The 138,925-nt window shown below is 45.4% G+C and overlaps 13 protein-coding genes, 4 long non-coding RNA genes and 1 pseudogene across 24 annotated transcripts; 8 read left to right on the top strand and 10 right to left on the bottom strand.

Annotated features, from left to right (window-relative positions):
• Positions 1 to 2,873: 2,873 nt before the first annotated feature.
• LOC100832421 (beta-galactosidase 9) lies at positions 2,874 to 7,357 on the bottom strand. Its single transcript, XM_003563670.4, has 15 exons — positions 6,884 to 7,357; positions 6,571 to 6,779; positions 6,407 to 6,473; positions 6,059 to 6,295; positions 5,680 to 5,768; positions 5,493 to 5,598; positions 5,294 to 5,381; positions 5,073 to 5,191; positions 4,808 to 4,972; positions 4,548 to 4,717; positions 4,348 to 4,457; positions 4,119 to 4,228; positions 3,907 to 4,017; positions 3,713 to 3,814; positions 2,874 to 3,618 (listed from the first exon to the last, which is right to left on the bottom strand). Exons 1-15 carry the CDS (start codon positions 7,046 to 7,048, stop codon positions 3,307 to 3,309), a joined length of 2,160 nt encoding a protein of 719 aa, XP_003563718.1. The 5' UTR covers positions 7,049 to 7,357; the 3' UTR covers positions 2,874 to 3,306.
• On the top strand, positions 7,357 to 8,019 carry LOC112272034. The gene is made up of 3 exons (XR_002965713.1): positions 7,357 to 7,561; positions 7,653 to 7,779; positions 7,888 to 8,019. It is a non-coding gene; the product is annotated as an uncharacterized LOC112272034 (long non-coding RNA).
• A 6,627-nt stretch (positions 8,020 to 14,646) lies between these two features.
• LOC104581532 lies at positions 14,647 to 16,877 on the bottom strand. Its single transcript, XR_729512.3, has 4 exons — positions 16,349 to 16,877; positions 16,130 to 16,208; positions 15,226 to 15,290; positions 14,647 to 15,075 (listed from the first exon to the last, which is right to left on the bottom strand). It is a non-coding gene; the product is annotated as an uncharacterized LOC104581532 (long non-coding RNA).
• Positions 16,878 to 17,193: 316 nt separating this feature from the next.
• On the top strand, positions 17,194 to 19,457 carry LOC104581533 (tetraspanin-2). The gene is made up of 2 exons (XM_010229282.2): positions 17,194 to 17,827; positions 18,827 to 19,457. Exons 1-2 carry the CDS (start codon positions 17,291 to 17,293, stop codon positions 19,154 to 19,156), a joined length of 867 nt encoding a protein of 288 aa, XP_010227584.1. The 5' UTR covers positions 17,194 to 17,290; the 3' UTR covers positions 19,157 to 19,457.
• Positions 19,458 to 25,602: 6,145 nt separating this feature from the next.
• LOC100825364 (cytokinin dehydrogenase 10) lies at positions 25,603 to 27,770 on the top strand. Its single transcript, XM_010229283.2, has 3 exons — positions 25,603 to 26,221; positions 26,412 to 26,809; positions 26,906 to 27,770. Exons 1-3 carry the CDS (start codon positions 25,603 to 25,605, stop codon positions 27,503 to 27,505), a joined length of 1,617 nt encoding a protein of 538 aa, XP_010227585.1. The 3' UTR covers positions 27,506 to 27,770.
• Positions 27,771 to 33,629: 5,859 nt separating this feature from the next.
• On the bottom strand, positions 33,630 to 39,668 carry LOC100833248 (GATA transcription factor 21). The gene is made up of 3 exons (XM_003563673.4): positions 35,104 to 39,668; positions 34,638 to 34,991; positions 33,630 to 34,515 (listed from the first exon to the last, which is right to left on the bottom strand). The coding sequence occupies exons 1-3, from the start codon at positions 35,332 to 35,334 to the stop codon at positions 34,057 to 34,059; spliced, it is 1,044 nt and encodes a 347-aa protein (XP_003563721.1). The 5' UTR covers positions 35,335 to 39,668; the 3' UTR covers positions 33,630 to 34,056.
• Positions 39,669 to 46,579: 6,911 nt separating this feature from the next.
• On the top strand, positions 46,580 to 49,688 carry LOC100832936 (elongation factor 1-gamma 3). The gene is made up of 7 exons (XM_003563672.4): positions 46,580 to 46,734; positions 47,270 to 47,419; positions 47,486 to 47,546; positions 47,634 to 47,686; positions 47,766 to 47,867; positions 47,954 to 48,440; positions 49,038 to 49,688. Exons 1-7 carry the CDS (start codon positions 46,726 to 46,728, stop codon positions 49,415 to 49,417), a joined length of 1,242 nt encoding a protein of 413 aa, XP_003563720.1. The 5' UTR covers positions 46,580 to 46,725; the 3' UTR covers positions 49,418 to 49,688.
• A 1,715-nt stretch (positions 49,689 to 51,403) lies between these two features.
• Positions 51,404 to 53,725, top strand: LOC100825671 (putative protein phosphatase 2C 24). Its single transcript, XM_003560593.4, has one exon. It carries the CDS (start codon positions 51,937 to 51,939, stop codon positions 53,011 to 53,013), a length of 1,077 nt encoding a protein of 358 aa, XP_003560641.2. The 5' UTR covers positions 51,404 to 51,936; the 3' UTR covers positions 53,014 to 53,725.
• A 281-nt stretch (positions 53,726 to 54,006) lies between these two features.
• On the bottom strand, positions 54,007 to 59,957 carry LOC104581534. Of its 3 annotated transcripts, none has more exons than XR_002962310.1 (6): positions 59,514 to 59,957; positions 57,945 to 58,682; positions 57,729 to 57,862; positions 56,856 to 57,015; positions 54,993 to 55,621; positions 54,007 to 54,914 (listed from the first exon to the last, which is right to left on the bottom strand). It is a non-coding gene; the product is annotated as an uncharacterized LOC104581534 (long non-coding RNA). The 3 variants fall into 3 exon arrangements; XR_002962311.1 differs by lacking the exon at positions 59,514 to 59,957 and having other exon boundaries at positions 54,007 to 54,474; positions 54,618 to 54,914; positions 57,945 to 58,243; XR_001405953.2 differs by lacking the exon at positions 59,514 to 59,957 and having other exon boundaries at positions 54,007 to 54,474; positions 54,660 to 54,914; positions 57,945 to 58,227.
• A 1,746-nt stretch (positions 59,958 to 61,703) lies between these two features.
• On the bottom strand, positions 61,704 to 65,566 carry LOC100833556 (histone deacetylase 2). 2 transcript variants are annotated; one of them, XM_003563674.4, is made up of 13 exons: positions 65,330 to 65,566; positions 65,169 to 65,224; positions 64,966 to 65,083; positions 64,804 to 64,866; positions 64,650 to 64,718; positions 64,381 to 64,547; positions 64,010 to 64,074; positions 63,881 to 63,927; positions 63,247 to 63,291; positions 63,111 to 63,161; positions 62,569 to 62,655; positions 62,095 to 62,182; positions 61,704 to 62,008 (listed from the first exon to the last, which is right to left on the bottom strand). In XM_003563674.4, the coding sequence occupies exons 1-13, from the start codon at positions 65,435 to 65,437 to the stop codon at positions 61,914 to 61,916; spliced, it is 1,059 nt and encodes a 352-aa protein (XP_003563722.1). In that variant the 5' UTR covers positions 65,438 to 65,566; the 3' UTR covers positions 61,704 to 61,913. The 2 variants fall into 2 exon arrangements, 1 of the variants encoding a protein (XP_003563722.1); XR_001405457.2 differs by having other exon boundaries at positions 61,954 to 62,008; positions 62,510 to 62,655.
• A 90-nt stretch (positions 65,567 to 65,656) lies between these two features.
• Positions 65,657 to 68,959, top strand: LOC100833864. 2 transcript variants are annotated; one of them, XM_014897531.2, is made up of 8 exons: positions 65,657 to 65,861; positions 65,954 to 66,088; positions 66,540 to 66,748; positions 67,273 to 67,416; positions 67,567 to 67,781; positions 67,858 to 67,951; positions 68,055 to 68,116; positions 68,415 to 68,959. In XM_014897531.2, the coding sequence occupies exons 1-8, from the start codon at positions 65,777 to 65,779 to the stop codon at positions 68,446 to 68,448; spliced, it is 978 nt and encodes a 325-aa protein (XP_014753017.1). In that variant the 5' UTR covers positions 65,657 to 65,776; the 3' UTR covers positions 68,449 to 68,959. The 2 variants fall into 2 exon arrangements, with proteins under 2 accessions (XP_014753017.1, XP_003563723.1); XM_003563675.4 differs by having other exon boundaries at positions 65,660 to 65,861; positions 67,858 to 68,116.
• Positions 68,960 to 69,054: 95 nt separating this feature from the next.
• Positions 69,055 to 71,305, bottom strand: LOC100826297 (putative protein phosphatase 2C 24). The gene has a single exon (XM_003560594.4). The coding sequence runs from the start codon at positions 70,841 to 70,843 to the stop codon at positions 69,767 to 69,769; it is 1,077 nt and encodes a 358-aa protein (XP_003560642.2). The 5' UTR covers positions 70,844 to 71,305; the 3' UTR covers positions 69,055 to 69,766.
• A 5,030-nt stretch (positions 71,306 to 76,335) lies between these two features.
• LOC100826609 (putative transcription factor bHLH041) lies at positions 76,336 to 79,623 on the bottom strand. Its single transcript, XM_003560595.3, has 7 exons — positions 79,448 to 79,623; positions 79,248 to 79,352; positions 79,047 to 79,152; positions 78,910 to 78,924; positions 78,097 to 78,807; positions 77,626 to 78,021; positions 76,336 to 76,800 (listed from the first exon to the last, which is right to left on the bottom strand). The coding sequence occupies exons 1-7, from the start codon at positions 79,570 to 79,572 to the stop codon at positions 76,696 to 76,698; spliced, it is 1,563 nt and encodes a 520-aa protein (XP_003560643.1). The 5' UTR covers positions 79,573 to 79,623; the 3' UTR covers positions 76,336 to 76,695.
• A 1,394-nt stretch (positions 79,624 to 81,017) lies between these two features.
• On the bottom strand, positions 81,018 to 82,133 carry LOC112269787. The gene is made up of 2 exons (XR_002961855.1): positions 81,478 to 82,133; positions 81,018 to 81,387 (listed from the first exon to the last, which is right to left on the bottom strand). It is a non-coding gene; the product is annotated as an uncharacterized LOC112269787 (long non-coding RNA).
• Positions 82,134 to 92,881: 10,748 nt separating this feature from the next.
• On the top strand, positions 92,882 to 100,630 carry LOC100834998 (ent-kaurene oxidase 2). Of its 2 annotated transcripts, none has more exons than XM_014897707.2 (8): positions 92,882 to 93,038; positions 97,586 to 97,746; positions 98,804 to 98,965; positions 99,045 to 99,185; positions 99,291 to 99,545; positions 99,643 to 99,801; positions 99,889 to 100,083; positions 100,203 to 100,630. In XM_014897707.2, exons 1-8 carry the CDS (start codon positions 92,897 to 92,899, stop codon positions 100,521 to 100,523), a joined length of 1,536 nt encoding a protein of 511 aa, XP_014753193.1. In that variant the 5' UTR covers positions 92,882 to 92,896; the 3' UTR covers positions 100,524 to 100,630. The 2 variants fall into 2 exon arrangements, with proteins under 2 accessions (XP_014753193.1, XP_003563727.1); XM_003563679.4 differs by lacking the exon at positions 92,882 to 93,038 and adding an exon at positions 94,897 to 95,212.
• Positions 100,631 to 101,133: 503 nt separating this feature from the next.
• LOC100826923 (ent-kaurene oxidase-like 3) lies at positions 101,134 to 110,578 on the top strand. 3 transcript variants are annotated; one of them, XM_024457334.1, is made up of 8 exons: positions 101,134 to 101,257; positions 107,258 to 107,418; positions 108,663 to 108,824; positions 108,928 to 109,068; positions 109,169 to 109,423; positions 109,524 to 109,682; positions 109,775 to 109,969; positions 110,060 to 110,578. In XM_024457334.1, the coding sequence occupies exons 1-8, from the start codon at positions 101,173 to 101,175 to the stop codon at positions 110,375 to 110,377; spliced, it is 1,476 nt and encodes a 491-aa protein (XP_024313102.1). In that variant the 5' UTR covers positions 101,134 to 101,172; the 3' UTR covers positions 110,378 to 110,578. The 3 variants fall into 3 exon arrangements, with proteins under 3 accessions (XP_024313102.1, XP_003560644.1, XP_024313103.1); XM_003560596.2 differs by lacking the exon at positions 101,134 to 101,257 and adding an exon at positions 106,326 to 106,500; XM_024457335.1 differs by lacking the exons at positions 101,134 to 101,257; positions 107,258 to 107,418 and adding an exon at positions 107,464 to 107,621.
• Positions 110,579 to 123,247: 12,669 nt separating this feature from the next.
• LOC100827226 lies at positions 123,248 to 133,335 on the bottom strand (annotated as a pseudogene).
• On the bottom strand, positions 129,369 to 131,771 carry LOC112270219. Its single transcript, XM_024458143.1, has 2 exons — positions 131,437 to 131,771; positions 129,369 to 130,240 (listed from the first exon to the last, which is right to left on the bottom strand). Exons 1-2 carry the CDS (start codon positions 131,471 to 131,473, stop codon positions 129,822 to 129,824), a joined length of 456 nt encoding a protein of 151 aa, XP_024313911.1. The 5' UTR covers positions 131,474 to 131,771; the 3' UTR covers positions 129,369 to 129,821.
• Positions 133,336 to 138,925: the final 5,590 nt, after the last annotated feature.

Raw genomic sequence — 138,925 nt, forward strand, 5'->3', positions numbered from 1 at the left:
CATCCTGTTACTCTTTGTAATTGAGAATGCACGTAACTCCATATTGCTTCATACGTTTGTTTGGCAAATTAAAATTAATTTTGTTTGACTTTGTGTATTAAAATAAAACTCTTATATGAGCCGGGACATAAATCCTACGTGATAACGACTAAATTAATATTTCTTGAGATTGGTCAACATGCCAACAAGGCGTCGGTCAAAGGAGCCCTAACCTCGTTACTTGGGAACCCTCGTTCGGCCCAAGTCCGAGGCCGTCCTTTTGATCTCTCGCTAACGATTTCCTCGAAGCCTCTCCTAACATAGGAGTAAGTTGTACTGGCAGAGTCGACCGAACCTATTGTCGGGGGATGACTCCGGATAGGGTCATGATGACACATAATGCCGACTAAGCAAGAGCAGGACCGGCGTAAGTGAATTGGCCGTCATTCATAAGCCGACTTTCTAACAGGTCGGCATACCAAAAGTATGCCGACATCGTTATCTTGTCTCATGTGATTGCAGGACAAGTAAAAGCTATCTTATCTCGGCTGGAGCCGGGATATGCCAACGGTCTTATCCTGATCTTACGGTCTAAAGTAAAGCTACGCTCCTTTGATGACGGAAAAGCAGTCGTTGCTCACGTCGCTGTGTCGGACGACTGCACAATGACGCGCCGTAGAAGGATAGTGACGATAGCCGGAGCATGGCTACAGTGCGCGCCGTCTCACAGTACGAAAAGCACAAAGCTACGTTGTCCCCTCCTGGACAATTCGGAGGGAACCACGGGTAGACCCGGCGGGCCCGGAGTGGTTAGGGTTCCCCCTTGCCCCACTTGTCTGTGCAACGTGCTTAGCCTATAAATAGAGGCTTCACCCCTCCTGCGAGAGGGGTTCCTCCATTGAGTACTAGTTACTTCTTCTTCTTCTTCTTCTTCTTCTTCTTCTTCTTCTTCTTCTTCTTCTTCTTCTTCTTCTTCTTCTTCTCCTCCTCCTTCCTCTCAACACAGCTCTAGGACCACCATTGTAGTTCTTGTGTATTTCTGATAATACAAGCTAAGCAGGAGTAGGAGATTTACCTCTACAAGAGGACTCCGAACCTGGGTAAACACCGTGTCTTCTCTACGTTGTGTGTAGTTTCACTACACCATCCCTCCTCCGGATCCTCCATCGGCCCCAAGTTAAGCCATCCTATGGCATCTGCCGTGACACCACCACCACACATATTCAAAAATATCGACATGTCAGTTTGTCCAAGTGCACGACGACCTTCGCTATAAGGCCGGCATACACGCCCTACTTTTACGCACTTGGGTCATCGAGTTTTGGCACCCCTTACTCCGGAGCCTGGATTGCACACGTAGTAGCCATAGTAGGGAAAGCGGCGAAGGAGGGCCAGGCCATGGCAGGGCTTTGTATGAACCTCAAGGGGCCACTTGGGCTTGTCCAAGTGTGGGAATGGGAGGACGCCTGTCAGCTGCTCCACCAGGCCGTTGGCGGGACGCCATGCGTGGAACCGGCGCCGTGCTGTTGTGAAGAAGAGTTTTTTTTTGGGGGGGTGGGGGGCATGGTAGAGGTCGTCGCCGGTTGATCAGATTCATTGGCTTGGTGCAGGTGGAGCTTGACGAAGGAGGTCTACGTGAGCACGGCGGCCCACCTGCAAGAAAGGCAGTGGCAGCGGCCCACCGACTTTGCCGGCAGCCGAGTGAAGATCTCCACAAGCATGTCATCTGGTAGCATCGTCGAGACGTCATGCTTCTTGCTCCACTTGGTCCTCCAAGTCGTCGGTGTTTGCAGCATGTCGTCGTCGTCGTCTCTCTCTCTGGGTGGTCGTCTTTGTTTTAGCCTTCGGGCCTATTTGCCACCGTGGACTCATCGAATTATATAGGCTAGGATCGTTGGTGGTACTCAAACGTGTCCTAGGTCGAATCGGATACAGAGTCGATCGATCAAACATCTTTCCGAACTGAGAATTTTTCAGCCAGTTTGGGTGGCGCATCCGTCGGTTTGAGTGCAAAAGAAATGTTCTTGTTCGTCTTTATTCCCTTGTAATATGTTGTAGTAAAAGAAATCACATATATGGGCCGGTCAATATTTTCCTACTCCGGTCAACATGCCAATAGGGCCTAGGTCAAGCATAGATATCACCGACCGGAGAAGTCAAACAAGTCAATTCTTCATGCCCTGGTCAAATGACTGAATGACCTAAAAGAAAAAGGAAAAAGAAAACGAAAAAAATAGGAGGTTAAAAGTAAAAGGCCAAATGATTGAGGAATAAGGCTTCTACGTTTTCCACTTGGTATACATAAAAGTACTAATGCTCTAAATTTACCATCTGGCCCCCAAGTTCTCTCTCCCCTAAGGGTGGTTATAAAATTTTATCATGTACCTCTAGCCTATATAAAACTCTCCATGGGTTTTGTATCATTCACTCTCAACTTGAATAAACTCACAGGAGAGGACTAGAATCCCAAAAAGATTCTAGTTTTGAGATTCTAGGAAGACACGTTTGCCCCGGACTCAAAAAAGGGATCGGGTTAGAGTGCAGACGGTATCCTAACCTTGTCGTTCGGTCGAGTTCGAGACGGCTCCGAAGGATCTCTCGCTAAGTGATTCGAAAAAACGCGTTTGGTCCATTAGCTTTTTCATTTGTGGATCAACCCTTTTGTTCCTTCTCTACTTAAATTCTTCAAGGCTATGAAACTTGGCAAATAAAATGAATAAACATCAACCGTTTTGTTCCTTCTCTACTTAAAATGAACGACGCAAGCATAAAGCTGCCGCTTTTTGGACACCGCTGCCCGCTGGTGTGCAGCAATACACAACGAATAATTATTTGTTCTTATAACCATTCCGGTGAGTAACATATCAGTTATCATTCATAAGGATCAATGGATGTAAACAAACAACCAGAGCTCATCCACATTTGCAGCTCCACGTTGCAAAATTTTCGTGGAACAAAAGAGGATATAGCACGAACCAAGAGGAATTTTGCAATATAAACCGGGCATGCACGCACAGACCGCAGAGCAAATCTACAAAGTGGGCTCGAAATTATAGTAATCAACAGCGACTGTGTACCGGCCCGCCGTCGTACCGGAGTTGCAGTTCCTGCAACCGCTCCGGCGGCCAAGCCCCAACATAGCCCTCCCATATAATACTAATAAATACCGCAGCTAGTCTCTGTACGTATCTACGTAGCACCAACTGTGTCATCCGTATCTACGCCGTCTGTATGGATATATGTGACGAAAAAGCAATGGTGTATCTCTGTGCCCTCCAACTGAACTCCCCCTGCAAATTATTCACAGGCCGATATGTCCATTCTCTTTTATGTTGTCCTCGTCATCAGTTTGACGCCCGACAGATCGCCGCCGAACTCTTCGAGCACCACCAGCAGGTTCCCGCTGGGGTTGAGCCATGACCGTGGCACGTGGTACCATCTTTGGGAGATGTCGCCGCAGTTGGTCTGGCACTTGGTCTCGCTGTAGGTGCCCGTGTAGCTGCAGCTGCCGCAGCTGCCGGAGGCCTTGTACGACCAGTACCTGCCGGCGTTCCGCCCGTTCACCCAGATCTGGCCCTTGCCCATGCTGCCCATGTCCAGGGCCACCGGAGCGCCGCCCGCCGGCGCGCTGAAGTAGGCCTGCAGATCACAATATTCGCACCATTTTCTGAACTGTAATGTAAAGTGCCAGTCAATAAAAACGGCAATGCTGTGTGGGGGTTTCGGCTCTGACCTTGTGCCATGTCAGCGGCTGTGCGCCGTTGGCGCTGCCCCATTCGACGGACGAGCTCCCGGTGATGGAGTGCACGCCCAGCGACTCGCCTTTCAGCCCGATCTGCGACGCCAGGTAAATTGAGATCAGAGCACTGTGCTCCTAGAATGTCCTTATTACATTTCTGGGTTCGTTGTGACAAAAATGTGGTGTACCTGGTATGTCCATTTCTGGTTGCTCAGGTCCCTCTTCCCCTGGTTCAGCCCTGACAGCGTCACCGGGCCAAGAACGCCCACGTTCCAGTTCTCGTAATGGGTCCCTTGGTTCTGCAAACGCAGCCACAAGAGATCGCATATATAAGCTACAAAATTCTCTGAAATCACTTTGGATCAGCTAGCACTCTGAATTCGTGTTGTGATCAGCTTACCGCGAGGCCGACTGCGGAGCTCAGGATGGAGATCTTGTTGCTGCCTTGCCACATCTTCACGTACTTGCTGTACGACAGCTTCGGGCTGTCGTAACCGCCGTAGCCGGCGCCTGCGACACGAACACGAAGAATCCATCCATCAGTTAAAACAATCCAGCCTTGATATGAATGATACCAAGACGCATCTCTGAGAAGAAGGGAAAAAAAGGATTAATTCTTCAGTCTGTACCGTATGATTGCCCGTTGACGAACACCTGCAGGGTGTGCCCGGCGGAGTTGATGGTGAGCTGCGGCCACTGTCCGGACTTCAAGAACTGCTCGCTCGAGTCGATGTTCACGCTGCGACGACATCAACATTCAGAGATCAAATGGTTTCAGACAGAAATGGGAGGAGTTCAGGGAGTGTGATCAGTCATGGGGTTCACTCACTAGGTGGTGTACCACAGGAAGTCGGACTTGTCCCAGGTCATGCTGAGCTGCTCCACCAGGCCGTCCTTGGTGAAGGCGCTGTCGTCCAGCGAGTTGGTGTCCTCGCTGTACGACTGCCACGAGAAACCCCCCGCCGGGTTCATCTTCGCCGGCGCCGACGGCTCCTTCACCTGCACATCGCCAGGGATGATAATGTTAGTCGTTCAGGCTGGCTGGTGTTTGTGTTTTCAGAGTTTTTTCTCCTTCCATTTTTGTCGTACCGTGGCCGTGTTGTAGACGGCGGTCTTGCAGTCCGGCAGGATGCTGATGGACCAGGCCGGGAGCTCGTACCGCCGGCCGTTGTAGACGACCTTCGCCGGGGAGCTCGTGTGGTAGTTGGACAGGAACGCCGCGCAGGCTCCGGTGCTCGACTTGAACACGTAGGCCTGAACACACATTTTGATCACCCAACGGTCAGCAACCTTATAATATGACTTACGAGTAGATTTTGCCCAGGGATGTATGTAAATAAATCCGAGATTAAACCTTCTCGTAATTCCCGATGGACTGGATCGTGGGGTCGCCGGAGACCATCGCCGGCTCTGCCTGCTTGATGGCCTTGTGAAGGTCCCTCAGGTGACCCCATTTCGGCTGCCTAAGCAGACCTGCATATACCAACAATGTCTTCAGATCATCAGAGCAGAGGACCGATGTCTCGATGCAAGGACGTAATGCCATTGATTTGTCATCGCAGGACTGTCATGTACCGTATTCGTCGATCGGCGCGTCGTAGTCGTAGCTCGTCGCGATGAAGGGGCCACCGGCGGTCCGGTCGAAGTTCGTGCCTCCATGGTACTGAAACAAGGGTGCACCATGTCAGAATTTGTGTCCAACACATTTACTGATCAAGCGGAGCTGGTGACCCGGCCGGGCGGCCATGTGGTTGCATAGCCCTCGGTGCCTCACCATGTAGTAGTTGACGAAAGAGCCGCCCTTCTGGACGAACCTCGCCACGGCGAAGGCCAGGTCCTCCACCGGCCGGTGCGGCACCGCGCCGCCGAAAGCCGTAAACCTTACATATATAAATCGATCGTGTCAACAATGTCGTGACATTCTTGTGGTTAATTTTGGCTCATCAGGAATGCAAGCTTACCAGCCGCTCCAGGCCTCGGTCCACATGTTGGGCTTGCCGTTGGAGTTCGGGGTGAAGTAGTCGCAGTAAAAGCCATTGCAGGTGTTTATCTGCCGCGGTCATCATCATTGGGCAAGGCAAAAAAAAGTTAACACAAGATCGAACAAAAAGGGAAACGGTCGATCTTAAAAGGAGAAAGAACAAATAAGCATAAATAATGTAGATTGGTGCCACTGCCAGCGAGCAAAGTTGGCAGCTGTGCTGGAAAGGCGGCAGTGATCAGTGATTGTGATGTCCTAACGGAAGCATGTGGGCGAGTGCGAGAGAAGCCAGGTGGTTAAATTTGTTGGTACTAGTTGTGCCAGTACTGTTTCCATTTTTGCTGGTTGAGAAGGTTTACCACGGGGTCGGGGGCGTCGTCCTGCTTGCACATGACCCAGGGCACGCCGGCGCCGGTGGCGACGGCCATCTTGGCGGCCCAGTTGGCGTAGGGCTTGGCGCCGCCGCCCATGACCGACTCCATGGGCCCGTACTCGTTCTCCACCTGGGCCAGGATGATGGGCCCGCCCTGCCACTCGAAGAGGCCCTCCGACTTCATCATCGACACGATCTTCTCCACGAACGTCTGCATCGCCGCCTGCCGCCCACAACGCCGCCGTCAAATTCATTCAAACAAAAAAAAAATCCAAATTTTGTGCAACAGTGGAAAACAAAACGTTGCATCTCTGGTTAATCTCTTGGTGGGTACCTTGAAGGGGCCGTTGTCAGTCCGGAAGCTGATGCCGGGCACATACTTGAGCCAGACAGGGAATCCACTGCAAACAGCACCCAAAACAGAACCAAGTTACTTTACCAAGGAAGGAATTGAAGTATCAAGAATGGATGAACTGTTGCATTGGGGAGATTGCTCACCCGAAGTTCCACTCGGCGCAGACGTAGGGGCCGATGCGGAGGTGGACGTAGAGGCCGGCCTGCTTGGCGAGCTTGACGAAGCGGACGAGGTCGTAGCGGTCGCCGAAGTAGTACTGCCCCTGCACCGGCTCGTGCCCGTTCCAGAACACGTAGGTCTGGATCACGTCCAGCCCGCCGTCCTTGGCCTTCTGGATCAGGTCCGGCCACATCTGCTCCAACGTCCGTCCACCAATGCACAAAAGGATCACATTTATCGTCCATTTCATACCAGAATTGAAGCTTCATGTCATCGGGTGTCAGTGTGTCTATGTACCTCGGGGGTGCTGCGTGGGTAGTGGATGGAGCCGGACATGAGGATGCGGCGCTGGCCATTGATGACGATGGCCTTGTGGTCGTAGGACACGGCGGCATTGGCCGGGGACGCGAAGACAGCGGCAGCCGCCACGAGCAGCACGAGCAGCAAGACGCCGCCGGACATGGTGCCCAGCTTGGGGAGTTGGGGGCCGCCTGGGGCCCGGCTCTGTTCTTCTCTCTCGGCCTATCTATCTCTCTCTGCTCCCAGTGTGTGAACTGGCTCAAATTGTTGGCTTCCTGGAGAGGCAAGCAACGGAGGAGAAGAGTGATGGGAGAGGAGGGAAGGTGTGGTGTTGTGGGGCTTATATGTGATGCCGCTGCAGACGAGTTTACCAATTGGCCGGCTCGGGCTGGCCAGGAAGGCGGGCGGACGGACGGCGCCGGTGCCCGGTGGGAACGTGTTCTTGATTTTTGGAATCTTTTTGGCTTGTTTAACTGCTCCCCTTTGATCTTTTCCCCTCTCTTTTGGATTACTCGATGTTGTTTACCGCCCCGGAAGAGTAGAAGTGGGGAGAATAAGATGAGGCTGTGAAGCGGAAAGCAGAGGAGGCGTGCCCTGATGCTGCCCGGGAGCAGGGAGGGAAAAGGAGCCCTGGAATGGATTCGATGTCAGGGCTGAGAGAAGTGGAGCCCACAGGTCATGGGTTAATTGTTTTTTATTTTTGGCTCATTTTCCCACTTGATTTGGTTCTTAATTAAAGTTTGCGGTGCATGCCATATCATCCCAGCTTGTTGGCCTCGTCGCAGCAATTACATGCTCAGATGGACGCCGCTCATGAGCGGTTTATGAATGCAATTGGTGGTTGAAGCAGTTGGTACTCACTCTCCGGATGAAGTCTCTTCTGCAAAGCAAAGGTTGGAGTTGGAAGGCATTTAATTAGCATGGGGTCGGCAAAATCTAAAGCACTTTAGACCATCGTTCATTTGAGGGCAATCTGACATCTGTGCACTTTTGTTTTTGAGGTACGGAGTCCCAGCGACGTTTCTCTGAATTTGGTGAGGCCAAGCTTAGATTGTCCCAAACTTATTTAAGAGTTTGATGTTGAAAGGTTGAGGACGTACATGCTTGATTGATAAGTCATGAAATGCTCAAATAAAAAGAGGTAAATGCGGACATTTTTGTGGTAAAAGCGCCTACGTGTATCTATTACACAAACCTATCATGCCGACAAAAAAAAGAGTATTTCTATGCCGAGCACGGTGTGTTGGGCTCCCTGGCTCTAGTAAGCCTGTTTTAGAAGAATAATCAAAAATCACATTTTTAAGTTTCAAATTTCTGAGAAAATGTACATGCACATATAAGGGAATGTTATATGCCCGTAAATTTTCATTACAAAATATTATTAATTGTGACCTACAGAAAAAAATCATAGATTTTTAATAGATTTATATACTACTCCCTTAGTCCCATAAAACTAGGATAAGAATTATGGAACGGAGGGAATACTATTCTAGATCTACAAATTATGATTTTCCACATATCACAAATTAAGGTATTTTTTGATGAAATTTTCGGGCTCCATGAAACCCAAGCTCCAAAACCAGATTCAGATTCCAAAATACTCACATATGTATGGCATATCTTACACTGAACTAAAGCACACGGTCAATCTTGTTATGTGCTACTATATGCTATAGACCCCATATATGCACTGCTCGGTCAGCAAGCCAGCACACGCATGGCGCGCAAAACTGTTTTTCTGGTTGACAAACGGTGCACGGAAGAATTACCATCCATCGAACCCCAAAGCGGCGCGCTTCTTAAAGGGAAGGGTGCAACAACTCTGAACCAACTCCACGACCTCTTCGCAGGAACTAGAAAAAACGAGAGGTGAAACTGAGCTTTCAGAAAAACGAAAAGGCGAACTGAACACCGTATCCAATTACTACCTGAACGGAAGAAACAACAAGAAAAGCACTCGTCCCATGCTGCGAAAAGAGCGCTGTTTCCGGTTCCCTGATCGGCTCTACGAGAACACCAATCGGTGCAACCGAAGTGCGTGTGCGTCCATCTCCGGATGCCCAAATGCCAGAACGAGGAATGCGTGTGCGCGTTACTGCAAGAAAGAAAAAATAATAATCGCAGATGGGGTTTCTGGAAGCAGCAGACCCACGAGCAAATACTCGTTTCGTTTCATAATTCTTATCGAAATATTACATGTATTCAAACATTTTTTTAAAATAGATACGCAGGACAGGGAATACCATGCAACGGGATGAATCGAAGGCCTTCCGTTGCACCGAGGCACAAAAGCTGCCCGCGCAGACGTCTGTTTGAACTGGAGCTTCGCTCCCTACACGCAAGGATTTCATTCCCTGGGACTGGAGTGCGAGTGAGCATCAAGAGACACCGTGCCAATGATTTCCCCGGCGTACGTACGTACGTGCATCTTTTGATCCCAGAGCAATCTCAATTTTTAGTCCCTAATTAAGAAAGCCAACGAAAATTAATAAATAAATAAATGACCATATTGATAATTTTATCCTGAATTGTCACTTGGGTGCATGATTGGGCGTGCCACGGATTGTCCTGAACCCGGATTTCATCACTGACCTACAAAGCTTTATATTCTATTACTAGTACTACTATCATGATCGATCTGAACAAGATCTCTCACCAACCAAAAAACCTTAATTAATCTCGATAGATCTATCACAAAAGCGCACCGACAGTTAATACTACTCCCGCAGAGGGGTAGAGACAGAGAGAAATATGCATGAGTCCGTTTAATTAAGCTCGATCGTCAAGTACAAATGAAATAGAAAATGTCATCTACGAAATGAGAAATACTTGAGGGATACGGCGTATTAAGATCGGATCGAACAATTGGCTGGGACCCAACGACAGCCAATACCAGCACCACAAGCGACAACAACGAGATGCCCTCAGTTAGGCCATCTAGGCGCATGCTGGTAGTCCAACAACTCCCAACTCATCAGCCACCACCTGTACGGCTGCACCCATACAGACGGTGGTTAGATCTAATCCACGCTATTGTCAGTGATTATACGGAATCTTTAGACAATACCTTGATCAGAAAGTAAAATCTACCTATAATGTATTGTCTATTGAGGGATTACATTGCCATTGTTAAGGATATATTGCACAAATGAAGGATATATATTGCTATTGTGAAATGGAAACTGTTATATATGGGATTACCAAGGACACGAAGCAACCTGAAATCAGGCACAAGCCATCAAGAAATCGATGAACCTACAACTAAGTTTTCAGACTGATAGAAAGGAATGCTTGAAACACAAGCTTTTATAGTCATGATGTGAGTAAAGACGATCGAAGATATCTCCCCAAGGAAATGACAGATAGTCATAGACACTGAATTGGTAGTGAGGAATATAGCTATGCACCGAATCGCGTTAGGGGAGAAGAAATTAGAAATGAAGCAGAAAAAGAATTGTTTGGAGGATCAACCAAAAGCTAATAATAAATAAACCAAGGTACTTTAGCATTTTCATCGTCATGAATCCTCTGCAGCGCAAAGTACAAAGGCCGTTGGATCGAAAATGAACAACTACGATCTGCTTCAGTTCCACACGTTTAATTCAGATATGATGTAGTAGCATCAAAGTCTCCATCAATCTGTTAATTCCGTTTGGGAAGGTGGATAAGGTTGCGAGGGACGTACCAACTTCTTTGGTTGATAACTTAAGTGACATGAGTGATCCATCGCTGTTTGACACCAAGTCATGTGCTGGGTATCTAAAAAGTCCCAAGTTCTGCTTGACAAAGAAGGCTCTTACAAATTGTGCATGGATCTGAGAAGAAGCATCAGTTCATGCCACGCATCATCATTCATCTACCTGCTTCACACCATCATCCATCATTACTGATCATCAGGCTTCTGCCTTTGGAAAAAAAGAAGGCCTTGATACTGCAAATCATCAGAGAAGATTTTCATTTGACAAACTAAAACTAAAATTGAGGCTTAAGGGTGAAATCATATTGAAAGATATTACTGAAAATTACTCATGATTGATTTACACATTCCATGGACAGGAAGCCTTTTCTGTTGTTTGGTGGCACTAGGAAATAGAGTTAGAGTGATGATATATATCACACCTAACAGGCTAACAGTAGCACTATACCAGCTGCACAATCTTGTTCCTTTTGTTTATTTGTTAGGGAACATCTTGCTACCTCTACCAAAAAGTCTACTAACTAACCTTGATGACCTTGGTCGAGTCTGGACATTTTTCCGGTTCATTAACAATCATCCTTTTGACCATATGTATTTATCATCAATAGTCGGCCAGGATTTAGATTACCGGGAAATAATTGAATAATTATCACGTCAAGATTTCATTCCAAGATGTTGCAAGGAGAACAGACATCAATAGACTAATAGCAACAGGCGAATAAAAGTGCACCCACACCTCCGAATAAAGACAATGAAAAAGAAATTATCAGCTTCTCCATGTAATCTGAAGAACAGAATAAAATCTGATGTTTTTTTATGTCACCAACTCTTTGTCACTGGCAAAAATTCTCAGAAAGTGGCAATGAAAATTAGGAACCAAGATGCACGCGAGGAAATGCTGTCGCCTTTTTTTATGACTCATATGTACTTTCTTTTTTCAAAAAGATATGCGAACGAGGCCTTGGCGTAATGGTTAAGGAACAACTCTAGTAGCACTCCTCAGGTCCTGAGTTCGACTTCCTGTGGGAGCAAATTTAATGCTGGGGTTAAAAAATCCTCTCGTCTGTCCCACACCTTAAGCACAGACCTAAGGCCCGCCCGCTCTCAGACGGGCTTCGGTGCCATTGTGTATGGTATGGTATGGTCTGGGGCAGGGGTTCGGGGGTTTCTCGACTTGCGTGAGAAGCTCTTCTTCTTAATGCAAATGCCTGGGAGGTGGCTTACCCCTTTGCAGGTCGAGTTTTTTTCCGAAAAGATATGTACTTTCTACCGATGAGTGATGAGCCTAACAACCGTGATGACCCAACTCTAGTAAGTTTATCTTAGATCTAGGGGCTGAAGGAGTACAAGTCCAGAAAGATGGCTGCTATAGCACCTTTCACTAGGACATGTATAAATTAAGGAAAATACAAGGACATAAATCAATTGCAACATATTTCGAACAGATTAGTACTCTGCACTCCGAGCCTGGACTGGATAGATTCATTTAGATAGTCTCTGTCTAAATTCTTTGCTTGTAATTTGTCTGTCTTCAATATTGATATAATTTGCAGTAGATCTTTGACCTACTGTTTTCCCTCAAAAAACATATTTCGAACAGATTAAAACCAAAATAACATGCTCTCGGCTGTATCTAATTAACTCAATTGAACCACATGGACTAGCAATGTTTTTTTTTAGAAAAATACATCTAGCAAAACAAGTACCATTTAGACAATATTTAATTTTCTTAGACTAATGCTTTGACCAACAATTATCCCATTTATGTTACACCCTCCGATCCTAAATTGTTGTCGAAATATTACATGTGTCTAGACGTTTTTTAAGAATAGATACATCCATATTTGGGTAAATTTGAGTCAAGAATTTAGAATCAGAGGGAGTAATTATGTGACATAAAATTGATATACATTTGTATTAACCAATTTACTTATGGTTCTGATTTCTGTCACATAAGTCACATGTTAAATGAGTAATTCTTGGTTAAAGTCTCTGTCAAAGGAGACAAAATGCTCATTATATTTTGGAATGGATGTAGTACTCAAAAGAGTTTTTTTTATGGCGCCTTAGACACTATTGATAAAAACAAATCAATGGTTGACATTTATATTTCCACATAAGAGTAAGGGGTCATAGTTTTACCCTTAAGGGCCTTTCATTGATTTTTGTATTTTTAGTGGGAGAACTGGTATTTAGTTCAAATTTGTGAGGAGTTAAACTAAATACTAGCCACTCCCGTAAAAAGAAAAATATAACACACCAAGTAGGGCCTAAAGGGTAGAACACTTTGGAATCCCCCCATCCAACAATATACATGGCCAATATGGATTTCTATGCATGTCAAACTTTGACCAACTAGTAAACTATTAAGTTATTGTGATATAAAAGTGATATTGTTGGATTTATGTTGAAAACTATTTCTAGCGGTATAACTTTTGTACACCCGTCCCAAATATTGTTTGTCTAATAATTGGACAAAGTCTGGCATGGAAATCCATGCTGCAGGGGTGGGCCCAAGATTTTGACATTGGGTATTCAAAATTGTTTTGAAAAGTCGCCACACAAAGTTGCAACTTGTGTATTTGATCGAGTGATCGCCTAGTCGTTAAACTATTGTGCACATCATAGTGCGTGTGAGGAGTAGAGCGGATGAGGAGCAGTCGCTAAGTTTTTAAATTTAGGGACATGTCCGTCTAGAGATTTAGAAGAAAGCGAGGAGCCATTAGGTGCAGACATCAATCGAGGTCCTATGAGACTACGAGTATCGAGTAGATGATTTGGTTTTCAGGAATTGAAATTCCTACTTGTGCCGGTGCCATTGTGCCAAATCGGAGGAGGTGGGAGAGAGATGGATGGTGCATTTTTTTAGCCAATGCTTGAAACGCTTGAGTTTCTAACCAAAATCTTTGTTACATACATATAATTGATTTTTTGCAAATCTTAGTCCTTGAATAGTGGTGGGCCCGCCCATGCCGTGCTGGCTTTGTGTTTTGGGATGGAATGAGTAAGGAAGAATGATAAAAATGGCATGAGTGAGAAAGCTATAAGTACCATTATTAAAATATAAAAGATTATTTAATAAAATATTCATATGAAACATAAGCATACATATTTGTCTGTTAATTTATTTTCATGAAGTTGCAAAAATATTCATTTTCTACGCAACCAAAAAGTAAATTTCATTGTTAAAAAATTCCCAAAAATTGAAAAACTGAAGAATCATTATTTTGGACAAAAGGAAAAAGGTACTCCCTCCATTCCTAAAGAATCATTATTTTTTACAATACAAGAATTTAGGAACGGAGGGAGTAGTAGTTAAATCCCATAAGCAAAAAAAATTCAGTCAAATTCATAACGGAACTTAGACCTTTTCCATCGGTATATATGATAATTGTTGAAAAAAATTATTTTCCAACTGCCATTTAAAAAAATCAAACATGGAAAAGACCAAATTACTATTTTATGCGTTGTGTACGTTCATGAAAATGTTCATTTTTTCCACCTCGTAGAACTCGAACATTTGCATGTGTACATTTTTTCAGAATACTTCACATTTTAACGTTTCTAAAGTTTACTCCTCATCCCGGCAGAACGTGCTCCCGAAAGCCATTTCACTGCATCATCTTGAAAATACTGGGGAATCTTTAATACCATATTGTAAAGGTATAAATTTTATCCAAGTACTCAATATAATTTTTTAACGGTTTAGCTACATGTAAGTCGTCAAAATCTTAGTTAGAGATAGGTTGATTCCTCGGCCATTGTATATGCGTTGTGTTTTAAGATTCGGATGAACGATGACAAAAGAAGAGTGTTAAGGTGTCCAAGAAATATTCAACTGTTCTGTTACTTCAACTGAAATATAAGTCTTTTGCTTAAAAAAAATCAGGCGGCTGAGATATAGCCACACCCTCTTTTTAAAGCAGCCATACCCATAACGCTCTATAAATAGATTGTTGGCCAGGCCAATTTTACCCTTGGATCGACCTATAGCCAATGTTAATTATTTACCATACCATTTTATATAGTTAAATTTTAAAACCCATTTGCAAAACTCTACGCGGTATCCAATGGAACCTTGATATAACAGGGGACATTTCTTAATCAATAGATCTATTTGAGCAACTCAGACGACAAATTTCGACACCCAAGACCTCATCTTATCCCGTCCATGCCACATGATTCAACAACTGCCGCCATTCTTTAACACAGCACCATGCTCAAACACAAAGAGTAGAGGTAGGCAAAAGGATATACACATGTCTTTAAGAAAAAATAATATATATGCATACATGTGGAAGTGTTTGGTGCTGGATAAGGCACATGCTTCATCCAACTGTATCCGGCTTGCTAGCAGCTTGCCTCACGCAATTTCTTTCCGTACCCAAAAGCTGCGATCTTCGGTTACTTCCCCCACAGCTCCATCCTACCGGGAATTCTTATCGTCCCTTGTTCTTATCCACGCATTCTCAGAGATCATATCTGTTAGAGACTGTAACATGAAAATGACAGATACTTACTCGTTTCATAATCTTGTCGAAATATTACATGTATCTAGACTTTTTTTAAGAATAGAAATTTGAGACAAGAATTATGAAATGGAGGGAGTAGTTTATAGAAGTTGAGATGAAATTGTGCTTACAGGCTCCTAGCTAGCAACTCCATCTTTCAGATCTTTTTTTTCGAGACCATTTCCATCTTCCAGATCTGCATACCAATAATTCTTCTATGAGACAAAATTCAGAATCTGGCACCAAGAATGCATGCAGGAGGTGGTTGACAAAATTCAGAATCTGACAGACAGACACACACACACAGTCCTTAAGACCCTAACACAGACATCAGAACAAGTTTGGTTCCTGCTTCCAGCTCCGATCCCCCGGAGTTAGCCGGTGCATGGAACTGGTTTCCTGTAACAATTGCGTACGGACAGCACGTTGGCATCTGAATTCTGAGCGCAGGGAGTATGCCACTGGCCTGCATGTGCTCTCTTTGTTCGCATGCTTCTTAATTTCCTGATTTGAGGTTGTTCACATCTTTGTGGTCTGTCCTTCGGCACATTGTCCAGTGCGGCATTAGTAGGCCAGAAACAACCAATTCAGACGCAAGGTGAGAACCAAGTTCAGTTTGGATGATAAGTCGAGTGAGTTATGCTGGCTGCCCATCAAGGCTCGATCCCCGAAGATCGCATTCTGGTGTCTCACTTTACGAAAATTGATATATGTATCTATGTACTGTTGGAGTGCAAATCTCTTCTGTCAGAAAAAAAAAGAGTTGAGGACTGTGGAGCAGCATGATACGGCACTTGAATGCAGGCTTGGAACACACAGACCACATGCGTAGCTGTGTATAAGCTTAAGGCCGATCTAACCATGTAATGTACTTGTTGCTGAACAAAGCAGGAGTCAGCTGACAAACATATAACTGTATTGAAATCATCAGTGTAAAACTTGGTTGCATTAGTATTCCATGGGAGAATGCATGCAGTAAGTTCTGGAACATGTGGTTTATGTCAAATGTGTTTTTCCATGTGCATTCTTACTCACCCGATCTGAATTGGACGGCAGGAAGAGCATATGGTCATGTGTCACTCTCTTGTGCAATCTTCCGTGCTCGGATTTAACACTGAGACAAGATTTAGAAAAACAAATCAAGTTGATGGATGAGACTGACACTTCAGCGACTACAATACAAGCATAGATACAGTAATGGTACTGGTGGCTCGTCTCAAAGCTGTCACCACAAAACGTAGGGACAGGACGTACAGTGGGACGCGTATCTCTATCAGGTCAATGATAACCAACCCATGAACGGAGGATAAGAGAGGGCTGCACAGGAGCATGCTTTTCGCTCATGAACTCTCAGCAGTTGTGTTCTTTGATCAAACGGCTCAATAATAAGTCGGCGTAGCAGGCAGACCATGTCACCTTGGCATTTATGGGTGGGTTTTCTTCTCCTTATCCATTCTGGGAGAAGAGATGCAACCATACACTCAAGCTTTTGATTTGTGACAAGGATGTATAGAAGGGCATTGCGATCTTAAATCTGTCGAGCTCCGTGTTCAACACGGATTACGGAAGTTCAACATCGTCGCAAGGTTGCGAGGGGGGAATTAATGGCGGTGGATATCCGGTGACTTGCATGAAAGGTGGATCAATGATATATCCGACAAAAGCTTGACACCAAAACTACCGCCAACCCCGTCCCACATGACTGCGGCTGCATGACGCGCAGTCAAACACGGAAAGTTTACTTGAAAACGACAATGTAATCAGTCAGTGAGTCTATCTTAGGTTTGAGATTTCGACAGTAATGGTTCCCCTGATTCGCTGACGAAGACTCTTGTTTTCATTTTTTTCCCATAAAAAAAGGATTAGGGGCAGTGGTTTCGGTAGGGAATCGCCGATCGGCCCGCGATGCCAGCAATACAGATGGGAAAAGAGCCCAAGAGGGCTACGAAATATGCATGAGATCGGCCCATGGTCAATGGAATGAAACGAAATCGGCCCAGCTTCCTCAAATAAATGGACCGTTCGTGCGGTGCAGGCCTACTAGGTCGATCTAGCTGCGGCCCGGCCCACAGTCCACCTCATCATCACGACACCTCACTTTCCGCAGTCAGCAATGTAGAAACCCTCGGAAAGCAGAAAGAAAAGTCTCCTTTCCACCACCTCACTCCACTCCACGCCTACGCCGGCGCTCGATCCATGGGGGGCGCGAGCAACAGCATAACGGCGTGCATCAACTTCCTGGCCCTCCTCTGCACGATCCCCATCGTCATCACGGGCATCTGGCTCGCGTCCTCCAAGCAAGGCGGCGAAGAGTGCGCGCGGCTGCAGGCGCGCTGGCCCGTGGCCATCCTGGGCGGGCTCCTCTTCCTCGTCGCCGTCGCCGGGTTCGCGGGCGCCTACTGGAACCGGAAGGGCCTCCTGGCCGCCTACCTCTTCGCCATGGGCGGCCTCATCACGCTCCTCCTCGCGCTCCTCGTCTTCGCCTTCGCCGTCACCCGCGGCTCCGGCGCCTACGAGGTGCCCGGACGCGCGTATCAAGAGTACCGGCTCGAGGGGTTCTCGGCGTGGCTGCGTGGTTATGTACTAGATGGAGAGGGAGACCCGCGGCGGTGGGGAAGGATCAGGGCTTGCCTTGCGGCGTCGGACACTTGCAGGAAGCTCGCCGGGGAGAGGGGGAGCGCCTTCTTCGTCGCGCCGCAGCAGTTCTACCAGTCGGACCTCTCGCCGCTCCAGGTATGACTAATCACTGCCGTTGACTGCGAAATCTGATTCGGTTTACGAGTAATAATCACATTAGCATTGTGCTCTTCGATCTTAACTCGTGAACTATGGACTAGTTTCATTTGCAGCACGTACTAGTACTAGTGTGTGTACACTACTCATTTGCAGGAGGAATGAATCAACGATTACACCGTTTGTGGCCGGCTCTATGGAGCTGGGGAAGCGGAGTTAATTATATTTGCCAAATGATTACATACGTGCAAGTGGTCGAGAGACGAATCCATACAAATGTATAGGCTGGTGTGATTTTGGGTTTAGCGTGCAAGTGCAAGTGGGTCCTATCCATGTTAGTATACGAAGCTTGTAGAAGAATGAACTGAAACTGAAGGGAAGATGTCTGTTAATACAGTACTAGTAAGCAGTGGCATTACATTTTTTATGTGGTCCATGTAATACGTGGAGGAATATTGAAATGTACAACTGCGCTAGCTATCCATACAAAAAATATCTGCAAAATTCATGAAAAAGCCTAAAAAATAGGAGTGACTATTGCTCAATCTACTGAAAATTACTACTAGTTCCTAAGTCAATGAGGTTGCATCGATATGGACGAAGCTAGCTTCCGTGTGAGGCAACCAAAGCATGGCACCAGCTCATTACCTGCTGCACGTTCTTGTTTCCTAGCGTAACCGCTTACTTCGGACTATTTTCTTGGTTGTTGCGTGACTTGTGACCTAGCAGACAGACGCATACAGTACACTAATATATCTTCAGGCATTTTTTTTCTCTTTTTTTTAGGGAAAAGGCATTTTTTTTCTGTTAAGATCAGTACACGAACAATGAGGTCTCGTAGCATCAACTGACACGTGAACGTAGCCCCTGCAGAGCAGTGGTAACTACGGAATTCAGAATGGAGGCAGTAATTTGCAAGTGCATTCTGCATCCCTCCCATAGTCCCGTGCATTGTTGCCATGTCCAAATCTAACTCGAAGGAACTCTGTTTGTGGCCAGTCCGGGTGCTGCAAGCCGCCGACGGCGTGCGGGTACGCGTACGTGGCCCCGACGGCGTGGACGAGCCCGGCGGCGAGCCCCGGCGGCGGCGCGGACGCGGCCGCGGACTGCGGCCTGTGGAGCAACGACCCGGGGCAGCTCTGCTACGGGTGCGCGTCGTGCAGGGCCGGCATGCTGGGCGCGCTCCGCGAGCAGTGGCGCCGGGCCAGCGCCGCCCTCGTGGCCGCCGCCGTGGCGCTCATCGTCGTCTACGTCATCGGCTGCAGCGCCTTCAAGAACGCCCACACCGAGGACCTCTTCCGCCGCTACAAGTGGCCCAACAACACCTGAAGCCCGAATACTGAATGAATCGTTCTTCCCTGTTGGTTGCCAATTGCGCTAATTGCAGTAGTGTCCGGCTTGTGAATTACTATGGCTGCGTGCTTGTGCATGCGTGTAATGGGGTTGGGCATTCTCTTTCGAGTTTCAGGTCTCGGTCAATGCGGTGAAGGTGTTTTTTTGTTCTTGCCTCCAAGTTTACGGTCCAATTGCAACATACTGCTCACTCTGGTCCTAAATTCTTGCCTTAAATTGATCACATATAGATGTATCTATTCTTAAAAAAATCTAAATACATGTAATGTTTCGACAACAATTTAGGATAGAAGGGAGTACTTATGTCCTTGCCTTACTGCACGAGCTGTGATTAAAATGTGGTGTGGCGAGAAAAACACCATGGGCTCTTGCGTGTGTGTCGGCAAACGGCACTGGCCGTCCAATCTGTAACGGTCGTACCTACCAATTCCTGCATAATTGGAACAAAAATCCTGCATTATTGAAGGAAGCTGCTACTCACAAGTTCCGAAAAATCCATGACAAATACCACGTCCATCGTGCTAATCTGGTTCCTGTACTAGGCGATTCCATGATAAATGGGAAACTCTGCATTTGAAGCTAGGACGACCCTGTCACACTGCCTTGGTCCAATGACTGATACCTGACAATTGGAAGACTGCGGAGTTTTAGCATCTTTAAGCCTTTGGAGAGGACAAAAAAGAAAAAAAACGGAGTAGCTGAGCGCTAACAAGATTCCGCAGCATGATTCGGTTTAAGCTTCCTTTAATTAACAGCGACCTATTCACAAGTTTGTTTAGCATAAAAGTCATCTTGTCCTGATTCAGGGCACAATTAGTAGGATCGACCTAGTGCAATGTAAGAGAGTTTACCAGACTTCTTTTTTCCTTGACATAAACACCGTCGGAAAAGTAAATGGTGTTTTCCCAATATAATAAGGTGCTGTACTAGGATTGACTTGAATAAATTCCATGAAGTTTTCTTTGGTGCGAGAATGGGGGCCATTACCAAATGTTGAATTTTTGGCTTTTATTTGGGTTATAAAATTCGTGGGATTTTTTTAGCTGACCGCCACTAATCCGTGGAGGTTATTCAAGCGGTTGACATATCCCGGCCCTGATTTGCTTGAGTACACGTAGGCCTTAAGATCCATGCTTCCAATCTAATAATAATATCTCCTTGGTTATTTAACACTTGCCGTCCGATGTTCCATTTGTATTTGGCCTAAGCAGTCCGCATGAACTCAAAATTCTACTCTGCACTGCTCATTTTCAGGCCGGCCGTTGGCTGCTATACATGTCAAAAGAGATACGATATGTTTGTGAACACCAAAAATATATGTATTTCTGTACTATAACTGATGGTCGTCCCCTCTCTAGGAAAGAAAATAAAGCATGCCACTCTAGATAAAAGTATATTACTAAAAAGTCAATTTGTGGGGCACTAGACTACCGGGGACCAGAAGCATGCGAACTGCAATCTGAATTGTTTTTCGAGGTTATTTTTGTTCAATCAACAAATGCAGCCGTCGTGGATCTAACTATCGAGAATTTGACTAGTAAACCGTTACCACATCACGGCGCCTCTGGAAATTAAAATATCCTTTTGATTTTTGTGTGGATCATTTAAATTAAATAGTTAAAATACACCACTAGTTCATAAACTCGGCAAAAATAAACAGTTTAGTCCACGAACTTGAAAAATGCACACTTAAACCCCTAAACTGGAACTTTTGTGTCACTTTAGTTCAAAAACGGTTCGGCGAGGGTTAAACACGCCGCGTGACTGCCACACCGGCTAAAACAGAATTGGAAGAATTACAGTAATTGTCTTCTACTAATATCTACACCCTCGTAATATTCCTCGGGTTGATAAAAGATTGAGTGCGCTTCTAATTGTTAGGGTTGCAGCTTTATGTTGCGCAATTTGACTACCCATGAATACTATTGTCTATCTATTCTATTATATACTAAAATCAATATGACTGGTACCGATGGAAGCCTCCACGTTGATCCACATCACCCCAATTATTTCTAACCGTTGGTTATGAGATTAAGAGTCCCAAAGAACTTTACATATGTTAGCCATCTTAGTACGTTCCAAACATGTTACGTGTTACATTGGCCCCCCAAAAAAACGAAAATAAGGTGACGTTCGTGGCTGTTAGAAGGGAACAGAATCCCAGTCCAAACAAACATGTTGGCAAAATAGAAAAAACTGCTAAAACGGAACGGAACCATATCGTGTACGTCAGGGACCGAATCCTATGCCTTCTAAGTACGTTAGCTTTTTTTAGTTGCACGTACGTTAGCTTTTGGCTTTAGGTAAAAAAACATGTGACTTGAGGTCCTATGTATGGGTTTCAATATCAGATGGACCCCGCGTCCCACGAAGCAATGTTCCCTGTAAAAAAATAAGCAATGTTTTTAAAATTTTAATTGATCGAAACAACTAAAATGACAACAATGATTTGGATAAACCGAAAATTACGTCAAAAAATTTTGAAGCCAACTTGTCTAACTATGCCATTCACATCTTGATATTTCTCCAAATACTAGGTAATTAACGAAACATTAGAAGACCAAATCTTCTAGCATAAGCTAGACTATCTTTTTAAGTTTTACTAAGCCGTATGAGCTGCCCACCCTAACGGGTGAGAACTTGAGATCGTTGAACGTGCGGTGGCCACACACACCCCTCGCAAACATAGTTGTCAGACCATTGAATCGTCACCGAACTGATAAGGAAGAGGACAAAACGCACGAAATCACGAGACGTGAGATCCTCAATCTTGAAGTAGTGTATGATGGTAGCCACGACAGAACGTGGATGGAGTCGGAAGACCTTTAATCTATGCATCGTTGCTTCCACCGTAGATTGCCGCCGTCAAAGACACACAAAACCTTACAAAAAAGGTAATACTAATACAATGGCCAGACGTTGATCCGTGGTTTCCCTCACCTCGAGGGGCTCGATATGCTGTCAGAGGTGAGGGGAACCGACGAAGATGGAAACCCGGTCAAGATTAATGAGGATGAAATATTTGATTTGATTGATGTGCTAGAAATAAACATCACAGGATGGTATATTTGATTTCATTGATGGGCTAGAAATAAACATTGCGTACGCCATTACAAATTAATAAACGGGTGCAAGGTGGTTACGGACATGAATCACGTCTGACGTGATTTCCAAGGTAATTTTTCTTTCTAAAAAATAAATTTACATAATCAATAACAATTTGTGTTTCAAAGATGCGTGCATTTTTGTTAATTGATAAAAGGAAACATTCTGCTTGATCAATAAAATCATATTTTCTTGATAGTAACTGAAACAAAATTTCATAGGAGTGGAAACAACTTTTTGGTGTAATAGATAAAGGCTCATCGATACAAATTCATCCGACCTGTGTTCTGGCAACCGTTTTTCTGTTTTGGAAAGGAAAATGTCATATATTAAAGCAAAAGACTCTTATAGTACTATATTTAGTTGAACAAAAATAAAATTACACAACTCATTGAGGAAAAGTGACTACGGACTTCCAAACGACGTCGAAGCTATGACAATGTTTTTGACGTAGAAGCCGGCAAGTGACCTGTCTGAGCCAGAATACGCCTGCGATATTGATCTGAGAAGTAGACCATCATCGCAAAAGGCGACGACGATAGTTGGATGATCATCGTAGATTCAGCCAATCAGATCAGTCGAGACCTAAGCTTACTAGCTCCGAGGCGAAGCCGAAGTTGGCTGAACCTCAACGATCAGAGAAAATGCACACATACAAGAATAGTATCTACAAAACACGAAGACACATAAACAAATCGACTATTTCAGAAGAATCGCCGCCAACGAGATCTTCACTGATGAGGTGGATCATTAGTCGAGTAAACCTAATTCTTAAACCGCATGGTGCCGCAATATCCACCATAGCGTCGCAGTCGAGGAAGCAAACCTAACTCTAACAAACCTTACTACCACCCCTCAAAGTAGGTCGGAGTCCCACCCCTCCAGTCGTAGCGGCAAATAGGAGAGGAAGAGACCTTCGCAAAGCCTGCGGGAAGCAGTGGAGTGGAAATGCTTTTTTGGAACAGAAGCGGCTTGGGTTTCGGCAGATAGGTACCTTTTTATTTTGACGTTATGAAAACCTTAGGCAAAACGTCATGTCAACGACATATGGTGAAAAGTTTGCCAAAATGCATGAAGAATATGGCTATTGTGTTTTTAAAATAATATAAAAATACGTACATGCGGCAAAAACCAAAAAAATTATAAAGATGTTTAGTTTTTAACAAAAGGAACTTAATTGCCCTGTATGACAGAAATTTATCTTTGGCTACTGGACTTCTTGTCGAGACAGATGTTTACATGCAATTTATTTTTCCACGTGCAATATGCCAAAACTTAAGTATTGATGCTTCCATTTTTTAGGTAAACTATGGCGGACATTAGCCGGCCTAACCATTTCAACAAGCCACCATGCCTCCAATAGAAGAATCGGGATACATCGAGTAGAACAAAAACATTTGACAAAAGAAACACAATAGTGAAAAATTTAGGCTCGCGAAAAAGTCCAACGACAACAATATATAGCAATGCACAATAAGGAGCACTGATGGTGCAGCCAAAAAGTATTGTGAACCGAGTCCACCCATGACATTATACTGTCAACTAGTCGAAAGGAGGCACGTAGCCTAAGCTACACCAAACAACACCTGCGTAGGCTGCATAGTTGAAGGTTCGATCCATGTGCCACCGAGGCCCACCGCTACGCAGACGTGTCACCACTTCTTGTGTTGTCAGCCAAGCTGAAAGGCCACGTGCCACCACGAGAATACAACATGACGTCCAGGTGTTGACGGTGAAAAATGAAGGGCATCACACACCGAGATCACACTAAAAGGAAATATGTGAACACACTCTCTCACCAAACATGAACATATAAACTAGGTAAAATAAGAAGCCAAATAAGAAACCATCCAACCTTCAGCAATAAGACGAAATGCTCCACCTTAGACCAAGCATAACACATAGTCATTGTCTCCATAGCAACGCCCCCAAAGAGGAAAATGATGTCAGAACTACCGTTGCCCGATCTGGTCATAGTTAGATTTTAAGTTTTCACCCCAAAGACCTCAACACATGACAGTGAGAAAATGTAGAACCTCCTTGACGATGCCTCCAAGAACGAAAATGATACATGTAGAAGAGCTCCTCGACGGTGCCTCCAAGGTGAAAAATGACAGTCGTCATCGACAAAGACCAAAGACCTATAGGTTTTTCACCTTGAGAAACACATACCAACACCTATATTATCGGCAAGGCAGCCAGGAGCCCGACCCCAATGCCACAACTGAAGATCCAAATACGTCAATCAACACTAGAAAGGCATTTCGTCAAAAAAACACCCAGAAAGTCAACTGCACCACACAGAGACAGTGCCAAGAAGGGGGTGGTTGCATCTGTAACAACGATGGGTGTGTAAAGAGCCGAGTTAAGGTTGACTCTTACTTGTTCTTTGTATCTTATAGAGTCAGCACTGAAAAAGAACTCTGTAACTATTTTAAGTCTTCTCTACACAACCAGTCAACACTAAGAAACTACATACAAAAGCATTGAGATCAGGTCTAGAGATTTTACTCTTCGTACCCAACTCTTCAGGATGAGTCAACTCCGTAAATTTATCTTTATGTGATAGGACAAAGAGTTAAGTGACAACATGTCTTTATGCTAAAATGCCTACTCATCCGCTAATTGTACGGTCTGGGCTAATTACTTATAACTGTTTTGGTGTAGCATTTGTCCTTGAGATATTTTGTATGTAGCATCGTTTGACATTCCTATTTTCCATGTTTATCAAATTGATGGAATCGGTCATTTGATATCGATGAGATTGGTTGACTAGTATATCATGGATCGACCATGCTTAATTATACCCTGTAAATGTTTGCTCCCAACTTCCAAGCGCAGCAATATAGAAACCTTCCTACATGCAAATACTAGTCGATATGTATTTCATGTTTCATATATTGGAACAACTAAACTACTGACCACTTGTTTAGTTGAAGTCTCGTCGGTTGGGCCTGCAAAATCAGAAATATCATATCATGATTTTGTATTGACCAATAATAATGGAGGTCTTCTGTAGACTGAAACTATAGGCCCGGGCCAAGATCATGTAGGAGCATGTTTGTTTTTGGCAGAAGTCAATGAATCCTTGCAATTTTCAAACCAAAAACAATTAGAATCACTCCACTCCTGCCCTCATTTTGTCAGCTCCACCAGCATCGCCGGGTGCAACTATAAATGTGTAGGGGCTTTTTGATAGCAGAGCACACATCGAAAGGTCTCTCCCTCTCAAATCTCAATACTTGATACTGATGCAAGTAGCAGCTGCTAACTCAAGCTACACAGTTTATTACATCCCAAACCTCTGTTACAGCAACATGCCGAGGGCTAGTCTAGCTACATTTCTCATCGTCACCAGCTTGTTCTCCACCGCCAGCCATCTCGGAACGCTAGCGTCCGGCGCTCAGCCCGACGAAGATCTCTCTGCCCTTGACGTCGTGTCCAAAATCCGCACGGATTGGGGCTCGATTGTGAGGGCCTCTTTGGATTTCGGACACATAGTAGAGACCACCCCCATGGGGGTTTTTCACCCGGCGTCACCCTCTGACATATCTGCTCTAATACGCTTCTCGCTCAGCCAGCCTGCGCCTTTCACAGTGTCACCACGTGGGCAAGGGCACTCCTCTAGGGGACAGGCCCTGGCCTCAGGTGGTATCGTCGTCGACATGCCATCGCTGCAAGGACACAACGGCGGTGATCACGGCCGCCGTGTCAACGTGTCGGTGGACGGAATGTACGTGGACGTCGGCGGCGAGCAACTGTGGATCGACGTCCTTGCTGCCACGCTCCGGCATGGCGGTGGCCTTGCGCCCCGCGTGTGGACCGACTACCTCCGGATCACCGTCGGCGGCACGCTCTCCAATGCCGGCATCGGCGGGCAGGCGTTTCGACACGGCCCGCAGATCTCCAACGTGCAGGAACTTGATGTGGTCACAGGTGGAGTACCTTCTCTCTGTTTTTCAATTTGCTCAGTCCATACCATAGGCAATCTGAGAACTGATGTTGTAGTACTCTGCTAGTAGTGTCCACGTCGTTTGTTATTTTAATACCGGTGCACACGAGTGCAGCAAGCATCATAAATTAAATGAACAGATTAATTAATTAAATCCATATGCGTTCGTTGCAGGCACGGGCGACATGATCACCTGCTCCCGGAGCCAGAACTCGGACCTCTTCTTTGCGACATTGGGCGGGCTGGGTCAGTTTGGGGTGATAACCCGGGCCCGGGTCGGGCTTGAACCGGCTCCGAAACGGGTCAAGTGGGTCCGGCTCGCCTACTCGGACGTACGCTTGTTCACTGCTGATCAAGAGCTGCTCATATCGAAAGCGGCCGGATTCGATTACGTGGAGGGGCAGGTCCAGCTTAACCGGACCCTGACGGAGGGCCGAAGGTCGTCCTCCTTCTTCTCGGCTTCCGAGCTTGCTCGGCTTGCAGGGCTCACCTTGGACACGGGATCGGCCGCGATCTACTACATCGAAGGCGCAATGTACTATGATGGCTACTCCGCTGCCACCGTGGATCAGGTACATAACCGTATTTTATGTTTCTTCCGTACAACGACCTGGCCCGGCCTGAACAGCTAGAACACGTTGATTTGACACAAATTGTTCTGGTTGCAGAAGCTCGAAGCGCTACTGGAGGAACTGAGCTTTCTCCCGGGGTTGGTGTTCATAAGGGATGTTGCATACGTGCAGTTCCTGGACCGTGTTGGCCAGGAGGAGCAGAAGCTCCGGTCGGCCGGCGCCTGGGACGTGCCGCACCCGTGGCTAAACCTCTTCGTCCCGAAATCACGCATCCACGAATTTGATGCCGGCGTGTTCAAGGGCATCCTCAAGGACGCCAAGCCCGTGGGGCTCCTCCTCATGTATCCAATGAACAAGAACAAGTGGGACAACCAGATGACGGCGATGACGCCCGATGAGGACGTTTTCTACGCCGTTGGGCTGCTCCGGTCGGCCATGGGCCCCGGGGACTTGGAGCGGCTGGAGAAGGAGAACGAGGCGGTGCTCGGGTTCTGCGACCGGGCTGGGATCGGGTGCAAGCAGTACCTGCCACACTATGCGTCCATGGACGCCTGGAGGCAGCATTTTGGGAACAAGTGGAGCTGGGTTGCCGAGCTCAAGGCCAAGTATGACCCCAAAGCGATTCTGTCGCCGGGACAGGGGATCTTCCCGTCCGCGAGAACCAGCAGCACACCCACTTTAATCTCGGCATCCTAAGGTTTTTTTCAAGTTCGGAGGTTTCATGCCGGTGAGCGGGAGAAGCAGTCAAGCAGGGGACTCGGGGATTGGGTTTGTTCATTTCATCATTTGTTGGAAAAGCATCCGTGCACGTAGAACCTGGTAGCTCTTCCTTTCAAAAAAGGGATCGTCGAGCTCAGGTTGGTCGGTATGATCGATAGGCACGTATTCAGAGCACAGGTGTCCAAATGGACACATGTGGATCTGTTTTTTGTTTGAAATCCATGGAAAGCAGGCATTCGGATCTCGGGACAGTCAGTCCTTGTTTGATGTGTCGTAGTGGTCCAAATTTTCTTCTTATTTTCCTGTACGTTACGGAGTGCATGCATGAACGCATCTACCGACCGACGTGCAACCATGTACAGTTAGAAGGCTTCAAAGAGGCATCCTGGTCATGTTGACTTTGTTTAAAATCCAAGCAAATTAAAATCTCTGGAAATGATTTTTATTCCGAATTTTCAGAGTAGTCGCACATTTAATTTCTACAACAATTTTTTTTGAGGGAACAACATAAGCACTTCTAAGAACAAAGGCTGATGCTAGACATATCATATCTATACTACCTGTTAATTTATAATTGGTGTCATTCATTCATCACTCTTGTCACCGCCACACCTAGAACTAATGGGTCTGGTTCAAAATCGACAGCGAGCTAGGCAACCAGCAACAACGCTTTGGTTCGTTCATCTACCACTCTTTATCACTATAGCACGCATAATTAATGAGTCTGGCCCAAGATTGACAGCGATCTGGGTAGCTAACAACCCAGAACAACACTTGCAACTAGGGTCTAAGCGCTTGTCGCTCGAGAAGATTGATCAAGAGATTTGGGATGCAGACTATCCATTCTTTCTTCCATCCATCGTAATAGGAAATCAACTCGTATCAATCAATCTAATTTCTTGAATAATTAGACATAGAATACTCTAAACAAAGGAGTACATATAATAATAATCTGTAATATGTAAGATGAATAGAAATCAAATACGATTTTCTTATTATTATTTGAGAATATCCATTTTTTAGTAGGTTATTGCATAGTATTCTTTTTTACTTAAATGAATTTTTCTAATTCATTGATATTGCAATAATTTATATTGAAAAGACGGTAGCCAATTTATTGGCGAATTCGAAATTCGTATAATTATGATTGTTATAATATATAAAAAAACAGAGAATTAGAAACCGTAACTTGAAACAAGAACTACAAATTTAAAGCAATAATTAAAGAGCCACCCGGGTTAATAAAACTGAGAAAATTAACTGAGAAAGACATTTTTTTGAAGCTCCGTTGCGGGATCCAGACCTAACCATTCAAGGAGAAGCAGTGGGAACGACATAACGTATGACTCCGTAGGATTTTATTGCAAAGAATCCAAAAACCTCATTGGACGGGATGGCGGAACAAACCCCAAAAAAAATTGTCTTATTCGGTAAGGTTATAAATTACCAAATAAGAAGACAACGAGGGATACTAGTAATCTTCTCCAACTTTTTTATTTATTTAGTTCTCTATTTAAACTCAAAGTTCTTTCTTTTTCTTTAAAGAATTCCGTCTTCTTTAAAATATCATAAACAGTTCTTGTCGGTGAGCACGCTGTTCGCTAGGCCACATGAAACTAGGGAGTACACGCTACGATCGTGTCACGTGAGATCGCAAATGCCCAGACTGTCGGGAATTCCAAAGTTCTTTGGCAACCGGATTAGCCGAAAGCTTGATTGATCGGCCCGAGACACCAAACCTGAGATCAACAATTGACAATGTATATGAAATTACTTTATAGAAGGATAATAATCAATGTAAATATGATTTTTTTTAAATACAATAAATTATTTACGAAGACAGTTAAGTGTGGTTGAACTGGTAGAATGTATGGCATGTATGTGGGCGTACCGTATCATATAAGTCAGTTACCAGTTCTGTTGATACTTACTACCATACATGTATGGTGGTGTAAATCAATCCCTTTAATTGTAACCGGTTGTGCCATGCATCATATACTCGAGACCCTGGTCAGAGCTAGGCTTTAGCTTAGATAAAAGAACAGTCGAGCGGTCATGGAGCGCTGAGAGATGGGCAATCGTTCGGTCGCCGAACCAGACACGTAACAGGACGGAGAAGGGGTAAAGGTGGCAATCTTGCCCATGGATACCTGGCCCGATTGGGTAGGGTATGGGTCGCCATTTACATCCGTGGATTGCCTGACGAATATACCTGATTAGTCGTGCGTAGGGTATGGATATCGTTTTATGCCTGTGAATACCCGATGGATCGCCCGACTAATATTTTTATAATTACATAAATATTATTTTATCATATTCCAGTACAGCAAGGATCAAGAATAAATCCAACGGTAAAAAAAGGTAAAGTCCAACCCAAAAGGGGGAGAATTCTCCCCTTTTTGGAGTTTGTAGGGATAGCCTCTTAATTAGTGAGATGCATCGATTGACTGAATTTTACATGGACAAATCCGTAGAAGAAAGTAAAAATGGAAGCGAACACACAGATACGTCTATCAACGGTCTGCTATCATTCATTATCACGCCAGCACGTAGGTAGTGGAACGAATCCAGATGAGCGGATAAGGCGCGCAGCTCGGGTAATCAAGATGACGATATGCTGTTCATTTTAGCCAGCATGGAGCAGCTAGCAGGCGCCATCAGTTCCATCGCCCAGGGCCATCCAATCAACGAAACCATTGGTCACATACGAATCAATATATCTGAAGCCCACAAAATAAGTAAACTGGAACCAGATCAACCCCTGAACCATCCCTGTCGAGAATTCCCCACGACGGCGACGGATAGATCGAGGCGACGACCAGGCCATGTATCCAGTTAATTAAAACGCGCGGCGTCACAGCCTCCAGGTCGCCGGCCTCCGCGGCCGAAGAATCAAGCCCAACCGAATCCACATAAAAACATAAACTGGAGTTATACGGCCGGGAAGAAGGGATTAATTGGGGGCAGGAAAGCAACAGCGCGAGCCGTTCACAGAGTGCAGGGGGCAAGCCGCAAGCGGGGGAATGTCTTGACGCATCAAGATGAGCCATTGGAAGAGATCCCGCGGAAAATTACGGGGCTCGCCTTTTGGGATCACAAAAAGGCTTGAGAGGCTTCTATGTTTCGGCAGAGGATGTGGGTTGATTGTGATGCTTGCTCTGCTCCCTCCTTCTATAATTCTTGTCTCAAATTTGCCCAAAAATAGATGTATCTATTCTTAAAAAATGTCTAAATACATATAATATTTCGACAAAAATTATGGAACGGAGGAACTAGTTGCTAACTAAGCTAGCTAGCTATGCCCTTGTCTGTCTTGTCAGGCGAATTTCAGATATTTTTGTCCAGGGATTTTATTCTCTCAACTTCTTTCTGTTTTCGTCCAGTGTAAACCAGTGAACCAAAAACGTGGCGAAGAGCCGAAAAAAGGCAGGAAATTTGAGCTTTGCGGAGGTCGAATTTTGCAAGGACTTGAAAATTGCGTTCTTGAGCGTGCAAGGTCTCAAAACAGAACCACGATCCAGACTAATCCGGACGACTCCTCCTAGATGCAATTATGGACCATACAGGGGAGCGCATCGACGGATCGAGAGCCTGGCCCGTGACATTGCCCTGATGCTGTCACACTGAGCCCCTGACAGTGCTCTGCCTGTTTGACTATTTCACTTTCCAATCGTGTGCTGCGGTGCAAAGTGACAAGGAAATTTGCTAGAAACGGTCTCTTTTCCTCCTGAGGTCCGACTACCGCGGGTTTCAACTCTGTCGCGCGCCCATGCGTGTGTGCCTCCTCCTCTCCTTATCAAATGCGACCATACTGCACACAGTACACATCTGGCATGCTAAATTGCCAGATTTGGCTGGCCATGAACAAATAAATAGTTCCAAAATTTATATATGTGTGACTCGTGTATCCTTGAACAACCACATAAACCAGCCGGCTGGCGCTCTAAACTCAGTTTAAATTACCGTATTGCTAATGCTCTGAGATTTTCAAGTCTCGGACGACCGAGTTTCGCACCAAATTAGCCTTGGAAAATTGAGTTCATTCTCAGTCTATTTTCTTTCACCATTTGAAAGAGATCGGATGGCTCACTGTCGACTGAATTTTGTTATATCTCAATCGTCTAACACTTAGCCGGACCCTTTACATTATACTCACTCTGTTCATAGATATAATATGTTCTAACTTTCTATTTAGTCAAACTTGTTAAAATTTGATCACATTTATAGAAAAAGTTATCAACATCTATCTCGAAATTAGTCCACTCTGTTCATAGATATAATATATATTGTTGTAGTATACTTATTTGAGACTATATATATTAGTACGTTTTTTTTAATAAACTTGATCAAACTTTAAATTTATTGGCTTACAACAAACTTAAAACATCTTATATTTAAAAACAGAGGTAGTGTATCTACATGGTTGCCAACCACTTATGCATTGGGATACGATTTGATTCTTCTTTTCCTGTGAAGTGGGGAGCAAGTCTTACCCCTCGCATCATGGGAAAAGAATGCATAGCGAAGTAGGCAAAACGGGGCGGAATCGGCGGAGGCGGGCCGGCGGCGCGCCCGGTCGCGAGATCTGAATCGCCCGGTCTCGTCTGTGTTCGCTCGGGAGTTGGGGTCGACAGGGTGGGGAGGAGAATGAGAGAAAAAAACGTTTCGTCTGATATTTCCACCGAGTGGCAGTTTTGTCGTAAATACTGATTAAGTGGTAAGGGCAAAGGGCGTGGGATTTTATCTCCAGCTCCAGCCGGAACGAGAAGCACCTCAAGCTTCTGCTCAGTAGTGCAAATTGGGCTGGGGCTTGTTGTTTGCAGCTAGCTTATTTTTTGCTGTTTGTTTTAGCTTGTTGGCTTGTTGGTCCTAGAAGCCAAATAAGCACAAGCCTCAACCTAAACAAAGGGGGCCTAAAAGGTAGAGCTTCTGCAGTTATGCTTGTTTGGATTCCTCAAGTATACTCAAGTATATGCTTGTTAATTTGGAGTCTAGTTGTGAGTCCGAGGAGCCCTGTCGACTCGAACTCACCGTTAAGGAAAAAGGTTTGATAACCTGCGAGGGTATCCTAACCTCAATGCTTGGGGAGCCCCGTCCTGACCCAAGCTCGAGGGGAACCTAACTCGTGACACCTTCCTAACATAGGACTAGGTCACGCCCCCCACCGGTAGACCGAACATACTCAAAAAACATCCTGTGTCAACTTTGCCCAAGTGTACGGTAACCTTCTCTAGCTATATAAGGCCGGCGTACACACCAACTTTATGCTCTAATTAACCATCTTGCATCAGGTACCCGTCTACTTACCGTTGTTCTACGACAACAACAATATACATTTTGGTAAAATAGTACATGCTTTGTGGTGCCTGGTCACCATATTTTTCAAATACACAAACTAAAAGGAAATTTAATGTGATTGTTCAAAGTTATATATATTTTTTTTGGGGGGGGGGGGGTGGTTTGGGTGTATAGGCATTTCCAAAGTAACATGTTGCTGTGCACACGCGGTGATAATTTTTGGTGGCGAAGATCGATAGCTATACAAGTGAAACACACCATATATTTCCATGTGTCAAGCCAACTAAATTTTGAAATACTTACTTTTGGGAATGCATCTAAGACTTCTGCAATACACTACTACATCTTAATTTGGTTTCTAAATATACTAACATCCAACTTATTTGATATTGTAAATATTAGTATATTTTTCTCTAAACTTGGAATAAATTTGACTTAGGAAAAAACTAGAGCTTCTTCCATCTAGAAACGAACTGAGTAAGTTAAGTAATGGAAAATGCAGAGCTTGAACAAGGTGAAATCCAAATTAAGACGTACCTTCCTAGTCATGCTCTTCTTCATGCAAGCTACTACACTGCAATTTAGCTCTCCTAGTAGTAGCTAGCATGCATGATCCACAATTTAGTATTGGTATGTCAAACGATTAAGTAAGTTTCTCAGATCGCATGCGATAAAGAAAATGTTAGCCTCGAATTCAGTGGAGAAAAGTTTTAGAAAGGGCATCGTATCCTGCTGACAGACAATAAAGCGGATCATCACTGACATATAATCATCAGAAGCAAAAGTCATGAACGAGTCCCGATGAACAGCAACAATTCGTGGTCCGGTCTCTCCTTATTATTACAGAGCCAAAGTACAATGGTGGTTGAAACAAAACAAAGAACAAACATACATGCTATAGTAGCCAGTGGCTTAATTAGCCGCAGCAACAAAAAGATACTACTCCACACTGAACTCACAGTGCTTTTGCCTGCAGATCCTAGCTAGCTACCTAGCTGACGCATCGTTTCTTTTTCTCCTTATTATCTTCTCTCATTGTTTGATTTCTACTCCTCTTTAATTCTCTCCCTAGATCTCTTTGATCCACTCTGTCTTAATCTTACACACAAAACGAATCACAAGACTTTAACAGTAGCGCAGAGTTACACTAGCAACAAGAACAAGAAGCCAAAACGCATGCAGCGCAGCACGGACGACCGTACTGACCGCCTAACAGATCTCTCGATCGATCAGCTCCGGACAAGCTCGCAGGACAGCGTCATGAGCAGCATGGCGGCGTCCGTGATCTCGTCCAGCGCCGGCACCGATGATGGCAGGAAGCTGCAGGCGGTTCCAGGCGCTGTTGGGCTGTTGCTCCAGTTGACCCCGATGGTGTTGACGAGACCCTCCTTCACCGGTGCAGCGGCAGCGGTGCTGACGCTAACGGCGGCAGGCTCAGCGGCGTTGGCCTCGACAGGAGCGGCACCGTTCGTGGCAGTGTGGTCCTGGATCACCACCTTGCACCGTTTCTTGAACGGCAGAGACCGGTCGACGTCCGCTGCTCTCTTCTCCTTCTTCGCCTTGGGGTGTGCATCACCGGTGCCCTTGCCCCCGACGATGCCGCTGCCGGTGGTGAGCGGCGCCGCCCCAGGGGCCATCATGGCTCGCCGCGCCTTCCGCTGCCTGATGCCACACGCGTTGCAGAGCGACTGCACCATGCATGCATGCAAACCGCAGCGATCTGATTAGTTGATTACCTTTAAAATTATGTAGTCCTAACTAGTTATCATGCCGTTAATTTGTAACACAGAATATTAACAAATCCTCCTACCTTGGGACCACAGGGACCACTCCTCCACAAGGGGGTCTTGGTGGTGTTGCAGTCGGAGCACGTCCTAATAACACCCAGAGCCTGCCCCTGGTTCATATGATGATCCTCATATGCCTGCGCCCTCTTCCTTGGCTTCTTCACCGTCCCAGCTGGATCGCTCGTCTTCCTTGTGATCCTCATCTTGGCTGCAGGAGCAGGCGCCGTCCACTTGCGGGCCTTGAGTGATCCATTGGTGGCCTGCAGCTTCTCGATATCGTATGGATCATACGAGGAGGATCGCTCGATCATGTCGTCACGGATGCTCTCGACGGTTGGGAACGGTGCCAAGAACACACTTGATGATCCACCAATCATCTGATGACACAACAATTTATCAAATTACCATGTTAATAGGAAACTTTGATTAAACAAGATTAAACTTAATACATGTGCATATAGGACTGAGAAATTGTTCCAATTGACTTACATGTTGGGGCGCCTCTAGCATAGCATGATGCTGCTGCCTCAAGTGATGGCCTGATCCATAGCTGAGACTGTTGTCACTAGGGCTGCTGTTGTTGATTACAAAAGGGAACAAGATTGGGGGATCTTTGGGTAAGGTGAAATTCTGGAAGTGGCCTTGATGGTGATCCTGGTGATGATCTTCCTCCATCAGAGGGAAAGCAGCAGAGAGCTGGCTCATGTAGATGGTAGACATGCTGAGATCTAGATGAACCTAGAAAGGGATCTAGGTACTAGCTATAGGCTGCCTGCAGCTAGAGTGCAGGTGATAGATAAAAATGGAGATCAGGATGAGATGGAGGGTAAGTGAACTATGTGTAGCTTGGAGAAGGCAATTTGCAGGAGCAAAGAAAGATCATGGACAGGAGGGGGAGGCAGGTCCCTTTTATAAAGGAACCAGCAAGAGAGGAGGGATCTAGGTCTCCTTGTGTGATCACTTTCAGAGAGAGGCAGGGAGAGAGGCGGCACAGGAAAGGGATGAGCTATACTGTGGCTCATGAACGGTGGGGAACAGTAAAACACGTCGGGCGCTGTGCAAACACACGTTAGAATTCCTAGGGCCCGACCAGGATCAGGTCGGCCTCACACTAGGGGATGTCGTTATGCATGATCCTTGTGGTGTATAATCCTATGTGGCGCGCAATCATTCCCTGCTAACTGTAGCGTGCCCTCGGATTAGGGCAAAGGATCAATAGTTTGCTGTAGCACAAATATGGCTTGCAGTTTGGCCTACTCCTAGCATAAAATTAACCAAGGCCAATCTTTTAATTTGTGCCCGAGAGCAAATTAATTGCACATTTAGCTCATAAAACTGTTCCTCCAATGAATAACTAGGCCTGCACTAACTAGAGATATATATTAGCTCTCAGCATGTCCAAGCCGTTCTTAGGTTTCTAGGAATTGAATTCAAAATGATGAGAGTGTCCAAGAGACTAGCTAAATTTGAGTAGACCATCTAGAAATTTCGCTAGCCAAATTTGACTAGTATCTCCAACATCACATCCATGTTTCACCCTTCATATTCACTAGCCATTTTTTTAATGAACTGTAGCAGCGCTACTTTTCATTTGTTAAGCAGGAAAAAGGCAAAGCAGAGTTATATATACAAGCCCACAACTCAAAGGAGCAAAGCTAGACTAGAAATTTTAACTAGCTGCTCTCAGGCAGTAGTCTAACATAGAGGACAATACAGATGATCTTCAAATATGGAGGTTGTGTCGGCTATGCTGTTGGAGACGTTTTTTGCCTAGCGATAGCAATTTTCTCGATAGAAGGGTGAGAAGCTATGATGTTGGACAATGGACATGCTGGAAGTAATTAAAAAATTAGCATCGATCACGATGATTTAGTCATAACTATGAAACTTTCGTCCTTTTAATATATGCACCCCGAATGTGTTGATGAGCCAGAACACACTTAAATTTATAAAATACAAAATTTAATGTTCAAATAAAAAGATCATCACATTTTTATTACAGGAAGCTAATACTATCCCTTCTATAGGACATACTTCATAGACCGGTTACTGTCAGAAATAAAACCCTAGTAACTTCCGCATCTCCGAAGGGCCCGCTTGGAATAGGTGTATTTTTAGCTGGAGGGCTAGTTGAACTAAATATTGTCCCCTTGCTGTGTGCCTCGGGCTGTACATTTAGTTAGAAACTCGTGAGTTAAACGAATAGCTATTTACTCGACTCGAGTCAGCTCAAAATTGGAGCTAAACGAGTCGAGCTGAGTTTGGATTTGAACTCGTTACCGTAAACGAGTCGAGTAGCGAGTGACTCATTAAACTCGTGTAACTCCGTCCATATAATCCAGGCTCCCGGCACATGAATTATTCTATAATCCCATGGAGTCGTGTAAGTTGAGTGTTATGAACTCCATTTTGTTATTTTTAATCATGCTAGCTCATTTGTCCGTATACATGTATAATACATGCTGCGACAATCAAATCTATAGAAGATTAATATCCAATTTTGTTACCGAGCTTAATGAGTTTAACAAGCTAACTCTCGTTATGTTAACGAGTCGAGTCAACCTAGCTCGTTAACTTAACGAGTTGAAGCGAGTCAAGTTGAGCCAAGCCGAGCCGATTTGCGCTCAGTATCCAGCCCTAGTTATGCCAGCCATTAGTTTTTTTTTCCATTTGATTTAAAGCTTAACAACTCAGATATTAAAATGAACAAAACTGAGAATCAAAGAGTAATGTACGTTTTACATTATAACAGCACACGTCTAATGGATGACCGAGCGTTTTATGGTATACTATCATTTATCGGCCTTACATAGTTTATATTCACAAGGCCGGTGCTGAAACTTACAAATTCAAACATAAGCTAATTAATTAGCCACCTAAACGTAGGTTCACCCAGACCATCAGAAAATAATACTTGGATGCCATAAATTATCTCTTTTTTCTTTCTAGAATACACCCAATTAGGTGTATCATCCATTGAAGAAGAAATAAAGTATCGGAGCTCATAAAGTATTCTTGGAATGACTCAGCCCTCTTGCACCAATCATGGAAGTAAAGTTCAAAGTTACTGTACTAGACTAGCCAGTAATGCACATGACTGCAAATTCAATAAAAAAAGGTGAGAGCTCTCTCTTTTGTAACGCAAATTGAGAGCTCTCTGGGAGGCTCAAGAGCCGCTGTACACTTCATATTCATACATATTTTTTTTCCCAGACGAAAGATTTGCATCAAGACGGTATCCCTGCCACTCTCCATTCACTGCCCCTTTCCGGGTCTAGACAAAGAAAATTAAAGTTTCGACAGGCAAAGAGACACTTCATGTCCCCTTGGCCCACTGTAAGCACGGTTCATATATGGTTCATGTTTACGTCCAAAGCACCAAATATACAGAGTGACTCATCAGTACATGACTATGTGTAAAGAAAGTAGTTTGATCCCTTTTACTATTATTATGGGCGATAACGTTTTACCAGAAAACATGCAAACCTTATCATTTAGAGAACACAACAAAAAATGTTATACAATAGGCTATTTGTTAATGTCTCTTACAATTAATGCTACCTTGAACATAGAAATATGTGACGCTTAAAATTGGTTAAGTTGTATGAAAAGATAAAATCTAGTAAAATAGCATGTGAAGAGATCATATGTTAGTCAAAAGAAGGCAAAACTGAATGTTTTTCCGTTCTCTTTTAAGTTATTGATTATCCTACATGACATTTCTAAGAGAATATTATACTACGTGACCTAACATGATGGATTAGCTTCCATTTTTCTTTACTCTCTCGATCTCTTTGGTACCATGCATGAGTAGACACACAGAAAACATTAGTGGTAGCGAGGAAGGTAGTATATATACTGAAAGTTGGAATGGTGACAGTAAAAGTGAGGTAAGGTAGCCAGATCCGATTCCCCACGGAACAATGCTGACTTCACCGAAACGCTAAGGCGTTGTTTCAGTAAATCCTTAAATAATTGAGGCAACCCCGCAAGACGGAAACTGAGCAACAGTTGTAGTGTTACATGGATGCAGCTCACTTATGATTTTCTCAATTATATATTTGCTTTTTGATTATCTTAAAATCCATTACAGGTGTACTAATTAAGCTGTGGGTGATATCTACGCTCTAGCGTATTTCTTCTTATGTATATTGATAACCACTGCAATTGTTTTGTGTTCGTCCTGTAAATAAAAACATTACGCGACAACAAGGATTCCAAGACGTCATCTCACCAAGCATATCACTTCCTAGTTCGATAAAACCTAGACCGAAGGTAATCAATTGATGCCTCAAAGATGGGCTCCACCAGCAAGTAAATAATTTTTTGAACTTTAGTGCTTGGAGAATGACAAGTGAGTCCTTTGATATCTTTGGCAATAACATTTTAAACTTTTGTGCTTGGAGACTGACAAGTGGGTCCTTTGATATCTTTGGCTCTTGGAGGCTGCCTCCGAGGGAAGAGACCTCTAAACTTAGAGGCAGGCAAAAATCTGTAGTGTGCTTAGAGACACATCTAAGCCACCCATGAGAAGCCTTTCTTAGAGGCAGTTTTTGCCCCGCTGTGGATACCGATGATTAACTACATGGATGATCGGATCACTATGACTTCTCCTATGATTTGGGTAAACTCGGCAAATTCTGTCATAACCATTTTTTTCATTACATCATACATCAACTCGTGAAGCTTTCTTGTACGCACATCGTTTTGTATCAAAAATGGCTTCGACAACTCCTTGATGAATATTTCAGCACAATGCCAAAACGCACATCAAACATCGAAGCCCTATGTTTTGATCTCGCGGGCTGGATCGCGTGTAGTTCCATCATGACATGCATAGGTGTAGAAACACCAGAATCCTCCACGCCGACTACCAAAAGAGGCAAGCGCAAAGAAGTTTGCTACCTAGCGAACTCGTCCATATCCCTTTGAACCATATCGGTAGTAGTAGTAGCTCTTCTCATTCTCTCAGCCTGATCCTATCTATCTAATTCTCTGCTACGAGGGGAACCCAAAGCAGGCAGGCAGACACGGCCGAGAGCAATGAGAGCGAACGCCCCGCCCACATGAGCCGAGCGAGCCCATACAGTCCCAGCTACGTGCGGCCAAAATCTGGGCGACTTGTTCTTCACCCCCACCCTTTCTCGTGATCTGGCCCTAATGGGGACAGATGCGCAGCGAGGCGCGCACGCCCAAACAAGACACCAGTTGGCCGCAAAAAGGGGGCCGGCCGCGCCCACTGCGTGCAGCGGCCATCCATCCCTCTCCCGTCTTTTTTACAGCCGGATCATACCACGGCGATGCATGCACGAAGGAAATTGACAAAGGAAAGCAATTGGGAGAGAGATCACTGGGTTGACCCACTTACGTGTAGAGATCTTCAAGAATGGATGTTTCCCCCGGCCCGTTGCAGCGAGATCGATCGGAGGAGCGAAATATCTCTACCGCGTCTTGCAGTCAAGCAGAGGAGCGGTAGTGCCAAATCCGAGCAGGGAGCTGCATGCAGGTCATCAGCAAACAGGGTAAGTATTGGGACTGGGATTCTTGGTGGTCGGCCCCAGACCAGTATCAGATCAATCTCATGGAGTAGATCTGTGGCCTGAAGAGACAAATCAAGATCAGTTGTTGATGATGCCACAATAGTATGGCAAATAACTAGTACTCGCTTAAGAAACAAGTCTGAAGAACACTGTTCAAAGGTTTCAACTTATTAGTTACGGTATGTAACTAACGACAATAATGAAATTGTGAAAAAAAAATGGGACCATGGATCAATGCAAAGCCTAAAGAGAAACTGTCCCAGTTCAGAATATCATAAGATGCAGAGTATTCGAGTCAAAATAAATAGTGATCACTGATCAGTGACCCTTGACTCCAGGAATAGCACAGTAACAGAATGACAGAACTGTTTATTATATCTAGATCTCTTGGTTGTCCATCCAAGAGGCCCTGTGCATTGCAGAACAGGGTGCATGGAAGACTGCCACTGAAAATCATGGAAATCTAGTGCATCATCACAGTAAGTGATGGAAATATGAAGCATTTGTAGATCATTTATTTGTCTATTAGAGCACTGATGTTCAAGAAGAGAACTCAACCACAAGATTAATGAGTAAAAGAAAAGACAGTATAAAAGGTAATTCTTGCCTAGATCTAGTGTATAAGCTATAGCACCTTTTGCTGATAAGGCACTTGGGATAAGTCATACTATCATAGTATGGTTAACACATTGGTGCACGAAAGACTGAAACAGCATTGCCGATCTTTTTGTTGTATATCATTCCTACAGCTGGATAATGTTTGTAACAGAGAGGCAGCTGCTGGTTTGTATGATGGTTACGATGCATACGTATACGGTCTTTGAATCACTCCTGGAGAGAGAAAGAGAGTAATTCACTCGCTGTCACGAGTTGTAAGGTGGTAATGCAAGGCTCTCAATGATGGACTTGTGCCCAACAAATACGTAGCTTTCAGAAGGCTCTGCAAATCCAAAGGGGTCATGGCTTGGAGCAAAAGGACACTGTGCACCATGTCTACAGGGACCCTCCGTGGGGTAACAGCAAATGCATGGTTGGTGATTGAACAGAAGACAATTACAGCGCATGTACATGTAATAGTTCAGTTAAGGATGACTGCTGTACCTCAAAGCATATCATTATGTTTAGTAATCAGCACTAACAGTAGCAGATCTTTGTAAGTCGTACATAATGAGTTAATCGGTTGTTGGCACTCAGATAGGACAAATAAACTATAATAGGACATATACAGGAATGGACCAGAAAATTAGTGATCATCACATATCAGTAGGAATCAGCAGCCATGTTCCAATATAGAATATCTATTCTTTTCAACACTCTTTCCCCAGTTCAGTTAACCAAGAAAAAGATGGCCAAGATATTCGACGATGCTACTGAACTCTCACTCTACATGAAAACAAATATCATTGACAGATTAAGTCATATCCAGTTCGTAATCAAGGTAGAGAAGCCCTGCCCAATATGGGCAGCAACAATTTCACACAAGAAAAAGCAAAGGATTGTAATTAGTAGCAAAAGCAAAGAATCTGAGCATAACATTTATTTCACATGACTAGAAAGATGATGGGGATGTGTTCACATAGCAAGCCAGTAAGTGGTTGTGAGGGGTACACGCCCACAACAACTGGTAGCTACCAGACAAACAACAAAAATGGAAGAGGGCAAAGATGGAATAATTAGGGATAAGGCTAACCTAAGGGTGGGATGAAGAGATGAACCACGGCCACATATTTCAGGACTAAGTGCTCTCCCATTCTGGGATTACGCATGACAAGCAAAATGGATCACAGTATGATAGGTGCTAAATACAAAAAAGATAAAAGAGACCGCTGAACCAGATTTGCGAATCAGGCATGAAAACCAGTACACTTTCATTTTATTTTTTCTGTGAAGACATGACGTAGTTTTCAGTGCCTCTTTCAGTCCAATTTTGTAAGCGAAACCGCTCTAGTGCTCCTATTGTATTATATACGAGATACACTACCACCTCCATCTGGGTTTAGAAGGCCCACTCAGAATTTTATGCCAAACTTTGACCAACAATTATACAAATAATATTTAATACATGTATATAAAAATCATGCCATTATAAACTGTTTTTCAATATGAATTCAACAATATCATTTTTTAACACAATGACCTCATATTGCTAATCTATTTTTTGGTCGAAATTTGGCATAAAATTTTATGGGGCCCTTATGATTATAAACTCGGACAGAGGAAGTACTTTTTATGAATTATATTCATCATTGACCAACAATGGCCTGCTGACATGACCTGCACCAGCATAGAAGTTAACCAAAGTATAAAAATGATAAACTGTTTCGATGAAGAAAAAAGTCCACTTTACAACCTCTAACTCTTGCCAACCTTTAACTCCTATACCTTCTTAAAAAAAACTCCTAAGCCGTTTATTTTTAACCATGAACTTTGTAATCCGTTCACTTTACAACCTTGAATTAATTCATAAAAGTAGCACATCAAAAGGTTAATGTGTACATAAGTCTCACTTTTTAAACTTCCAAACTGCACTTTTGATGCCTCTGGCTAGATGACAAGTTAATTTCATACTTATGTTTGCAATGTCAGTGAATCTTCACTTGAGCTATATCAAATATTGGTTTATATCAAGATATGATACATCAATGGATAGACCAGTAGCATCTACCGTATCAAGTATATCTAGCGTTTTTTGTTTCTTAAGTGCAATCTCTCCTCAGTATGCTTGTACGAAACCTGATGGAGGTTAGTTTGCATCACGTAAGTCTTTGAGGGTTCAGGTTTATGATCCTTTTCTGTTCTTTCATCTTTATTAGGATACTTTAATGCCCTGTTGTTACTTGTATCTATTCTAGGAGTAAGCAATATTACAATAATTTTACGGAGTACAATAATTTCCCATGCAGTTGTGAATGACCATCTGTCTAGGAGTAAGCAATATTACAACAATTTTATCAAATGGACACATGCTTTTAAATATTGGCCTGTGCTCTATTCTACTTTTGATGCTCAACTAATTTACTGAAAATAAATTAGTCATTTTCAGACAAAGCTAAAGGACCAAACTAGTAGATTTGATGGCAACACATCAATAAGTTATGATTTCTGACATAACAATTGGCAGTGAGTAACTTTGTTTGGAGAATGAGCTATCATGCCTTTTGTTTCGTTGCTCCCTCAATTTTCCTTTCTTCTCTGGTTTATTCTTCAAAGCAGAGGTGGATCCCACAGAATGTCAAAAAGTTCAGACCCTCGAGCCTCTTTTCCATGTTACTGTATCATCAATTTCTCCTTTACTCTATTTCAACAAAGTGTACTGCAACTGTAAGCAAGCTACTCCTGTTTATAGGTGAAAAGAGTACTTCGGTAGATTTATATTCTTGAAGATCTCGAACATCGCAACCCTACGAAAAATATTTATTTCTACATCCTCCTAAACTCTCAATACCCTCCGATCCGTCCCCCCCTCACCCTCAGACGCCATCACACCCTGTATAGACTAATTTTATTGTAACTGGAAGGTAGAGCCTAATCTCAATATCTTTATCTTTACACTTATAAAGATTCGAGTTGGTGGTCGTCAATTCATCTATTCAGACTACACCCTATCTTGTTAGATAATCACTTGATTGTCACCCATTCAATGTGATGTAGATATGTATCAAGATCTTCTATTGTAGCTGATTTGGTTTGATTATACTTTTGAGATAATTGTTTTCTCAAACAAATATTTTTAGAGAATTATTATTTATCATAAAATTGGAAAATATGACCACATCAGAATTTAAAACAACTCATGCATGTAAAATGTACTAATTTCGTAGCAACGCACGTGCATTTAGCTAGTTGTTTATACATTACTGAAAAAGTATGATTCTGTGTCATTTCAAACGCATAAAACACAAAATGCAGTTAGAAGGAAATACTGGAAGACCACAGACCAATCTTTTGGTTAGTGATAATAAACCATATGAATAGTTCAGTACATCAGGTACTAAAGGCATGCAAAGGGAGGTAGTCCGCGCGCGCGCGCGCACACACACACACACAAGATTGTGATATCATTCATTGGAAAGGAAAACAGAAAGCCACTGTATGTGATAATGAAAGAGGGGAGTTTAACTGCCATTGTCTTAGGGGATATTGATTCTAATATAGCGCTTCATGGGAATTCATCCAGAGTATTTATTCAGTGCCAATGAGTAGATAATTGTACTTTCTCTCTGGTGAAGTCCAGTTCAGCAAATTAACTAATTATTCAGTTGTTTTCCTCTTAATAATCATTGGGCAGAAAGTTCCTTCGAAGTTTATATTATTATATAGAAACTCCTCCAATTGAAGAGTGAATCAAATCCTCATGTGACAAAGTGATTTTCCATTTAGAAATTCCTTCAAATTTGCTATAGTAACCAGTCCATTTAATTAAATTTACCTTTTTTTTTCATTTTTGAGGATACGCAGAGGAGATTGTGTTTTGGAAAATTTAAATGTTCATGCAAGGTTGTGTGCTTCAGTTTAGATATTTGTGCATTTTGAAATATTCTTGAAACATTCATAGATGTGATCACTGATCATGTTAAAACTTGCGCGCCTGAAAAACTTAGGCAAAATATGATCAAATTCGTCCTGTACAAAAAAGATAAGTCGTTTTGCAGTACATTGTTCAGGTAATTTGTTATGCCGGTTACATTTTATCATATTCTTGCATTATTTTTGCAGATGCCTATGTTATAACATGATCTACATATAATTTTTGAAGATGCACAAGTAGGTAAACCCGAAACTCAAGCACACAACAAGTAGGTACAAAATCCACTTTCCTGTGTATTTTTTTTTTGTTATATCGTGCACCATTGATTGTTTATTCTTCATTCACCGCTTGATATACAGACTTAATAATATTAGATATATTTATAAATATATTTCTGAGCCATTAGATGGAACATTTTTTCCACCAACTGGTAAATCCTCTTAGTTTTGTATAACACCAACACAAGACCTCATATAGCATCAGCAGGAGTTCAGCACCCAAAGACAACAAGAATCTGAGGACTAAATGCAATTCTTCGAACCAGTTCTAAGAATGTTATTAAAGCATGTGAACTCAACAGCCTAATTCAGACAAAACCATAAATTCTCCTCTGCAAGGAAATTGATGCATGCATGTCTTATTCCAGTAATGAAAGCAACACCTCTGCTTTGTAGACAATAGGAACTAAAGACACATTCAGTTTTAGTGATATACTCCCAATTTTTACAGGTCTCAGTAATAACTTGCTTAAGATAGAATGGAGTCAAGGATATTCATTGATACATTTCCTAATTAAAATACCAAATGTGGACACTCGATCACTTGCATTCAGTAGTGTAAATTGAAGCTTTAGCTACCATGTCTGTGGCCCACCATTTCCCCTTCTGTTGGTTTCTACTGCAAGTCTGTATTGAACTACTGAACATACAGTCAGAATTCCTAGGTACTCTTGATTCCCCAGCCACCTATGAAATAGCTAGCTAGTATTATACTCCCTCCGTTCCATAATTCTTGTCTAAAATTTGTCCAAAAACGGATGTATCTATTCCTAAAAAGCGTCTAGATACATGTAATATTTCGATAAGAATTATGGAATGGAGGGAGTACTTGACACGCATATCTGTTTCTGAAGAACGTGAGTGTGTGACAAGTCTCTCTGTTGCTGATTGGGCACAACGTTTCATGAAATGATGGCATGCTCCGCCAGTTAACTGTGTGACAGCCTGCATAATTATTACAGTATTCCGTGCAAACGACTGGGATACTTTTGATTTGCTACATCACTTAAATTTCTGATTTGCTACATCCCCAGTCCTACACTGAGAAGAAGCAACCGCGAGAAAACGTCTGGCAAACCCGACCGCCAGCGCCATATGAGCGTGCCAAGAGAAAAAAAAACTTCGAACGCATTTTGTCGAACACAACGCAAACGGCACGCCGCACCCCCGATTTCGATCACGCTAAGCAGCCATGGTAAGAGAGATGAGGGGGAGAGAGATATACATCCGGTATGCATAATCGAGGGCGAGAGGGAGTCGAGGGTAATCCCAGCTAGAGGAGACAAACCTGCCATGGCCGCGACTTGCCCTCGGAGTTCGCCGTTCGCCATGGCTGGGGGATTTTGCTGAGAGCGCGAACGGCTTCGCCAACATGTCGCAGAGTCGAACTATCGGTACAACCAGCCCAGTACTGTATCAGACTGAAGCCCATCAAGTATCAGGGCGGTTGCGGGCCGGGCCGGTTTATGGAATATGCCTGATGAGTAAAAGGCCACCCATTTATCGGCCTCGTTCCTCCGAACAATCTCGTCCGTCCAGTCCCCTCCCTCACCTCGTCATCTAGACGTTCACTTGTGCAACCGCCAACCCTAGATAGGTTCTCTCCTCCTTTCTCACCCCTCCCCTCTCCACACTCCTCCGCCGCCATAAATTTGCAACTCCCAGCTCGTCCGCTGCCGCTTTCTCTTCCGCAATCTCGTCTCGGGCCGCAAGATCCACCCCGTGCAAGTCGAGTTGCTGTTGACGCCAGCAGCCTCCTGCCGACATGGCGCTTGTGAGTTCATCTTGTTTCCTAGATATCTAGTCGCTGCTTCTATATGGTTTGCGTAGTTTGGATCGCCTGCGAGTAGACATGTTGATGTGATCGTGTGCTGTTAAGCATCTTCGATCTGGACTTCTGGAGGACGCATGGCTTGGTCTGTGATGCCTGCCGCGGGTCGTAGGTCTCTTTTCTCTGTCGCGTTTGCACTGGATGCCTGGTCCTGGATGCAGTTTGCTTGTCCTGGATGCGACCCGTGGTGCTGCAGCGATAGGTCGTTTACTCATTTATACGTCTTGTCGTGGCGATTTGTTTAGGATCATGAGCCAACTTGTTAGATCTCCAGGATATATCTGTTATATGCTGTTTCGATCTTTTGAATTCCCCATATATGGCATCGTTACAATGGATTTGGGAGCTTTCTGTCCTCGTGACAGAGATTAGACGCATCTCTGATTCTTTCCCTTCACTTTGTTTGAAGTTGCTCTCCTTGCATGTATATACTAGTTCATATGCAGATAATTGTATGTCTTACGTTGCATTCTCATAGGTTTTGCATTCCGGAAGCGGCAACAAGAATGCCTTTAAGGCACTTATTGCTGCAGAATTCTGTGGTGTCAAGGTTGAACTCGCTAAGAACTTTGAGATGGGTGTCTCAAACAAAACACCCGAATTTATCAAGATGAATCCCCTCGGGAAGGTACCCCAGCTAAACTTTAAAAAGAAGTTTAATAGTGTGATTCAGGAACTAAAAAATTCCATGCAGGTTCCGGTTCTGGAGACTCCTGATGGTGCTGTTTTTGAGAGCAATGCTATTGCACGCTATGGTATATATATAGTGTTACATCTTTTATTAGAATCATACCTGACTTTACCCAGAGTAGATTAATCACTCTTTTCCCTCTTTCTTAAAGTTGCTCGCTCAAAGGGTGACAGCCCTCTATTTGGAGGTTCTCTTATTGATTATGTGAGTGATCTATCACGTACCTCCATTGTCATACCTCAGCAAGTTATAGGGCTTACCTATTAATTGGTCTACCTTGCAGGCACATGTTGAGCAGTGGATGGACTTCTCTGCCACAGAGATTGATGGCAATATTGCTAGGTGGTTGTATCCAAGACTTGGATATATGCCTTATGTGCCTGCAGTAAGTTGTATGCTTGGTATATCAGAATTCCCTATATTGAGCTTAAGTAGTTACATACTTACATGGTTCTACTATTTGCTATACAGTCTGAGGAAATCGGCATTGCTGGATTGAAGAGGTCGCTTGGTGCTTTGAACACACATCTGGCCTCCACCACCTTTCTTGTTGGACATTCTGTCACTCTAGCTGATATCACGATGACATGCAATCTCTACCATGGCTTTGCACGGCTCTTGACCAAGACTTTCACATCTGAGTTCCCTCATGTTGAGAGGTACTTCTGGACCATGGTGAACCAGCCTAACTTCAAGAAGGTTATTGGTGAGGTCAAGCAGGCAGAGGCTGTACCTCCTGTTCAGAAGAAGCCTGCTCCTGCTAAGGAGCCAAAGGCGAAGGAAGTTAAGGCTCCTAAGGAGGCCCCAAAGCCAGTGGTTGATGCAGCAGAGGAAGAGGCACCAAAGCCAAAGCCCAAAAATCCACTTGATCTACTGCCACCGAGCAAGATGGTACTTGATGACTGGAAGAGGTTATACTCAAACACAAAGACCAACTTCCGTGAGGTTGCCATTAAAGGTATTATTTACATTTCCCCAAATTCTGCTATTTCTGTTTGTGATATTTGTTTGTTCTTTAAGCCTGAATTATGGATTTTGAAAGCTAGCAATATTGTTTTTCTGTCTAAATATATGGTTAACCCAAAATTAAATTTGTTTTAAGTATGAATAATATCAAAGTAGTCTACTGTAATCAATCACTGATAGCTACAAATTCCTTGTGTCAACATTAAGTCACTAAGTGATTTATAGTCCAAGAGGAACTCCTTGTTCATCATGAACTTCATTCATTTTCTTTCTACTTAGCTTTTTCTAAATGCCACCTGTGGCCCCTTCACCTAGTCATGCAGTTAGCCTCGTTTTAACCGATGCTACTTAGTGTGCATGACCAACAATTTACCTGTGAAATATGTGTGAAGTCGTGGCATTTTGTCCTTGTTGATGGTGTGTAGAATAACTATAGTGGATGTACATCCGGACAGCTTACTAGCAGAATACAGTAGTGTTTGCCTCTGTACAATAATTTCTTCTGACAATACACGTGAGATAGCTAAAGTAGGTGATTTTCCCTCTTGAACCTCAAATAAACCAATCTCATCTGATGTCCATTTTTCAGGATTCTGGGACATGTATGACCCAGAGGGTTACTCTCTCTGGTTCTGTGACTACAAATACCAGGACGAGAACACTGTATCATACGTGACCCTGAACAAGGTTGGTGGGTTCCTGCAGCGGATGGATCTGTGCCGCAAATATGCATTCGGCAAAATGCTTGTCATTGGCACTGAGGCGCCCTTCAAGGTCAAGGGACTCTGGCTCTTCCGTGGCCAAGACATCCCCAAGTTTGTCATGGACGAGGTCTACGACATGGAGCTCTATGAGTGGACCAAGGTTGACATCTCCGACGAGGCCCAGAAGGAGCGTGTCAGCGCCATGATTGAGGACCTTGAGCCATTTGAGGGCCAGGCCTTGCTGGACGCCAAGTGCTTCAAGTGATCGGTGCAGTTCGAACAAGACAGAGGTGACAAAGAATATCTAGGACTTGAATTCAGTGTTGAAACCATTGATGTTTTTTTTGGAAGAGTTTGCTTGTTACTTATGCCTATTTGACCTGGTGAACTGGTTAAATTTTGTGATATGTCCGAGTTTTTGGGTATCCGTTTAGCTGTGCTGCTGTGTTATGGTATGAGGATTGAGGATAATGCATTTGCATCTGCAGTTTTCTGCTGTTACTCTGTAACAGTTAAAAGCTGGAAGTGCAACTTGAGTTCCCGGTGTTTTCCCAGCAAGAACATGTCATCGCATGAGCAGTATCATCTTTCACCTGTGTCATATTCGCCTGATACAAATTTGGTTTGGGAACAAGGTTATTGGTTATGGCGATGATTTGTGTTTTCTGTGATAGATAAACAATACGGATAGCTCATTTGAAAACTTCGTTTTCTGTCTATTTAGTCAGCAGTGTTGCGCTCAATCTGTCAGAATTAGGGAAACCTTACGGTTGTTAGACTTATGACTTGCTGAATGCCGATATCTTCCGAACAGCTCCTCTTTCCATCTCTTCCCTGTGTATATGTACCAGCCACATTTTGCTCTCGATTTCATTCATCAGTACAAGAGACGCAATTAGTTACTATAAGAAAAAACCACAAATATTGATCAACTTACACTAGTATCATATGTAACAGCTGCATCACAAACAATATTCAAATGCAAGATATATAACAAATTTCTTTTCTTATCTAGCGTGACAATAAGTGTGGTTACATGAACCAATTCTGGGCATATTTTTTGAAAAAAAAGTTTGAAACCACCGGTCTCTTCAACAAAAGGATGCACACAGCCGTATTTTATTGATTTATCAGCAAGCATGAAAAAAAAATACAATGATAAAAAAAATAACATGAGTTAACTAATGGAATGCGTATGGAGCGAACGCTTGCCGCCCGACGGTGGCAACTAGTCCACGACGTGGGAAGTTGCCACTGCCGTTCCCATGAAGTCGTCTACAGAGCGTGGCGCGATCGCACCCACGTATTCCAATCGAATGATTAGCATAGCATTCGCTTCGGGAGACAAAATGATGAATGTCCGCTTCTTATCTATTCTAAGAAAGGATTAGTGAAATAGAATATACGAAGTACTACGCATCACTGCTCGAATAAAGCTATTCTAGAGAAAAATATATACTACTTGACTGCCAGCTTATCACGAGCACATGATTGCTATCAGGGAAACATTTTTGCCAATTAATAGCAAGCATCAATTAAGCAGAGCGACACTGGGTGTGTCATGGTTTTGCTTTCTCATCCGCTCCTCTCCAGCCTTTATTCCGCCTTCAGCGTCCCGACCAGGCGATTTCTCCCTCCCACTTTCTTTCTGATCCTCTTGTAGTCTTGTGCAGTTGTGCCCTCGACAACTGTGAGGCTGAGTTGTGAAAAGTCCATGCCTCAAGCCTCAACTGCTTTCTTGAACCTTCGAAATGGGTAACCTATTGACATTATATCGGATTTAGTTTCTTGTCAGTTATCACAGTGAATGTACATAGATCAACATAAGACATACTACTCCTGAGAGGCTGGGAGCTGGAGCTCCCCAAAGTTAGCATTTCTAACGCTGGCCAAGTGGCAACACTGAAAAGAACAATGCAAGATGACAGAATATTCATGCAGAGAAGCCTTCATGTATTTTAAGTTGTACTATGTTTCAAGTAATTCCTTGAAGAATTCCATAGTTCTAAAGGGAAAAGGAAGGACCCGAAATCAGCGACGAGTTCAAAGTAGCTAGAGCTACAATAAGCAAAAATATTGAGACTTCTTACTTTCTTCGCACGGTGCAACAGCCGATGAATAGCCACTTATACATGGTAAATATGATAAACGGAAAAACTACTGTAAAGGTAAATTTGCCGGACGGTGAATAGTTGTACAACCGTGCAATAAAACGGTCGTTTGAACCTGAATCCTCTAATCATCTTGAACACCTACCTTCAGCCATCACTCTTCATCAGTGTGCTCTCTCGCTGAATCGACTAATTTGTTGGACCAGAACTCTGAACTTCTGAATTTTTCAGACATCAGCTCCCGTCGTTCTCCTGCCTTTTCTTCTTCCTCCGGACAGGAATCAGGACCACGCCCGAGACCAAGGAGCAAACGTAGATTTTTTGTGAATCTAAAGAGAGACACTAACCGACTCAACGAAATGTAATTGGCAATTGCAGATATTGGACCGCATCTAGAACCCTCACTGGAATCGCCCAAATACAAGTACGGATTTGAACTCTGGTAAGTGGATTTTGCTTGGGGAATTAGTGACGACGAAAACCGTAGGAGACCGAGTGGATGGTGGATTACCGGATTCTTGCAGGGAAAGAAAGACAGGGAATTGCTTTGTTCGGATTAAAACCAACTGCCGCACAGGCAATTGGTGTGCCGGACGGACTCGGACTCCTGCTTGAACTCGTAGTACTCTGTTAGCGAGGCGGCAACCAGGCTTCATATATACCCCGCTCGTCGATGGAGCAGATGCCAATTCTTCTTTTCCGATCGCTCGTTTCTCGATCTCCACCCTCCTCGATCTCGAAGTCGAAACCTCGATCTCCAATTCGAAAGAAAGCCAAGATCGAGAACTCGAGCAGAGGCGATCGAGCAACCATGGAGGTGCTGCCGCCGGCGGAGATCCTGCCGACCCTGGCCGAGATGAAGGCCCGAACTCCCAAGCCCATGAGGATCGCCTACGCCATCCGCTACGGCCGCCTGCCCGCGTCCGCCGCCGCCGGCCGCGAAGACGTCGCCCGGTGCGTCGCTGCTCTGGCGCGGACGTACGAGCCCGACATGGACGACCTCATGGAGTTCCCCGAGGTGGCTCTGAAGCTGCAGCCCGGGTCGTGCTACCTACGCGACCACGACGAAGACGCGCACTTCATCCGCGCCGATCCCGGCGTGATCGGCGTCGCTGACGGCGTCGGCAGCTGGCGCGCGAAAGGCGTGGATGCCGCCGCCTTCTCGCGCGCGCTCATGGCCAACGCCCGCGCCCAAGTGGACTCCGCCGTTCCCGGCACTCCCGTGTGCCCCTACAAGCTGCTGGAGCGAGCCTACGAGCAAACAGTCGCGGCAAGCACGCCGGGGTCGTCCACTGCGGTCATCGTCTCGCTCTCCGGCAGGGTTCTCCGCTGGGCGTACGTGGGCGACAGCGGCTTCGCGTTGTTCCGCCGCGGCAGGATGGTGCACCGCTCGCAGCCCCAGCAGGCCTCCTTCAACTGCCCCTACCAGCTGGGCGCCTGGGGCAACAAGGTCGGCGAGGCGGCCGTCGGCCAGATCGCGGTGAAGGACGGCGACGTGCTTGTCGTCGGTTCAGACGGGCTCTTCGACAACCTCTTCGACTCCGCGATCCAGCAGATCGTGCGCATGTGCGGGGAGCTCAAGTTCTCTCCCAAGATGGTCGCCGACATCCTCGCAGGCAACGCTTACTGCAATGCCAGGAGCAACCAAGACTCGCCCTTCAGCGCCGCCTCCCGGCAACAGCAAGGGACCAGCTTCACCGGCGGCAAACAGGACGACATCACCGTCGTCGTCGCCTACATCGTGTCCTAGACCATGCAACAGCTTAGCAACAAAGGAGGAAGAAAAGCAAAAGCAAGCCTCCTTCGGTTCGATAGTCATTGGTATGTCTTTGCTGGCCTCTCTAAACCTTACCTCGGGTGTTTATTCTAGGTTCTGCCGTTGCTCTACTTAGGGAGATTCTAGTGTGATTTGATCCTTTGTCAAGCATCCGTTTACAATTTTGCACGCGTCGCAGTGGGGTCTCCAACCTAGGGCAGCAAAAATTTCTATCGAGGCAATTAATGGTGTCCAAACTGAAATTCTTGGTCCCTTCACTGGTCCTAAACAGAGGGTTTAAGCAAATGAAAGGAAAATTGATCATTCGTCAAAAGCAAATAAATTGCTGAGATGAAAGCATGAGAAAAACTCATTGCACAAATAAAATAAAATCATTCTCCCGTTTGCTGCCTGGTTTGTAGCAGTGAGGGGAAAACCGAATTGAGGTTTGGACCCTCGGTCGTATGAGCTGCACTTAGTTTGGAGACTCTACTGTTCCTCGTGTAAGGTTGTTGATTGCTGCTTGGCTTTGGTTCACTTGCGCTGGAATTTTCATTCGTAGAGTCTTCATGCAGTTTCCTAGGAGAAACCACTCCTGTGTATGTGTGGCGAAACGGCTAGTCAAGGTTATAGATGATGTAATTCCTGGACTCCTGTGATGCGATGTAAAGCTCGTATATCAATGAAATGAGTTGGTTTGATTCAATCTTGGATTCCTATGTAATCTATGTTCGTTTGTTTGTTAGTTGTTGTTCACTAAGCCACGGTTCATAATTGTTGTTGCCCTCCTTCTCCCGGCCCCTTGCGTCCAATCTCCTTGTATATCATCGTGCAAAAGAAACAACCATCGCAGCGTTTTGGGCAAAAGAAACTTTGATGTCCAAACATTCTTCCATGCTGTAACAAGTAATTCTAATTGTGCAGTGAAAATACTGAATCGTAATAATGCAAGCCTCTGAAAACTCATTTAAACCCAAGAGAACAGAGTGAAGATAACAAACATCATTTGATATGCATTATATTGAAACGTTAAAATCCAATACACACAGAGACACAAGCTGTTACATGAAAGGTCACAGACCGACCAAAAGAACACCAAAACAACTGGTGATTTCCCGCAAGATTACTCCGTTAGCTAGTATTACGTGTGCTGCTCGTACACCAATCTCCTTAAGTCACCTCATGTGCCCGAGCAAACTCTCGCCGCATTCTGAATCACGCTGTTTTCATTGTGCGCCACCTGACAACCTGAGTGCATGTGATGTACAACTATAATTCTGCCAGCACAGATTCATCGCGGCACAAAGGTCGGGAGCAAGCAGAGCTTCATTGTGGAGCAAGCCTTCAGAAGTCATATTTCGTTCTGCCAGTCTTCAATATTAGGCAAAAGATATCAGACAACTGAGATGTCAAGCTGTAGAAATTCCATGCCTCAAGCATCGGCTTTCTTTGAACCTTTGAAATGGACGAGTAAGAACATCATAACACCCATCAAACAAGCAACAGCGAAAATTACAGTGTGTTGGTAACCATAAATATATATAACTGTACAAGTTACAATTGTTTAAACAAAAATAATAATGTATCAAGAAAAGGACCTGGATCAAATAAGTTCCCTACAAGTTGGAAAGATGGTGTACCTTAATATCCAAGGGCATACCATGAAACTGTCCAGCACCCAAAGGTGGAGCCCAATTATAAACTGCACAAGGCAGAAAGAATATAGATGCTCAATTGACTTCACCTGTAAATGCCTCATGCCTGGAAATTTTTCCAACCGCATATGGTAGATAAGATTTCGCAACCCGTGCCAGTGCTAACTGATCGCCTAGCATGCGGGAAGCCTTCATATATTTTGCGTTGCTTCAAGGGCTTCTCTGAAGAATTCCATAGCCCTAAAAGGAAAGGAAGGACTTGTTAATTTATTGCCAACCTTTTCCATGCTAAGATATGCTCCACAGATGTTAACTTACTTGGAGATGCCATCACTGGTCCTTCTGACCACTACAGACCCAGAGTTCAAAGGTTGGCCTTTGTTATTAATTGATAATTTGATACACAGAGATGGTGAGAGATAACTGCTTCTATAGAACAAATATTACAGAACATCATAGACCGTGGTTAATAATAAGTTTATGTTATCCACAGTATGTTAAAAAAAAATCTTCAGGTGGCGATAACATCATTCTGGTTTTCTAGGAATTGCTTCATACTTGGCCAATACAGTTAGAATTTACATACAAGAGCCACATTATGGTGAATACATTGATAGTGTGAATCGCGATCTACACTATGCAACAGTCAAGTAGCTACAGCAGAGAGAGCACATAACACAGTCAAATTAATGTCACAATGTCACGCGTGGATTTTTTGAACAAGAGTGAACATGTATTTCAAGGGGCCAACTCAGCTTGTCAGCACCTAAAAATGCGAGAAACTGACAGGAGTATGGAAGCAAAAGGAGAAACCATGGCACTGTAGGCGGTCGTGGTGGCCCTGCCAGCGGCAGGGCCGAGCACGAGGCGATCAGGCAGATTCAGCGCAGTAGGACGGTCCAGGTTCAGGACCCGCTCCAGCGCTCAGCTCAACCGCAGCCCGGAAACTGCAACAACGCACACAGATTGGATCATTCAGGAGGGTAAGCTGTGACGTGCGTGAAGGGGATTTGGTAGGCTGAGCTGTAGCGGGGCCCTACGGGTGTAGATTAGCGGGGCTAGGAGGATGGGCAAGAGGGACGGGAGGAGGGGGGCGGCGCAGCTTCGGGTCATGGAGATCGCCATGGGAGCGGCCTGGGAGAGGAGTGAAGCCGAAGCGACCTTCTTCTCGGCGGCGGTGCGGCAGTAGGCTACAGTGGAGGAGCACTTTACGTTTTAGCCACCATTTCTTCTACCGTATGAATATAGGTGGCCATCGGGCCGTGCTTTCTTAAAAAGCCCGAAAGCCCACTGGGCTTGGCCCGTTTGTGCCGGGCCCGGCACATAATTAATCGGGCCATGCCGGCCCGAGCACCAGGTTGTGCCGCGCCTGGGCCTCAACCTCAGGCACCCGCCCGGCCCGGCATGGCCCGATTAACTTTTTTATGTTTTTTATTTTTAGATTTCTTTCTTTGGCCCATCTTTTAAAAATCTGGCCCAACCTACCTCATTTTTACATTTGGCCCATCATCTCAACTAGTTTTGGCCCATCAACTCAACCAATTTGGCCCAAGAGTAAATTACAAAAAGGTACCACATTTGTAGCTAGGGTCCGAGGTCACGTCAAATTTTGCAAATTGTAAGTTTGTAACTAATCGGTACCACTTTTGCATCATGCGTTACAAATAACCCTAAGTTGTCGATTGGAGCACATTGAGGCCGAATCCAACAGGTCTGGCCCACCTGTCGGGCCAGCGTGGCAAAACCAGAACCTTCTCACTAATATAGCCATAAGCCAGGGGCAATACAAAAAGTCTCGGTCTCCTTCCCCAAATCCCCAGCCCAATTCCCTCTCTCCTTCGGCAGTCATGGAATAGCCCATGAAGATGATCATGTGGCCCTTATATTTTTGAAGGATCAATTCAGATGCCAATAGGCTAATAACCATAGTGGATAGGTACCTAATGTTGTAATAAATTCACACCTAGATTCTGTAAAGGATGTCGACATTGGTTTTTAGCTTGGCCACATTTTCTCTCTCTCTCTACCACCAAAGAGGTAACCCTCACTAGCTAAGTCAGTTGCCGTTTTCTTAGGTGGGAATGTTTGGTTAGGAATCAATCTGAAGATGCAAAAACAGGATTACAAAAGTTAAACATCTTGGTAGCTAATTACATAAAGAAGAGGAAAAGGAAGATCTACCTGTATGAAATGGATGAAAGTGTTAAGAATGGCCATGGACCTTCCATCCTTGCTATAAGAATGCTCTCCAATAGTTACAACATCAGATGACCCAGTATGAAGCAATTCACATGATGTGTTCATTAACTTGATAAAATAATCTTCTTCACAGCTTTAAGTCCTGACAAAGATGGGAAAATGTAGTTAGTAGCAACCCATAGATGCTGATGTCATTCACACAATACAGGTATGAATACTTATACAATAAGTGACTAAATTGTCCTATAAAATGCATATTACAGGACATCCTCAACTGTGGTTCATAATGATAAACATTCTCCACGGTGTGTGCAAAAATCTTCAGGCGGTTATAACAGCATTCTGGTTTTCTGGGAATTGCTTCATATTGGGATAATACAATTAGAACTTAATTCTTCTGCTTCAATTGATAGTTTGATACACAGAAATGGTGAGAAATCGCTAATTGGTCCTACAGAATACACATCACAGAACATCCTAGATCATGGTTGATAATAAGTTTACATTACCCACAGTATGTTAAAAACATCTTTAGGTGGTGATAATAAGTTTACATTCTGGTTTTCCACAGTTAGAACTTACATACAAGAACCACATTCTGGTGAATACATTGATAGTTTGATACACAGGGTAAGACATCGCACATCTACACTATGCAATAGTCAAATAGCTACAGCAGAGAGAGCATATAGCAGCCAAATTAATCTCACAATGTCACCCACCTATTTTTTCGAACAAGAATGAATACTGTATTTCAAGGGGTAAACTCTACTTGCCACTTGCCAGCACCTAAGTATTATAACTACTGTGTCACAATGCGAGAGACTGATGGGAGTATGGAAGCAAAGGAGAAACCATGGCACTGTAGGCGGTCGGGGCGGCCCTGGCCGGCGGCGGGGCGAAGCACAAGACGGTCAGGCCTATTCAGCACAGCAGGATGGTCCAGGTTCAGGGCCAGTCCGGCGCCCAGCTCAACCGTAGCCTGGAAACTGCAAGAACGGACACAGATTGGAACGTCAGGAGGGTCAGCGAGTCGGGGATTTGGTAGGCGGAGGCGTAGCGGTGCCGTACGGGAGAGATTAGCGGAGCGAGGAGGATGAGAAGGAGAAACGGGACGAGGGGGGCGGCGCGGCTTCGGGGCCTGGTAATCGCCATGGGAGCGGCGGAGTAGAGGAGTGAAGCTGTGAAGGCGAAGCGACCTTCTCCCCGGCGCGGTGGGCTACTGTCGAGAGGAGCGCTTCACGTTTTGGTCACTCGTGTGTTCGTAGATGCCGGCCACGTCAAAACCTAATCTTAAAATCGCCCGTGTACTCTATAATTCCAGTTCATTGCTTGGAGTGTCCAATTGACAGCTGCCTGTTTTTCTAATTGGCAACAGTCAGATTTTATTTGGATTAGTACGCTGGCACGTGTATTACTGGAAAAAGGAAAAAAACGATTGGATCCCAAACTGCTCGTAAAGGCTTTTTGGGCCTGAATTAAAACACAACAAAAATGCTGAATGATATCAGATCACCGGTGCCTTTGTCCATTCTGACTAAGTACACTTACAGCTACTAGACTAAAAATGCCAAATGCTAGCCTACACTAATTTTCTTGTTACTATCTGTTGTTCCTTACAACTAAAAAGAGATGAAACAAAAATGAAGTTCAGGCTAAATATCAGCCATATGACCAAAGTTGATCCAGGGGCTGATAAGACATGATCTTCTAGCTGTCAGTGCAAGCAATCTCATATTATGCTCTCCATGTCATGTATCGACCTAATTATGGCTGCTGCAAACTACCTTCTGAAAAAGACTGCAGGACCTGAACTCAAAAGGCAAACAACATCAGAAAATAAACAAAAAACTGATAATGATCCTGGGCAGTTGTAGTAACCATTAGCCCCACTAAAAGAAATGAAACCACCTCTCAGTGTCTCTGTTAGAACTGCAGTTCTAGAAGCTGGATAATATGTCTATAACAATATGATGTAATGTGTCTCCAATAACTGAAAATCAAATCTATAAGAAAAGGAACATCAGATTGGTACTAACAAAAAGAGCACATTGCTAGATAACACCTCGGGCTGCTTGTCATAGGCTAAGAAAGACAAGACTGAAAAAGACACGAAAGGCTAGAAAACTTACAAAGCAGAGAAATACTAATACAAGGCGGATAAATACTGAGAATAAAATAAGAATTTTTTGCAAGAATGACAAGGCACTGATGAACAATAGGTGATAGAAAATAAACGGTGAGTACTTGGAATGAGACTAAGACATGAATACTCAAGTACTTATGCTGAACATGAGACAAGACTAAACTATTAAAGAAACAAAAATAATTATAAAATACAAAATGATAATGAGAAATATACATGAAAGAATACTTAAGCACTTAACCTGATCGTACTGAGACTAAGAAAAGACTGAAACGGTTAAGAAACAACAAAAATAATTCAGGTGACTTGGGAGTATCTATCATTCTGTCTGACATTTCTAGGGAATATTCAGGTGAGAAGGGCTGAAATCTCTTGGAATTTTAGCTGTGTCAAGCAAAATTGTACAAAACAAAGCATGATCCTGAAATAAGATAGTATTGCCTGTGGCATTTGCAGGCATTCAGAATTTCAGATGAAGGAAAAGGTGCACTCACATGGGAGTGAGCGTTTTGGGACGGTGAGGAGGAGGAGGAGGGGCGTAACAGAGGCCATCCCGTAACAGAAGTAGACAGCCATGACGAGGAGGAGCGGGATGGAGTCGCCGTGCTTCACGACGTGCGTCAGCGCCCACGCGACGACCGGCCTGAGGGCCTCCCTCGCCGCGGGCCGCGCCGCCACCAAAATAACCGCCGCACCCTCCGGTCACCGGGTCTGCCGCGAAGGCTCGCTGGCGTCCGCCGCCATCTCTTTCGCCACCGCTGGAACCACTCGGAAGAACTGAAGCTTGAGACAGACAGTACCAGTGAGAAAGGGACCGAGACAAATGCAACCGCCGCTAGCTCCGAGAAGACTTGACAAATGCAATTTCCCCGACCAGCCGGCGGGACTCGAGAGCGCATCACCATCTCTGTCTCCGCCCAGCCGTCCGTCTCAGCCTTCAACGACACCGGAAACAAAGCGGACCACAACAAAAGACGAGCCCGATGAAACCAAGCCCAACAAACAAGGCATCAAGATACACGCTCGCTGGAGATCGGACGGACAAAAAAGTGACTGTCAACGAATTAAAAAACAGCCAGCTGACAAATAGCAAAACTGTTTTTTTAAGGTTTAGTTGGTTCTACCCATCCCGGTGGGAATCAACAGAGATCGATGGAATTTTAGTTCAATTTTTTCAAAATTCCTCTCAATTCCTGCAGGGTTTGGTGCATCCGATAAGGGCCTAACGGGATTCCAGTCCATAACTGAGAAAACAAGGTATTTCAAATAGAGATCGCTCATATGGGATGTCGTCTTCTATCCGGTGTAACCCACACGTCAGTGGCATAATCATCTTTTTTCCCAAATCCCTCCTTCTCTTCTTCCTCCGGGCGCTCGCTGCCTCTCCAAGCCAAACCGTAGTAGACTTCTCCAGCCTAGTACTCCCTCCGTCCCATTATATGAGGCACGCACGCATCCCAAGATTCCAAATTTAATTAACAAAATATAAATTATATTTCATAAAAATATATCATTAGATTCGTAATCAAATAAACTTTCTAATGATATATTTTTTACGTCATAATTTATATTTTGATAGTTAAATTGACGATCTTGGGACGCGTGCGTGCGTGCCTCGTATATTGGGAGGAAGGGAGTAATTAGTGGAAATCCTTGCAAACCAGTAAAGCCATGCGCAGCTTCTTGTTTGTAGCTAGCCGCCGGCGGGAAGAACGCCGGCATAATTAAATTCGGTCGATGTCCCCGTGTTCTTCTTATTTTGGATTCGATTCTTCTTTCTCTCGCCCTCTCATTGTGCTTATGCAATTCTGCCGGAGGTCCATTTTAGCGTGGTGCCGACGGGTGCGAGGATGGTCGGGAGCATGCAAGCTGCGGATGCAGCGAGGCGGATCGGCGCGCTGCTGTCCCTGCTAGCGCTGCGTCGGATCCTCGCCGTGCTCCAACCCTTCTTCTCCTCCTGATCCCGCCCTTCCGATGGCGGGCGCAACTAGTAGGGGGACGCGGCGGCGTCCACTGTGGCGGCGTCGACGTTTCTTCGCGAGTGGGAAGAAGGGTGCCGGCCGAGTCGCCCATGGCCTGCGCGCAGAGCCAAGACTTGGCGCGGCGCGAGGCCGCCGTGCGGCGCCCACAGGAGGATGGGGTTCAGGACGAAGTTGCCATCAGCTACGGGAATGGCATCGGCGGCGGGGATTTGGGGAGGAAGAAAAGGAGGGAGGAAGAAGATTTGTGTCACTAACATGTGGACCCATATGTCAGTGGACCCACTCGGTGCCATGTGAACAATCCCTATTTCGAAAACCTTATTTTATCCATTATAGACCGGGATTAGAGAAGTACAGGGTGCCAACTTTAGGGATTCTGAGGTTAGGGTTTGATGTGGCCGGCCTTTACAAAGACATGGTTCAAAATAGACTTTACGGTATTTATAACGAACGTTCATTCTTTAGTCGAAAATTATGCCTGACATTGCGCCACTTGTCTTGTGAGGTGATAACTTTAGTTCTATGAGGTGTCAACTTTGACTTGTGCGGATGGAAACTTTAGTTTGTGCCGGTGACAACTTTACTCCGTTGTTGCGTCAGGCTAGGGAATGAGTGAGGTGGCAACTTTAATTCTGTGAGAGTGACAACTTTAGTTTTGGTTATGTGTGGATGTGAACTTTACCCATCGCGGTGGAAGACCAATGAGCGAACATTCACTCCCTCTTAAAAGGAAGGGCCTCTGTTAAAAGGAAGGCCTCTTGCAGCATATATATGATGACAAGAATATCGTAGAAATGTAAACCACTCCTTATACACAAGATATGTACATCCAGTAGACGTGTCGTTAAGGTGACACTCCGATCGCATGTGTTAGCCCAGCTGGTTGCATCAGGTTATTTTGTGGGAGATTATCTAGTCCAGCTGGCTACTTAGTTGTATCAACTCCTTCTGTGAGAGATTGATAATTGAATCTGCGATTACTCGTGCGCTCGACTTCATGTAGCCTCCTGAGAAAAGGGGTTATAATGGTTGATGTGTATGTGACACGCGGGAGAGAAACAAAAAAACATAAAAGACAGGAGAAATGGCTCACCTGATGTCAACATGAGAAGTGGAATGTTTTGATCAACTGCGAACCTAAACACCTTCTCATCTCTGTTCACCACACCCTCAGGACTTATCTGGAATGTGGGAGAGAAAACATGTTGGATTCAGCAGTCTATCACCAACTAGTGGAGCAGGGAACACAAGCGAAACAAGGGCAACAAGTCGTTTATAAAGTAGTAGTATTTTTCTTCTTCTTTTTTTGAAATTTTATAAAACGTCAATTTAAGAACATTTTCCACTTTCGTGTTGTGATATTACTAAGAATCAAGCTTAGGTAGGGAATTACTGGACTACTCGAAGTCTTTGTTGACGTTCATGATTAAGATTATGTACGATGATACCATTAAGACATTTTCTGCAGTTTGCAGAATAGTAGAATACATTCTGCACAGGGAACTTACTTATGGGGCCTGATGGTCTTTGCGGGAAATAGAGGACATCGAGTTGAACAGAAAAATACCTCCAATCTGCCCAATGGATCACCATCCAGGATGTCTGTCCCAGCATTGTAAACAATCAACTGGGGCTGAAATCTTGTTTGTGCAACCTGCAAACAACATGCTCCAAGAGGAACTATAAGAAGCAAGTTTGTAAACAAAAAGAGTGAAAGGTTAAAAGTGCAACAAATCTGCAAAAATATGGAAACAACAGGTGTGTTCCCAAGTAACATGAGAAAAGCAGTACTCCCAGAATTATAGGGTGTGACCATTTCCTCGGAAGGTAACGTGAGAAACAATGTTGGCTAAGTGCCAACCAATTTTGAACTTGTTTTCTCCCATTTCAAACCTCGTTTGAGTGTAACCATCACATTCTAAAATAGTATATTAAAATCCCCTTCATGTCCAGTTTATTGTAAGCCCAAGCACATATATCATGCAAAATATGGCACTCACATACCATATTTCACCTAATAATTATATTTAAGAATTGCAGAGCGCACATGAAAAGTTAGTTCATAAATGTAATTTTTTGTGAGCGTCCCATCCATGAAGGTAAAGGTACCTCGAGAGCCTGGTCAAGCTGATCCAAGTAGTCGTCTGTTTTTGTCCCACTCTAAAATGCACAATCACATAATGTATTCAACTCAACTAAAAAAAACAAGAGAATGATAACCAGCAGCTAGCAAGAGGTAACTTACAACTAACTCAACTTTTTGATCAATATACCGCTTAGCAGCATGATCCTAAAATAAAGTAATGTCAGTTCACATAGAACATCAGAAAGATTATTGGTACCAGATAAAATTGTATGATAATATGCAAAGACTGAACTTAAAGTTGGTGATAATAATGACAGACTAATCTTTGAATAGTGTGTGTTCTATATATTATATCATATTAATAGACACTAAAAATGATTGTAGTATACTCAGCTGGGACTACTCTTCTTTCAGTTCTGATATACTTCCTCCGTCCAACAAAAGATGTCTCAACTTTGACTAAATTTGAATGCATCTATACAATTAGTCATGCCTAGATACATCCAAATTTTGACAAACTTAAGACATCTTTTGTTGGACGGAGTGAGTATGCCAAATTATATCAAAACTGCATACCATCTTCCAAAACAGGATGTACAATATACATTTATGGGTTCAGAACAAAACTTATGCTCAACATCAGCAGAGGAACAAAAATCTAGACAAGTAACCTCTAAACCATAAGCAATCCTGGACCGCATATTTCATGATAAAGTAAGAGTATAACCAGCAGCGGCAAAAAGAAAACTGATATTCCACAGGTGTAACAAAAATTCTAGATGGAAGTTCTTACAAAGGGATAAATTCCAGCATTGTACATGTCCAAAATGTAAACCCTTCCTGCAATGCAAGTGAAAAAAAGGCATCACTGTGTCATTATAGTCAACACAAAATGAATGGAAGAACAGAACAGATGGTATACCATCATCGGCAAAATCCTTTTCATGACCGTTTCCTTGGTGAGCATCCAAATCTATGATCATTACTCTGAAAGTGATTTGAAAAGGATAGTATGTGTGAATCTAAACTAGTTAGTAACCAATGTTTACATATGTTTGCAGCCATGCATTACCAGCACATTGTGATACTCCTATATAATTGGCAAAGCATAATGCTAGTAAGATGCAAACAAGCATAGCCATCTTCCTAGGGAAGAAAGCACGATTAACATGATAGAAGATGATCAATAACACAGATATTTACATAACATGGTTACAACATTCCAGGCAAGAACATACTTTGTATAAGCCACAAACATAGTTATAATCTCTGTATATGAATTATGTCTCTTACCTTGATATATTTAAACGGTCAAAGGCAAACTGAATGCAGAGTGAAATATCAGCATATGCACAAAATCCACCCCCTTCCTCTGCCGAACAATGGTGAAATCCTCCACCAACATTAATGGCCCATCCTCTCTCAAGCGCAAGTTTGGCTGATAAAATGGACCCACCCACCTAGGAAAGAAAAGAAAATAGCTTATGGGGCTTCCCTGATACTCAAATTATGCATCGGGTTGTTTTCAGTACAAATGGGAGCACAAAATCACAATAAATCACCTGCTTCCGGAAGGGGAACAGTAGCTTTTGCTGCACCAGCCAATTAGGAATAAGCGATACAGGAGGAACCTAAGATAAAGCATCTCATTAGCAAAACAAGCCGCATAATTTGCTATCAATAAGGCCAATTCAACTTCCTCTGCGCAATTAGAACCTCCATAATGGTGGCAACCCTGAAGCTGGTCTTCAGGCTGTTTAGGTATGACTGCGTGTGAACCTGGTTAATCAAAGCCATGGAACAAACAAAAAAGGGATCAGGCAAAACAAGAAGGGCTATGAACCGAGCAAAACTAGCCCGTTGATTATTGCTTCCTACCACCAGTAAATCTTCCTTGGAAGCCTCCAATGGCTCGACCACTCGGTTCTTTTCCAGGTGCCCTTCTTTGGTGAGGAACTTGCATATGCGGCCCCATTTTGCGGAATCAAACGGGTGCCTGCACAAGATTTTGCACGCACGGTATAAGCCGTACCCCGAAACATGTCTATGCAGGTAAAGGATAGGCGTCAGCAGCAGCTCACAGCTTCTCGATTCCGAGGAAGGCGATGTCGTATGCCACCGAGTAAATCACCGGAACCTGCAAGACGAAACGGAGGACAAATTAACAAGTGATCAGTGTAAGTGAGTACGCTCCAGTTCCTTGGACGGGAGGAACATGTCGCGACCGAACCGAACGACTGACCTTGGACGGTGGGACGTCGAGGTAAAGCTTGCTGGAGAGGATACGATTGTGGCGGAGGAGGTCTGCCGGGCTGGGACCCGACGCGGAGGAGGCGGAGGGGGATGACATCACGGGCGCCGGCCGGGAGGAGAGGTCGCCTCTGGGTAGGTCGGGGCTGGGCTGGGTCGCGCTGCCGAGGAACAACCATGGAGATGGGGCTCGGGAGAACCGGTGCGGTTATGTACGCTTTGCAAACCAGCCCCTCGTAGTTTGCGAAAGTACATTTCGGGCCCTCCTTTTGACCTTGAGGCTTTGCGACTTGCATTGCGAGCCATTGGAGAACCCAGGATGGTTATTCACAAAAGAAAGTGACTAAAACATAAAGTGCTCCTCTCCTCCGCTCCACAGTAGCCCAACGGCCCACCGCCGCCGAGGGAAGCTTCATCACTCCTCTCCTCCGCCGGTCCCATGGCGATCTCCAGGCCCCGAAGCCGTGCCATCCCCCTCCCCCCGCTTCTCCTGCTCATCCTCCTCGCCCCTCTAATCTACTCCCGTAGGTCCCGGCCACGCCTCGGCCTACCAAATCCCCGTTGCGCACGCCAGAGCTTACTCTCCTGACGATCCAATCTGTGTCCATTTTTGCAGTTTCCAGGCTGCGGTTGAGCTGGGCGACGAACCGGGACCTGAACCTTCCCCTTCCTGCTGCGCTGAATCGGCCTGATCGCCTCGTGCTTGGCCCCGCTGCCGGCCAGGGCCGCCCCGACCGCCTACAGTGCCAAGGTATCTCCGTTTTGCTTCCGTACACCCATCAGTTTCTCGCATTGTGACATAGTTATAATATTTAGGTGGGAAGTAGAGTTGGCCCCTTGAATGCAGTGTTCATTCTTGTTCGAAAAAATGGGTTGTGACATTGTGAGATTAATCTGGCTGTGTTCTCTGCTCTTTCTGCTGTAGTACTAGTTACTTGATTATTGCGTAGTGTAGATGTGCGGTCTATTACCATTTCTGTGTATCAAACTATCGTATGTGAAGAAACTGAAGTTTTGCACATACTGTGGAGAATGTAAACTTATTACTATTGACCACAGTCGAGGTTCTCGAGGATGTTCTGTAATCTGTACTTTATGGGATGACTTAGTCACTTATCGTATAAGTTATTCATATGTGTATTGTGCGAATGACATCAGCATCTATGCGGTAGCCACTGACTACATTTTCCCATCTTTCTCAGGACTTAAAGCTGTGAACAAGATCATTTTATCAAGTGAAACAACACATTATGGAGAACGTGTTTCTTTTGTCACAGTATTCACAACCTACAATTCTGACCCAGATAAAGCTAGCAAAATGTCATCTGGTCTTGTAACTGTTGGAAATCATTCTTACAGCAAGGTCGAAAGGTCCATTGCCGTTCTTAACACTTTCATCAGTTTCATACAGGTACATCTTCATTTTCCTCTTGTTTATGCGATGGCCACTAATTAACTACCGAGATGTTTAGTTATTTTTCTAATCATGATTTTGCATATTCCGAATGGTTCGTAACCAAACACTCCCACCTAAGAGAACTGCAACCGACTTAGCTAGTGAGAGTTACCTCTTTGGTGGTAGAAAGAGAAAAAATGTACCAAGCTGTAAACTACTCCCTCCGTTTCATAATACTTGTCGAAATGTTACAAGTATCTAGACGCTTTGTAGGAATAGATACATCCATTTTTGGACAAATTTGAGACAAGAATTATGGAACAGAGGGAGTAGAACATTAACATCGCCATCACACTTTCTCATCCTTCTATGGAATCTAGGTGTGAATTTATTATATCATTAGGTACCAATCCACTATGGCTATTTACTCTATTGGCATCTGAATTGATACTTCAAAAACATAAGGGCCACATAACTATCTTCATGGCCGATTGTGGTGTTTTTTGTTTAACATCTAATCTTATTTTAGAACCCTGCAGGTGTCAATGCCAAGAAGCAATGTGATAATATTAACTGATCCTAAATCAAATTTGTCAATAGATCAAGGGAATGCTGTAATTCTGCCTATTGAAGGAAATTATTCTCGAGGAAATTTGATGCTTCAGAGAATCAAGTCCTACATTGTAAGTCTGTGTGCTTCATTCAAGAAGCATATGTTTTTTTAAGACTATTTATTGCTTATGTGATTTACAAATATTACTGCCCTCTAACCATCTTGACGTGATACTTTCTTCTAACTCACTGGTATGTTTGTGTTTCTGGTTCATATCCAGGCATTTCTAGAGCTAAAATTTGTGGAGCTTCAGAGAGTGGACAGGTTTACTCATTTTGTTTTCACTGATTCTGATATAGCAGTGGTTGAGGGTCTTGGACACATCTTCAAGAGATATCCTCATTGTCACCTTGCTCTTACTTTTCGTAATAACAACGGCCAACCTTTGAACTCTGGGTTTGTAGCGGTCAGAGGGACTAGTGATGGCATTTCCAAGTAAGTTAACATACATGGAGCATATCTTAGTATGTTAAGTTGGCAATAATCTAATAAGTCCTTCCTTTCCTTTAAGGGCTACGGAATTCTTCAAAGAAGTCCTCAAAGCATACAACTCAAAATATATGAAGGCTTCCCGCATGCTGGGTGATCAGTTAGCACTGGCATGGGTAGTGAAGTCTTATCTGCCATCTGCTTTTGGAAAATTTTCTAGGCATGAGGAATTTACAGGTGAAGTCAATGGAGCATCTATTCTATTTTTGCCTTGTGCAGTTTATAATTGGACTCCACCTGAGGGCGCTGGACAGTTTCATGGTATGCCCTTGGATGTTAAGGTACAACATCTTTCCAACTTGTAAGGAACTTATTTCATCCAGGTCATTTCTTGATACATTATTTTTTTTGTTTACAATTGTAACTTGCACAGTTATATATTTATTTTTGTTATCAACACACTGGTTTTCGTTTTTGCCAGTTTGATTAGTGTTACACTCACACATGCTGAATCTAGGAAGCTCCAGCTCCCAGTTTCCAGGAGCATGTTAATCTAATAAGGATGCTCATCCTATAGCATCCTTGAGTTTTTGTTTACTAATTGTGATAGCAATACCAAATCTGACATAATGTTCTCAGGTCATCCATTTCAAAGGTTCAAGAAAGCGTTTGATGCTCGAGGCATGGAATTTCTACAACTCGACCTCTCACTTGTCTGATATGCTGTGCCTAATCTTGAAGAGCGGCAGAACGAAATATGACTTCTGAACCTTTGCTCCACAATGAAGCTCCAGACTTTTGCGCAGCAATGAACCTGTGCTGGCACAATTATTATAATACATCACAGGCATTCAGGTGGTATACAATGGAACACGGCGAGTGTTTGCTCAGGCACACGCGGACTTTGGGAGATTGGTGTGAAGCAAGAGTGCCCCCGTACAAATAGCACAGGATAGTAGATAGCAGGGTGATCATGTAGGAAATCACCAGTTGTTTTGGTGCTCCTTTTGATAGGTCTGATAGCCTTCATGTACCAACTTGTTTTTTTCCCGTCCAATGTATTAGCAAATTAGGATGATTGGTTCTTAAATTAGAAATGGATTATCAGCTCGTACGATGTATGGCCATCGATTCTGCCAGAGTAGTTTTGTTGGGTTTAAATGAGATTCTCATGGCTTGCTGTACTTTGAATCAGTTTTCAATCCAAGGATGCTAGAACGTACACTGTAATTTCTTTTGCCCAAAACACAATAAAGAAATTTCATACATACTGCCAAGATTGAATCAAACCAACTCATTTCATTGATATACGAGCTTTACATCGCATCACAGGAGTCCAGGAATTACATCATCTATAACCTTGACTAGCCGTTTCGCCACACATACACAGGAGTGGTTTCTCCTAGGAAACTGCATGAAGACTCTACGAATGAAAATTCCAGCGCAAGTGAACCAAAGCCAAGCAGCAATCAACAACCTTACACGAGGAACAGTAGAGTCTCCAAACTAAGTGCAGCTCATACGACCGAGGGTCCAAACCTCAATTCGGTTTTCCCCTCACTGCTACAAACCAGGCAGCAAACGGGAGAATGATTTTATTTTATTTGTGCAATGAGTTTTTCTCATGCTTTCATCTCAGCAATTTATTTGCTTTTGACGAATGATCAATTTTCCTTTCATTTGCTTAAACCCTCTGTTTAGGACCAGTGAAGGGACCAAGAATTTCAGTTTGGACACCATTAATTGCCTCGATAGAAATTTTTGCTGCCCTAGGTTGGAGACCCCACTGCGACGCGTGCAAAATTGTAAACGGATGCTTGACAAAGGATCAAATCACACTAGAATCTCCCTAAGTAGAGCAACGGCAGAACCTAGAATAAACACCCGAGGTAAGGTTTAGAGAGGCCAGCAAAGACATACCAATGACTATCGAACCGAAGGAGGCTTGCTTTTGCTTTTCTTCCTCCTTTGTTGCTAAGCTGTTGCATGGTCTAGGACACGATGTAGGCGACGACGACGGTGATGTCGTCCTGTTTGCCGCCGGTGAAGCTGGTCCCTTGCTGTTGCCGGGAGGCGGCGCTGAAGGGCGAGTCTTGGTTGCTCCTGGCATTGCAGTAAGCGTTGCCTGCGAGGATGTCGGCGACCATCTTGGGAGAGAACTTGAGCTCCCCGCACATGCGCACGATCTGCTGGATCGCGGAGTCGAAGAGGTTGTCGAAGAGCCCGTCTGAACCGACGACAAGCACGTCGCCGTCCTTCACCGCGATCTGGCCGACGGCCGCCTCGCCGACCTTGTTGCCCCAGGCGCCCAGCTGGTAGGGGCAGTTGAAGGAGGCCTGCTGGGGCTGCGAGCGGTGCACCATCCTGCCGCGGCGGAACAACGCGAAGCCGCTGTCGCCCACGTACGCCCAGCGGAGAACCCTGCCGGAGAGCGAGACGATGACCGCAGTGGACGACCCCGGCGTGCTTGCCGCGACTGTTTGCTCGTAGGCTCGCTCCAGCAGCTTGTAGGGGCACACGGGAGTGCCGGGAACGGCGGAGTCCACTTGGGCGCGGGCGTTGGCCATGAGCGCGCGCGAGAAGGCGGCGGCATCCACGCCTTTCGCGCGCCAGCTGCCGACGCCGTCAGCGACGCCGATCACGCCGGGATCGGCGCGGATGAAGTGCGCGTCTTCGTCGTGGTCGCGTAGGTAGCACGACCCGGGCTGCAGCTTCAGAGCCACCTCGGGGAACTCCATGAGGTCGTCCATGTCGGGCTCGTACGTCCGCGCCAGAGCAGCGACGCACCGGGCGACGTCTTCGCGGCCGGCGGCGGCGGACGCGGGCAGGCGGCCGTAGCGGATGGCGTAGGCGATCCTCATGGGCTTGGGAGTTCGGGCCTTCATCTCGGCCAGGGTCGGCAGGATCTCCGCCGGCGGCAGCACCTCCATGGTTGCTCGATCGCCTCTGCTCGAGTTCTCGATCTTGGCTTTCTTTCGAATTGGAGATCGAGGTTTCGACTTCGAGATCGAGGAGGGTGGAGATCGAGAAACGAGCGATCGGAAAAGAAGAATTGGCATCTGCTCCATCGACGAGCGGGGTATATATGAAGCCTGGTTGCCGCCTCGCTAACAGAGTACTACGAGTTCAAGCAGGAGTCCGATATACTGACGGGGAGGCAGCTGGCAGTTGGTTATTTTCTCAAGTTAGTTTGAATCCGAAACGAAGCATCGCTCTGTCTGTCTTCCCCTGCAAGAATCCCCCATCCACTCGGTCTCCTTCGTCGCAACTAATTCCCCAAGCAGAACAGAACATTCCAGAGTTCAAATCCGTACTTTTATTTCCTTCTCCAAACGCGCGGCGTTGCTCTCATCTGGTCGGCGACGGTGATGGCGTCGGCGAGGCTTAATTTGGGGAGGCGATGGCCAGGGGCAGAACAGGTTCTGGAATCTGGATGCGGCCAAACATTAAATCTGCACTGGCGAGTTGCAGTACTTCGAAAATTAAAATTAAATCGGTTAGTGCCTTGCTTGATTCGCTCAAAATCTACGTTTGCTCCCTGGTCTCGGGCGTCATCCTGTCCGGAGGAGGAAGAACGGGGAGGAGAACGACAGGAAAGACGGAAAGGCTCACCGGCGAGCTCCATGCCGTGTCAGGACTCACGAGCTAGTTATATCAGAATTCAGAGGTTCAGAGTTCTGGTCCTTGCTCCTTGGTCGATTCAGCGAGAGAGCACACTGATGAATGTAGGTGTCCAAGATGATCGGAGGGTTCAGATTAAAACGGGCGATTTAACAGTTTTATTGGGTGGCGGTGTCCGGCAAAATTTACCTTCCAATTGCTTTTAAAATTTAACAATTCCCATTGCTTTTTTTGTTTGACCGATGCTTGGACTAAAAATTAGTCCTAATAACACGTGACTTCAGTGATGATAAGTAAATACGGGAGCTGCTAATTGGCGGACGTCCACCCAATTTCAACCTGGCCGACGAATTCCGACAACCCATTTTTGGGCCGTTGGAACATTTTTGGGAACTTTTTATTTTTTTGTTGCTCACTGGCTTTAAATTTCTCCAGCTTTAGCTTTTAACTAGCTGGTTATGCGCGTTCCGCCACGCCTGTGAATTTTTGTAATCCAAAGAACTGACAAAGCACAAAATTTTTAGGCACGGAACGGGCGGAAGCACGGAAAGAACGAAACTTTGTTTCCGCCTTCGCCCGGAAACCAGTGATGGCATCTAAAAATGCTCTTATGCGTCTTTGAGCAACTGTTGGGCTTGAAGATTAATTTTCGCAAGAGTGAACTAATTTGTTGGGCGTGCTAAGGAGTCGGAGGCCCAATATACATGGTTGTTTTGTTGCGGAGTTGGATTGTTTCCCGTTTGGTATCTGGGATCCCGGTTCATTATAAGGGTATTTTTTTTCCTTCGACTGATGTTTTCATAAAAATTAGTGTGACTTGTGTGGTAGAAATCCCGTAAATACATTTTTAATAACAGTACAATAATATCAACTTTATGCTACATAAATTAAACATTAATGCGTTGTTTGTTTTTTAGGAAATTAATGTGCTAATTGTTGGCTAAAAGCTGGGTAAAAAAAGCGTCACGCGTCTTATATTTTAGAATGGAGGGAGTATTTATTTACCATATGGTGACGAATGTAAGAAAATTATTAGATACTCCCTCCGTTCCATAATTCTTGTCAAAATATTACATGTATCTAGATATTTTTTAGGAATAGATCGATACATCCATTTTGGGGCAAATTTGAGACAAGAATTATGAAACGGAGGGAATACTTTTTTATGATGTAGGTCTAGCTATTTCGTGCTCATCTTTGATTTTGGTGCATACTTTCCCTTTAGGACTATGGAATTTTTAAAGGAAGTACTTGAAGCATCACAGCCTAATCAAACTAGTGGTAGTATGGCAAATCTCCAAGAGAATAGCCATAATACCACTAGTCAAAACAAAGAGATCCAAAATAAAAATGGAAAACTCAAACTTACCAAAAAAGAGGAAAAGATTGTTAGAGGACACCGTTATTTCGTGACCTTTGTCGAATCACACTGCGGGAATGCGTTTTTGCCCACTACCTCTACAATTTCGTGGACGTTTGCTTGTTTGATTGTGTTTGCATTCTCCATTTCTGCGGCTTCAGTTTGGGTTGCTGACTGCCTGGGTTCTGGATGCGCTCCAAAATCTGCAATCGTTTTGCATTCCGTTGAATTGTTCAGTGTCTCGCTGTAGCTTCACTTGAACTCTAGGCCCCGAACGGTTTGATCCCTGGTATCGGGCGTCATCCTATCGTGAGATAGAAGAAAGTGCAGGACAACGACGGGAGAGACGTACGGAGGTCGGAGGAGGTTTTGTACTGGCGAGTTCGATGGTGATGTCTGAAGAATTCAGAAGTTCAGAGTTCTGCTTTTTGACAGATTCAGCGAGAGCGCACGCTGATGAAGGTTGATGGCTGAAGGTAGGCAGGTGTTCAAGATGATCCGAGTCTTCTTCAGATTGAAACGGGCGATTAAACCGTTTTGTTGCTCGGTAGAGTAATATTCACCGTCCGACTAATTGTTGCCACTTGGACAGTGTTACAACTTACAAACGCTGATTTTGGGGAACACGGCTTTAATACCGGTGCCGGTGCCCTTTGTACCGACACCTTTGCAACCGTTGGATCCGCGTTGAGATCCGTGCGTCAAAGGATATCACATGGGGGAATAGTGATTTGCGTGAATCTGCAAACGGCCCGAACGGTACAGGCACCGGTATTAAAGCCTTTGCGGATTTCGGGAAGTTCTAGCTCTCAGCCTCTCAGGAGCTTCTTGAACTATGTATGTTCACTATGATAACTGACAAGAAACTAAATCCGATATTAAGAGATAGTGGAATAAAAAATGACATGGTTTCTCACAACAATTAGAACCTCAGCCATCCGATCAAGCTCACGAATGCATTAGATTATTTGGTCACCCAACAGTGTGTCCTTATTTCCCTGCCTGATTCGCCGAAGCTGTCATGTGTTCTCTCTAGGCACTCGGCTACGGCCCAATACCCGGCATATGCTCTGCTAAGTGTGGTACTTGACAAATGGCGCTCGGCAAATAGGTGTATGCCGGGTGTCTTTTTTCGGGCATTTGACAAATACCTGTTTACCGAACGATTACAGCCGACGCTGGGAAAACAGCGGCTCGGCGCAAAAAACACACACATGGATGGCCGGTTTAAGGCGTCACACCGTTTGCGGAGTGTTCTATATGCCATGGTCAAATTGCTGGAAGGACCTAAATTGGTGTAAGTTGTGGCACCATTTCTCAAGTGTTCTTGCCCTATTTATCCCGATAAAAATCTACCCATAATACGGTACCATGTCAAAAAGAATTATATTTGACAATTTTTAGGTATTTCTTATCTCCTTTTCCTATTAAATAGCTCTAGAAAATGGTAAATATTTGTTTTTAGATAAAACTAGTGATTTTAATTCACATTACTCATCATGGATGCTAAGTAAAGTCCTAGTAAAAATATCAACTCAAACGTGGCCAAATTAATACAAAACTTGGTTTGGTGCTTGAAATTAGGAGGTTTAAGCCCTTAACTAAGAATTTTCTTCGGAGATAGTCCATTTTGTGAAGCATATACCATTTTCAATTTGTATATTGGTTTGTACCACTTGTCCCGAGATTATATACATATAATATGGCTCCATGGAAAAAAGATTAGTTTTTGACAATTTTTAGGTATTATTTATTTTTCCTATTAATCAATTCTAGAAAAATGGAAATGGTTATTTCTACATAAAAGTGGTGATTTTAGTTCACATTAATCATTATGAATGCTAAATAAATGCTTAGTAAAAAATCAACTCAAAAAGTGGTCAAGTTAATACAAAACGTGTGTCGCTATTTCAAATTAAGAGTTTTAAAACCCTAAGATAAGAAATTTCTTTGGTGATATCCATTTGTTGAAGCATGAACAATTTTAGATTTTTGTATTCACATGTCCTATTTATCCTAAGCTTCTATAACCATGATATGGCTAGCTCCATGCTAACAATAATAATGTTTTAATAATGTTTAGGTATTATTTCATTTTCCCTATTAAACAAACTCTATAAAATGGTAAATAATTAATTTTTACATAAAGAGGTGATTTTAATTCACATCAATCATCATGAATTTTGAATAAACATTTATCAGCTAAAAAAGTGGCCAAATTGATACTAACTTTTTTTGGTGCTTCAAAAGGAGATTCAAACCCTAAGAAATTTCTTCGGAGATAGTCCATTTTTTAAGCATGTACTATTAAATTTCTTTTGACTGAAAACTGTATGGAGGCCCTGACAATGAATATATTATAGACAAACAGAAGTTACAAGGTATATAAAAATGTACAGAAGGAAGGGAAAACAAACATATGTGAGACTACACACCATATGGAAAATCTAAGGCAGATTAGCTATCCTTACGACAAAGCAACTAACAAGGCATGCTTTACTCTATGGTTCAACCAACATACATCCACACTGCCAAGCCATGAGGCTCGGACGAATCCCATAAAAAATCCAACAATTCCTCTTTTTCCAAATATGCCAGCAACATGAAGCCGTGGAGATGGGCTCGAGAGGACTTGGTGCAATTATGTATGTTTTGAGAGCCAGCCGCTCGTAGTTTACAAAAGCACATTTTGTGCCTTTCTTGACCTTGAGCCTTTGGAGAACGCATAATGGTTTCACAAAAGAAATGGATATTTGACAAAATGCTTCTTCATACTTGGGCAGCTGCCCCAACAGAACTAAGTACTTTGTCCTTTCTAAAATACCCCAAGTTACTTCTCTAATTTGATAAAATATCTTCTGATAGTCAGCGACAATTAATATGGATCGGATGGAGTAGAAGACCCTCTTCACTAATGATTTGGAACATGAAATCCCGATTTGATCTCTCAATCCTCTTTCGGCTATGTTCGCGTGCTTCCCATCTCCTGTGTTGGGTCACTGGAAGCGGTGGCCGAGCTCGACAGTAAGGCTGCGGTCGAGGATGCTAGCTAGCCAGCGTATGCCGTGTCAGCGTCATTCACGTATGAGGGCGGGCTGTCGCCAATGCAGCAGATAGAACAACAGCTTGTCGTCCTGGGCGCCTAGGTGGCGCACGACACTGGTTGGGGTCCTGATGACGGTGTTCAACAACGATATTCGAGCGGGTCGGATCCTTAGATGTGGCATCCTATTGCGATTTCGCCGGCAACATTCCCATGCACCTGGAGCCGCCCATTTTTTAATGAAACAAGCATAAATATGAAACCAGGACAATTTATCAATTGAAAAAGTAACTTGAAGTATTTTAGAAATGAAAAAATATTATTCTTTTGAAAACTGGCAAAGGAGGAGAATATCCTCGCTCCTTATAAATTCCGTTTCTAGAAATGTAAGCTACAAGTAAGCTTAGACAGGGTTATGAACTGATGATGACTGAGACAGACAAACACTTGGGAGAGCCCAGTAATTGATGCTAGAGAATTTCCACATAATCCAATGACCGGAGTACCGGACCCTTTCCTCACTCATGCTACCAGTACGGTGCATGAAGTTAACTAACATGTTGTCAGTCAATAAAGGACTTTACGAAAAGCAATTCATCTCATGTCAAAGATTGCAACGCTAGGCATTACATAGACCAGTAGCTACAATCATACAGAAAACTGATGCTACATTCCTAACCGATCCCGGCACTACACTTACAACACATAGAAAATTATCTAACTTCAATTAACATTGATCTTACACAAGTACCAAATCACAAGACATGGTCAAAAGACTGAAGAAAAACAGAAAGTAAAACAGACACCTAACAGGGTCTTTTTCCTGCCTTCTTCTCCTTGATCCGGTCAAAACTGATATACTATCCAAAAGTAGCTCCGGCGCTACGGGGCCCGACCTACGGCGACTCTGGCTGTCGTCGGGGCGGCGGCGTCACTGCATCTTCGAGAACCTTCGTCAGAGCTTCCTTGAGCCGTGTCAAGTCGACAATGTCGCCAGCCTCCTACAGCACATTTTGGTTAAGCTTCCTGCCTAAGTACTCTGACAGGGTCCCTATCAAATTTAATGTGTACTCAGCCATGCCAAGGGTGATTAAGTTGGCGGCGGCTCTGATCAGACCGATTTGCTTATGGTACTGAAGATACATGGTTGTTATGTCAGTGTCAAAAGGGAAGAAATTACGGAAATGTTGTGTTGAAGGTTGCATCAAAGCATGCATCAAAGATGGGTAAGAACAAGACAAGGGTCAATCTGATGCAAACCAAGCGATTATCTTATACGGCTATTGGAAAAGTAATTTACTTGTAGTACTGAAAAGTGATTTACATGCTGACTCTAGCTCTGCTAGTAGTTTACTTAGTCATGTTCATAGCCACATGGCATTATGGCAATGGAAACTTGAGCTTGGAACGTGTGTAATTCAAATATTGAACTCCGTAGCATATATGAGTGCTTTAACTGGTCAAATGACTCATTTCTTCTACAACCAGGTCAAACAAACCCGGTTAACCTAATACTGCTAACTTGACCCCAAAAAAAGATACTCCATAGTTTGACCTATAATGTTGATCAGCGCAAATCAGTAGCCAGTGAGATTCTCTAGCGAGATTCTTCTCCACAGAGATCTCGTGTAGTCATTTTTCCCGAGACATTTCATTGATTTGGCAAGGATGGTCTAATCCAGGTCAAGCACATAGACTATTCCCCTTTGTTTTCCCCTGACTTATCAGCGACCCCGTGGAGTAGAATATTACTTGGACCCGCGCTATAGAGTAGTAGGAGCAAGTGGAAAAAGGAAAAAACGTAGACCGAAGTATGACTTAATTACCGGGATTCGCAATGTGAGGCTGGCCTGCGCAAGCGCAACGCCGCTATGTTGCCGCGCCTCCACGGACACAACGGTGGCGCTCCCCGTCTCCTTGAGCCACGTCAGCAGCGAGATCAGCACCTCTGGCATGTCGCACTCCGCTCGCACCGTTATCTTCACGCTCACCTCCCGGGGCTGCTGCTGACTGGGCGTCGACGTGGATGCCCCCGTGGTGGCCACGTCGACCTCTATTTTCTCCGACGGGCCGCCGCCGTCATCGCCGCTAGTGGGTGGGCAAGGGTTCAGGCCTGCGAGCTGTGCTTCCAGCTGCAGGTTCTTCTCCCGGAGGCAGGCCACCTGGGATACCAGCGTGTTCATGTACTCCGTCGTGCTGGCGAGAACGTTGGCCTTGTCTTTCTGCGAAACGACGATCATGTACAGCGTTCGAGAGATTGATTTGGGATCATTTGGATGCTTGGTTTTGGTTGGTACCTTGGAGCCGGGAGGGAGGAGCGCCCTGAGGCACTGGAAGCTGTCGTTGAGCCGCTCGCGCCGGCGCCGCTCCGAGATCATGTGGTGCAGCTGGCTGGCCGTGGTGGTGGGAGCCGGCGGCTGCTGCTGCTGGGCGGCGCCCTCCTTGCCGTGCGCCGCGGCGAGTTCGCGGGCGCGCGTTGCTGCGTGCGCGCTCGCCAGGAGGGCGATGCACGTCTTGATCATCCTCTGCCCTGCCCCTGGCCGCCGCGGGGCCCGGGGCGCCCTTGGCGACAGCGCCGCGGCGTACGCCTTGAACGCCATCGGACGCCTTTCCGGCAACGAGGAGCGCGGCGGCGGCGTGGAGGTGGAGGCGATGGCCGCGAGCATCGCCTGCGGCGCCATTGCCGCGTCGCTCGGGAACTCGTACTGCGTGGGCAAGCCGCCGGGAGGCGGTGCTTGCGTCGATGGCTCGCCGGCAGAGGAGGCGACGACCGCTGGTGGTGGTGTTGCCATTGAGCGGATGGTGAGCGAGGAGTACTCCGGGCTTCCGACCGAGAGTGACGGCATCGAGGAGGACGAGGAAGACGGCTGTGTCGGCGGCGGCGGCTGGAGGAGCTCCTCCAGGAGCGACTGCAGCACGTGGTCCGCCACCGCCGCGGTCGCCGCCACCATTGTGCTGGACAGACCGATCTCGATTTCCCCGCTGTCGCATCCCATGAACACCGCCATCTGCTGCCGCGTGCATCATCATCAGCTCGCTCATCTCTATCCGTGCAAGCGCCATTGATGCAATTAATTCACAATACAATCAGCTAGACGAAACGTGCGTACCTTGGTGCCGGCTTCCTGGAACAAATAACAAGAACAGGGGTGCAAACAAACCTTCAACAATCTCTTTCAATCATGGGTGTATCGAATCCGAATCAGATGTTTGAGGCATGTTTGCATACGCACAACTAGGCACTTACATGGTAGAACTGGTGCTGCACCTGCAGCGAGGCCGCCGCCGTCAAGTTCGGCTCCGGCAGCTCCATGGATGCGCGGCCCTCCTTGTACGCCCACCCGGGCACACAGCTGCATGCGCGCTCCAAAACCCACCGACCGTCAGAATCGAGATCAAGGAATCTGAGGACTGAATAATCTGAAATGGGAACCAAGCTTGGGCGTACCCGCTTATGACGGCACAGAGCGCTCCTCGGTACGCCTCAAACATCGCCCGCGCGCGGTCACCGCCGGCGCCGCCGCCGATCCACGCGTCCAGGCAGAACAGATGGCTGTCAACAATTAGTCCAATGCAGGCCGTAATTAACTAAGAGCAGAAAACATGAGAAATCCGCCATGGATAGGGAGTATGTATATATGCAGCAACCTGGATGGGCACTGGCCGGTCACCGGCACCCAGAGGCAGAGGTAGAGGCAGCCGGGGACGCGCGCCGCCGCGCGCTCAAGGACGCGAGCGCGGGGCGCCGCCGCGAGCGCGAAGATGGCGTCCATGATTATGAAGCTCCAAGGTCGGCGGCGGCGACCATGGCTTGCACGCTCTGTGTCTCTGCTTGCTGGCTCGCGCTCGTGAGGACGAGTATGCGCGCGTATGTATGTACGTGGAAACCCGGAGAGAATCAGAGTCGAGGAGAGTTGGTGAGAGGGATGGTTGAAAAGTACAAAAGGCCAACGCAGAATTGTTCCATCTTCCAAAGAAATTCAAAAATGCACGGATAAATGCCGGATTAATTCAAATCTAGTCAAAATATTTGGGGCACAAATATTCGAACCCATGACTACCTGCACGCTAGCGAGATCCGACCACCGAGCACGGTGATAATAGCAACGGACGGAGCACTGTGATCGAAGTGCAAAGCTAAAGGTTCGTTAAGTTTTGAGACATTACTGTCCTGAACTAAGAGTTTAAAATACCTCGCTGAAATTCAATACCAGTTACAACATAACCTTCAATTGTTTATGCCGCCCTTCCCAGTCAAAAGATGGTTTTTGCATATGTGGTACGTTTTGATGGTTTTTGCATAATTTGTTTGGCCCAAATTTGAATTCAAAAACAAAAGTTCCCAAAAAAAATAAAAAATAAACATAAGTGTTGTCCTAAGGAAATTGTTCAAATTCCATCACATTCCGACAAAGGGATTGAGTAGAAAATAGCATATTTTGTTCAGCTCAAATTTCAAATTGAAAAAACTCCAGAAAAATAGAGAAAATTACAGGAAATCATGGATGTTACAGTGAGTGAAGTGCTCATATTTCATCTCATTCCGGCAAAGGGTTGAATTAAAAATGACATATTTTGTTGTGGCACAAATTTTAAATTGGAAAACGGTTTCCTATTTTTCTTTTTTGAAAAACAATACATAAAATAAAAATGTAGTCGTACCCTGCTGTTAAAATATCAACGCATTTCGACTAAGTATTAAGGAGAAAATGACTTGAGAGAAAATTCCAACACATTTTCGCCTTGGTGATGTGAGGGTCAACTCGGTCAAAACTTACCACGTATGCAAAAACGACCTTCTGGTTGGGTTGGGTGGGAGGGGTAATTTAAACATATGAATAGTTGGAGGTTGTGTTCTAACTGATATTAGAGTCCACAGGGGTAATTTAAATTCCGTGGTTAGTTATGGGTTGTACCATGGACTTTTAGTGGAATTTTACAGGATTTCATCCCTTGTGGCTTATTAGATTTATAGGATTTATAGGAAGAGTATAAGTTGATGTCATGCATACTTCAACCATTAGGAATTTTTCATGAGGTCTCACCTAATGTTAAGAATCCTTTGAAACTAGTCACAATTCTAAGAAATATAGCATCTCCATTATGTGAAATTAAATTCCTAAGGTTTGAAATATCGTAAAAAAAAATATAAATCCTATAAACTAATGAGCCCTTAGAATATTTTTCTAGGCACGTATACAGTGAATACCCCATTCAGTGCAAGCTCCACAAAAACCATGTATAAAAGTTTCAAGAAATTTTTACAAATATATCATATGTTGGAGATGTGATGCTTTACAAATGTGCAAAATTTCAAGTTAAAATCAAATACATTTGAAAGAATTAAAAAGAGCAATATTTTTTTTTATGAATGAATAATGTCAATCAGCGAAGGACCAATATCCCTCGTCGATCACGAAAAGTGACGCGCCCGCATGAGTAAGCGAGAGCCGCGTTGTTGTCCCATCTCCTCATGCGTCATGCCTCGAGGGAGGGTGTGTAACAGTAGAATTTGCCAGTGAATGCCATTGTCCGAGCACTCCAGCCTCCAGTGCCGCCAGTCTAGTCACCAAAGCGTCACGCTTCGTCTACCAAGAAACAACAAAACGAATCGGTAAGTTGGGCCTCTTGGGCTTTAGCGGTGGAGCGCCAGATTTGAGACAGACAAGGGCCCAAACCTGCGGACATCATGGATCCCTCATGGAAGTAGACCGCACGAAGAACTCTTGCACTTAAAGTACTTGAATGGACTAGAACTCGCCAAGCTCCGCGCAAGTAAAGAAAGATTAAAAATTCAATATCACGGAACCCTAATCTACCCATGTATCGGCCTGGATGCGAGCCGAGCTAAGCCCGGCTCAACCTGAGCTCGCCCAAAGCTCGCCAATGGCGAGCCGAGCCCGGCTCGGCCCGAAATGGAATTCAAGCCTAAATGTGAGGCGAGGCTCGGGCGGAGCTCGGGAGCTCGACGAGCCCGGCAGCAGCAGGTCACTACCATGTGGGCCAAGCAGGCGGCGACGGCAGATCGAAGTAGCAAACGGGGAGAAAGAGAGAAAGAGAGCGTTGGCAGACGACGGCACCAAGCAGCAAACGGGGATCGTCGCCTTCGGCCTCGCAACTGCGTCGCCCTGACGCCGCTCGTCGGCATCTTCATCTTCCCCATCGGTGGCTTCACATCCTTCTCACGAATCGCAGAGATAGAGGGATCGAGAGGCGGATGCGAGCGTAGGCCTGGGCAGCGGCGCAGGCGCGAGGCTGGGCGGCGGCGGCGCGGGCACGAGGATGGGTGGCAACGCCGCATCTACCAAAAAAGCAGGAAGGGAAATCCTACATTTAGGAGTGAGAAGTGAGGTAACGCACTAGGTCTCGTCAGGGCATCAACGAAGACGTTGATGGCCAGACTAGGCTGGATAGGGACGGGATTTTTGATGGGCTGCGCTGAAATTGATGGGCTGGGCTGAAATTTCGAGCTTTGCCGAGCAGCCCGAGCTGGCTCGTCCCGGAAAGAAATCGAGCCCATTTTACAGGCTTGGCTGGGGCCTTTGCAGTTTCCAGGCCGGGCGAGCCGAGCCCGAGCCCAGAAGCTCCGCCCGGGCGTCCAGGCCTACCCATGTATTTAGACATTGTCATTGTATCCCAAACAAACCAATGGATCTTCCTCTTGCTTGCTCCCCCACCAAAAACACCAGATAGATCTTAAGGCAAAGACCTCGAGGCTATCCAATTAGCAGAGTATGGCGGCGGAGAGGCACTAGGCATTGTGATCATCATTTGGGAAATGGAGAAACATTGGAGCGATCCCACGAGCTTTGCGAGCGATCCCACGACCTCCGCGAGTGATTCTATGAACTCCACGAGCGATTCCACGAGCCTTGCGAGCGGGATTAAGAGTGATTCCACGGCTGTCGCCACGAGAGTTTCCACGTCAGATCTTGCGGTTCACGCTGCATCCACGTCTTGTGGTGGCGTGTTCGGACGCAGCCCGCTGCTACCGTGAGGTTGTGCTCCGTGGTTCGGGTCCGTGGTCTTGGTTCCACTACTGGGTTGGGCCGGTTGTTGCCGCGGGAGCAGTCCAGGGAGGCGGCGTCTGGATCTACTTCTCCTGTGATCCGGGCTCCTAGGGTTTCATCTAACCCCATTGTCTCAGATCGAGATCTAGGTCTCCCCAAGACATGTGGTGTGGTCTTCGTTAGGGTTTCTCGTTCGTCCCCAAATCCTGTTCCGATGACTGTTGGATTCGCTCCTTCGCCGGGGATTGTGGGGGACAACCGTTCCTTCGCAGAGTGTCGCACCAGTGGCACCCGGGATGCCACCGCTGCATGATGCGTGGGTCGCATCGCTTGGTCCCTGGGAGGATCGCACCCCGGGCCGCAACATGCAAGCTGCCCGGAAGCTACCAGCCCGGCAGGGCTAGTGGGGCTTCGGGGAATAATCTCGCCTGGGCGCTTCTCGGGAGGAGACGTTCCCAGGCGCAGGTTCCTGCTGCGAAGGCGGGGCCGAGCAAACAGAGCAGCAACGCCACGTGGGCGCGCGATAGGCGCCCAGTGTGCAGGTTCGTCAGAACAAGGAGTGAGGCGCACGGCGCATTTAATAAGCCAACAAGAGGGGGGGTTATCCGTCTAGTTAGGCGAACAGTGGCTGCCCAGAGCTAGTTATAGGGTACTAGACCCCTAGTCACGGGGCTGGCGCTCTTGCATGTATGCCAGCGCACCGAGGAGGAGCTGCCCAAGCTCCCTGCTCGCCACTTGTAATCCATGCACCGTGGCACCTGTGGTATCCCCTTGGCTATAAAAGGAAGACCCCCGCCAACGGTCAAAGGGTTGGTCCAACTGGTAGTCCAGCACTAGCATTAGCTCAGAATAGTAAGGAGCACTTAGCCAAAAAGAGAGCACCCGGAGATTCCCCCCCCCGGCAACTTGTAAACACACGATCTCCTGGTAATACGAGCTCAGACAAGTAGGATGTAGGGTTTTACACCTCCGGGTGGCCCGAACCTGGGTAAAACGTGCATGCGTGTAATCATAGCGTTTTTCGAGGCCACGCATCGGCCCCGCCGGCGATCGCCGGAGCGATCCCCGTCGCCCTCCGCCGAACATAAAAAAGGGGTGCCCGCGCACCCCCGGTGTCAAGGCCCGGTGCTGCGACACAGAGGTCGGGGCTTCCCCACCACGACCTCTGGATCGGGGTGGAAATATGAGGGAAGGTTTCGATCGCCCCTCCCCTCCCCGCCAACAGCAATTCCGTGGGGCACTTGGTCCTGGCGGGCGGGGGCGTGGTCAGGCTCCACAGCGCCCGGACTGGGGTGATGATCCTGAGCTCCGTCAGCGGGAAGAGCGGCGGAGGGAGGCAGACATGATTCGCATGGAGCATTGCAAGGAAGAGCGGCGTTTGGAAGAACTGCGCCGGGAAGAAGAGAAGCGGCGGACGGTTGAACGCTTGCGTTTGGAGGATCTGCGTCGAGGTGAGGAGATTCGGCGCCTGGAGAACCTACGGCGCGAGGAGGAACTTCGCGTTCGTGCGGAGGCTCTAGCTATTCGTCATCAGGAAGCTGATGCACATGATCGTTGGGGCCATCGACGGGAGATGCGCCCTGGTACTGGATTTGGCTCGTATTTACCTTCTTCAATTCCAAGTACGTCTGTTCATGACCAGCCGGTTGAGAGTATGGCTCCTAGCAATTCCTCGGCCAACGTTCCTCTAGAAGATGTGCCTTGTGTCCCAACTGCTGTTACTTCGGGGGGTAATTCATGTCTGAAGCGAGGTGTGGAGGGTGATCAGGTACAGGGCCCGGTGAGGATTGGTATGGGGGATTCGACACAGATTGTTCTTCGTTGTTCTGGTTGTGATGCTGAGGGACATACGATTCAGAGATGTACGGAGAGGAAACCATGGGAATTTGTTCCACCTTTTCTGGGTTCTGTTGTTTTTGAGCAAGGTTTTTATTCCATTCTAGTGCATAAGGCGGCTGTTGGCCAGCGGGAGAATATTCATCTTGCTTTGGTGACTGTGGTTCGAGGTCATGCTACTGGTAAAGAGATTGAGGTTGATCTCAAAGGGTGGGTGGGGAGTGATAGCAATTGGCGCTTTTTTGCAAATGCTCGATCTGAATCACAGTTTCTGGTTCGTTTTCCGAATGCGAAATCTCTTGTTGATGCTTCTTACTTCCCTAGTTTCTTCTTGCGATCCAATCCTGAGGCGGCTATCAAAAATTGAGAAATGGCAGGGAGATATTCAGCCCAAAGCTATTTTGCAGGAGGTATGGTTCAGAGTTAAGGGCATTCCAGACTGTTATAGAACTCCAGAAATTGCTTATCATGTGGGGAATCTGGTGGGGAAAGTGAAAAGTCTGGATCGTCAAAGTCTGCATCATCCTGCCTATGTGCGCTTACTTATTGCTTGTAGAGATGTTTCTCTTATTCCTGCTTCCAGAGAGGGGGAAATTGAGGATGGAATATATGAATTTGAATACACTAGGGAAGTGCCTGAAGATCTACCTGGGTTGAGTTCTGCTCAGGGTGTACCTATTGGCTGGGGGGGGGGGGGGGCAATGGTGGGCATACTCAGAGAGTGGGTGGTAATATTGAAGTGGGGGGTGGAAATGGACTTGGACAAAATTCCTTTGACTGTCAGAGAAGTTCAGGGGATGTCACACATCAGAATCTTTGCTCTGTACTCATCTCCTATGATTTTAAAAGGAGAGGTAAGGAGATATGCATTGCAGTGTCTCAGCCTATGGACACTGTGATGGAGGAGAAGGAGGAGGTTGATGATGATGAATTGACTCTGGCAGACAAGGTAAGTGTGCTTGGTTATGGTCAGGTGGGGGATGCTGGGCAGTCTTCTTCCACACAGATGCATGTGCAAGTAGTGACAGCTCCATCATGCTGGCTGGATGATATGCAGAGTAAGGTTGCTCAGTCTTTTGCAGTTGGGCATCCTTTTATGGCAAGGTTGATGGGTTCTGATCAGATCCTGAGGCTGTCCCTGACAAGCTATCCTTTGGGGAATTTCTCTAGCAATTAAGGTCATCTAAAAGTGATAAATTACATATGTGGGCCCAGCAATATCATGATTTTCTGTCTCACCCAGTGGTACAGCATCCTGCTGACAGTGATGAATCTGTTCCTATTCAGTCTGACTCAAACCAGAGTAATGATCCTATGGTTGAAGAAGAGGTGGGGTTGACTGCCTGCAGTGGCATGAGAATTAGTGATATTACAGACAGATCTGAGGTGTTGGGTGCTGTTCAGGAAGATTCTTAACCTAAACTTCCTATTTCACAAGAAGTGTCTGATAATGCTTTCATGAAAAGATCACAGGATGTGGTTGGTGGTCCTGTCATAGCTGATCTGCTTGTTGTTCCACCAATGATTCCTCTGTCAGTTGAAGCTACTAGGTCTCAGTCAATGGAAGTTGAAGTGATGCCAGTGAATGTGCCAAGTGTTCAGGCTCCTGTCATTCGAGCTAGTGAAAGGCTCAGGTTGGGAGGGACTACCAGAGTGTACACTAGATCCTCTGGTGGGCAGGCTGCTAGGAAGGTGACAGGTACTACCTTATCTGCCTTTAATTCCTTTTCTGTTCTTGATGATGATGATATTATATCTAGGGCTCTTGAGGTAGGGATAGATGTTGCTTCTTTACCTGTTAATTGTGTTGAGGTAATGAAAGATCTAGAGGTAGCTAGGTCTAATTTGGGACATAAAAATGATATAGAACCTGAGGAGGGGGTGCCTATAGCTGATGGGCAAGTTATTTTATTGGATCTAAAGACCATATTGATGAGGAGGAATTTACTCTGGTTATATGTTGGAAATATGCCCTAGAGGCAATCATGTATGATGTAATTTCCAATGTATTCATAAATATTATTAAGTTGTCCTTGTTTGAACATCTGATATGTATCATTGAATATGTGATTTGATTGTGGAACTATGTATTCATGTTGTTCATACTAAATTGTCCTTAGTCATTGAGGTTGTGCTGGACACATAACCTAAACTAATGTGAAAGTTGGCTGATGACTCGGTTCCACTTGTCATGGGCATGGTGATGTCATTCCAGCTTACACGGACTCGGCTAAAGAGTTTAGCGAGTCGGACTGACCCATATTGAGATGCAACGAGTAGGTCGTCATTTGCATGTCTCAATCAATGTAATCCTTAGACCTGAGGTTATCGCACAATCCGAGTTGTGGATCACCAACTTAGGTTCTGTCAAACGTTGTTCCGTAACAGGGCAGTTATAAAGGCAGAGTTCGGGTTGACTGAGAATCAAGCTGTGTGATGTGGATAACCAAGATGGGATTTTGCCCCTCCGACTGGAGAGATATTCTCTGGGCCCTCTCGAGTGATATGATTCGGGAAGCATGGCCATGCGCGACTTGGTTAACTGTTAACCGGGTCGATCGACTAAGAGTTAGTCGGATGAATCGTATATCACGGATCGAGAAGAGAGTTGAACTATTAAAGGGATGACGATTAATCGCTTATAGTTCGACAAGGTATATCGTGAGGCAAAAGGGACTAAGACGTATGTCACATTGGAAGGTACGTCGTCATGACTCGATGGTACTTGGGAGTCGGCACGTTCTGTTAGGAGCCGCTACCGATTGATCGATTGTGAGTCGGACTCCAATCGTGTCCAAGTCGCCATGAGCCTGCGGGATCACACACTTAAGAGCGGGAGCAAGTATTTGGTCGGGTTGGACCCGAACTGGAATTGGGCTGACAATGCGAGTTGGACTCGCAGGGTGGATGGGCCACAAGGCTTGGAGCCCACTTCCACTCGATATATAAGCAGGGGCGTGGGATGCCTAAGTGGCACGGTTTTTCCACTCTCATGCGTTGAGAACCCTAGCCCGATTCAGTTCAACCGTCGCACCGGACCTAGCAGTCCGCCGCCGGAGCTCCTCCTCGCACGTGTGGATACCGGCAGAGGTGCTATACGTTCAGCACTTCGACGATCGCGGGATTGGATCGGCTGGATCGGATCGAGGGACTGCACTGCATCAAGGCGCCGCATCAATAATCCGCAACTGCGCGTCTAGTGGTAATCCTCGTGGCCTTCTACCTCGGCTAGATTTTGGGAGTTCGCGTAGGAAAAGTTTTTGTTTATCTCTACGCGCCCCTTCATTATATTCAAGAAAACCAAGAGAAAGTTGAGATCTGGTGTTAAAGTTGTACCTAAGGGGGGTAGGAAACAGGCAGGGATTCCTCATTTGGACCCTACCTCAAGCTTTTCCCAGATGTGTGAGAGCTTGCCTGCTACCAGAGTCCGCACCAAGAATAAAAAATACTTATGATTGGTCTCATTTGGAATTGTAGAGAGGGTGGGGAATAAAGGTTTGAATGCATATCTTAGGACTCTGGTGTTGGAGCATGAGATGGATTTTGTGGGCATGCAGGAAACCATGAAGAAGACTTATTCTGACTCCTTCTTTAGGAATATTGATCCTTTGCATCAGTATACCTGGAAGTGGTCTCCTTCTATTGGCAAATCTGGTGGCATTTTAGGGGGGGTTTAGAACTATTAGATTTTACATTTTAAATTTTTCCCAAGGCAGGTATCATATTAAAGTTGTTGTGTTTGATAAGAAACTCCATATTTCATATAATGTGGTCATTGTTTATGGGACTGCTAAGGAAGCAGACAGAATTGCTTTCCTGACTGAATTGGGAGACATTTGTGGGGATCAGGACATTCACTTGTTGGTAGGGGGTGATTTCAATATCTTGAGGTTTGCTGCCGATAAAAATAAGAGATTGAAAAGAAGTAGGAAAATTGATATGTTTAATTCCATCATTAATACCCATGAGTTGAGAGAGATCTCACTGTCAGGTGGCCAATATACCTGGTCTAATAATCATTCTGATCCCACTCTGGAAAAATTAGATAGAATTTTGGTTAGTAGTGATTGGGATAATTTGTTTCCTTCAATGACTGTTAGAAAATTGGTGAGAGAACTATCAGATCATAATTCCTTGTTGTTGGATACTATGGAAGTGGGGGGAAAAAAGAGAAGAGATTTCAGATTTGATGTTGGGTGGTGCAAGCAACCTGCTTTTTTTTTAGAAAGTTAGGAAAATTTAGGGGGAACCTACTAAAGCTACTGATAATCTGGGTATCATCCTAGAGAAACTTAAAAAATCTAGGAAATCCTTAAAAGGTTGGGGTCACAACTTGAGAGGGCAGTTGATTAGGCAGAAAAAAGATCTGGTTGATGAACTTCAGGACCTAGAGGACCTAGGAAGAAATCCAGCCTCTTTGTGTTGAGCAGATGGTTAGGAGGGGTAATTGTAATGCTGAATTGCTGGATATGTATGGGGATGAGGAGGAATTCTGGCACAGAAGGGTTGGTGAAAATTGGCTCCTTAAAGGGGATAACAATACTGAATATTTCCATCGAATTGCTGCTGGTAGGAGGAGGAAGAATATCATTTACACCTTGAATAAGGATGAGGGGGGGGGGGGTTGTTGAGGGGACTACTGCTATACTTTGTCATGCTACTGATTACTACAAGACTCTGTTTGGTCCAGCTGATGGATTCCTCTCTCAATTAAGGGGAGATATGTTGTCTGAACATGAACAACTGTCTGTTGAGAACAGACTGGACCTGGATAGACCTTTTGATGAAAATGAAATTAAAAATATTATAGATGCTATGGAAAGAGGCAAGGCAGCAGGTCCTGATGGGTTTCCCATTGAGTTTTATCAATCTTGTTGGGGGATAATTAAGGAAGATTTGATATCCTTATTCCATGACTTCCATGCTGGACATGTGGATATGAGTAGGATTAACTTTGGTGTGATTACCTTGCTTCCCAAAAGTGATGATGCTGATACTATACAGCAATATAGATCTATTTGTCTTTTCCAAGTCCTGTTCAAAATCTTCTCTAAAGGGATGACCATGAGGTTAGGGCCATACATGAATAAGTTGATTCATATCTGCCAGAGTGCTTTCATAAAAGGGCGAAATATTATGGATGGGATTCTTTCTCTTAATGAGATCCTCAAGGAATCTAAGTTTAGGAAACAACAGGGTGTCATTTTGAGAAAGCTTATGACAAAGTGAATTGGCAGTTCTTGTTGTATTGTGTTCAGATGAAAGGGTTTAGTGAGAAATGGCAATCATGGATTAGATCCACTGTCATGCATGGTACGCTTAGTGTCAAGGTTAATGATGAGATTGGGCCATATTTTGGAAGTCATAAAGGAGTCAGATAGGGGGACCCACTGTCCCCATTTCTTTTTAATTTAGCTGCTGAGTGTCTGGCAAAATTGATACAATCTGTTCAGGAACAGGGGAGAATAATTGGCTTGCTTCCTCATCTGGTTGATAAGGGAGTTGCCATACTTCAGTATGCAGATGATACAATTCTGTTCGTCAGAGATGAGTTGGAGGATGCAAGGAATCTCAAGCTGATCCTATATTTCTTTGAATTGATGTCTGGCCTGAAAATCAAATTTTTGAAAAGTGAGGTTATGCTAGTTCTACCTGATGAGGAGAAACATAAAAGATATGCCGAGATGTTTAATTGTCAGCAGGGTGAGTGGCCTATGAAATATTTAGGCACTCCTGTTAGTGTGGATAGACTTTCTGTTGCTGATTGGGATGTACTGCAAGATAAAATGGAAAAAAAATTGTCTGCCTGGAAGGGTGGTGCATTATCAATATGTGGGAAAGTTACATTGCTACACCAGTATACCACATCTCCATGCATATCCTACCTAAGACAACTATTGCCAAGTTGGAGAAAATTAGAAGGAGGTTCCTATGGCCGGGGGGGGGGGGGGGAAGAAAAGGAAATATTACTTAGTCAGGTGGGGTTTAGTTTGTAGACCTAAGATCAAGGAGGGACCGGGAGTAAAAAACTTGGAATTATTCAATATCTGTCTCATGTGTAAATGGTGGTGGCGCCTAGAGGCTGAGTCTGGCATTTGGCAAACAATAATTGACAAGAAATATCTAAAAGGCTCTGGCATTTACAATATTAAGAGCAAGTCATCTGACTCTAAATGTTAGTTTGATCTGCTACGTACGTTTAAGAGAACTCTATTTGCAAGGTAGGGTGGTGGTCATAGGGAATGGCAAACGTTCTAATTTTTGGGGTGATGCCTGGTGTGGCCGTAGACCACTAAAGGATGATTTTCCCAGGTTGTTTGAGATCTCAAATGATGTTGGTTGCTGTGTCGCTGAGTTAAAGGCCAGACATTGGAACCTGTCCTTTAGAAGATGGTTGGATGAACAGATACAATATGATCTAAATAGGTTGAAGTCTAGACTTTTAGGAGTGGGGTTAAACGATGAGGAAGATAGACCTATCTGGAAGTGGTCTAAATCTGGTAAATATATTGTCAAATCCATGTATGACATGCTTACTAGCTTTGGTCCCACTAGATCTTTTAATCATTTGTGGAAGGCCAAAATTCCATTGAAAATCAGAATTTTGTTGTGGTTAATCTGGCACAATGCCATTGCTACTAAGGATAATATGCGTAGGAGGAATTGGGAGGGGGATACCACTTGTCGTTTCTGCCATGAACAAAAAACTATTCACCATCTTTTCTTTAACTGTGCTGCTGCTAGATACACCTGGAGTGTGGTGGCCCTTGCTTTGGGTCTGAATAATAGACCCTCTTGCTTTACTCAATACTTTGTGTGGATTGCTTCTAGTACCAAGTTATGTAGAAATATACAGGTTGTTGGGATTGCTGCCATATGTTGGGCTGTCTGGAAGTTGGGCAATAGGGCATGCTTTGAGAAGAAATTGATACGCTCTCCTGCTGAACTAATTTGTTCAGCCTGTTCTTTTCTGAAATACTGGGAGGACTACAGGTAGGTATGGATGGTGATATGCTTCGAGAGGGGGCTCGGCTCTTGCAGAATGAAGCGATGAAACGCCACTCGGCACAGGCTGTTGTTGATTTGTGTCGCATTGAAGACAAGAAGGAGGATGACGCCAGGGAAGATGGTGCGGGAAGACCTCTGTGATTCAAGTGGCGAGGTGGTATAGTTGAAGCCTGTGCGCTGGGTTATGTTTTTGCTGTGGATGGCCTGTGATATGGTGTATGGATTCAAGTTTTTGTTTAGGGAAAGACTTTAGGGGAGTGTATGAATTCAAGTTACTTTCCTTGTGTTTTGTTTGGAGCGCTGAGAACTCCTTGCTGTGCTTTCTGTGTGTGTGAGTTCTTGTTAGCTGTCAGCGGCAAGTCTGTCAAAAACTATGTGTGTTCTCTTTCTGTATGACTTGGATGAACTGTCTGTATTCTGTTATCTTTTGATAGTGAAATCCGGCCGTTTGGTCCTAAGGAAAAAAAAAAGCAGAGTATGGCGGCTGTCCATGGAGCTCCGTATAATTTCCCGGCCCATCTCCGAGCACTCCAGTGCCACCGGTCTGGTCACCAAAGCTTTAGCAGTTTGACTGGACTTTAGGCCTTTAATTAGAGTGTGAGTTTTCTTTATCCCAGTGTCGAAAGTCAGCCGCAGCATCAGTTTAACCTGAGGTTCTCCCATCGCCATTACCGAAACTATGGCAGTGGGGATCACCTGTTGACAATGAAGGGCCGGCCACAGTACGTCCACGTGTGTTGCTTCCACGGGGAACACATGGAATCTCCGGCAGGAGCACCAAATAGGTTCCTTCAAAGAAGAGACAGGATATATAACAACAATTGACGAACGAACATTAAAGAAACAGGATAACAAAACGGATCTCACATTCTCGTGTTTTTTTGTCAGGGAGCAGGTCAAAAGAAGAAGCAAAAAAAAAAAACCCAATGCAGGTGTAACCGTGTAAGCAGCCGTAGCTTGCTGACAAAAAGGAGATCAACGCCACTTCGCTAAACCGCACTCTGGCATCTTACGCGCCGACAGCGACAGTGTGTCTAGGCTAATGACGCCCAAATGGCAAACCAATGGAAATGCCTGATAAAATACTAGCGGGGGAGTGGCATCGATGCGGGGGAGTGTCTATATACAGCAGCCGGCCCTTGCCGCGTCCTCCCGACCCGAGTCGTCCCACGGCTCTCTCTCTCTCAGTCTCTCTCCTCGCCCTGCCTCTGCTCCGGGAATCCGGCCATCGTTCCATCCCTCCATGGAGTCGTTTCTTCAGGCCGGCGCCTCGAGCGGCGCCGCGGCGGCGACGGCGGCGGCGGTCGGCGGGCTCGTCGCGGCGGCCGCGTTCGCGGAGAGGCTCAGCGCGAAGAGGCCCAGGAGCCAGCTGAACGCGCCCCCAGGTATATTGGCCAGTAGTCTTGCAGCACTCGCTGTTTTCCATAATTAAGCGCTCAATAGGACGGACGGTGGATAAGAGCAAGTTTAGCCAGCCGTTCGCTATAAGTTGCTGCCGTGCATCAATAGTTTGTGCAATAACTAGCATGTATGATAGTTGGTTATAAGATTATACTACTTTATCAATATATGACTCACACTGCTTTCTCACATGGTTCCTAGTAACACGTGCTACAGCTGACTATTAGCTAATAGGCCACTCATTTTCTCTCTCCTATTCTCTCCCCTTCAAAGCAAAAATAACATATTTAAATCCTTATAACCTGTTTGCATCGTTTATTATTCCTGCTCTAAGCGTTGTTCGTGCAAATATCCATGGTTGATGCCCATGTGTCCCGCCCCTGCGTCCTCCTGCCTGCGAGATGGCAACTTTTGCCCATGCAGGATAAAAAGAGAGGCGATCGATTCTGACAACTTTAAGTTGCCTTTATGTTCATTGACCCTTCTGCCATTTTCGAGTACCGAGATCATCTCAAACATACCATTGGTGGGAATCTTTCTATGTTACATTTGTGTCTTCAAAATTCAAAATTTGGACCAAGAGTTGGCATGTTATGTGCACATGTTTCGAGCAGTACGCGGTATTTGATCTGCACACGAAATTAATAGTCAAGTGTATCTAAAAGTATGAACGTTTACCAAGCCAATTGCTTCCTCGTTTTCTATGAAGCACATGTATTGAATTAAAGTTCCGGCATACTCGATCTTCTATACATGATTTTGTATATACGTGGAATTAAACTGTCGTCTATATATATGATACTAGGATTGCATTTGATATTGTGGTATAATTCTCGCTATTCCATTTGTCCATATTTAGTGTTTGACTAACCACTTTTCGACGGCCCACACGTGTACGTTTTACAGCATAACATAGTCCGTAACCGAAAACCGAGCCTTAAATCACGCTACCCCCACCCCATCTCTCTTTCCCCATTCCGCCATTCCCTTCCTTATTTCTCAAAGCGTCTGACTCCTTCATCCCACCGTAGCTGCCAGCCATTTCCAACTTCATCCCTCTACCCAAGCAGCGCAACGTTCCCTTCCTCGCCACACCAGTCCCCGCCTCTCCTCGCCCATCCCATATCTGACACGGGCACGCGGCCACATCTAACGTATCGATGTTTCTTAGCGGCTGGTGTCATTCATCGATAGCATAAGAGCCTTGTCGGTGATTTAACATTCACATTTTCATCATTTTTATCATCAATGATAGAATTGCCGTAGGTCATATTTTGAAAAATTGTTTCAATTCCATCATTTGTTTGAGTTTACTGTCTTTGCTATCGTTTGAATAAACCGAGATAGAGAGAGACAAAGCAAGATTGAGATTCTTTTTTGTTTCTTTTTTTCAAGAATTTTTTTTCCTAAGGTAGTACCTCTTCCATTCCTACATATGAGATGTTTTACTTCACTAAATCTGCGACAACTAATTCCGGCCGGAGGGAGTAACTTTGTTCAAAGTAAAAAAAATAAACAAACTTCGACCACGTTTAGAAAAATCTACCAACATTTACAATTCTAAATTGTTTTGATTAAACCCGTTATGATACATATCTTGATAATATACTTATTTGATATTTGTAGATGTCAGCACATTTTTCTATAAATCTAGTCAAATTTTATTTTATTTATACTTGGAAGAAAAACTAATCCAACATCTCGAGAACGAGGGAGTATAACGGAGTACCGTATTTCAGCAAGAATCGGGACAGCAGTTAATTCTGTGGGCAAATTGAGCGGAAAGATAAACACTGGCCGCTGGCTGCTAAAGTGCTAATCATTTCCTTCCTCCTTTGGGCCACGTCCCTCTCAATATAGGGCAGCCAGGCACATACCTCGCTCCCGACTCTTGTCGGTTCCCCCGGTCGCCTCGCCGCCCCGTCCCCTGCTAGCACCACTCCAATACTCCTTCCACCCCAAGCTCCGCTCCGCAAAGACAAGCTTGGCGACCCTCGCCCGAGACGGCCGATGGAGGCACTGCTGGCGTTGCTCCCCGCGGGCGGCGGGAACGCGATGGCTGCGGCGGCGGCCGTCGGCGGGCTGGCCGCGGCCGCGACGCTCGCGGCCAAGGCCGGCGTCGGGAAGGGCCACAAGGACCTCACCAACCCGCCCCCAGGTGATGATCATCTCGCCGAATCTCATCGGAATGCGCGCAAGCGCAAACGTGTGGCCGATCCTGTGGTGCTTGTTACTATTGTTCTGCTTCCTTTTGTTGTTTCTTTCCTTTTTTCTTTTTTCGGTTTTGCTCTGTTTGGGAGTCCGACGTCAATTGAGACCTCGCGCAGAATAACTTTCCTTTTTTATTTAACATTATACTGGAAGCGTTCCTGAAAAGATGAAACCTACTAACGTTGTGTAAATCCCAGAGTATCGTAAGGTGGTTCAGGTGGAAATACTTTTCTATATGTGGAATTACATCGATGATCTACATCTCACTGGAGATTATCCATAAGAAATTGCCAGTGACATTGAAAATGGCAGACAGGAGTAGTACTTAAAAATAGACCAAGGCAACTTTGTTTTAAACCTTGTTTTGTTCTTATAGGATATTATCGTTTCTTAAAAGTATTGCTGTAGTTTTTCTTAAGTGTTCAGGTACAATAGGTAATTATCAGGTGAAAACCATGCTCACTATGGGAATCATGTAGCAGGTATTTAAATTTTACCAATCTGTGAATGCTTAAATTTTTAAGTTTGGTAAAATTTAAATACCTACTATCTTTAATTGTGGTATATTTTTAGAATTTACATGTCTACCATATTTTGCTAATAACACGTAGCTGGGCTATGCTGACTCCCTTTCCCTTATTAGACATAAGAGCATGTCAGCAAAAGGAAACCCACAACCTGTAGATGTAAATACCTGCTATTTTAAGTTTTGTAAATTTGGATATCTGCTATTATCAATGTTGGTATTGTTTTACAACTTACATGTCTATCCACAAGATATTTCCCAAATAAGAAATAACACCTAGTTGGTCAATGATGACTCCCTTATTATGTCAGCATACAAAGGCTTCCAGCCACCATACACATCCCAATACTCCAATGTCCAAACAACTATTCTTGTTGCTGCAATCAAGTTCCCAAATCCCTTTTGGTCCCGATGCATGGGCACCGGGCAGTCCGGTTGGCACTTTCAAAGGGAGAAGTGCTCTGTTAGGTCTCAAAAGGAAGTTTCACTTATCTTTCTACGTACGTGCAGAATGGATAAAGAACAGGTAGTTATATTCTCACAGCTGTGATCTTTTCACTAGCTTAAAACAACGGGAAAACGCCAACAGAAATAACTCAACATATCAATTATGCAAGCGTTCACAAATCTTTAGGCCACCACGTGCAGTTCAACAGGCATGTTTAGGCCCCATTAGGAACGCAAGAAATTTCCTGATTCGTACAGAAATTAAAATGTTTCCTGAGTTTCTGCAAAATTCATGTGAATTTTCTCTGTTCCGAACATGGATTTGCAATTTTGTTAATTCAAATATAATTGTTGAACAAATTATTAGTTTTAATGGACCAAAGAATGGAATGGAATCTTCCCTAACTGATGACTATGACAGTTTCTGTAACCTTCTATTTACTTTTGGCCTAAAGGGGGATGCTTCTCTGATAGCAACTGCTGAAAACAACATTTTGAGAGGTTCCTCTGTTAATCACAGTAGGTTTTCAAAACGTGCCGATCTAAAACCGCGTTGGAAAATAGCTAGTTGACAAGTTATGCTCCCTTTTCATTGCAGCACAACGTTTTGAACTTTCCATATATGTTCCGCATACAAGAACAAATTAATCAAGTTGCATCTCCTGTGGATTTTTAAAGAAGAACATTATGAACAGAATCTTACAGTGGTTTTACCATGATATTTTGAGTATGCGATAATAATACCAAATTTATAATAATTGAGCAATTTTATCCAAATATGTTGAATTCCATAATGAATTTATTTTTATCAGATTTGCCCTGCTTGCCAGATAGTGAGGAGGCAGAGGTCCTGCTGGTTGCTTGGAACAAAGTGCAGGATTGTATATCTATTCTGTTGAGTACAACGATAGAAAAACAGATGATCTCCTTTCACTTGAATTTGCAAGCGATTATTTCTATATCTAAACTTCTAGATGCGTCCTGACGTACTTCCTATGACGATTATTTTAGTGTTCAACAGTCACCTCAATTTTATATTCTGAGATTATTTGAGTCTGATGGCTCCATGTCTCCATCATCTCCAGGTGCATTTATGAATGCTAAAAAGATGCAAGACACAATCTTATAAAAGTTTTATCATCTTATGAATGTAGCCTCGTTTGATTATATTTTCTGGAAGTACCTAAAAGAGAAAGAAAAGCATTACCTGGTTATCTGCATGAATCCAATTTTTTATCATGTATGCATACGAATTGTCAAACCTACATATTTGTTATATCAATTCTGCCCTAAATAGAAATTGATTTTGCAGTGCAAACTTGATCCCTTCTGTGGTATTATTTGCAGCTGTTCCTGGTTTACCTCTGATTGGAAATCTGCACCAACTGAAGGAAAAGAAGCCCCATAAAACCTTTGCAAAATGGTCTGATACTTATGGGCCGATATACACAATAAAGACTGGGTCTTCTTCTGTGGCTGTGCTCAACTCAACAGAAGTAGCCAAGGAGGTAAGATAATTTTTTTGATTTATTGCTTAAATTCTCTTGATAATATTTTGCATGTTGTACTACACAATATATTTCTGCATTTGTGAGTAATTACGCGATTTGGCCTTGTAGTCATCAGCTCATGAATTTTATATCACCGTGTAATCCACAATTTTCAGTATATCTTTTCTCGAGATTATCTTAGTGATTTTTTTGAGCCAGTATAGGTTTCAACGCTATTTATATTCACTACAGGTATTACACTTGCTTTGCCACACTCTTCTGATATCTGCCACAGTATTCTCTTGTGCTTTGCGCTTCATGTAGGCTAAATAAGCTGCTCACCCGTGTTATGTGCTGTAGGGTTCATCTTTTTGTTCATTCCTTAGGAGGGCTCATTGGAATAGTTCTAGCAAACTTTGGGCTAGACATTTCTTTGAATGGCAATACATTAATTCAAATCTTGATACCAGAGTCCCCTTTGCACTGCATAACTTGAGTTTATAAGTTTCTATGATGGTTATTCTTATTTGTCTCTTTTGCTCATGCTGGAAATAAATCAAGGATTCTAATGAGTAGTGAACTGGATCTCTCTTCCTTCAAAGAACTACCCAAACAAAAACTAAGCTAAAAACTAGCTCGGATCACAAATAGGCATACAGTTTCTTCCACAGTGCTTCTTCTTGATATATGTATATATATATGGGAAAACCCAAGGTACTCCCGGGTGTAGTTACTCCCATGTTGAATATTCTACCATATGATAGAATATTGCGAATCACTTCTTTTTTTATAGTTATTGGCTGTGAGACAAAACTAAAAAGGATCAGAGTATGATAGAAATGTTGTGCATTTGACCAAAAAATAAGAGTAAATTTCAGAAAACCACACTTCTCCAGTCACTTGTCTCATAGAACCACACTTGTTGCTAATTTGTCCGCTACGCCACAACCATTCGGGCAAAGTGTAACAGCGAGCCCAAAACAAACGAGTTTAGCGCTTTGACGGGATTCCCAACAGGTCGGCCCACTAGAGAAGTGTGGTTTTCTGAAATAACAACATATATTTTGTCCTGCAGGCAATGGTTGCACAATTCTCATCCATATCTACTCGAAAACTACCTAAAGCATTATCAATTCTCACCCGTGATAAAACTATGGTTGCTACAAGTGACTATGGTGATTTCCACAAAATGGTGAAGCGCTATGTTATGGCAGGCATGTTGGGTTCTGCTGCTCAGGTATACAGTTTAGTTAACAGCACTTCTATACATTTAAGCTAACCAAGGTCTAATGATGAAATGCTTGCAACAAATGTAGAGACAATTTCGGGACACGAGAAACATGATGATCGATAACATGTTAAGTACTTATCATACGTTGGTGACTGATGACCCACATGCTCCTCTCAACTTCAGAGAAGTTTTCAAAGACGAGCTGTTCTGCTTATCCTTGATCCAGGTAAACATCATGATATATCCAGATTGATTATTCAAAGTGTCACTACTATCACTTCTTGATCTGAATGTTCAGACGCAATACTAAGAGTGTACGGTGCAATTTCAGAGTTTAGGCGAGGATGTGAGTTCAGTCTACGTGAAGGAGTTTGGGAGGGAGATATCAAAGGAAGAAATCTACCAGGTCACAGTGGTTGACATGATGATGTGTGCCATTGAGGTTGACTGGAGGGACTTCTTCCCGTACCTCCGCTGGATCCCGAACAAGAGCTTTGAAACAAGAGTTTTCACCGCGGAATCTAGGCGAACTGCAGTGGTCCAAGCCTTGATCCATCAACAGAAGAAAAGAATTGCACGTGGCGAGGTCGCATTAATGCACAAAGCTTTTGGGAGTTCTATTTTGATCTAATTCCTGTATGTGTTCCTTGATAATCTCTACGCAATAAAATTGTGATGTGCAGGCAAAGGTATGCTATCTGGACTTCTTGCTGGCAGAGAACACACTGACAGATGAACAATTGGCGATGCTGGTGTGGGAGGCAATCATAGAGGCTGCAGATACTACTTTAGTGACGACCGAGTGGGCTATGTACGAGCTTGCCAAAAACCCAGAAAAACAGGCAAGCTAGCGCTGTAACTTCTTGCTCTCCAGGTTCAGTGTCTGACATCCCCATGCATTGTTAACCAGATTTCTCCTCCCATTTCAGGATCGTCTCTACCAGGAGATCCAGGAGGTGTGCGGCGAGGAGACGGTCACCGAGGATCATCTTCCTCGCCTGCCATACCTGAACGCCGTGTTCCATGAAACACTGCGGTACCATTCTCCTGTCCCGCTTGTGCCTCCAAGGTTCGTCCATGAGACCACCAAATTGGCCGGCTACGACATCCCGGCTGGCACAGAGGTAATTAATTAACCACAGAAATGAGAATGAGCTCCATCAGAACTCATAAGGGAACACAAAGTACGTGTTTGGCTACTGACCATGCATGGATTTCTGAAAGAATTGCTTAATGCTGTTAGATGATCATCAACCTGTACGGGTGTAACATGAACAATAAGGACTGGGAGGAGCCGGAGGAGTGGAGGCCGGAGAGGTTCCTGGACGGGAGGTTCGATGCCGCGGACATGTACAAGTCCATGGCATTCGGCGCCGGGAGGAGGGTCTGCGCCGGTAGCCTGCAGGCAACAAACATCTCGTGCACCGCCATCGCACGGTTCGTGCAGGAGTTCGCCTGGAGGCTCAAGGAGGGCGACGAGGACAAGGTGGACACCATCCAGCTCACGAGCTACAAGCTCCACCCGCTGCATGTTTACCTCTCACCGAGAGGGAGGAGGGAGTGAAAATGAACTGTGTTAAGATAGAACTGTCTTGGCCAAACAGGATGGATACAGGGACATGTAATGAATAATGATTTACCAGAACAATTTGTTCCTTCAGATTTCTTGTTTGTCGTGTCGTCTCCTCGTCCAACAGTTTGAAGAACCTCTTGCGCTGCGCGTACGTGTCCGTTTTAAAAAAAAAAAGTAAAGCATCCTCCCAATTAAGAATTTAGAGTTTATGCTGATCAACAATTTGGACCAGCGGATGGTAATTTCCTTAGTGAGGAGAAATCGAGTCACCTCTACGTATTTCTGAGGTTCTCGCTATGGATTGTGATCCGGACCTATTCTATCAATAAAACACTCCTGATTCGCCGTAAAGAAAACGAGATGTGCAAGCATTGCTTGTATCAACTCGCCGGTGCAGCTCATGTAGCCACGTCCCTGTCAACACAGCATGGCGCTCTACTCTACTCTACATCCATCCGAGTGGGCGGCGACGGGAATCTGAGTTCTTCCACAACAGAGGGATCGCTCGCTTGCCTCATTTACCCCGCCCCCGAGCTTCGTCGTTTCCCTCCTCCCTCCTCCCATCCCGTGATATTACTAATAAACCGAGGCGCGTGAACACTAGCAAGTGTCACAGCCCACCCCACGCCACAACCGGGCAATGGAGGCGCTGCTGGCGGGAGGCGGGCTGGCGGCGCTCGTCGGCGCCGGGAAGGGCCGCAAGGACTGCGCCAATGCGCCCCCAGGTGACCACCATCTCTCATCGGTTTTCCTTTTCTTGCGAGTATCTCTCATCAGTTTTCATCGAACCGAATTTATAACAAGCGAACGCGCTGCTGATCAAGAAAATTGTGTTTGGATCGGCCACATATCTGGTGGGGTGACAACTTTATTTTGTGAGATGAAAATTTTAATATGTGAGGATGGCAGTTTTAGTTTTACACTATGCGGTATGCGGGTAACAATTTTATCCCGTCGCGTCAGAAGGGCGGCAACTTTAATTTTGTGGTGGTGACAAATTTAGTATACGACGCCAACAATTTTAGTTCTGTGTGAATGATAATTATCAGTCGCGCAGGAAGGATATGGAGTGAATGTTCGCTCCCTATTACATTCCTTGGTCAACACGTGTGGCTGATTGTGTGTTATTTTTCTTTTCTTCAAAAGTATACTATGTTAGGAACACGAAAAATATCAATAAATAAAGTTGTAATGTTATTGTGCCAGCAAATGTTTGTGCAAAGGAATTTTAAAAATGTGATCCAAGTAAATTGTAGAAATTCCTAGGCTTTCTTTTTAAAATCAGATCAAAGGAAATTATTTTCTTGTGTTTCTTTTTCTTATATCTATTACTTTGAGTTAAACGGATGAATATCCCCGCCTAAAGAAACTTTGTATGTCTCTGTGTTTTTCTATGAACCAAATAGGCCTAAGGGTTTGAGGTGCATCTATGTTGACTGTCCAATCTCAATCCAATCCATAACATGTGATCAACTTTCCAACAAGGTGGCGTCGGTTCAGTCGTATGTATGAGAAATCAATACGAATGAGGCTCATTCAGTTCTTAAAGGATTTTTAGAGAATTTCAAACCTTGATTTTTTTTACTATGTGTACCATTCGTTTCATAAGAATAGATATGCTAAATTTATAACGATTGTGTCCAAATTAGCCTAATTCCTAAATATTCTAAGCATTAGGCGAGATCTTATTGAAGACTCCTAAGGATCGGAGTGTGCATGACATTTGAATCCTCCAATTTTCCTATTCCTGTGATTTTAAAATCCCGTGAACCGAATAAGCCCTTATTATGCAACTGTGGGAGAATTAAAGGCCGGAAGCATATTTTGCTTTTCGATCGTAAGATTTATCTACTAGCGAGTTTCTTTTTTCATGGTTGATTCACTGTGTATTTTTTATGTATAATGATAGACGCAACTTAGGGCTCGGGGACAACGAATAGCTTGGTGGGACATGACAGGGCTTTGTATTCACTCGTCGTAGGTAGACCTCATGTCATCCCTACATCAACCATCAATCACGATTCCATGTCGTAGTATCACAAATCATCTCACAGTCCCTCATCGAGTCATATCTCACTTCTCAATCTCTAGACCAGTCTTGCAACATCATACTCCAGAGACAACTCAACCGACACACATTCTATGAATACTATATACGGACATACCACCCGATGGTCACCGTTATTCAAATAGATTTAATCTTGCAGGGGCGTCCATCGTTAACTTCACAACCTAGTTACCCGGTGGTTCCACTGCTACAAGAGATATCATACTTCCTAGGTCGGGTGTATGGACCGAGCAACTAAGTAAAGCAAGATGAAGGATCTACATGGTTGACTAGAGAAGGGGGGGGGGGGGTGAATAGGTAACTACGCTTTTGCATAGCCACAACGAAATAAAGGTTCTCTAAATGCAACCAGGAGAAACAAGCCTATACGATGATACTAAGAGAAGCACAAAGAAAACCACAAGGTAAACAACACAAGTATAGAGCTCGGGCATAGAGATAATTGAGGACACAAAGGTGATTGTTTATCCCGATGTTCGCTTCCTTGGGAGGAATCTAATCATCTTGGAGAGGCATGGGTACCGTAGTAGGTTTCCTGAACAACTTTAAATGGCTCATCTTCTTCTCCTCGAGCCTTCACATACAAAGTAGGAGATCAATCACTAGTGGTAGATTTTGATGAGGTGATATCCGAACCTTTAGACTTCTCCAGAGCTAATCCACACTTTTGGATGCTCCCAGGTAAACTCTAGCCGTCTAAAAGTCCCCACAACTCCAATAATAACATGTCACTTGTTGAACCATTTGGTGGAAGTGTTGATCTAGGGCTTCTCTCACTTTCCCCTCAAAGGATGGTTATATTCAAGCAAGGGAAAGAGGAGTTATTTTGTGCTTGAAGCTTGAGTTTAATGGAGTTAGAGAGAGTATACCATAACTCGAGTTGGATGGGAGAGATAACACTTGGGAAGAAAGGTGAAGCCTTTTATAGGGCCTACTAAAAATATGCCCATTGGGAACTCTTCAACAACAAGGAGGGTTCCTAGACCATCTGGAACAGCCTCCGAGCAGCACTGCCACCGATTGGCCCTGATTCAAGGACCACCTCCGGGCTAGGATCCGAAAGAGTCCAAATCTCAGTCCGAAGGGTCATCCAAACCCTCGGACCCAAAGGAGAAATACGCTCTAGAACCCGGAGCAGCCTCAAAGCACATACTTGGGCTAGACTATAGGTTTCGAACTCACTCGGAGCATATCCTAGAAGCATGCCCGGATTCCATGGCACCCTGTATGGTCACACGGAATAGAAAAACCTTGGAATAGGTTCTAAACAAAGCTTTCTCTCTTGGTTTTCTCAAAGCTTTTTGGTGGAATTTGGGGGGTTTGGTTTGAGCCAGTAATTGCCTTGCCAAATATTTGGTTGCCAAAATACTGGTTAAGGTTTTGTTTGCGCATGAGTTGGGCAACTTTGGCAAAAAAAAAAGAACTAGAGTTGGTAGTTGGATGTTGGTTTGCAAAAAAATTGGCTTTCATCCAAACAAGGACCAAATTTTGATCAAGGACCAAAAATTTGGTAGGGTAAAGTTTGGTCACCATCCAAACATACCCTTGATTTGTCGATAAGGTCATTTATGTTATAGAGAAATGTTCTCCACTCCAATTTCATTAGTTGACCCCTCATAGTACGCATTTCCCGCTACTCAAACAAAGGAAAATAAATATAATGAATTAAAAGCATCTCTCCTTGTGATGTCACATGCACCGAAACCCTTACATGCAAGATATCCTTTCATCTTCCCTCGACCTAACGTGGAAAGCCATCCCTATAAAGAATGCCACATACAGAAACCCTAACGCTCAGCTAGGTGGTATTCGGACCCAAAGGTTGCGTAGCCCAACTACATTCTAAACATGCTAGTCACAATCACCAATGGACCGCATGCCCAAATCAATCCAATCCAAATTAGAAAGATCTCAATCACCTATGGCTTCCACGTGAAAATTCAATGTACTAAGTCCTACTACTACCCATACAGATGGCATGAGGTTGTACACTCGTGGGTTGCATCAACGTCGAACAAAATCTTGGTCATTATTTGACCTAAATGGAGTAAAGAACAAATAACGATACCATCAGTGCCTAGAAAAGTCGGTGCTCCGCTTGGGGCCGACGCTGTGTAACGAGCAATGTCACCTCGGAGACTGGTGTTAATGAAATCGTTGCCTCCGACAACCGAGGGCATCATAGCCGCCCTCGGTGAAGACAGTCTTGCTGAACTGAGTCCCACAGCCCTGACAACGCCTGCCGCCACCATGACATGGAGGCAACGGCCTTGCAGCAGCCCTCGAAGGTCGTCCCAACCTTGCCGAACGCCTCGGCTTCACTAGTGCCATGAGCTCCGAAGCCCGTGCAACGATGCTGCCTCCGTGCATGCGGCTACGTCACCTTGCATGCCGATGACAACGCTTCCACCTTACACTCCTTCACCAACCCCAAGCCTTGTGACGTCATGAACCAGACATTGTGCCACCAACACCGTCAATCTCTGTCCTACTACCACCGTTGTAAGCCTCACTAGTGTCACCCCGTAAGTCATGGAACGACACCACAACAACCCTAGGCGGCTGCGCCGACCGATGCCTTGTTTTATGTGGCTAGCGCTAGATGGGTCCACGCGGGACCACGCTAGGCCACTAGGAGTTGGGCCTTGCATAGCCTAGCAAGGACTGCGGGCGACGGCGCTAGGTGACAATGGAGATAAAGACAATCTGTCTTCCAACGTAGAGGGCGAAGGATGAGCGACCATGGTCGCGGTAAGCCTGCCTCTCAACAATGATGCCAACCAACGACATACAAAACGCTCAATTGGACACATTCGCGACCGTACGAGGCGTCAGAGGCAATATGACAACCAATGGTCGGAATCGACGCCCCTCCGATGCCACCAGCTGTCGAAAAACGACATGCTTCTTGTCGAGGGCCACAATTTCTGTGTCGCTCTAGAAGAGTAGGCTGCATCAAGAGCGTCCACAATAACCCGGATGTAGGGCGACGGTGCTAGGAACACAGGACCCGGTGTCAGTTTCTACAAGACGGTCGACCCCTCATTGGCAGAAACGACTCACAATCATTCCACGAGCACCATTTAGAACTACTGGCACACATGCTACTCAAGATTCAACTTTGACCACGGGTTACATGTTACAAAAATTACACCATTCAATTCGTATTCGAAACACGTTTCCAATAGTCTAAATTTTATAATACATAATCTATATTTTGTTTGTTCAGTTTATATATATGATCAAAACCAGACCTCAAAATACATTGAGGTCTTGTATTATGGAACGGGCTATTTACTTACCTATTTTATTGTTCGCACAGGTCACATTCGGTCATTTTTTTTCGATGGTTTTTTTATGTGCACAAGATACAGCATAAGCTTGTCTATGGATTTATTTTTTCATTTTTTTTAAAACTCACAAATGGCATATGCGATATGGATACGGACGAGACCAGTAGAGTATTGGAAATTTCGCATTCAGACAACCACACCCGGTCGTCTAGACACGTCCGTGTCAACAAAGCAAAGCACGCGGCGCCGGTGATACATCCAAACTGACGCGCGACGGCAACCTTGTCCTTTTTCCAGAAACATATAGAGACAAGGGAATAAAGTCGCTCATCTCCGCGCTCATATAGTCATATTCCTCTCTCCCGACCCTTGTCGCCTCAGTGCCTCACCCTGACGTGTGTGTGCTAAGTCTTTTAACTACATAAACTGAAGATCGACAGCACTGGCAGTGCCAAAGTCGAAGCCACTGCCTCAGTAGTAGTGCCTCACCGGCCAGCAAAACGTCCTGATCGGACCACCCGAGTCTACCGAGCAATGGAGGCGCTGCTGGCCGCCGTGGTCGTCGGCGTCGGCATGGGGCAGAAGCACCTCACCAATGCGCCCCCAGGTAAATTAACCATCGTCTGCACTGGCTCTCAATGAAACGGTGCAGAACGTGCGGCCGACGAAAGCTACCGTAAAGATCATGCTAAGCAAAACGTTGCATGTGTAGAAACATCTTTCATTTATGGACGAAAGAATGAACGGACTATTATTGGGCCATTTAGAAGAACGTGCACATACCTGGTGATACTCACTCTGGGCATGGTGGTCTGGAGTGTTTCCCCTTGGTTGTAATATGGGTCCTTAGTCAGGCACTTGCTGTTTTTTCCGTAGCTTAGTTCCCGTTTAGTTCCTTTTCCATATGCAGACTCTCGCACTGGCTTGTATGAACTTTCGGCTCTGTTTATGCTTTGGAACCGAGTGCGGTCACGATTTTTCGCGGGCGGTAGGAATAACATGATCTAGTTTTGTTCTAACTCAAATTTCTTAGAGTTTGACTAAGTTTAGAGAGATTAATAACTAGAATATCAAATAAGGAGAATTAAGTGTGCAATGGATTGCAAACACAGAACAAATACATGAACAATTGTTTGATAAACAGGGGACATGTTACTCCCTCCGATCGATAACAAGTGTCTCAGATTTTGTACTAATTTAGTACAAAGTTGTACTAAATTTAAGACACTTTTTGTGGATCGGAGGAAGTGTCATCTAGCCATACGAATTAGTTTAAATTAAATTCTGCCCTTCGAAAATAATATATCAATTCTACTTCAGGGGAAAACTAAATCCTCATGTGTCTTTATTTGATTGGCATGCAGTTGTTCCTGGTTTACCTCTTATTGGAAATCTTCATCAGTTGAAAGAAAAGAAGCCCCATAAAACATTTGCAGAGTGGTCTGATATTTATGGTCCGATATACACTATAAACATTGGGGCTTCTTCTGTAGCTGTGCTCAACTCAACAGAAGTAGCAAAGGAGGTAAGATAGATATTTGCTTGATAAAGATGTATTGTATTTCTGCACTTCCAGGTAATTGTGATAATTGGCCTTTTAGCCGGCTGGCCATATTTTTGTAATATTCTATAGTCCGCATTTACTCAGAATGCATGTATGCTTTTGTTTTAATTATTGTTGCAATTTTCCTTTCAAATGCAGATACAATAATTACAATCTTGACACACGTAAGTGTTCTTTTCAACACAAAACTTCAATGTGTAAGTTCGTTCTTTGGAAAGAAAAGCAAAACCTCCGGACCTCTATATACTCAGATGCACACAACCATATTTTATTATTAAGATCCTAGGCATCAAACACATCGGCTTATACAAAAGGAAAAGGAAAATGAAAAATTCAGAGGCAATCTTCTTTAGGATCATGATTCATGACATCTATCTTCTCCATCTACCACAAACCAATTGCCAGTGACCAAATCAAGAATTCTAATGAGTTATGACTTATGATCGAACATGTTTTCCTTGAAACTACAGAATAACAAGTAAGCTAAAAATATAATGGATTGGTGCAAAAAACATGCATATAATTACTTTAAAAAAGCAACGCAAAGCATCAAACAAGAACAGCTTACAAAAAGCAAAAATATGACATCTTCTTTAGAGGGTGTTTGGTTAGGCTTAATTTGTGGCTTACTCTGTTTGATTGGTTATTTACAGCAACTTTTTTATGAAAAAATAAAGAGTTGAACCCAAAAGAAAGAAGGCAAAAGCACATGCTGCCACACCACAGCCAAGGGAGTTCCTAATTTGGTTGAGAACTTCTGAAAACGCCATGCTAGTCTACCCTTGATACTTCGTGGAAATTATAAAGGAAATGCCACTAGCTTTATACCCCGGTCTCACCCCTTGTTTCCTCTCATACTGGACACCGATTCCTGAACTCACAGCCACTCCCCAGCTACGTTGCAAACGACCAACCTTATCGCATGTGCTTCTGCCACACAGACATTTCCCACCACAGCCCGCCCATGACCGCTTCTAACACAACCACACCCGCAACCCAAACAAACAAAAGTAGTTTTTGGTTTATAAGCATAAAGGCACATATTTATGTGCTTTTAGCTTTTGACTAGATATTAGTATTGGCCATATAATTGTTATATTGGTCACAGTGATTCTTCCTGATAATTCAATGATTGCCACAAGTAAACGTCTCGCATTGGACAAATTTCTTTTTTACAAGAAATAAATTATGTCTTGTATTTGCAGGCAATGGTTGCAAAATATTCATCCATATCTACTCGAAAGCTTCCTAAAGCATTGTCAGTGCTCACTCGAGATAAAACTATGGTTGCTACAAGTGACTACGGTGATTTCCACAAAAAGACAAAGCGGTATGTTATGATGGGCGTGTTGGGTTATTCTGCTCAGGTACAAGTCTCAACACTCCCAAAACTACAGAGTTAAGTTACCACCTCTAGGATTTCAGTTAACTATATAATGTCTAACAATTAAATGCTTGTCAAAAATTTAGAGAAAATTTCAGAACACAAGAGGCATGATGATAGATAACATGTTGAGAACTTACAGTACGTTGGTGACTGATGACCCAGATTCTCCTCTGAACTTCAGAAAAGTTTTCAGGGACGAGCTATTCTGTTTGTCCTTGATCCAGGTTAGTATACAAACGCCATAATAAAGTGTGCTTTTTAACTAAGTGCCACACATCCGAAGTTTTACCGTCTGAATTGAGAACTGACGACCCACAATTTCAGAGCTTAGGTGACGATGTGGGTTCAGTCTATGTCAAGGAGTTTGGGAGGGAGATATCAAAGGAAGAAATCTACCAGATCACGGTTGTTGACATGATTATGTGTGCTATTGAGGTCGACTGGAGGGACTTCTTCCCGTACCTCCAATGGGTACCCAACCTGAGCTTTGAAACAAGAGTTCATACTGCGGAATCTAGGCGAACCTCCGTCATGCGGGCCTTGATCCATCAACAGAAGAAAAGAATTGCGTGTGGCGAGGTGACAAAAATGCACATAAACAATGGTTCTTTGATGTGCACAGTTTGATTATGTTTATTGACACAAATTCGACAATGTTAACTAAAACTTTGATATGCAGGCAAGGGTATCCTATCTGGACTTCTTGTTGGCAGAGAACACGCTGACAGACGAGCAATTGACGATGCTGGTATGGGAGGAAGTCATAGAGGCTGCAGATACCACTTTGGTCACTACCGAGTGGGCTATGTACGAGCTTGCCAAAAACCCAGAAATACAGGTAAGCTAGCTAGCGTTGAAAATTTTGTGCCTCCTGGTCTCCTGGAGGCATAAATTTTTAATCAGATATTTCTTGGGCTCTTGGCACATCAGGATCGTCTCTACCGGGAAATCCAGGATGTGTGCGGAGACGAGAAGGTCACGGAGGATCACCTGCCTCGGCTGCCGTACCTGAATGCCGTGTTCCACGAGACGCTGCGGCTCCATTCTCCTGTCCCACTGGTGCCTCCAAGGCTCGTCCATGAGCCCACCAGGCTGGCCGGCTATGACATCCCAACCGGCACAGAGGTAGGCAATTGATCACAGCGCAATGACATCAACATTAACATGAAGTCTTGCTTGCTGAGCTTCCTGAACCGAATTGCTCAATTATGATAGATCATCATCAATTTGTACGGGTGTAACATGAACAAGGAGGACTGGGACGAACCGAAGGAGTGGAAGCCGGAGAGGTTCTTGGACGGGAGCTTCAATGCTGCGGATATGTACAAGACCATGTCGTTCGGAGCTGGTAGGAGAGTCTGCGCCGGGAGCCTGCAAGCGACGAACATCTCTTGCACCGCCATTGCTCGGTTCGTGCAGGAGTTTGCCTGGAGGCTGAAGGAGGGCGATGAGGACAAGGTGGACACCGTCCAGCTCACCAACTACAAGCTCCACCCACTGTTTGTGCATCTCTCACCAAGAGGGGGGAAGTAAAAGGCAGTCAGATAATGAACAGGCAAGAACTAGATGTTCCAATTACTTTGGCCAAACAAGACACAGGTTTATTAGGGCTGAAGTTTGATACATGCGATGCATGACTTGTACCATTTGATTTTTGTTACTCGGTCCAGCGTGACTTGACTTTTTGTACTTGTTAAACTCAGAACTTCAATAAGATGATTGTATGCATTGTTCCATGCGGTGGCAAGAGACACATTATCCTTTTTCAAAAAATAATGCCTGCCTAAACAGCGTCAAGAGTCCTTTTTCTCGATGCAGCACCCTCGAGCATGGATGCTCAATAAAAACATAAATAATTTGAAATAAATATTCAGGAAGGGAATTTGCCAGATTTTGGAGGGGTGAATAAATGATACCTGTCTAAACAGCCTCAACAGCACCTTTTCAGCTCAATCACATAAAGGGATTCATAGATCCCAAACACCTGAAATCAAAATAGAACAACACTAAGAAAATTGTAGCATAGAAGACAAACCTGAACAGTTAGATCAAAGGAGAAGAAACTTGAGTTACATGTGTTATAGTTTACCATTTATTCATTTGGTATAGTCTGAACAGTTACATTTGGTAATAGTTTCAACCAATTTACACTCCCGGTGTTAAACCTAAGCTGAATAAAAGGAAGCACGCTTATCTTTCTTACGATCTTATTTCACCAAGTCGAAATAAAATATGTAGGTGATGCCTGATTGCCAGTTCTGTTTACATTCTCTTCCTGCGCTACCAATGTCACGTATGCTTCCTATATGCACTATGCTCCATCCATGGATGCATATTTAGCAAGGCAAGCAGCTAAGCTCCATCGATGGATGCACATCCACAAGGCCATCATCTAAGCTGAAATAAAGAATCAGATTTCAAGACATGTCCATGGACAGAGATATAAACTAAGCTAACATTTCAAACAAAGAAAATGGCACACTGCTGACCCCTTCTCCTTATCAAAACACTGGAAGGCAAATGAGGGAGATGAGGAAACACGGTAATCGGCATAATTGTTGGCTGGGCATAACTTAATAAATAGAATATATTTCTCCAGCAAAACAAATATCACTAAGAAGTCAAGCAGGTTACCTTTTTTGAGAGAGATCCAAGCAGGTTACTATGACACCATATAATTCATCTTCCGTGAGGCACCAAAAACTCACATATAATTGTTGAATGCGGCATTGGCTAGTGCTGTCGGCCAGTAGAACCCGTGCCGGAACGCTTTCCCAGCTAGTGCTCTGGAGGCCACATGGTGCGAGCATGTGCCTCAATGTATATCCTCCAGCAACGTGTGCCCTTTCTCCCGGGGCACGCATGTGAGCATGACTCCATTAGGACGCCTCCGGTAGAGTTCTCCGTCCACCAGGGCGTACATCTTGAATTGCCGGGCTACTCACTCCGCGGCAATGTCTTCCTCCGAGAGGGTCCCGTCCCTAAGGTAGCGAATAATATCCGTCCCCCAGGGTGGTGGCTCCCGGCTAGTGTATGCCACCAACTTGGCGGCATGGTCCCCCGCAGCTGCAGGGTCACCTTGAGTTGCCGGAGGGGATGCCCCGGCAACTGTCTTGGGGTCGACAGAGGGCTTTGACTGCCTCCACACGAACACCACAGGAGGCACCTTGATGCGTTCCGCTGCCCATTTGGACAGTTCATCCGCAACAAAGTTGTCCTTGCGCTTTACGTGCTCGAACCGAAGTCCTTTGAACTTGGACTCCAATTTTCGCACTTCCTCCACGTACGCTGCCATCTGAGGGCAGTCGTAGTCCTTGTTTACCTGGTTGATCACGAGTTGGGAGTCCCCGCGAACAACCAAGCGCTTGATGTCGAGGACGATTGCCGCGCGCAGCCCGGCAAGTAGTCCCTCGTACTCCGCTGTGTTGTTGGTGAAGTTGAGCTGTATCACGAACTTGAGCTGGTCTCCAGTGGGCGACTCGATCACCACTCCAGCACCGGTGCCCTGCAAGCAGAAGGCGCCATCGAAGTACTCGTCCAATCTGCCGGGAAGGCTCGCTTCCGGCTCTTCTTCCTCTATGCTTGTCGATGTCCACTCCGCGACGAAGTCAGCGGGAGCGGTACTATTGATGCTCTTGGTGTTTGCGAAATGCAGCCCGAACTCTGCTAACTCCATCGTCCACTCGGCCACCCTTCCGGTGGCTTCACGGTTAGTGAGGGCCCTCTCCAGGCAGAACCGCGACACCAGCGTGATGCTGTGTGCCTGAAAGTAATGGCGCAGCTTTCTTGAAGCGAGCAGGATCCCGAGCAAAAGCTTCTGGACCTGCGGGTACCGTACCCGGGCATCGCGCAGCACCGTGCTAACGAAGTACACGGGATGCTCCACTAGTCGCTTGCGGGGGGCAGTTTGTATAGGCTGTCCCTCGGATCCAGGGGCAGAGGAGGTACCTGGGGGTTCCTTCAGCTCGCCGGGAGCCCCCGACCCTTCCGTCTCAGCCCCCGGGACTTGCTCTTCCCTCTCGGCAACGAGCCCGGAGCTCACTACCTGGTCCGTCGCTGCCAGGTATAGCAGCACGCTTGCCCGGCTTGGGGGCGACGAGGACCGGCGGCGATTTCAGGTATCTCTTCAAGTCCTGGAATGCCGCTTCCGCCTCGGGAGTCCAATTGATTGGACCCTTCTTCTTCATCACCTTGAAGAAAGGCAGAGCTCGCTCGCCCAGCCTTGATATGAAACGCCCAAGCGTCGCAACGCACCCGTTGAGGCGCTGGACGTCTTTGACCTTGCGGGGTGCCTCCATCTTCTTGATCGCCTCGATCTTCCGTGCGTTGGATTCGATTCCCCTGTGAGAGACCAAGAAGCCCAACAAGTGCCTCGAGTCCACACCGAACGTGCACTTCTCGGGGTTAAGCTTGAGCTTGATCCTGCGGAGGTTCTCGAACGTCTCCTGCAGGTCGCCGACGAGAGAGTCCCTATGCCATGACTTGACGACGATATCATCCATGTAGGCCTCGATATTCTGGCCTAGCTGGGGTCCCAGACACTCGCGCAAGCTGCGCTGAAATGTCGAGCCCGCGTTCTTCCACGCGAAAGGCATGCACGTGTAACAGCAGCAGCCAACCGGGGTGATAAACGTTGTTCTCTCCTCGTCTTCGACTGCCATCTTAATCTGATGGTAGCCGGAGAAGGCATCTAGAAAGCACAAAGACTCACAACTTGCTGTAGAATCTACTATTTGATCGATTCGGGGTACAAGGAAGGGGTCCTTAGGGCATGCATGATTAAGATCAGTAAAATCTACACACATGCGCAATTTATTTCCAGCCTTAGGGACTACAACAGGGTTCGCTAACCAAGTGGGGTACAACACTTCCCTGATTGCCCTAGCGTTCTTGAGCTTCTCCACTTCCTATTGGATGATGTCTTTGCGTTCTTGTGCTTGGCAGCGAACCTTCTACTTGATGGGCCACGCATCCGGCCGCACCGCCAGCCGATGCTCGATCACCTCCCTAGGGACTCCGGCAAGATCTGACAGCTCACAAGCGAACACGTCAGAGTTCTCCCAGAGGAAGGCGATGAGGGCGCTTTCCTATTTGTCACCGAGGCTCGCACCGATGGAAACGGTGCGTGCCTCGTTGCCGGCATGCAGGGGCACCTTCTTGACCTTGGTGCCCTCCTCCTTCAGCTTCGTGCCCTTGCTTACGCGTGGGCCGGAGCTGGAGCTGCCCCTGGCATTCTGTCCAGGAGCGGCTCGCGCCTTCTTCTGTGCGGTTTGTTCACCTACAAGTGGATCCTCACTCCCGGCAACATCGTAGTCGCGGGATCCGCCACTGCGGAGGTCTTCACTACCTCGCCCATGCACCAAGCAGCGTCCTTCAGGTCGCACTTGATGGAGAGTACGCCGTACGTTGACAGCATCTTCATCACGCCATAGGCGCAATGGGTTGCCGCCATGAACTTGATCAGCGTTGGCCGACCAATGATCCCGTTGTATGCAAACGGGGTGTGAGAGCCACATCGAAAACAATGTGCTCACTCCGGAACCGAAGGTCACCGGGAGCATGATTCGCCCCATGGGCTGCACCACTCCGGGGTTGATCCCTCGGAACGGGTCGGTGGGCCTCATCTGCTCCAGGGGCAGCTGAAGCTTTTCCACCAGCTTGGCGGACAACAGGTTGAGGTTTGCCCCGCTGTCCACCAGTATTTTGGTCACCGTCACATTGTTTATGATCGGCAACACGACGAGGGGGAGTATCCCTGAACCCAAGGGACGGATCGGGTGATCGTCCGAGTTGAAGGTGATCGGCACATGCGACCACCTCAACGGCTGTTGCGCCTCCACACTGGGGAGGAGGGCGCAGACCTCACGCGTAAGCCGCTTCACGGCAGCGCGAGACGTGAGAGCGTACACTCCCCCGTGAATGCAGGCGACGTCGCGGGGCTCCTGGAAACCGGGCTCGTCGGCGTCGTCGCTGCAGTCATCCTCATGCTGTTTGGCGCGAGGCTTGTCGCGTCCCCGGGGAGGCCGGTCCTTGCCGCCGCGGGCTTGACCGCGACCCCCCCCCCCCGGGTTCTCCTTTGTCGCCGCCGTCCGCACCCCGGCCTGCCCCGCCGCGGGGTTGTTCGGGTAGTCCCGGGAGAGGTGCCCGATGTCCCCGCAGTGGAAGCAAGCCCCGGCAGCGTGGCGCTCCTCGTGGCGCTGCTCGCACTTCTCCTTGATGGTCTGGAGAGTGCGGCAGTCCTGCGCGTCGTGGGTGGCATTGGTGTGGATGGGGCAGCGCACGGCCGCGGCTGGCTTGCTACCCGATGCCCCCCCGACGCCGCCTTCTTGGTGGGCCTTTGGGGAGCCCCCGGCTCTGCGGCAACCACTTGCTTCCCGCCGCGCTTCCGGGAGCCCTTCTTCCCGGAGCCCTCCGGTGGGTTTGCCGCCGCTTTGGCGGCAAGCTCGGGCGCCTGGCGCCCTTCCTCGGCTATCGCGCACTTGTGCACGAGAGCATAGAGGTCCCTTGTTGTCCGGATCCGGTGTGTGTTCAGCTTCTCACGCATCTCCTGGCGGGGGAGGGTTTTCTCCGTGCCCTGAGACGTGGGGTGCATCTCCACGTCCCGGGTTCTGTCCTCGAGCGGGCGGGCTGCCCTCACCTTGTGGCTGCCAGGCCGCGAGCGCGAGGAGTGCGTCCAGCTCCGCACTCCACGCTTCATGCACCGGCGTGCCTTGCGGTGGCTCGTAGCGCACCATGACACATGCGGCTATGATGGCTTCCGCCGGGGTCTGGACGGGCGGCTGCCGATTCTCCGACCGGCTGCCCTCCGCCCTGTCACCCGGTGCCCTCGGATGTGTGGGGATAGACTCCGTTGCACGCGGCGCGCTGTGGTCATGGCGCGGTTGTCGCTGCGCGTCTTCAGCCCGCGAGTGGACTCGCTGGCTGGCGCGGGCGATGTTGTGGTCACTCGCGCGGCTGTCTCCGGTGCTAGGCGCTGCAGGCCCCCTCAGCCGGTTGTCCGCCGACTGTCAAGGAGGCTGAGGTGGTAGCTGCGACTGCTGCTGCCATGGAGGGGACCCTTGGTCCCCTTGTGCTTGCGACGCACGCGCGGCGTCATGGGATTGAGTGCGCATGGCGACGGTGTCGCGCAAGTCGACCCGAGGCTCGTCTGCCCTCTTGGGCGGCATAGCGAGCTAGTCGTTGAAGATGTCGTAGACGATGAAGCCGGTGTTGAAGACGATGACGCCGACGGTGACCCGAAGCTTTCTGCACGCCCCCCTACCTGGTACGCCAGATGTCGGGGCACGGGTCTCCGGCACCGGGGATGCCGAGCACCCCCCCTTTTTGGTTTGGTGGATGGCGAGGTGATCGCTCCGGCGATCGCCAGCGTGGCGGTGGACACGAGGTGTAGACACGAGAGTTTACCCAGGTTCGGGCCACCCGGAGGTGTAATACCCTACGTCCTGCTTGGGAGTTGTATTTCTTAGTATGAGTGTTACAGGTTGCCGGGGAGCTCCCTGGCTTTGCTACTTGTCCCTCTAAGGGCTTGACTACTTGGGTGAATCCTGAACTGAACTGAACCGAATCCTTTGACCGGTGGCATCGATCCTCCTTTTATAGACAAGGGGATACCACAGGTGCCTATGCACGTGGCATGACACGTTTCCCAGACGCGTGTCACAGCCACATGAAGTACAACTTTGCTCATCCATGCTGGACGCCATGCAGCGCACGGTCCACTGTACATGGTAGAAAAAAAATGGTTCGTAGGGTAGTCGCCCTAGCCTTGCTAAGCAAGACTAGGCCTGCTGATAAGACTCCTGTCGGTGCATTAAATGCACTGCGCCCGCCGTCTTGTCCTGTCTTCACTGTTCTTGCAAGCCCCGCCTGCATGCGCGAGCGTGGGTTGCTGGGGTGCCCCTTCCCGGCTAGCGCACCTGCTAGTTGTCGGGAGGCGTTCCTTCAGCTTCCCGGGACCGGGGTTCCCGGGGGCTTCTTGTACTCGGCCCTTAGCTTCACCTTCACCAAGGGTCGTCTCCTCGAGGCAGGCTTCCTGGACTCATCACTTCTCGGGAGGTCTTCCTAACGGGGCTTCGTCATTGGCGACCCACGCGTCCCGTAGCAGTGGGACCCCATGGGCCACTGGTATGATAATGGGCTTCGGCTTTGGTTGCCGCCTAGTGGTTTTCTTCCGCTTCAAGGTCCTGGAAAGATCGGTGTCGGCGATGTGCTTCTCGCCGGCCGACACCGTAGCAGCAGCCGGACCCGACACCGTAGCAGTGGCAGGATCATCCAAGTCGGATGTTCCCGGATCAATGCAGGCATGAATACTTGGGTGATAAGTATTCTGATATCTATAAGAGGAGGTCGGGAGTCATTACCCAAGGCACGACGGGGGCCATGAGAGATCGGCATGTGATCCTCCGAGTCCGGGTCTTCCAAGTTAGCTACCAAGCGCTCGCTTCCGAAGCGCTTATCCGGCGAATGCCCATCCTCACTGCGCTGAAGGGTGAATCTCTGCACAAGAGTATAAGGTTGCGCCGAGATAAGTCATTGTCGGATGGAAGCCGGCATACAATCGTGTCGGATGAAAATTGAAGATGTATACGAATAAAAACTTACCAAGGGTGCACAGTTCTTCCGGCTGAATGGAACCCTGCCCTAGCCCCAGTTCTCGGACAGATTCGTCTTGGCGATCGCTTTAACTCGGCGTCGGACTTCGGATCTGTCTAGCATAATGGTTGAAACCTGGTTCAGGTCAAACCGGCCGCTATGAAAACACATCTTGTGTGTCCGGCGTTGGAGCGGGCAAACCCGCCGAAACACAAATGTCGCCAACAGATCGTCGGCCGTCATCCCGTTCTCCTTGAGCGCCATGATGCCGGCATGAACCTCATTGATCTCCGGAAGAGAGTCCTTGGGGTCATGCTTCCCGTTCTTCTTTTCCTCCGGTGGACCGACTACGAATCTCGGCAGGTTGATTCTGTCGGTGTCGGAGGAGTTCTTGACGTAAAAGAAGCTCTTGAGCCATTTCTTGCAGGACTCAAGACCTTGAATCCCAGGGAAAATGGAACCTCAGCAGGGTATGACGATGGCGGCGCCGCATTGGGTCATGGGCTTAGCGGCGTCGGGATTGTCTTTCTCGGGAAGGACCTGGGGCCGGAACATAAATTATTTTGCCCACAGGTCGACCGAGGGCTAGAGGCCGAGATAACTCTCACAGCATGTGACAAAAGCCGAGAGAGTGAGAATGGTGTTAGCCGGAAGGTGGTGTGGCTGGAGGCCGAAATAGTCTAAGAATTGCCTGGTGGAGTCGCTAACCGGGAGCCCGAACTAGCGTTTGAAATGAGCAACAAAGACGACACACTCACCGGGTTCGGGTGTCGGCATGACCTCGTCGCCGGGGATCCGGCATTCCACCTCCTCCGGGATCCGCCGGGTGCGGCTGAGCCAGCCGATGTCTGTCGGCGACACGTCGGAGCCCTCCCACCCGGCGCGTCCAAGCTAGTGTCCTCTTCGGCGTGCTGAATGGCGGGGTCGACGGTGGCAGCATCGCGGGAAGAAGAGGCCATGGCGAGAAAACAGATCTAGTTTGGGGTCTGGCGAGAAATTGGTGGCGGAAGGCGTAGGTGAGCAAGAGAACGGCGGCGAAGAGGCATGCAAGTGCGCGCGGGAACACAACGGCGAGCTTGGCTGCTGGATGCTAGGAAGAGGGGCAGCAGAAAGCTCCAAGCTAGCAGCAATGGCGGGGCACGAGAGAGCAGAGAAAGAGCTAGGGCTTCGGGGGAAAAATGAAAGGACTTTCACCCCGTCCCCCTATTTATAACCGGGGCGCACTCATGGGGCGTGGATCTTCCGCGCCCATGATCCCCGTAGCCAATGGTAAAACCATGCACGATCGTGGGGGCATTTAACCCCATAAACGGCGCACGCGTGCGATTACTGCGCGACGTGGCGTAGTAAATCCCGCCGAATCCGGGGAGATAAGGCTTCGCGTGGAAACCGAAATTCCCCCTCTTAATGGCCTGCCGGTTTTCCTGTCTGATGGGACGACACACTCGCCTCAAAAGGCGTGCCGGCAGTACTTCTGGTCTTATCTTCCCGTTCTTAAAGTAGAGCGCAAAGTATGAGCGACAGGTGGCATTAATGTTGGCAGAAACGGATCTTCTATTGCCGGACGCGACGAAGAAAGAGATCTCGGCTCAAAGCTAAAAATATCGCGCCGACTAAAAATGTCGAAGTTGCCAGATGTCGGCTAAAAAATCTCGGGGCCATTTTGGCATTTCTCTTGGTTCAGCCCTACTGCACTTAGGGTCGCCTAAGTCTTGGGAAACTGTCGTGACCCGACATCTTTTCCTACCGGACCGCAACAGCTTCGGGGACTAGTGTCAGGGGGGTGACCCCGGGTAGGGTCATGACGACACATGTTAGCCGAGATAAGGAGAGCAAAGCCGGCACAGGCGAGTACGCCGGCATCCTTAAGCCGAATTAATAACAAGCCGGCATACCAAGGGTATGGCGGCATATCTATCTTCTCTTATGTGATTGCAGGATAAGCACAAGCAATCTAAGCTCAGCCAATGCCGAGATGCGTCAACGGTCTTATCCTGAGCACATGGCGCAAAGTAAAGCAGCGCCCCCTTTATGATGGAAAAGCAGTCGTTGCTCACGTCGCGGTGCCAGGCGACTGCACAGTGACGCGCCGAAGAAGGACCGATGATGAAGGCCGGGGCGTGGCTACAGTGCGCGCCGCCTGGCGCTACGAAAAGTAAAGCTGCTTTGTCCCCTGCCGTGCAACCCAGAGGGAACCGTGGGGTGTACCCGGCGGGCCCCGTAGAAGATAGGGTTTCCTTTTGGTCCACATGTCAGTGTGACATCGGCAGCCTATAAATAGAAGCACCACCCCTCCTGGGAGAGTCGCTCCTCACTTAGTCATCTAGGGTTTTCCCCTTCTTCTTCTTCCTCCTCAAGAAACAGCTCAAGGAGCACCATTGTAGCCCTCGGCATCTCGAGTAATACAACAAATCAGGAGTATGAGTTTTACCTCATCTAGAGGGCTCCGAACCTGGGTAAAACAGCGTGTGTTCTTGTGTTGAGCGTGGTTCTAATCACGTCCTCCCTCCTCCGGTTCCTCCTTCGTCCATCGACCCCATCATAAGCCATCCTATGGCATCTGCCGTGTCACCACCACGACAATACGGATGTACACATGCGTCTGCCCAGAAGATCGAGGAAGATTTTCAGACCAATAGAAGCACGTACATGGTAAAAAAAAAGGTCGATTGCATCTACTAAATTGTAAGTTGATTCTTTTCTAGAAATGACAATTTATTTATGCAGAGCTATTGCATGTTCTACTTCTTTCGTCCCATATTAAGTGTCGAAATATTACATTTATCTAGACTTTTTTTAGTATAGATACATTCATATTTGGACAAATTTGAGACACTTAATATGGGACGGAAGGAGTATATCACAGTGTTTTGGGTTAGAGATTACTATGTCAGAGATTGGCTTGTCATAGGGGTAGGGTGTACGTGTGCGTGTTCATATGGGTGAGTGTACGCGCGTGTTATGACCTTCTTCGTTTGTCCGTGGTTTTCTAAAAAAAAGAAAAACATACGGTATTTGATCCACCACACGAAAACTCCAACTATCAAATATTACTATCTTCACAACAAACCCTTGACAAACAAAAAGGAAAGGCTATACATCCTGTTTAGGGACTTGCCCTGATGATATATGTCTCATAGCAAGGTTAGTTTTTTTTACTCCAAAGAAGGCGTACAGATATGCATACTAACCTTTTTCACACAAATGACCAGTGACTGAATTTAATTCCTTCTACTAAAATTTTCGTGTACAAACAATTACCTAACTGATTGTCTCAGGTTCCAAATTTAATTTTTTACATGTATCTATCTATTATACTCGCTATAAATAATCCAATTCACTTATTTCCGGACGGATGAATATTTAAAATCAAAATGCCGGCGTCTATCAAGCTTCTTTCGAGGCACTATGTCAAGCTTCTAATTGATAATCAAAATTCTGTGATAGTTGAAGAACTTTTTTACTCACATATTGGGAAACAAACATTGTCAAGAACAGTTTGAAAAAATTGCAATTGTATCCACCAAGTCCATGACAAAGAAACAAGAAGCAAAGTCTCACGACGATATGGATAAAATAATTTACATTTGAGCCTAGCCCACTTGGTTGCAGAGTGGATGTAACACAGGGAGTACCGTTGGGGCTTTCTTTATAGTTTTTTCTTAAAAATGAATCTAAGTACACCGAAATTTCGGAGTGCTTTTGTTTATATGGTTGTATCATATATATGTTCAAATTTGTGGATAAAAAGTCATACCAGAAAGTTCCTTTTTATCAGTTTGTAACAGTAGAACTATCGTGGTAGAGTTAAGGTCACGGTTAGCTTAACCAAATCACCCGTTATAAAAAAAGTACCCACCCATTATAAAATAGTACTCATATAGCAAGCAATTAGTGCCAGACGAAAAGAGGGAGACCGGGTGACTTCATTGAGGTAGAGTCTCGGTGGCTGGTGGTTAGTCAGTTACAAATCTGCTTGCACAAGGGAGAATGGTGATACATTTTGGCAAAAAAACATGATGTTGTGGACATATTGGTCAAACATTGGAATACTTTGACAACTAATAGGCTAAATAATTATTATTTTTCAAGATTTTAAAACTCAGACCACCGATATTTTTACAAAGGTTTGATTGGCTGTGTCAAATCATATGGATAGGTTTCTCAAATGCACTTTAGGAATATACCAACTTTACCTTTTTATAACAATATTGTAGTCCCTTCTTTCCAAATTACGAGGCATCATCATATCTCTTGATTTAACTATGATCGAGTCATCAATTGGACAATTAAATATAGGAGTTATTGACCATAAAAATTATACCATTGGATACCTACTTTTGAATCAATGGTCTGCCATATAACCGATATTATTTTATTTGTCAAATTGAATATTGAAATGCGTAGGTGTTTTATGGTTTGGAAACGAGATAGTAGCACAAACAGGGTGTCTATGTTTTCAGAACACTTTGGACTCATTCGGTTTGAAGGATTCTGAAAGGATTTTTACAGGACTTCAACACTTAGGACTTCTTTTTCATTTGTGTAGCATTCGTTTCATAAGAATAGAGATGCTAGATTCGTAAGGATTGTGTTCAAATTGGCTAATTCCTATGAATACTAAGTATTAGGTGAGACCTCATTGAAAAATCTTAAGGATTGAAATGTATGGTGACATTACAGTCCATTACTTTTCTATTTCTATGATTTCCAAATCCCGTGAACTTCCTAATAAGCCTTTTGTGTCGGTATAGTTTTATTATGTACTCCCTCCGTTTCTAAATACTTGTCGTTGTTTTAGTGCAAGCCTCCGTTCTTAAATACTTGTCGCTGTTTTAATGCAAACTTGCACTAAAACAGCGACAAGTATTTAGGAACGGAGGGAGTATCTCACATTGAAGATAAATCTCGAATTGCATGGATGTTTTCCTAAACGTGGACTAAAAGATTATGTATTTAACAAACAATTTTAGTCCATGCCCTCGCATTTGCGAGGGCCACGGTGCTAGTGAGAGAAATAGCAAGATTGCACAAGCGTATTTATAGAGTTAGAAGTGGGAAAAGAGAAAGTCATCGAGCCGTCTAAGTAAAATGGGACAAATGATCTAAACAAATTAACATGGGGCAAATGATCAATTACTCAACTAATGTGGGACATATGATCCCCCCCACCCCCCACCTCGATTTATCCTACCATTGTGATAGCAAAGACAAATTTGTTAAGAATAAATTAGCATGTGATCAATTAGTCTAACCATGTATTAATTAAGGCTGATGATTAGCAACCGACGCCTCTTTATTTTTCTCACGTTTTCTCCCCGCTTGACGCCAATGCATGCACAAGCATCTCTTACAATTGTATATATACAACACCATGAGAACACCGAATCAATCACAGATTTCATTCTCAGATCATTTTACTCTCAGCGTGTTACCAATACGTAGTTCTACGACATCACAGAGAAAGAAACAGAAGAGGAGGACAAGAACACCACCAAGAGGACAACATGACCGGGAAAGTGTTCGATGAACTCTCCCTCGACGGTCGTAACTATCCAACAAAGAAAGATACACGTGCAAACATCAGGCCAAGACAAACGCCACAGCGAAGCGCGGTAGCCCATCTAGTTGCTGATGAAGCAAGACACATTGCTCCAGGAGAGCACCTGTGCAATTTGAGAAGCAAGAAATAGAGTTCGTGCCTCCCCTTGGAGATCACTAAGATGTCCTATTACTTGAAGCCTCAAACGTCTGAGGATAAGCACTGCGACAATGGAGTAAAATTCCAGTGCCTGAAGGCAGTGTCAAGTGTCAACATACTAACTGAAACTGCTCTTCAACTCTGAACAAGAAAATGTTCGAAAATATGGATTACAAGATTTACGACAGACATACACAAGGACATGAGAACGTGCACCATGCCACAACACAGCTGGCCGAATCTACATAACAAACTTATTCAGAAAAAGAAAAAACCGGCACCCATACTGACAAGACGTTATACTTGTTAAGCAACTGGAAACAAAGCATGTCCACTAGGACATGTATAATTCGAGCTTGCTGGCAACAGAAAACATAGATAAAAGATAATCATCACGAAGATTACATCGCTTTATTATGATTCTTCATTTGGCCGGTGTGGTATCATTCAGTACTTGGATAACTCCCTGTACCTTCAGATACGCTTCATCTTCTTCATAACTTTCTGTTGCATAACGTCGACGCGACTCAAGAAAGCGCATCTCCAGTGCTTCCAGAAAAATAATGCACCAAACCATATCCAGAAACCAAACACTGTTCTTGCAATCACTGAGTAGTACATCCACATGGTTTCGAGTTCATCATGATGGTCCTTTACCCCATCCAATGTAGATATCGTGGGACTTGAATGGTTTGTGCACGAAATGTTCACCAAAGAGCCACAAAGTCTAAGATTATTGCCATAAATCGAGGGATCATCCAGTGTCCGGAGTTGATTGCCTGTTGGTATTTGTCCAGATAGAAGGTTGTTGGAGAGGTTAAGAGTGCTCAGGAACATCAAGTTTGATATACTTGGAGGAATAGGACCAGATAGTTTGTTCCAAGAGAGGTCAAGGGATTCTAGCATCTTTAAATTGCCAATTTCTTTGGGGATACTACGAGATAGATAATTTCTTGACATGTTTAGTAACTGGATGCCTTTAAGATTTGTCAACTCTGAAGGGATCTCACCGGATAGAGAATTGCCAGAGAGATCAATACCAGTAACGAAGGGACTTCCACGAAAGATGCGCTCCCGTCCCTTCCAAAATATGTCCATGCTGTCAGGGTCTGAAAATTCAAAGCCGACAGCTACTTTGCTGGATCTTATAATCGGCTGCATAATTGATGTCTGCCTCATCAAGGAAAAGCGGGCGAAGCTTTCTGGAATGGAACCAACAAACTTATTTTCAGCTAGATCAAGAAGTTGGAGATCAGAGAGTTGTGAAAGCTGCCAAGGAATATTTCCACTGAACATATTTGATCGCAGTGCAAGAATCCTCAAATAGGATTGCTTTCCCCTATCCACGGAGGAATTACACCAGAAATGTTATTGTTCGCCAGATCAAAAATAACAAGGCTTTTGAAATTCTTCAACACTGCTGGAAAGCAACCTGTGAAGTTGTTGTTTGACAGGTGCAGCGACCTTAGTGAAGAGTTGCTGTAAGTTGAGGTTGGAACTTTCCGAGCAAAAGCATTGCTCGACAGATCCAAAAATTGTAAATCTTTCAAATTCCAGAAGCAACCAGGAAGCTCTCCAAACAACTTATTGTTTGATAGATCCAAAACTTTTAGAACTGTTAATCGACAAAATGCAGACATTGATTCTCCCGAGAAGCTGCTATTGTAGGTATTGTTTGCTCGCTTGACAACTGGCAACTGCATGCTGTCGTGATTAGGAATGATACCCGTAAACTTGTTGGCAGACATGGAGACAACAACAAGATTTACTAGCGAGGAGATGGTTGCAGGAAGCTCGCCCTCAAGATGGTTGTTCCCGATGTCAAGGCATGCCAAAGATGTTGCATTACCGATATGTGGTGTCATAATTCCAGTAAGGTGGTTACTGGACAAGTCCAATGTTATCAAGGTTGGCAAGCTTCCCATCTCCACAGGGATCGAACCAGTAAAGTTGTTGGTGGAGAGGCTGAGAAACTCTATCTCCTTCCACTTGCTGACCTGTGATGGGATGCTTCCAGTTAACAAGTTGGTTGACACATCAAAATATTGGAGGTGGGTACAGTTTGTAAACATCTCTTGCGGAATGGTACCACTGATTCTGTTGTTACTTATGTTAAAATAACGTAATTCTTGCACCCTCGCAAAAGATGGCGGCGAGCTTCCAAATAACTGATTCTCTGACAGGTTCATGTACTCAAGGCTAGTAAGATTCCCGAGCTCAGGCGGAAGCGTAGAAACCAAATCAGCATCACATATGTCGAGCAACTCAAGCAACTGAAGCTGCCCGAGAGAGGCTGGGATCGGCCCACCAAGTGAGTTGTTGCACAGTGTAAGCGATCGCAGTCCAGTTTGTTAGATTCTAGAAGTTGTCTAGGTGTAGATCAAATCAGTAGATTGGCTTTGCCGTGAATAATCTTGGGATTCGGGTAAGGTGATTGAGAGAGAGGGAGAGGAGTACCTTCTCCTTGACGAAGCCGGCGTGGACGATATCGTGACGGCGAGGGAGATCGATGGCCGGTGTCGGGTGAAGCAGTGGCGGGGCTTCCCATCGCTATCTGCGCCTTTCCTCTAGATCGGGTTAGGTGTGTCGGTGGGGTGGCGGCGACGCAGAGGAACCTCGTAGTGCGTGCCCCGGCCCCCACCTCTTTATATAGCGCAGCGCGACAGGGGGGCGTCAACCATATTGGGTTGGGCGCCCCCGTCAGGGCACGTCAGATCTAGGCCCGGTGGGCTGTTGGGCCCACACGGCAGGAGATCACTCTAACATTCTTCCCCTTGATCTCAACTTTTCTTTTGACCGTATATTTTTTACTTTACTCGTTTCACCACCGATTAGTATGTAGAGCATATTTCATCGTCTCAACTCAATTGCCGATAGAATCAGACAGCTACGACATACCTTTCCATGTTGAAACAAATTCCGTTCTTTTCAGGTCATTCTTTATCCAGAAATCATAGGCTTTCCCTTAAACCCAAGCCGGCTAAGTGTTCCTTGAACACACTAGGTGGTAGGCCTTTCGTAAGCGGATCCGCAAGCATATCCTTTGTCTTTATATGCTCGAGACTTATAGTGTGATCCTGCATTTTATCTTTCACAACATAATACTTTATCTCTATTGGTTTGGTAGCATTACTCGACTTGTTGTTGTGAGTATAAAACATCGCGGGCTAATTGTCGTAGTACATCTTTACTGGTTTGTCGATACAATTCACTACTTTCAAGTCGGGTATAAATTTCTTTAACCATATCGCCTGCCCCGTGGCCTCATAAGATGCTATAAGTTCTGCATACATCGTGGATGATGCAACTATTGACTGTTTGGAGCTTCTCCACGAAATAGCCCCGCCTGCGAGAGTGAATACATACCCAGACATGGATTTTCTATCATCTCTGTCTCTCTCAAAGTCTACATCTGAATACCCTTTTATCTCTAGGGAATCAGATATTTTATATGTTAGCATGAGCCCTTTTGTGAGTTGCGCATAACGCAATGCTTTCTTTACCATTTTCCAATGCTCTAGCCCTGGATTTTCTTGATATCTACCGAATACCCCGGTGATAAAAGCTAAGTCAGGGCGACTGCACACTTGTGCATACTGTAGGCTTCCAACGGCCGAAGCATATGGAACCGCTTTCAATTGATCGATCTCATATTGACTTTTGGGACATTGAAATTTCCCAAAACTGTCGCCCTTGACTATAGGAGCAGGTGTGGCATTGCTCGCGTGCATATTGTATTTCTTTAGAATCTTTTCTAAATATGCCTTTTGCGATAGTCCTAGAACCCCATTTTTCCTATCTCGGTGAATTTCTATGCCCAAGACATATGACGCTTCATCAAGATCTTTCATATCAAAATTTGAAAACAAATTTTTTTTTGTTTCTAGTAGTAGACTGACATCATTGCTAGCAAGCAGGATATCATCCACATACAGAATTAGGAAAATGTATTCCCACTTTTGAACTTTGCATAAACGCAGTTGTCCTCAACATTTTCTTTAAACCCAAATTTCTTAATTGTTTCATTAAACTTTAAATACCACTGTCTAGACGCTTGCTTTAATACATAAATGGATTTCTTTAGGCGGCAACCCATGTTTTCCTTGTCTTCCATGATAAAACCCTTGGGTTGTTTCATGTAGACATTTTCTTCTAAATCCCCGTTTAGAAATGCCGTCTTTACATCCATCTGATGTAGCTCTAAGTCAAAGTGTGCCACCAGTGCCATTACTATTCTGAAGGAATCTTTGCATGAGACTGGTGAAAATGTCTCATTGTAATCTATTCCTTCTCTTTGTGTAAATCCTTTTGCCACGAGTCGTGCTTTGTATTTTTATATATTCCCTCTAGAGTCATATATGGTTTGTAGACCCATTTACAGCCTACCGTTTTGGCTCATTTATGAATTTCCTCTAAGTCCCAAATTTCGTTGAACTCATCGATCTCATCTCATCTTCCATGGCCTCCAGCCACTTCGATGAGTGAGAACTACTCATGAGTTTTTCATATGAAGTGGGATCATTCTCCATATGAACTCTTTCTGTATTATAAACTTTATAATTTTTTGGAATGGCTGACTTTTTAACACTTTGAGACCTTCTAGGGGCCTCAATTTCTGGCACGTTCTGTGTCTCTACATGTGGCGCATGTTCAGGCTGCTGCACCTCCCTTTCATGTGCAGCAATGGGTTGAGTCGGCTCCTGACGGACAGGTTCCGGACCTTCACTCATTGTTGCCATGTGTGGAGTTGCAACAGGTGTCGGCACCACAATCTCAGGAATTGTCGGTGCGACAACAACACGTAGTAAAAAGAATGGCTCCTGAGTCATCGGATTAGGTGCATGCACCCTCTTCTCCTCAAGATCAACTTTCCGAGCTACTGTGCTCCCCCTCATCATTTCGTCCTCTAAGAAGACGGTGTGTTCTCGTTTCCACAAACTTTGTTTATCTGTCTGGACAGTAGAAACGAAAACCTTTTGGTCTTTCAGGGTAGCCAATGAAATGGCAACTTACTGTCTTGGTATTCAACTTTGCAATATTTGGGTTAAACACTTTGGCCTTAGCTGGGCTCCCCTACACCTGCAGGTGTTGTATAGAGGGCACCTTCCTGTCCACAGCTCATACGGTGTTTTGGGCACCGACTTGCTTGGCACTCTATTGAGAATGTGAATGGCGGTTTTTAATGCCTCCATCCACAATCCCAATGGTAATGTGCAATAACTCATCATACTGCGCACCATATCCATAAGGGTACGGTCACGCCTTTCAGCTACTCCATCTTGCTGAGGCTCGCCCGGCATTAAATACTGGGCAACTATTCCAGTCTCCTGTAGGAACCTTGCAAAAGGTCCGGGGACTTGGCCATATGGAGTGTGCCGACCGTAGTACTCCCCCCCCCCACCCCACACGGTCGGATCTTACTATCTTTATCTTTTTATCATGCTGATTTTCAACTTCAGCTTTGAATATTTTAAATTTATCCAATGCTTCTGACCTTTCTTTTATTGGATAAATGTAACCATAACGGGAGTAGTCGTCTATGAATGTTATGAACGAATGATAACCATCCACACTTTTCACAGGAAATGGTTCACAAATGTCAGTGTGAATAATTTCGAGTGTGCTGGTGCTACGTATTGCACCCTTTTTTTTATTTGTTTTACATACTTTTCTTTAATGCAATCTACGCATTGCTCTATTTTAGAGAACTCTAATGGAGGAAGAATTTCTGTTTTAATAAGTTTTTCCATTCTCCCCCTCAAAATATGGCATAAACGACAGTGCCATAATTTCGATGATTCATTAGTCATCTTTCTTTTCTTTGTACTTTCTCCGACGCGGCAACATGTTCATTCACTTTACACACAGAATGTACTTTTTCACATATGGATAATAAATAAAGCTCATTCTGAAGGAAGGCAACACCCACACAATCATTATTAAACCATATGGCACACTTGCCATGTCCAAAATGACATTCATAGTCAACTTTGTCCAAACGTGATACACTAATCAAGTTTCTGTGTAATGAAGGAAAATAAAACACATCTCTAAGCAGAATCGTGAATCCATCGGGAAGCTCCAAGGAGATGTCGCCGACAGCTTCTGCGTCCGCTTGGACTCCATTTGCAACTTCAATGCATCTTTCGTTTCTTCGCGTAGTCCGCATCGGAAGGAATCCCTGTAAAGAATTTGCAACACGAACAGTTGCACCAGAGGCAATCCACCAAGTAGATTTCGAAAACTGTGTATACAGGGATTCATATACAAAAGAAATGGAGTTTATACCATTCTTTGCCATGATTGACTTTAGCCATTCCGGACAATTTTTCTTGTAATGCCCGGTCTTCTTGCAGTGGAGACATATATCTTTCTCCACTGGAAGAGTCTTTTGCTGTTGTTGATGTTGCATGGGAGCTTTACCATGTGGCTTTGAAGGAGAACTTTGATTGCCTTGAGCGAAGTTCTTTTTCTTATTATCCCTCACATAGTTCAGGAAACCACCATATGAGGATTTGATTATGTCCTCCTCTTGCACACACATGACTAGTCTTTTCAATATCCCACCACTCTGGTTGCATATTGTAGTTGACAAAAGTGTCAAACTCTTTTGGCAATGAAGTCATAACCAGGTGAACAAGCATTGCAGGCTTAATCTCTAGATCAGCATCCATCGGCTTCAACTTAGAAGCCATGTTGCTCATCCTGAGGATATGCACTCTTATGCCATGTCCTCTTCCTGTGTGCTTTTCTGTCAATATACTCCCCTACGGAAGCACACACTGCAATTGAGCCCACAATAGCGTGCTCAATTGTGTTCTTTATGAAAGCCATGCACTTTTTATTGGCGGTGAGCCACTTTTTGTTCTCGAAGGTGTATGACATCTCTAATGGAGCATACTCCCTCTTCTTTTTCTCCCAAGCATCATCATCATCTTTTGCATCCCTGACTGGCTCTGTAGGTTTTGGTGGCTGTGGAGTGTCAACCACCCAGTCCACCTCGGCACAAACAAAAGCCAGGTCAACTTTCTTTCTCCACTCAGTGTAGTTGTCACCCCTGAGGGTTGGTACGTCCTTGAGGCATCTCATCAAGTAGTACCCTCCTGACACCACAATGACGTGGGAAGATAACAACAATTGCATGCATTAATCCAACGTTGGTCAAAATTAATTCATACAACTATTTGTGCAATTTAATCTATATCACCGTTGGGCAGAAAATAAAATTAAATGCACACTTTAACCATTAATCATGATCATGCTATTAATGACGTTGGTCAAGAAAAAATAACAGGATCACAATTAACATAAAAACACTTTTAATCATATTCTTTGCATATTTAAACAACACTTTTAAACTATTTGCAGCGGAAACTATGAACCAAAATCATATCTTTCTACTTTTCAAAAGCATCATTTTGCATTTTACTATTTCCTAAAACAAACATCTCGTTGGTTCAGTTTGAATAGGATAAAAAAATTATACCAAATACAGCAAAACTGAACATATACATTAAATAGATGCTCCTGTGATACAACAAAGTACTTTTGAGCCCAAAAACGCGCCTGGCCCATGGCCTGTCGCGCGCTCACACTCTTCTCTGGCCCGAGGCCAGCCTGTTCTTTCGCCCGGCCTGCGGCCTCATCTCGCACACGCGACCTGTACAGCCCACATTCGCGCCCGCGGCCCACCACTAGCTCGCGGCCCAACAGCCAGCCAGGGTTGCGCGTCCTTTTCGCCCAGCACAAAACGTCCGGCCGAAAACCCTAGCCAGTCTTCTCCCGCCTCTGTTTCTTCTCTGGCGACGGCAGGAGAGTCGGCTGGAGCCGCTTTCTCCGGGGGTGGCGAGCCGCGCCACCGGCTCTCCTCTCCCCCACCTCCTCCTGTTCTCTGTTACCTTCCCGGCGGAGACCACCGACGCGGAAGATTTTCGCGGCGGCGTCCTTGGCCTCTTGCCGGCGCACGCGTGCACCCGAAGGTGCGCGCGTCACCGTCAAGCGGTCAACGGCGCCGCCCTTTTCCCGGCGAGTGGGCGTGGCGACGGCGACCGGCGGCGCCACCCACTTTTCTGTCTCAGGTAAGTTCTCCACTGTTAGGGTTAGGGTTTGTACTTTTTTGCTTTTCTTCTTTCTCTTTTCCTTTCCTTTTCTACCCTACCGGATCTACATGCCTAGTAGGCTCTGGTACCATTGTTAGATTCTAGAAGTTGTCTAGGTGTAGATCAAATCAGTAGATTGGCTTTGCTGTGAATAATCTTGGGATTCGGGTAAGGGGATTGAGAGAGAGGGAGAGGAGTACCTTCTCCTTGACTGGACGTAGCCGGCGTGGACGACATCGTGACGGCGAGGGAGATTGATGGCCGGCGTCGGGTGACACAGTGGCGGGGCTTCCCGTCGCTATCTGCGCCTTTCCTCTAGATCGGGTTAGGTGTGTCGGTGGGGTGACGGCGACGCAGAGGAACCTTGTAGTGTATGCCCTGGCCCCCACCTATTTATATAGCGCAGCGCGACAGGGGCCCGCAACCATATTGGGTTGGGGGCCCCCGATCAGGGCGCGTCAGATCTAGACCCGGTGGGCCCTTGGGCCCACACGGCAGGAGATCACTCTAACACAGTTATCTTCCCTAGCTCCTCTGGGATTCCTCCAGTGAGATTATTTCCTTCGAGATATAATACCTCAAGCTTTTGGAGCCTTGAGAGTGAGCGAGGTATCGAGCCAGAGAATCCATTAGCGGAAAGATCTAGATACCTCAACCTCGGTACAATCTCCGGCAATGAATCTGGTAACGGCCCCAAGAAAGTGTTACCCGATAAATCCAGTGACCTCACTCTCGCACAAGTGCAGTTGAGGATGTACTGTGGGAATGTACCATTGAGATCATTATGATATAGAAATAAGAACTTCAAATTGGGCATAGGTGTGAACTTGGCGTATTCGGGGATGGTCAAGTGGTTATTTCCCAAATTTAACCCAACAATGCTTGTGAGGTGGCTGAGTTGGTAGGGGATGGCACCAACAAGATTGTTGCTTCTCAAGTTCAGAAAAGTGAGCGTGTGCAACAGGGATATATTTGCTGGGATGTTTCCAACAAGATTGTTGTTGCCAAGATTGATACTGATGAGGTTCCGGAAAGCTTCTGAATAGAAGGCGTCGAGCGTACCACTGAGACCAGCGTAGGGAAGCTTGAGCCTGGTAACATGCCCAGCAGCGTCGCAGGTTACGCCAGACCATGAGCATGTGGAGTTGGCCATTGACCACGAGGACACCGACTTGGCGCCAATCAAGGTGGACCTCCATCGGAGAAGTGCTTCCGCTTCCGAGTCAATCGCCTTGGCCGTGCACATTAGCAGGAAAATTGAGATGTGGAGGAGTATGTGCAGCGCCATTCGTGATACTAGGATGAGGCAAGCTGCAGCAAAGGTGCTGAACGGATTAGTAGAAACCTATCTATGTCCCATTGGGACTAGCCGGGGTCAATGCAAGACTTCAACTAAAAAAAAAATGCAATATAGAACGGTGAGATCGTGCTGGGACCAAGTGGCATCCGGCCAGAAAGACTGAAGATCACTTGGGGTCATCCTAGGGTGAACAGCAGCTGTTAAACACGTAGCCTCAGTGCGTGCATAAATATGTTTAGAAGTAGTACGGAGTACTATTTGTTAGGCTCGGCCGCACTGCCGACACCGTCCTGTGGTCATCAGGATGTGGGCGTCTTCTTTAGAGGTTAGCACGTAATTACCATAGCCCTGTCGCTATTAGGGAGAGAGAAGTATTAGAATTCGAAATAGGTCTAGCTAGGGTGGCGGCATGAGCCACAAAAAACGGATCTGCTCCCTGGAGTTGTCACTCCCTCTCCTTCCTCCACCTTGCTGCCTCCTGAGGCTGTGGCCGGGCAAAGCCAGCCGCCGCCGGTGAGGCGGGCAGCGGGGAGCGCACCCGACCCGTCTCGGATCTAGACGGTGGCGACGGTGCATCGATGCGGCATATCTCGCAATCTGACACGGTGGCGCAACACGTCGCTTCGTCCTGACTGTTGGTATCTAGGCGCGGTGCTTTGTCGTCCTGCCCCTTCCTCTGCACCAGCCTGATCTACACGTTTGGGAAGGCACGGCTGCCGGTGAAAACCAAGCCGACCTCGGTCATGACGGAAGATATGATGGCGGCGCCCTTGCGTTGTTACCTTGTCTAAGGCATCGTTCTTGCAGGTCTCGCCCCCTCGCTCGGGCTGCTCCGGGGGAAACCCCATATCTGAATCTTCTCGGATCGGACGATGACGACGCTCAGCGTCATTTCTCCCTCTTGAGGGAATCGTCTTGGAGCAGGTGTTGTCTCGGAGGGTCAAGAGGTGGAGCAGCATGGCATCTTTCGCATTGACGGCATCGGGTCTCGGCAGCATGCTGCAGTAGGGTCTCGATGGCAGACGTGTGATGATGGACGCGTGCAGGGCGGTGGCGTTGTCTGGCGTCATGGTGACGTCGATGGGAGCCCTGGCAAAGTCAATGCTTTGATCCGTGTCCTGAAGATGGGTCGGCGGAAGATGACGGCAGCTGATTCTGGAGCGTGAGCATGCGGTGCGCGCCGAGGATCTGCTGGACCGGTTGTGCCCTGGTGCGGCCTTCGGATTTAGGTGATGTGTGCGCATTGGTGTGTGATCAGGGCATGTGACCCGATCATTGTCACTCCCTTCATCAAGCTTGTAGTTGTCGCGACTATTATTGTGAGAGAGGTGGCTTTTGGTTGATCAATGTATTCATTTTGTCAGGTTTGTTGAATAATATAATAAAAAAGGTTGTGTGCACCTGACAAGGGCGGAAGGTGTAGGGACCTGACCGAGGATGGCAATGGGGCGGGTTTGGACGGGCGAAGCATATCCATATCCATATCCACATCCATCTCTAAATCCACTTCCATCCACGAAAGCATCCGTGGAGTGAAAACAATATCCATATCCATATCTACCAGGTATCTGGGTATCCATGGAGCTCCATGGAGCAACAATAATGTCTTAAACAACAACATATAGGCCTCACAAATTTCTCATCAGGCAATAGCATTACATACACAAGAAGTCTCACACAATCAAGAAAATAAGTCTTATTACAACACAACAAAGTTGATAGGTGAATATAGAAAAGATGGCATATTTCTTTTGAGTGGCCAGGAGAAGTATTTATATGACTCATGTAGCTAAATAATGGACCCACATGTTAATAGTTTATTTATTTTATTAAATATCGGGTATAAATGGATATCCATGGATTAAATGTGATATCCGTACACGTTTAAGGAGTCAGCGAGTATACATGAAACGCGAACCGGCTCCGTACCCACAGACCGGACATGGATGGATATCCAATCTTGAGACCTGACCCGATTCCCACGCCCGTACCTGCGTGGGCGGAGCCAGGAAAAATTAGTTGGAGCAACTTGAATTCAGGTTACTGTTATCCAGATCATTTCAGTTTTTTATCCAGATTCGGCAAGCCCACAAGAAGCGTTGATTCTTATCACGTGCTAGTACTAGCCAAACCTGAGGAAAGAAAACGTGCCCGTGAACTAGCAGCCTCGATTCCTACTTTCCTAGGCATCCACGCATGCATGGTCCGTTGACTCGACCGAAGAAAAAGATCGCAGGTCTTTATGCAGTTGGGCATTGCTGCCATCTGCAGGGCCCAATTAACCGTCCGCCCTTGTCAGGTGCATTCGTCCAATGCAGTAGGCGGTATAGCCTTTCCGCCTTTCAGGCCGGCTGGATGTTTGCATGCGCAGTTCACATGGCTGAAAGCAAAACGTGACGTCTTCCATATCTTCCGGCGACCAATTCTGACATTACTTTCGAGAGGGGGTCATTTTTGTCGATTGCGCTGGCCAGAGGGCTAAACTAGCGAAAAATTCATTTGTTTTCAACCGCGGCTTCATCGATAGACGAATTCAGAACGGAAAGCCTATTCCATTCACCCATCTCACACAATACGGACGGTTTATCATCGACCTTCGATCTGCCGACTAAGCCAATGGCGAATTTGGGTGTAAAACGAACTACGCCGGGCACGTGAGCAAAGTACCAACCTGTTCTGTGTTATGAACGCAACAACGAAGAACGAAAAAAAAATAACAGCACAAGGACACACGCATTTAACGTGGAAAACCCTCTCTCAAACAACGAGAGGGAAAACCACGGACGTCAGCCAGCGAAACTTCACTATATGGGGAGTGTTTACACAACACTGGGGAGATTCTACAAAAGCAACTCGTCCCCAAAACGGCGGCCACAAGGGCTATATATAACAGGAAGATTAGGTCAAAACAGATCCGTATCGGGGACCCCGAAAGTTCCGGATTTGCGTCGGAAGTTCCGGACCCCCGAAAGTTCCGGGACAAACTCCGCAGTTTTCACGCGAAGTTCCAGTAGCGTCACGGAGGTGAGGCGGAGGTTGGGCGGAAGTTCCGCCCCACCGGAAGTACACCGGAAGTTCCGGTCCTGGGAAACACCTCCTTGAGAATTTGGATCACAACTTCAACAAACTCCACCTTGAGACAAATTTCTTCTTATAGCAAATTCCTCCTTGTAGCATAAACAGCAACAATTTCTGAAACAACAAAGAAAACACTTGTGTAACAATGTCGCGAACAAAATGGTACTTGACATCAATGTGTTTGGTTCTCTCGTGGAGCATCTGATCCTTAGTAAGGTAAATGACACTTTGACTGTCACAAAACAGGTTAATGCAAGAAACATTTTAATAAAGCTCAGCATATAAACTCTTCAACCAAACAGATTCTTTGCAAGTTTCAGCAATAGCCATATAGTCTGCTTCGGTTGTAGATTGAGCAACAACTGGTTGCAGTGTTGCCTTCCAATTCACAGCACATCCACCTACCGTGAACACATATCCTGTGAGAGATCTCCTCTTATCCAAGTCGGCAGCAAAATCTGAATCCACATAGCCAATTAGTCCCTCATCAGTCTTGCCAAACTTTAAACAAGCATTGGATGTGCCACGGAGGTACCTGAAAATCCACTGAACAGCTTTCCAATGTTCTTTCCCGGGATTAGCCATGTAATGACTGACCAAACTCATAGCATATGATAAATCAGAACGTGAACAAACCATGGCGTACATCAAGGAACCAACAACACTAGAATAGGAAACTCGCGACATATACTCAAATTCTTCATCAGATGTAGGACATTGCAACGCTGACAATTTAAAATGAGAAGCAATAAGAGTATTAACACACTTTGCATCATGCATATTAAAACGGTGAAGTACTTTCTCAATTTAACTTTGCTAACTAAGAAATAGCAATCTAGATTTTCTGTCCCTTTTAATTTCCATACCTAGGATTTTCTTAGCAGCACCAACATCGTTCATCTCAAATTCAGTGCCTTCAAAGTAGTGATTACTTTCATGCTCTTGGCAGCAATTAACATATCATCAACATATAACAGCAAGTATACAGGTGATCCATCAACAAATTTAATGTAGACACAACTGTCATACTGAGATCTACTAAAGCCACGTGAGATCATAAATGAATCAAACATTTTATACCACTATCTAGGAGATTGCTTCAAACCATAAATGGATTTTTTCAACTTGCAAACAAACTTCTCTTTACCAGGAACTATGAACCCTTCAGGCTGGTCCATGTATATTTCCTCCTCAAGCTCTCCATGCAAAAATACAGTCTTCACATCTAACTGCTCAACCTCAAGATCATGCATAGCAACAATACCAAAGAAAGTACGGATGGAATTATGCTTCACCACTGGAGAGAACACATATTTCTAATCAGTACCTGGTATTTGACTGAAACCTTTTGCCACTAACCTTGCCTTAAACCTTATAGGCTCATTAGGAGACAAACCCTCCTTTCTCTTGAAGATTCACTTGCAACGAATGGCCTTCTTTTGTTTAGGTAAGGGCACAACATCCCATGTGCCATTCTTCTCAAGAGATTGCATCTCCTTTTGCATGGCAGACAACCACTTCACACGGTCGCCGGAAATAACAGCTTCATTATATGTGGCTGGTTCACTATCATACTCCACCTGTTCTGCACAACTCAAAGCATAATAAACAAGATCACACTCTTCAATCAAACGTGGACGAGGACCTTTATTCCTCTTTGGACGGTCAGCTGCAATAGACCGTTTGTGTTGCTGCAAAACAGGTGACGAGGGTGGAACAATATCATCATTATTGTCATCATTGTTCCCATCATCATTACCATGATCAACCTGAGCAACATTGTTGTCAACAATTTCATCAACGTGATCCACCTGCACTTTAAGTCTCTCCTCTTCAATGCGAGAGGCATCAGTGGACAAAGTATCATGATACATAACTTTTTCATTAAAGACAACATTCCTGCTCAGCAAAATCTTTTAAGTTTCAGGATTCCACAACCTGGAAGCTTTGACTCCAGAACCATATCCAAGAAAAATGCACTTAGTAGCTCTAGGCTTTAGCTTTCCATTATCAACATGAGCATAAGTGGTGCAATCGAAAACTCTCAACTGTGAATAATCAGCGAGTTTACTAGACCATACCTCAATGTGAGTTTTCTTGTCAGGTAGAATAGAAGGTGACATGTTTATGAGGTAGCATGTGGTGGAAGCTGCCTCAGCCCAAAAACGTCTGCCCAAATCTGCATTGGACACATTACAACGTGCCCTGGATATGATGATTCTATTCATGCGTTCAGCCACGCCATTTTGCTGTGGAGTACAGGCAACCGTGTAATGCCTAACCACACCATCATTGCTGCAAAACTCCTCAAACTCATCAGAAATAAATTCACCACCATTATCAGTACGCAAAATTTTCACCTTCCTTTCAGTTTGCTTTACTATCATAGTTTTCCAATTCTTAAAAGCACCAAAAACATCAGACTTGTGTTTCAGAAAATAACGCCAAATTTTTCTTGAATAATCATCAATAATGGTAAGCATGTAATTAGCACCACCAATAGAGATCTTACGGGAGGGTCCCCAAACATCAGCATGCACATAATCTAATATGCCTTTGGTGCTATGAATGGAAGAAACGAATTTAACCCTCTTGTGCTTACCATAAACACAGTGCTCACAAAACTCAAGCTTCCTCAAGTTGCAGCCATCGATGAGCTCTCTCTTGACCAACTCTGCCATCCCATCTTCACTCATATGCCCAAGACGCATATGCCACAGATTCGTTTTTACACAATCATCAGAATCATTAGGTGTAACGGCAGCAGCAAAACCAGGCAAAGTGCTACCTCTAAGAACATATAATTTGGCAGAATTCATATCACCTATCATGTGCATAAGAGAACCTCTAGATACCTTCAAAAGTCTACGCCCACCGGCGTACTTGTACCCGTCATAGTCCATGGTACTAAGTGAGATCAAATTTCTTGCCATGCTTGGTATGTGCTTCACCTCTTTCAACGTGCGTGTCATGCCATCATGGGTCTTGATCTGTACGGACCCAACGCCAACAATATGACAAGGATTGGCATTGCCCACACGCACAAAATCTCCAGTTTGCACAGACTCATAAGAACTGAACCAATCCTTGTTACAACAAATATGAAAGGAACATGTTGTATCAAGAATCCTTTCATCATCAAGGGAAATACAAGTAGCAAGAACAGCGAGGCATTCACCCTCAGAGCTGTCGGTGGAAACGACAGCGGCCTTATCAGTACCATCGGACTTATCTTTCGGTTTGTAGGTACCGTTCTTTTTTTCCTTGTTCTGCAGTTTATAACAATCTTCAATGACATGATTATTTTTCTT

The sequence above is a fragment of the Brachypodium distachyon genome, chromosome 1 (assembly GCF_000005505.3).
Source record: "Brachypodium distachyon strain Bd21 chromosome 1, Brachypodium_distachyon_v3.0, whole genome shotgun sequence".
Classification (NCBI taxonomy): domain Eukaryota; kingdom Viridiplantae; phylum Streptophyta; class Magnoliopsida; order Poales; family Poaceae; genus Brachypodium; species Brachypodium distachyon.

Bases quoted from the DNA above. Each gene is read 5' to 3' on its own strand.
- LOC100833864 (XM_003563675.4), top strand. From the start codon at position 65,777: ATGGCGATCTCCAGGCCCCGAAGCCGTGCCATCCCCCTCCCCCCGCTT. The intron at 66,089-66,539 runs GTATCTCCGTTT...CATCTTTCTCAG, and splicing joins CGACCGCCTACAGTGCCAAG to GACTTAAAGCTGTGAACAAG. The intron at 67,417-67,566 runs GTAAGTCTGTGT...GTTCATATCCAG, and splicing joins AGAGAATCAAGTCCTACATT to GCATTTCTAGAGCTAAAATT.
- LOC100825671 (XM_003560593.4), top strand. From the start codon at position 51,937: ATGGAGCAGATGCCAATTCTTCTTTTCCGATCGCTCGTTTCTCGATCT.
- LOC100832421 (XM_003563670.4), bottom strand. From the start codon at position 7,048: ATGTCCGGCGGCGTCTTGCTGCTCGTGCTGCTCGTGGCGGCTGCCGCT. The intron at 6,780-6,883 runs GTACATAGACAC...ACGTTGGAGCAG, and splicing joins ACCCACGCAGCACCCCCGAG to ATGTGGCCGGACCTGATCCA. The intron at 4,718-4,807 runs GTACGACAAAAA...GGCGATGTGCAG, and splicing joins CCGTCTACAACACGGCCACG to GTGAAGGAGCCGTCGGCGCC.
- LOC100826297 (XM_003560594.4), bottom strand. From the start codon at position 70,843: ATGGAGCAGATGCCAATTCTTCTTTTCCGATCGCTCGTTTCTCGATCT.
- LOC100826609 (XM_003560595.3), bottom strand. From the start codon at position 79,572: ATGGACGCCATCTTCGCGCTCGCGGCGGCGCCCCGCGCTCGCGTCCTT. The intron at 79,153-79,247 runs GTACGCCCAAGC...GCGCGCATGCAG, and splicing joins CTCTGTGCCGTCATAAGCGG to CTGTGTGCCCGGGTGGGCGT. The intron at 78,022-78,096 runs GTACCAACCAAA...GTCGTTTCGCAG, and splicing joins TCCTCCCTCCCGGCTCCAAG to AAAGACAAGGCCAACGTTCT.
- LOC100825364 (XM_010229283.2), top strand. From the start codon at position 25,603: ATGCCGAGGGCTAGTCTAGCTACATTTCTCATCGTCACCAGCTTGTTC. The intron at 26,222-26,411 runs GTGGAGTACCTT...CGTTCGTTGCAG, and splicing joins GGAACTTGATGTGGTCACAG to GCACGGGCGACATGATCACC. The intron at 26,810-26,905 runs GTACATAACCGT...TTCTGGTTGCAG, and splicing joins CCGCTGCCACCGTGGATCAG to AAGCTCGAAGCGCTACTGGA.
- LOC100834998 (XM_003563679.4), top strand. From the start codon at position 95,065: ATGGAGGCACTGCTGGCGTTGCTCCCCGCGGGCGGCGGGAACGCGATG. The intron at 99,802-99,888 runs GCAAGCTAGCGC...CTCCCATTTCAG, and splicing joins CCAAAAACCCAGAAAAACAG to GATCGTCTCTACCAGGAGAT. The intron at 100,084-100,202 runs GTAATTAATTAA...TAATGCTGTTAG, and splicing joins ACATCCCGGCTGGCACAGAG to ATGATCATCAACCTGTACGG.
- LOC112270219 (XM_024458143.1), bottom strand. From the start codon at position 131,473: ATGTCGTCCACGCCGGCTACGTCCAGTCAAGGAGAAG. The intron at 130,241-131,436 runs GTACTCCTCTCC...TTGTGGTGTCAG, and splicing joins TACGTCCAGTCAAGGAGAAG to GAGGGTACTACTTGATGAGA.
- LOC100832936 (XM_003563672.4), top strand. The intron at 47,420-47,485 runs GTACCCCAGCTA...AATTCCATGCAG, and splicing joins AGATGAATCCCCTCGGGAAG to GTTCCGGTTCTGGAGACTCC. The intron at 47,868-47,953 runs GTAAGTTGTATG...TTTGCTATACAG, and splicing joins ATATGCCTTATGTGCCTGCA to TCTGAGGAAATCGGCATTGC.
- LOC100833556 (XM_003563674.4), bottom strand. From the start codon at position 65,437: ATGTCATCCCCCTCCGCCTCCTCCGCGTCGGGTCCCAGCCCGGCAGAC. The intron at 65,084-65,168 runs GTGAGCTGCTGC...AATCTTGTGCAG, and splicing joins TTCCTCGGAATCGAGAAGCT to GCACCCGTTTGATTCCGCAA. The intron at 64,075-64,380 runs GTAAGAGACATA...AATCACTTTCAG, and splicing joins GACCGTTTAAATATATCAAG to AGTAATGATCATAGATTTGG.
- LOC104581533 (XM_010229282.2), top strand. From the start codon at position 17,291: ATGGGGGGCGCGAGCAACAGCATAACGGCGTGCATCAACTTCCTGGCC. The intron at 17,828-18,826 runs GTATGACTAATC...GTTTGTGGCCAG, and splicing joins CGGACCTCTCGCCGCTCCAG to TCCGGGTGCTGCAAGCCGCC.
- LOC100833248 (XM_003563673.4), bottom strand. From the start codon at position 35,334: ATGTCTACCATCTACATGAGCCAGCTCTCTGCTGCTTTCCCTCTGATG. The intron at 34,992-35,103 runs GTAAGTCAATTG...TTGTGTCATCAG, and splicing joins TGCTAGAGGCGCCCCAACAT to ATGATTGGTGGATCATCAAG. The intron at 34,516-34,637 runs GTAGGAGGATTT...TGCATGGTGCAG, and splicing joins GTGGTCCCTGTGGTCCCAAG to TCGCTCTGCAACGCGTGTGG.
- LOC100826923 (XM_024457334.1), top strand. From the start codon at position 101,173: ATGGAGGCGCTGCTGGCGGGAGGCGGGCTGGCGGCGCTCGTCGGCGCC. The intron at 108,825-108,927 runs GTACAAGTCTCA...TCAAAAATTTAG, and splicing joins TGTTGGGTTATTCTGCTCAG to AGAAAATTTCAGAACACAAG. The intron at 109,424-109,523 runs GTGACAAAAATG...TTTGATATGCAG, and splicing joins AAAGAATTGCGTGTGGCGAG to GCAAGGGTATCCTATCTGGA.